The 144,179-nt window shown below is 42.2% G+C and overlaps 1 protein-coding gene across 1 annotated transcript; it reads right to left on the bottom strand.

Annotated features, from left to right (window-relative positions):
• Window positions 1-24,652: 24,652 nt before the first annotated feature.
• HRS1 (Histidyl-tRNA synthetase 1) lies at window positions 24,653-132,874 on the bottom strand. The gene is made up of 12 exons (XM_087691253.1): window positions 132,529-132,874; window positions 88,905-89,104; window positions 88,672-88,767; window positions 88,242-88,330; window positions 87,992-88,121; window positions 27,161-27,253; window positions 26,918-26,992; window positions 26,616-26,733; window positions 26,203-26,345; window positions 25,836-25,964; window positions 25,535-25,698; window positions 24,653-25,444 (listed from the first exon to the last, which is right to left on the bottom strand). Exons 1-12 carry the CDS (start codon window positions 132,740-132,742, stop codon window positions 25,282-25,284), a joined length of 1,614 nt encoding a protein of 537 aa, XP_087547379.1. The 5' UTR covers window positions 132,743-132,874; the 3' UTR covers window positions 24,653-25,281.
• Between the last annotated feature and the right edge of the window lie 11,305 nt (window positions 132,875-144,179).

Raw genomic sequence — 144,179 nt, 5'->3', positions numbered from 1 at the left:
CTTACTACTCTAGCTGATCATACTACTGCCCAAACTGAAAGCATAACCACTAGTTGACCTCTTATTATAGAGAAAACCAGCCCAATCAACATCCGTATAACCTATCAAGTCGGATCTTTTCCCATAAAACAGCCCATAATCAGCAGTACCCTTCATATATCGCATAATCCTCCTGAATGCATCTAAGTGTGGCTTACAAGGTTTCTGCATAAACTAGCTAATCAGCCCACTACATAACTCAAGTCAAGGGGAGACAGGTAATAGTAAGGTAAATCAAACTTCCCACCATCTGTCTGTATTTATGCATAATGTCTAGTTGAATACCCACTATATGCTAGCCTATCAATTGGTTTTCTAATCCTTTCAGACCTCCTCAACTGCGGTGCACTCTAGGTTTACTTCTCATGAGGTGGCACATACCTGCTTTGCCTTGCACCAGGCGTCTTAAAATGGATGGTATGCCCAATTCACTATCAAGACTATCATTGCCAAGTGACTCATATCTAGTTGTAAGCGGGTTAGTCACATCATCAAATTTTCTTTTCTTTTCCTTTATCCAATCTCCCCCTCACTTACATATCTATGTCAATGGATGTAGTAGCACGACTACGGAGTTGGTGGTCCACTCATAGACATACTAACTAAAGGATAATTTTCAAGATAAGTAGGGATAATATATAACAGCCAAGTTCATTTTCAGCATGCCTCTTAAAGTCCTTAAAGAAATCAAGCACCTCATCCTTGTGCTTCAGAATGTATAGCCATGTGTATCGGTTGAAATCATCAATGAAGGATACATAATATATGGCACTACCAAAAGACGCATTATGGGCAGGACCCCATACATCTGAATGTATCAACTGTAAAGGCCGATAACTATTTCTGACATGTCTCATGAATGGGAATCTCACTTGTTTCCCAAATTGACAAGCAGAGCATACATGTCCAAGATCAATGTAGTTGAACTTTGGCAAGCCAAGAACAACCTCTTTCTGCTGCATATTTTTCAGCTTCTGTACATTAACATGACCGATGCATTTGTGCCAAATTTCTACATCCCAAACTGCTCCATTATCATGGGCAAACATGGTTGCCTTCAATTCCGGGATAGATGCATCCAAGGTAAACATTCTGCCATCTCCCTTGCCTTTGGCAATCAATTTACCATCATTGCCATATTCTTCAATAAAACAACCATCCCTATTGAATCTGACTTGCAGATTTTGTTCTGCCATTGCCATATTCTTCAATAAAACAACCATCCCTATTGAATATGACTTGCAAATTATGTTCTGATCCATCCAAGTGACAATAAATTCTTGTTAATAGAAGGCACATGTAGTACATCATGTAGGCTCTTCTTTCTGCCATTGGGCATGAGCAATAGAACCACACCTGTATGCTGAATATCATGTTGTGTATCATCACCAATACATACAAATCCATGAGACCTACTACTAACTCATCAAACCATTCACCATGAGGATTCATATGATTATATGATTGGATGCTCCTGAGTCTATGTACCATTTCTCATCTTTGCATTTCTTAGGCGTATTCTCTAATGCATGCTGAATAGCAAATAGTCTATCTCCCTGGTCATCCTTCCTAAGTACCACTAGAAGATGCATAATAACCATGTTGTCTGCCTTTTGACTTCATATTAGCTTGCTTTTTATGGCAATCCTTCACAATATGCCCATATCTTCCGTAATAATGACAGCCTTTATCCCTACTAGAATACTTATACGACTGCAAAGAGCCACCTTTGCCTCTATGTGATCTCCCCCTACCTCTAAAGGCTCCAAATCCTCACTATCCTTGCATATTTTAGTTGTGCCAAGAATTTTTCTGATGTTGTCCATGTGTGTTTCGAGTGTCTCCTTGACCCCCCGAAAAGCTCCACGAGCTCTACCACCTCTAGCTCATTAACTAGAGTAAAAGACAATGTCTCTGCTACCCTCAGATGTGCTTGAACCTGTATTCAAGCTGAGGTTTACTTCTTCATGTATAGCAGCAATGCAAGTAACTCATCCCAATCAGGCGGTTCTGCTCTCACAGAAATGGACGTATCAAATGCCTTACACTCCTTGCCTAACCCATTCAATATCACTGCAATCATATCATCCTCTGAAACACAAGATTCAATAGTAGCCAGCTGGTCAGCTACAGTCTTTATTTCAGTATTGTGTATGCTTGAATGCTCTTGTCATGCCTAGCCATGTTGTTGAACTACTGCTTTAGCTATATCTTCCTTGCATGCATGACATTACCATTATTGAAAGAGAGGAAGAGACAAAGAGTGAAGCATAACCCATGAGCATCAGCTCATCTTCTTCTTCTCCATTATTCTATTATTCAACTACTACTAAAAAATAAGACTTATACTAGGTTTTACACTAACCATCATGTAACTATGGTTAGATCAAGTCTACTCACTTATTCAATGTCAAACACATGTATAAGTGTATCGGTCCATCACACATACATAAAGAGATACGAGTGGAGCTTGATTTCTAGTACTCCCCCTCAAGCTCAAATCATTTGCAATACTCCAAGTGGCTGCCTAAAATAGATGAACTTTTCTTTACCAAGTGATTTGGTAAAGATATCCACTACTACCTGGTCTTTAGTCTTCACATGTATCAAGTCAATCTTCTCTACTAGTACCATTTCTCTAATGAAATGGTAATGTACTTCAATATTTTTAGATCTTGCATGGTAAACAAGATTGCTTGCAAGCATCGCACTGCTCATATTATCACAATGCAGCTTCACTTTGCTATCTAAGTGTATCCCCAAGTCATTCAGTAACTTCAGCAACCAAACAGCTTCACAGACTGCTAAGGCTGCACCCCTATACTCAGCTTCTGTACTAGACAATCAACTGTAGGCTATTTTTAACTTTGACAACTCATCATGCTACTGCCCAATCCAAATGCATATCCATTGGTTGACCTCCTAGTCATAGGCACAACTAGCCCAGTCAGCATTAGTGTACCCTGTGTCAAATCAAGGGGTTTTCGATATGCATAAAATAGCCCATAATCTGTCGTACCCTTTATATATCTCATGATTCTCCTGACTACATCCAAATGCGGTTTATGAGGCTTCTACATGAATTGATTGATCATCCCCACAACATAGCTCAAGTCAAGTCGAGTAATATAGGTAGATCAAGTTGCCCACCATTTGCCTATACATGGTAACATTATCTATCTCAGTCCCAACATCAATCTACAACTTGACATTTTGGTCTAGGGGTGTATCCATAGCCTTACATTCAGCCATACCATACTTCTGTAACATGTCATAAGCATACTGCTTCTGCAATAATCATATCCCTTGAGGTGTAGACACTACCTCAATTCCCATAAAATATTTTAGCTCACCAATATCTTTGACTTTGAATTCAGCCTACAACAATGACTTTATTTCAGCAATCCTGCTCTCATCATCTCTAGTAATGATTAAATCATCCACATAGACAACCAAAAACACATAGCCATGATCTGTCTTCTTCACAAATAAACTGTGATCTACATCACCCAATCTAAATCCATGCTTCTATAAATAACTGCTAATTCAAGTGTTAACAATCAGAGACACAGACAAGAGTGAAGAGAAAACAGTCAAAGCTGAGTGCTCTCTCCTTCTTCTATATTTCATAGACTACTAATATAACATAAGTGTATACAATAGTACTAAGGTCGATAGGACCATTCACACTAGGTCTAAGATCACCAACTTATTTAATGTCCCACACTTGCTGATACAGCTGGACACAGCTAATGTTGGCGGTCATACATACTAACAAGAGAGTAATGGGAGCTTGATATTCTAACACTCCCCCTTAAGCTCAAATCATCTAATGAACTCCAAGTAGCTATCTGAAACTACTAAACTTATCTTTACCCAAAGACTTGGTAAAGATATCTGCAACCTGTTCATCAATCTTCACATGCATAAGTTGTGCTCTCCCTGCAAGAACCATCTCTCTGATAAAATGGTAGTGTACCTCTATGTGTTTTCTCCTGGCATGGTATACTGGATTCATTGCCAAGAGTACACTACTAATATTGTCGCATAATAAGGTCACTAGAGCATCCACCTGAATATACAAATCAGCCATAAGCTTGAGCAGCCATGAAATCTTGCATGTTGCCAATGCAGCACCCCTGTACTCTGCCTCAGTACTAGACAATGCAATCGTCGGTTGCTTCTTGCTGCTCCAGCTGATCATGCCACTTCCAAATCCAAAAGCATAACCATTCATAGATCTACAATCATATGAGCATCCTGCCTAATCTACATCTGTGTATCCCACCAGTTTCAAGGGCTTATCTCTCACATAGAACAGCCCATAATCTACAGTGGACTTAACATATCTCATAATCCACCTAACAGCATCCAAATGTGGCTTCCTGCGCTTCTGCATAAACTAACTTATGAGCCCAACTACATGACTCAAGTCCGGCCTAGTGATGGTCAAGTAGATCAGACTGCCAACCATCTACCTGTACATAGTCACATCCTCTACTTCAGCTCCAGTGCTCATGTCTAGCTTGACATTCTGATCAAGAGGTGTATCCAATGGTTTGCATTCAGCCATGCCATACTTCTTCAGTATTTCCATGGCATAATATTTTTGCATCAGCCATAAACCATTTTTAGCCTTGATCACCTCAATACCCAAAAAGTACTTCAATTCACCTAAATCTTTCGTGTCAAACAGATTTCAGTATCTGCATAACATGCTCTATCCCCAAATCATCAATACATGTAATTATCAAGTCATCAACATAGATGACCAGCACTACCACAAGCCTTTGTCTGTCTTTTTCGTAAACAGACTGTGATCAGCCCTACCAACAACAAATCCCAAACTCTGCAAGTAATTACGATCCTAGCATGCCAAGCTCTCAGAGCCTGCTTTAGCACGTACAATGCCTTTTTCAGCCTGCATACATAATGCTGAAATCAGGGTGAACATACCCTTCTGACTAAACCATGTAAACATCCTCTGCTAAGTCACCATTAAGAAAGGCATTCTCCACATCCATCTGCTGCAATTTCTAGCCTCTAGTAGCAACCAAAGCAATCACAGTGCGTATGGTTTCCATCTTGGCAACAGGGCTAAATGTTTCCTCATAATCAAGTCCATACTATTGGGCATACACCTTAGCAACCAGCCTGGCTTTGTACCTTTCCACACTGCCATCCAACTTGCATTTGATTTTGTAGACCCATTTGCAACGAATGTCTTTTTCCCTTTAGGCAATGGCACAAGATCCCATGTCTTATTTTCAGCCAAGGCATTCATTTCTTCATCCATAGTTGCACACCAGTTCTCATCTTTCACTGCTTCAACATATGTACCTGGTTGTTTAATCTCCATCAATTTTGTCATGTAAGCATAATGCTTTGCAGAGTAGCCACTGTACGTCAACCTGTCAATAGGGTATCTGACCCTTTGTGAGCATCTAGGCTGTGGTGCACTACTCGATTCCCCTCTGTCATGAGGTGGAATGTACCTACTCTGCCTTGTGCCAGGCGTATAGACAGTTGGAATACCAAGTTCACTATCTAAATTGTCAGCACACTCATATCCAGAAGTCATTCTACCAGGTGTCATCATACCATATGCATCCTCAGTAGCTTTCTCTTTTCCTTTGATGTCCAAGACATCATATCTCCCCCTCACTGACATACTGGTGTCAGTGGACGGTGAGCTCTTCAATCTCCCTGTCCATGGGGATATTGTCTAACCACTAGGACCTGTCATAGCAGTGCTCTATTGCGAATCAACTATAGATACATGACTAGAAGTCATATCTGATGGCACTGTAGCTGGTGATACATGCCAAGAACCCATCTCATCAAAAATAACATCCGTGCTCACCAAAGTCTCCCTGGTAGAGGGATCATAGCATTTGTATGCCTTCTTCTCCTGCGAATATCCAATGAAAACACACATGCCCTTTTGGATCCAGCTTCTTCCTTTTCTCATCTGGAATGTGCACATAAGCAAGATAGCCAAAGACTTTTATGTGACTTACATCTGGCTTATAGCCATACAGCCTCTCAAACAGTGTCATCTCATGAATACCTGCAATGGGAGTCCGATTCAAGATATACATGGCTGTCATAACAACCTCAGCCCAATAATAGAGCGGCATCTTCTTCTCATTTATCATGGCACGGGCAGCTTCCATCAAGACCCTATTCTTTCTTTCAACTATTCCATTCTGCTGAGGAGTGTAGCTGCAGGTAAGCTGCCTACATATGACATTTTCAGCCAAAAAATTGTCAAACTCATTTGAAACATACCCCCCCACCTCTATCTGATCTCAAGCAAGAGATATAGTAGTCAAATTCCTTTTCAACCTGCTTTTTAAACTGCTAAAAAATAGCAAACACCTCATCCTTTGTCTTCAGAATGTAAACCCAAGTATAGCGACTGTAATCATCAATGAATATCACATAATACTTCAAGCCTCCCATAGATGCATTATGGGCTGGCCCCCAAACATCAGAGTGCACTAACTGCAATGGACATGTACTCTGCCTTACATGCCTGACAAATGGCAACTTGGATTGCTTACCAAACTAGCAAGCATCGCATACATGACCAATATCAGAATATTGGAACTTGGGTAAACCTGTAACAAGCTGTTTTTTCTGCATACTTTGCAACCTTTGCAAATTCACCTGCCCCACTCTCTTGTGCCAAATTTCCAAATCTATGATAGTGCCAGAACCATGGGCAAACATAGCTGAATTTAGCTCTGGAAATGTAGCATCAAGAGAAAACATTCTGGCATTCCTATGACTGTGAGCTATCAAGTTGTATCCATTGCCAAACTCTTCAATAAAGCAACCATGCTTATTGAATCTAACTTGCAAGTTCTACTCCGTCATCTGATCGACAGACAGTAAGTTCTTTGTAATCAAAGGAACATGCAATACATCATGCAAATTTTTCTTTATGCCATCATGAATCACAAGAGGCACTTTGCCTTTATGCTCAATGCTATGCTGCGTGTCATCACCTGTACAGACATAGCCATGTTTTTCAGCCACCATATTAGTGAACCAATCACTGTGAGGGGTCATGTGGTTCGATGCCCCTGAATCAATGTACCAAACTGCATCATCAGTGCATTTTTTAGCAGCCCTATCTATTACATACTACATGGCAAACAGTCTATCACCTGAGAAATCATCTCCCTGACTAGACATAGCAAATTGTCCATGTTGTTTGCCCTTCTGATTGCCCTGCTTCTTCCAATAGTCCTTGGAAATATGCCCATCCTTCGCGCAGTAATGACAATCCTTATCCTTATTCGGATTGTCAGAAGGACGCTATTGTTGCTAGGAGCATCTACCTCTAGGGCTAGATCTCCCCTTGCCTCTAAAGTTTCCACCACCTCTTTCATTCGATACCTATTGGTTGTTATTTCCATAAGATGCATTCTCCTGGCCTCCTCTGCGAGATCCATAGCCTCTACCTCGGCTGCCACGGCCACGCTGATTCAAATAAAAAACTGCATCCTTATTTTTAGAACTACTTGACCCTGTAGAGCCAAGCCAAGTTTAACCTCCTCATATATAAGCAATGCAACCAGCTCATTAAATGTCAAGATTGTGGGAGAGACGGAAGGAGTCTCACTTATAGCTTTCTTGCTTACACAATGGGGGAATACACACAGAGGTGGAGGCTGAAAACAGTTTTCCTCTTCTTAGTTGGGAAAGCCAAAAGAACTCTAGTACAAAGAAAAAATAGAAGAACCCTATGTATGGGTCTCAAACCAAACTCAACTAACTAAGGTGGCATACTAACTGAGCCACGAACTAGAGTAGATAAGGATAGCTATCATGTAGCTATTATTCATGGGCGGTGTACCAACCACGTCTACAACTGACAAGTCGGTGACATAAATACACAACGGTCACCCTGGCGTATCACGAGTGGAGCTCGATATCTCAACACTCCCCCTCGAGCTCAATCCCAATTCCTGCACACCAAGCAGGTCTCTGAACTTGCGCAGCTTCTCTGCACCCAATGCCTTCGTGAATATGTCAGCTACCTGATCCTCTGTGCTGACATAAACTAGATCAATAAGACCTAATAAAACCCTCTCTCGCACATAGTGATAATGCACCTCAATGTGCTTTGTTCTAGCATGATAGACTGGGTTATTTGCCAAGTGTATACTACTCATGTTGTCACAATAAATGACAAATGGCCCATCTGTAGACTAATGCATATCATAAAGTAGCTTATGCAACCAAGCTACCTCACATGCAGCCATTGCTGCACCCCTATACTCAGCCTCTGTGCTCGACAAGGCAACTGTAGGCTGTTTCTTGCTGCTCCAAGTGACTGCAGCACTCCCAAAAGAGAACACATATCCACTAGTAGATCGTCTATCAGAAATACTACCAGCCCAATCAGCATCAATGTATCCATGCAACTGTATCTGAACCCCAGTCTCATAAAATAGTCCATACTGCAATGTGGACTTCACATACCTAAGTATGCATCTAGCCGCATCCAAATGTGGTTTCCTTGGAGCCTGCATAAACTGACTTACCAATCCAATAGCATAGCTCAAATCTGGCCTGGTAATAGTCATATAAATCAAACTTCCTACTATGCGTCTGTACATAGTAGGGTCTTCTAGAAGCTCACCTACATCTGTGCTCAGCTTCACATTCTGCTCCAAAGGAACTGAAATAGGCTTACAACCTGTCATCCCATATTTGGACAGCATGTCCAATCCATACTGCCTCTACAAGAGATGTATCCCACTTGGTGATCTAATCACCTCAATGCCCAAGAAATAACGCAGCTCTCCCAAATCCTTCATCTCAAACTTCTGCTTCAATAGCATTTTCACATGAAGGATATCTTCATCACTGTCACCTGTCATAATCAAATCATCAACATAAATGACAAGTAGCATAATACCTTTCTCTGTTTTTCTCACATAAAGTGAGAAATCTGCCTTGGAAATCTGAAAGCCAATAGTGACAAGATACTGTCCTATCTTGTCAGACCATGGTCGAGGTGCTTGCTTCAAGCCTTACAAGGCTTTCTTCAACCTGCAAACAAACTCAGGATGAACAGCATGCACATAACCTGGTGGCTGCTCCATATAGATCTCTTCTTGCAAATCACCATGCAAGAATGCATTCTTTACATCCATCTGATGTAAAGACCATCCCTTTGATGCAGCCATAGCAATGACTGCTCTTACGGTTGCCATCCTTGCAACCGAACTGAATGTTTCTTCATAGTCAATGCCATATGTTTGCGCATACCCCTTGACTACTAATCTTGTCTTGTATCTGTTCACAGAACCATCTGCATTGTGCTTCACCTTATAAACCCACTTACAGCCAAATGCATTTTTACCTTTAGGCAAAGGTACCAATTCCCATGTAGCATTTGCTTCCAAGGCATCCATTTCTTCATCCATGGCTTTCTCCCATTTTTCTTTTTCCATGGCTTGCTCAAAAGAAGTGGGTTCTGGTTCCTATATCGCTTTGACCATATATGCATAGTGAATGGCTGTAAATCCATCATATTTCAGCCTATTCACAGGATACCTAGCTCTCGTAGACCTGCGCAAAGTAGGTTCACTCCCAGGTGCTCTCAAAACATCCCTGATCTTCCTTACTCCAGGTGTAACAATAGAAGGAATACCCAACTCATCATCAATGCTCTGTTCTGAGCCACTGGATTCACCATCCACATAAGAGTGACCTGCATTCACATCAAACATGGGCTGATCAACCTTCTCTTTTCCTTTTCGTGATACCTGCATACCACTATCTGCATTACTTTGAGAAGATTCTCCTTATCTCAATCTGCCTGTCCATGGCGAAGAATGTGAACCACTGCTAGAGGATGCTCCAGGTCCACTAATATTTTGTGACTGCTGCTGTGAATTCTGTGTAGCATTACCATTTTGTGCATCTACATCATCAATCACATTTACTGGTTTATACCAGCTACTCATCTCATCAAAAACAACATCTCTGCTCACTGTAAACTTACAAGTAGAAGGGTTATAGCATCTATACCCTTTTTGCTGCAGAGAGTAACCAATAAAGATGCACTTCTCAGCTTTTGGATCCAACTTGGATCTCAACTCATCTGGCACATGTACATAGGCAATGCAACCAAAAATTTTCAAATGAGAAATATCTGGTTTCCTACCAGTATACCTCTCCTCTGGAGTCATTCCATGTATTGCTGTAGTGGGAGTCCTGTTCATTATGTAGACTATTGTAGCAACTGCTTCAGCCCAATAAAAATCTGGCAAGTCTTTTTCATTGAGCATGGCATGAGATACCTCTCCAATATGCCTGTTCTTCCTTTCTGCAATTCCATTTTGTTGTGGGGTATGACTGCATGAATATTGCTGCTTTATGCCATGCTCCTGCAGGAACCTTGCAAACTCATTTGAGAGGTACTCTCCCTCTACATCTGACCTTAGGCATTTTATTTGCATGCCTGTTTCTTTTTCAACCATAGCTTTAAGGGTTTTGAAATGCCCAAAAACTTCACTTTTCTTTTTCATAAAATACACCCAAACTTTTCTGCTATAGTCATCAATAAAAGTGACAAAATAATGACAGCCTCCAAGAGATGCAGCTTTAGAAGTCCACACATCAGAGTGGATTAATTCCAATGGCTTCTCACTCTCTTGAACATGTCTAGGAAATGGTTTCCTTGCCTGTTTTCCAAACTGACAGGCTTCACATACCTTATGCATTTCTGCAACCTTGAATTTGGGCAATCCTGCAACAATGTTTTGGGCCTGCATTGATTTAAGTCATTGTACATTAACATGACCAATGCGTTTATGCCAGATATCAATATCTGCAACTACACCGGTCCCATGTGCAAACATTGCTGCACTCAATTCAGGCGTGTATGCATCCAATGTAAACATTCTGCCCTTCTTCTTTCCTTTTGCTATCAAGCGACCTTTATTTTTCATATCCTCAACAAAGCATCCATGAGGATTAAATCTGACCTGAAGCCCTGCTCAACCATTTGACCAACAGAAACCAGATTCTTGGTGATATTTGGGACATGAAATACATCGGACAGGTATTTCTTTTTCCCATCCTGCATAAACAAAGGAATTTTTCCAATTTGCACAATAGGATGTGCAGTATCATCACCAGTCTCCACAAATCCTGGTTTTTCCATTTTCCTTGCATCCTCTATCCATTCTGCATGACTTGTCATGTGGTTTGATGCACCTGAGTCAACATACCATACATCGTTGCTTTCTTCTGCACTTGTCATAGAATTATTCATGTGCTGCACCATAAACAAATGCTCATTTCTGTCATCACCCTGTCTACTAGAAGATGCATAATTCCCTTGTTGCAGTTTTCCATTCATGATGTCATTCTGCTTTTTATAGTAGTCTTTAGCCATATGACCCATTTTACCACAGTAGTAGCATTCAACATTACTGTTTGCATTTTGACCTCTTTGCCATCCACCACGACCTCTTTGGCTCCCCCTGCCTCTAGAGTTACCACGTCCTCCTCCATAGGACTGGTTTTCTTGAGTTTGCTGCATATTCTAATTTCTACCACGGCCTCCAAATCGGCCTCCTCTACCTCTGCCTCTACCTCTTCCAGCATTTGAGTAGAAGACAGCCTCTTTTGAAGTTCCTCCTGAAGAAGATGCACCACCATTTCTGTGCTCCTCAGAAATTAGAAGAGCAATCAACTCCTCAAAGTCAGGAAATCTCTCACGAACTGAAATGGATGTCCGAAACAGTGCATAATCCTTTCCTAGACCATTCAAGGTCACAGAAACTAAATCATCATCTTCCACTGGCGACCCAATGGAAGAAAGTGCATCTGCAATCTTCTTCACCTTCATGTGGTAGTCATTGATGCTCATATTTTCTCTCTGCACATTATGCAACTCTTGCTTGAGCTGCATTTTCCTGGCTTGCGTATTTGTGCTATACATCTTTGACAAAGTATCCCATGCCTCCTTTGGCGTACTTGCATCTTGAATATGCACAATCATAGAGTCTGAAATGCTGATAGACAGCCAGTACATAACTTTCCTGGCTCTCTCATGCCATGCTTTAAATGCCTGCATTTGCTGTTGATTGGGAACATCAGGAAGAACTGGTTCTTCTTCATTTCCTGCAACAAATTCCCAATATCCTTTTCCCATAAGAAAATTCGTCGTTCTAAACTTCCATGCTTGGAAGTTGTTCTTGTCAAGCTTTTCAGTGACAATCTGTGAAAGAGAATCAGATGCCATTATAGAACACTGCAAAAAATTCTATCACTGCAAAAAACACAGCTTCACCCTCACAAGGGAAAATCTGCAAAACTGGCGAAAGTGGTATTTGACCACATAGTCACTTCCTAGTGACGATTTTGCATCAACAGGCAACAGGGATGATTCTGTAACTCCCAATGTCTCTGCGCACAAGCGTACGATGCAATTTCTACAGTAACTTTTCACCAATCTGTAGAACAGTGGCTGCACAGCATAAAACTGGGCCTTTTCCTGAGTGCGTGCAGAAAACTTCCGCCTCCAAAACAGGCCCCGAAATGGCCTCAAATCAAAAAAACAAGGTCGCCAAGGGCTATAGCCCATTCCCGCAGCATATATTGCCCTCTTGCTTCACCGCGAAGGGCGTCTCAACCTGAGACAATGCACTCCTACACTTTCCGGCTGTGCTACCTGCAGAGATCTGCTTCCAAAACAGAAAATGAAAGCAACACTGCTCCTCTTACCAGAACACCGCGAGCTTGGCTTGCTTTCTTGAGCTCCTTACCACGAACATGGCTCTGATACCATGTCAAGATTGTGGGAGAGAAGGAAGGAGTCTCACTTGTGGCTTTCTTGCTTGCACAATGGGGGAATACACACAGAGGTGGAGGCTGAAAACAGTTTTTCTCTTCTTAGTTGGGAAAGCCAAAAGAACTCTAGTACAAAGAAAAAATAGAAGAACCCTATGTATGGGTCTCAAACCAAACTCAACTAACTAAAGTGGCATACTAACTGAGCCACGAACTAGAGTAGATAAGGATAGCTATCATGTAGCTATTATTCATGGGCGGTGTACCAACCGCGTCTGCAACTGACAAGTCGGTGATATAAATACACAACGGTCACCCTGGCGTATCACGAGTGGAGCTCGATATCTCAACATTAAAATTAGGCATTTCAGCCCTCACAGACACAAAAGTGTTGAAAGACTTATACTTAGGTCCCAAGCCATTTAAAGTCACAGCAACCATGTCTTCATCTTCAACCTGTGACCAATAGTAGATGCCAGCTGATCCGCAATGGTCTTAACCTCCGTGACATAATCCTGTATAGATCTGCTCTTTCTCTCCATGTTGTTGAACTTCTGCTTCAACTGTATCTTTCTGGCACTTGTGATTGTGCCATAGTACTTGACCAAAATGTCCCTTGCATTCTTAGGAGAGCTGCAGTTTATTATCTGCATTACCATGGCATCTGAGATACATAAAGAGAGCTAGTGCAAGACTCTATGAGCTCTTTCTGTCCAAGCTCGGTGTAATCGTCTCTGATCAGCCATAGGTCGATCTAGGAGCTCAAGTTCAGCTTCCGCTCCAGTCACCAATTCCTAGTAGCCTTTCCCTATTAAGAAGTTCTCCATGCAGAACTTCCATATGGCATAATTGTTACTATCAAGCTTTTCTCTCACTATCTAGGTTATGTTGTCATTCCTCTCTACATTAGCCATATTTTACCAAACAATATTTAGTCATTGCCTAACTTACTACAAGCCAACAAGTATGACTGACCAAGTTCAATCCTCAACTGTTTATGACAATTTTTTGCTATCAATTGCATTTAAAAACTAGGATATTTCAGCCCAATGATAGCTCAAAATAGTCCACAAACAAGTGGTCTAACCCGTAGGTATAACAGTCAATACATATGCTATGTAGTTGCTTCAGCTTAAACTCCTGCAACCTCACTGCCAGGGTAAATACATACAATCTGAAAATTGTACACTCTGAGTAATCAGTAGCAATTTCAAGGCCAAAATCAATGCGTATACATGTCATGCATGTCCCAAACCCTCCAGAATATTTGCTATAGTACATGTGGCAGTCCAGACATAAGCATACGGGTACAAAACAATGCATAACCAACAAGTACGGTTATCAAATAACTTGTTCACAGATTGCAGTCAGCGAACTCAATGAAATCAAGTCTTTTTAGCTCCAAAATAGCTCAAAAACATGCCATACATCCACTTTGAAGTATCAAGATCAGTGCATGACCATATGGGCACTCATAGACAAGTTGTCTTCAATAGCGAGTAGCATACATTGCATTTACAGTTTGTACCTAGCTAAGACAATGTAAATGCATTCAATTTTAGCTTCAGATTTCAGTTTTTAATCGTGCTCAATGCCCGATTCAATGCTCCAAGCATTCCCAGACATATTCCCAATAGCAGACAGTTGTTAGAGACCAACAGTGTCATAACATGCTTCAGTAGAAGATGATGCTTGATGCCCGCATTCAATGACAGTTTTCAACCTTCAATGGCTTCCAGATCAAAATATTTCAGTCATAAAAAACCAGATCCAACACATGAGAACATGTACATACGGCCTCCAAGCAAATTTCTAAGTCTTGTTGATGCTTTTGGGCATGACTAAGAGCTTCTATAGCTCAATGATGATCAAATGCAAGCTATCCTTTCACTTTCCCAACAGTTTAGGATTGTTTTACAAATCTGTATACTCTAATTCCAGCTCATAACAGAGATCCAACACAAGCAATAGCTTCTTGTAGTCTTCAAGTACCTTCCAAAGAGTGCAAACATGCTTTATAGCATTTTGTAGATTATCAATGGCTTGATTTTTAGCCAAAAGAGGTAGCCTTCTGTCCTGGCGCAAACACGCAAACTGCCCAGGAGTATACACCAAAAACATTTGATCTTCATACTGATTAATGCCCTCTCTAATGTGATCAATGGCACCTCCAAATGCTCCAGACAATGCATACCTTCAAAAAAACAATGGCAGACAGCCCTTCTTCTCTTTTCAACCTTGACAGGTCAGTCTTCAGATCTTCCTACACGCACTCCACAGAGCCCAGTCATGGGTGCTTTGATACCATGTTAACAATCAGAGACAAAGACAAGAGTGAAGAGACAATAGTCAGAGTTGAGTGCTCTCTCCTTCTTCTATATTTCATAGACTACTAACATAACATAAGTGTATACAATAGGACTAAGGTCCGTAGGACCATTCACAGTGGGTCTAAGATCACCGACTTATTTAATGTCCCACACTTTGCTGATACAGCTGAGCTAATGTCGGTCATACATACTGACACGAGAGTAATGGGAGCTTGATATTCTAACATCAAGCATTCCAAGCTCTGGGTGCCTATTTCAGCCCATATAATACATTTTTCAACTTGCATACATGTGTCCGAAAATCCGGATGTACATAGCCTTCAGGCTGCTCCATATAAACTTCTTCCTGTAAGTCACCATCCAAAAAAGCCAATGGGGACTTTGCCTTCAAGCAACTGAACCAAATCCCATGTTCCATTTTCAGCCAAAGCTGAATATTCTTCGTCCATGGCAGCACACCATTTCTCATCTACAACTGCCTCCTCATCAAACTTAATGTGTTCTTTGAAACCTGTCACCTTAGTCATATAGGTGTAATGATGGGCTAAATACCCAGTGTATATGTACATGTCAACTGGTCTTCTAACCCTTTTTCTGACCTCCTCAACTGTGGATCACTCTGAGCTTGCCTCTCATGAGGCGATACGTATCGATTCTACCTTGCACTAGGCATCATAATAGAAGGAATCCCCAACTCACTATCCAAGTTATCACTATTGTATGGCTCATAACCTACAATAAGTGGACATGTTACATCCTCAAACATCTCTTCTTATCCCTTATCCAATGTTCCCCTCACTGACATGTCCGTGTGAGTGGATGTAGGAGTGTGATTCCGCAACTGTCCTGACCAAGGACTCACTGTAGATGACACATCACATGTCGGACCACTCATAGATGTATTAACTACAAGTATATTTTCAGCATTACTTGTGCTGGTTGATCCATCAGTAGGCACTACAAATGGATTCCCATACCAAGAAGCCAGCTCATCAAAGACAATATCTCTGCTTATCAACGTCTCATGAGTAAATGGCACATAACATTTATAGGCCTTCATATCCTATGATAACCCAAAAACACGCTCTTGCCAGTCTTAGGATCCAATTTCTTCCTCTTTTCATCGGGAATATGCACGTATGCAATGCAGCCAAATACCTTTAAGTGCCTAATGTCAAGCTTATAACCATACAACCTCTCATAAGGTGTTACATCATGAATCCATGCTGTAGGGGTTCTATTCAATACATATACAGCAATCACCACTACTTCAGCCCAATAAGCATTAGGCAAACACTTTTCATTTAGCATCGTTCTAGCTAACTCCATCAATACCCTATTTTCCTCTCCGTTACACCATTTTGATGGGGTGTATAGCTGCAAGTAAGCTGTCTTCCGATCCTGTACTTTGCAAGATATCTATCAAACTCTTTAGAGACATATTCTCCACCTTCGTCCGACCTAAGACATGAGATATAGCAGCCCCCAACTCATTTTCAACATGCTTCTTGAAATCTCTAAATGCATCAAACACTTCATCTTTATGTTTCAATATGTACAGCTAAGTGTACTTGCTAAAATCATCAATGAAAGACGCATATTTATGAGCACCTCCAAACAAAGCATTATCAAATGACCCCAAACATCCGAGTGTATCAATTGCAAGGGTCTCGAGCTATTCTTCACATGTCTCATAAATGGAAAATCCTGCTTGCTTTCCAAACTCACATGCACAACATACATGGCTAAAGTCATTATACTTGAATTTGGGCGATCCAAGTACCACCTCTTTCTACTACATAGATTTCAGCTTTTGAACATTAACATGGCCAATCCTCTTATGCCAAATCTCAACATCCCATATATCACTTGCATCATGTGCAAACATGGCTGCCATAAGTTTTGGAATTGTCGCATCCAATGTAAACATCCTGATTACTCTGCTGTTGCTGTCCATAGGTGTTTTGAGTGTCTCCTTGACCTCGAAACAAGCCACTACCTCTGCTACCTCTGCCACGCTAGCTAGAATAAAGGACAGTGTCTTTGCTTTGAGATGTACTAGAACTTGGGTTCACTCCAAGCTTTACTTCCTCATGCAACAATAAAGCAAGCAACTCATCCCAATCAAGGGGTTCAGATCTAACAAAAATAGATGTATCAAATGCTTTATATTCCTTGCCAAGTCCATTCAAAGTGACTACAATCATATCATCCTCAAATACCTGTGATCCAATAGTGGCAAGCCGGTCTGCTATGGTCTTTATCTTAGTCATATAAGCCTGGATGCATCTACCATTCCTAGACATGTTGTTGAATTTCTGTTTCAGCTCAATCTTTCGTGCATATGTTACATTTCCATATTTCTTCATGAGTATGTCGTCTTAAGCATCCTTCAGGGAATCACATCCAGTGATCTCTATTGCCATAGCATCACATATACATAAGGAAAACTAATGTAGCACTTTGCATGCTCTCTCTATCCACTATTTATGAGCTCTTCTCTGATCATGTGTTGGCCGTTCATGCAATTCAGGTTCAGGTTCATCACCAGTGCATAGATCCCAATATCCTCTGCCAACCAAAAAGTTCTTCATTCTAAATTTCCACAAGGCACATTCCTATTATCCAACTTCTCACCAACAATCTGGGCAATGTTGTAAGTGCCTTGTGCATTTGCCATGTTGCAATAGACTATGTTGCTTAACTTCACCAAGCCAACAAGTCTAACTGACTAGCTATAGTCTTTGATTGCTTATGATAGTTTTCTACAACAAGTTCACTGCTAAAAATAGGTTATTTCAGTCCATCAACATCTCAAAACCTTCCACAAACATGTGGCATAACCCGTAGGTACATTAGTCAATACATAGACCATGTAGTTGCTTTAAGTCTATATCATGCAACCTTTCTGCTAGGGTACATACATGCAGTCTGAAATTTGTAAACTATCAGTGAGACCAGCAACTCATTCACAGCTAAAACTGAGATGTATACATGTCATACATGCTCCAAAACCTCCAGGATATCTACTAGTGCATATATGGTTCCATACATGATCATTCGGGTATAGATCAGTGCATACACAGCAAGTACAAGTGTCAAATATCTTGCCTGCAGGTTGTAATTAGCAAATACTCAGTCAAACCAATATGTATTTTAGCTCAAAGAGTCCTCAAACCACTTCATACATGTGCTATTGTGTGTCGGGATCAATACATGACCATACATATAACCATAGACACTCTGTCTTCAAGGAGTAAAGTCATGGACTGCATTCCCTGCTTGTAACTAGCCAAGACACTTTAAATGCATTTGTTTTTAACTCGAGACTTCAGTTTTAAGTAGCATTCAATATTTGTCTTTGTCCTCCAGACATTCAGTAGACATATCCCAAGACATACAATTCATAGGGACCAATTAATGTCATGTAGTGCTTCAGGCAAAGACAATGCTTGCTGCTCACAGACTTGTGATAGTTTTCAACCTAAGAAAGGCTTCTACATCTAAATGTCTTTACCTCCAAACTTCAATTCCAAGGCACAAGAACAAATGCATATGTCCTTCTTGCATGTATGTTTGCTTCAATGATGCTTTCTGAGCATGTCGGAGTTCTTGTGTGTCAATCATGACAAAGTACATGCTGTCCATTAAGTATACAACAATTCAGACTTAATTTCTAGTTTTCAATTCACTATTACAGCTCATAGATGAGCTCCCACAAGGCAATAGCATAGTACAACCTTCAAGTACCATCCAGTGTCTATAGGCAAGCACTTTATGACCCAATGAGCACCCGAATGTCAAGATTTGTAGCAAGGCAGAAGTCTGTTGATGCAAGCGCAGTTCACACAGCCTGATAGGATGTATTTGCATCCGATCAATAGCACATGGTGCTCATTGCCAACTTATACATACTCAATGGAGCCTTGGTGCACTCCGAGACAAACTATAGCAACCACTTGAGCGATGGGAGACAAGAAGAACTAATGCATATCTTTGCCAGCAACAATGCCAACCTGCCTGTCTTCAGCGAACCATGGATCTTCACTTTCTTCAGGTCTTCTTCACTACCTCCCTGCTCCAAAGAGCCCACCAAGCATGGCTTTGATACCATATTGAAAGAGAGGGAGAGATAGAGAGTGAAGCATAACCCATGAGCATCAGCTCATCTTCTTCTTCTCCATTATTCTATTATTCAACTACTACTGAAAAATAACATTTACATTAGGTTTTACACTAACCATCATGTAACTATGGTTAGATCAAGTCTACATCGACTTATTCAATATCACACACGTGTACACCAGTCAGTCACACAGACATAAAGAGATACGGATGGAGCTTGATTTCTAACAACCATAATTCTTCATGAGTACATAGCATCCTTCATGGAATGGCAACCAGTAATCTGTATATCCAATCCATCGCATCAGAAATGCACAAAGAAAACCAATGCAATACTTTACTTGCTCATTTTAACCACTGTCGATGAGCTCTCTGTTGTTTTGGTGTCGGATTTCGTTCAGGAAATTCGGGTTCAACTTCATCCCCTGTACATAAATCCCAATAGCCTCTACCAATCAAGAAATTTTGCATCCTAAACTTTCATAAAGCAAAGTTTTTGTTATCAAGCTTCTCTCCTACAATTTGAGTGATATTGTTAGCGCCTTGAGCATTTGCCATATATTTGCAACTAAGGTATTCAATGCTATATGCAATCTGTAAGTGCTTGACTCCCTACACTTCAAGAATAGACTTTCTACAATGTTCAGGAACAGTCTTCCTCCAATTCATGAACAGTTTCCTGCAGCTCTTCAGGAACAGTTTCATGCAGTTCAAGACCAATTTCCTGTAGTACTTCAAGTACAGTTTCTTAACAACCTGCTTATTGTAAACGGTATTCTAGCAATGAAAAAAAAACAGTGTCAACTGAGCATAGACCAAGCTCAAATCAACTCAAAACATTCTATAGTAGTAGCAAAACATCCCTGCAACAAACTATGTCCATACAAGCATCAATAGATGCAAAGAACTTATGCTGCCATTCACTAGACTTTCCTAGGGTTTATGATAGGTAAGTAGCCTGTTATGACCAGCACAATAAACTCTACAATAATCAAGGTATTCTCAACTCAAAAATATCCTTAAACCACCATAGACATGTCCCAATACATTGGGGATTCAATATGTGACCAAACAAGTATCAATGTTTATATTGTATGCAAGTAGCAATGCCAAATACTCTTTCCACAAGTTGTTTAGAGCCAGTCCACTACTTTAAGTAGCAATATTTTAACCTAGATTTGAGCATTTGATGCTCATTTACATTCACAAAAAAAAAATATTATATTCATGTACCAACATGCAAGCATTTACAGGTACCAAATAGGTGTCAAGATACTCCAAAACTTCATGTGTAAGCTCTCATATATTTAGGATAGATTTCAACCTGCATTATGGACAGATTTCAACTTGCTATGACCAATTAAATTTGAGTGTTGAACTCTTCAAAGCCATGCCAAAATGCATTAGAGTAAAGGCATATACATTGCCAAGCATTAGTAGACATCAGTAGAGGTCAATATAGCTCCCAATGAGCTATAACCAAGTAGATATATGATGTCCTTGTTTGATTCAAACATCCCACAAACAAGTTGAGAACCAAGATACCAATGCAAGTAGAGCAGGAGAAGATGACCAACAAACTGGCGCAATCTATGCAAGTCACGTTTTTTACCTTGCTATTGTTTTTTCCCTCAATGCTCATGCAACATAACTCATTCAAGCAACAGAGAACCCCTCTAGGAAGCCTCAATAGGTTGTGAACTGATAAACCACAAGAAACATACCTTCCAACTAATCCAATGGTTGTCAACACATGAACTTTTCCAGGTCACAATGCAGCTCTTGACTTCAAGCTCCAGCTCTTGCAATGCCAATGCCAATGCCACCGCCAATCCTTCAGGCTTCAAACTCTGATACCATGTTCAAGATTCAGAGGGAGAGAGAGAGACAAAGACATGGAGATCTAACAGAATGTCGTGAACTCCCACTGTTCTCTACTTCTCATTATTCCATAATGCTTGCTAAAGTGTAATCACGCGTGACTGAAAACACAATAGGTCACTATAACTGATCGTACCACTAGTTGTGGTTGAGTCTGACTGACTCAATTATTGCAACACACATGGAGAGTGACAGGTAAGACGACAAATGTCTAGATAAGGTCGGTCATGTTGGTGATACTGATCACGAGCTTGATTCTCAACAGAATTGGCTTTGTCAAGAAAATAGGACAATTTCTTAGAAAATGGCTCTTCTTCAACAATAAGGATTTTTCTCCAAAATGTCAATCCTCAAGTGGATCCATGATAGAGACCTATTCGAATGGCTCCTATTATTTGTAGCAACAATGGTCTCTCCAATGATTTCATCCTAATGTGATCCAACACAAAAACTTGCATTGGAGGACAACAAAAGAATGAGAGTACAATATTAGTCCTCTCTCTCTCTCTCTCTCTCTCTCTCTCTCTCTCTCTCTCTCTCTCTCTCTCTCTCTCTCTCTCTCTCTCTCTCTCTCAATCATTACATTCAACCAATTCACTCACACATACACACACACTCTCTCTCTCTCTCAATCATTACACTCAACCAATTCATTCTCACACTCTCATTCATGTAACACAATCGCTTTCTCAATATACCTCTTCTTTTCCATTCCCCCTCTTCTTTCTCTCATCAGTGATTCACTATTCACAGATCGCTTCAATCAGCATCCCACTTGTTCTCATTTTTTATTGTTTGCCAAGTTTTTCGCATTTCCTACCCTTAGTAATCATCTCCCTCTTCCTTTATTTTCACCCCCTCCCCCATTTCTTATTGAAGGGTATCCTCACATGTGCAAGCTTCCATGATTTTGAACCTCCCTAATCACTTGCCCCTACGATCAAAGGCAACACATAGGGGTGATTACTCTTTCCCTAACAACAAGATGTACCCAAAGATATTCTCAATGGGACACATCTCTTCTCAATGGCGGTGGCATCATGACCCAAATCTAATCAAAGTAATTGAGAATCAACCGCATTAGCAAATTTGTGATTTGGAACATAAAATGTGGCTTTGAAAGACTCAATTGTCAAGATACTTATGCACTTGATGGAGCTAGAGGGAAAGGTGGCTCCCACTGACAAGAAAATTGAAGATGAACTCAATAACGACCAAAGTGCAAGAGAAAATAGAAACCCAAATCAAAGCAAGAAACAAGACTAAGCAAGATATTGCATACACTATCTTTTCAGTAGTTAATAAAGCTACATTATGAAAGAAGGTTAGATTTCATGCACATTTGAGAGACCTCCTTAGCAGGTAGCATGGAGAAACACAATAGGAACTAGATCATAAAGACTACTAAGGATATCAAAGACAAATATTAGAGACCAATTCTGGAAAAGAAAAAAGGATTTGAATGGATGATATCATCAAAAATCAAGGAAAAAATCAACTTTGGAATTTAAAAGCCACAACCAAAGCATTATAGTAAACAAAATGTTTCGAGGAAACCAATGTATAGATCATAAACAAATTTACACTAGCGTAACTCAAAGCAAAATGTTTCAAGGAAACCAAAGTATAGATCATAAACAAATTTACACTAGCACAACTCATGTGAAATAGTAAGGTAAAGGTAGCTAGAAAAGAGAAAATGGGTAGTTCATGGAGGCAGCAAAACCATCATAAAGGAGTTTTAAATGCCCAAGTACTAAGTTACTTTTGGGTCATGAAGCAGTAACTTGTATAGCTTTTGCTTTTGCTTCTAGGTTGTGTGTATTTAGTGACTTTTATAGCTTTAGCAATTGGTTTTCTTTTTGTCGTGATAGCACCTTGAAGTGGGTTTCTTTTTTTGCCAAGAATACTGCAAAGTAAGTTGTAACAAAAGCCTAGATGTGTATTTCTTTGTTCTATACATCTTTGAGTGATCTAAAAGGACATTAATCTCTCTCTCTCTCTCTCTCTCTCTCTCTCTCTCTCTCTCTCTCTCTCTCTCTCTCTACATACACACACACACGCGCGCGCGCGCACGCATACACATACACATGCTCAAAGCCTCTTTATGGCTACCAAGTCATGTTTAATAATATCAAAAAAAGTACTAAAGCACTCAAGGGGAGGTAACACAAACTTTGCTTTAAGTTTTCTACATGACGTTTCGAGTCACAAACCCCTTTCAATGCTCACTTCTATCGATGGCACCAAACAAGTTTAAGTAGCCATGAGTAGCCTCCTAGTTTAGAGAGATTACATGGCATAACGAAAGGAAGGCATGCTTAGGAGGGTGTTACCAATGCTACATAGGAGGCCGAAACATTAGGTCACACTCATCTATTCTTGCTTCTTTTGTTAAGTGCAAGATTGTTAGTATCTTGCATCATGGAGAGAATTTATGCTAGTCATATTGTCAATCCTAGTTAGAGTCTGATACAAACATTTTGGACCTTCAATGCTCTTGTAATTCCAATCTAATGCATTCCCTACCTAGTGTTACACTTATCGTGTTCCTCCATAGTTTTGGTGTGAGCGATCCCTTATCCATGGACTTTTACCTTCTAACAATTCAATGCATGTTGCTCTTTACAATAAAGCCATGAAAATAACAATGGATAGCACCCAATTGTAACCTTTGGTATTCAAAATCCAAGATTAAGAAACTTTCCAACATTGGCTTCCTCTCAAGGTCAACTTACATACATTTTGTTGATCTATTTGATCTTTAGCAATATCATATACTCATCATACAAATTTCATAAGTTCACAAGTGCTATAATTACATTCCATCAAGCTTCATGTTGTGTATCTTGTTTAGCTGTATCTTCAAGTAAGACCACATCCACTACCATTTCATTTCATTATTTAAGAAAATAATTTTTTTAGATTCTCTAGGTGAGTCACAAGGCCCAAAAACTTCTTCAATGATGACGTTGGGAAAATGATGTGGACTGTCATTAGTTGATTGCAAAAGGGTAGGCACATCTCAAATGGGAGGATCCTCACTATCATGTATGTGTAATAGGTTCCACATTATAATGTGTATACAACAATCCATTGGCTATAAGGAATAGCATATATATTTCTCTTTATAAATTCAAATTAGAGGCTAAAAATAGTATTGCAGCGCTTGGCATACTTACACACCCTACTTTGGGATTTCCACTTCATCCTTTACACATGGTCATTTACAACATATAATAAATGCTGGCACAATAGCATCTCAAATAACCTAACAATATACGCCAAGACACTCACTGTATTGACATTCAACTCCATATAAACAAGGGTGCACTATCATGCGCAAGAGCATTACCCTTATTTTTTTTCCTTTTTGTTGAAAGAGTATTTGGAGCAACTTGATTTTACTTAATTGCTTACTTGCATATGCTTGTTCTCTGCCTCAAGTAATTTTTGATGTGCCATTGACTCTGACAGTACTTTTTTTCATTGTCCAGGACTATGTTTGAAGACCAAATTTTGGCCTATCAGCACTTGCATCTCACAACAATTCGGACAAATAGTAGGACAAATAACCCATTTAACAACTAGAATTGAGATTATTGAGCTGACATTGTAACCCAATTCCCTTTGGTACAGATTGTATGCGGAATTATGCCTGGTCTACACATTAATCAATCATGCTGCTCTTCGTTCAGCATCTCTATTTAGCTTTAGAGCGTGTATTCAAATACTCCACCCCAGAGGAGATCAATAGGGAGGTAAGGGATTGACCAAAACTTTATTCAAGACAACAACTTACGACATGTTCTCCCGAGTCCAGAAGATTAATGAGCCTCTTTAGAAAAAGCTCTTGCAAAGGCCTTTCCTATTTATCAACACAGAGAAAAGCTACCAAAGTCATGTGAACCTCTTTCCTTGAGAGTTCACAAGTTAGCTTGTAGGCTCTGTAAAGTGCTTTTGATACCCATGTGCTCCTTTACATAAGAAAAAGTGGAGAGAGCAGTGAACTGGCTTGAAAATGCCAATTTCTCAGCAAGAACCAACCCTAAGCTATATTAAGCTAAGAGTTGCTAAGGAATCATGCTTTTGTGTCGGAAACTTCTGCAACAAAATCATCAATTGAAACATCCCTCTCCTCTCTTGAGAGTAGATTCTTTACTCTTACACAACCGCGCTGCCACTCACTACTTCCCAATAAAACCATGTGTCTGGCTTGCAGCCGTTCAGCATGCTTGAAGGCCCTGCCATATCTCACATACAAGTGAACAATTGAATGCAATTGCAGACATGACTACATACCAAAATAAAAAGTCATACAATAGATGCCTCACCATTTCAGTCGTTTGCTTTCAAGCACAAGTTCGACAACATGCCCCGACTTGCGCAAACGAGTCGCAAGCATGCCGGCCTGTGGACGAAGGCTATCCTCCAGTGGTACGATAACAAATTCGACCTCTAAGTGAAGAGATGGAACGAGATTCTTCTCTTTCAGCAACTGATCAATCGAAATAAATGCAAAAGTGAGATATAATTAAGGAGAACATTGCTACAAACCCGATGTGGGTGTGATAACAACTGAGGTAAAGTGAGTTTCTTAAAGTACTGCATGAGCTTGATAGAGAAAAAAATGACCTCCATTATGACTGCATCTCCAAACCCAAAACCACATGCTGGAGCTTCCTGACCTCCTAGTGTTGACAGAAGTTTATCATAACGACCACCTCCACAAATAGCCCGGAGCTTACCATCTTTATCAAAACCCTGGGACAGAAGTTTCCAGATTAATGAACAAAATGATTGCCATCATGCAATATGTTGAAGATGTTTTCTCTCTCAGCATATGCGATACATTGTATGCATTCTCCAAAACAAGTTTCTCTTCACAAATCTAACTTTGTGTACATTGAATTAGCTCTGCGCACCTACATTATACATTTTATTAAACAGCATTGTAATCTCACATGATTGAAAACTACAGAAAAGGATGGTCAAATTATACTTCAAATACAGTGCCGGTGTAGTAAGCTAGTCCTCGAACAACAGATGCATCAAAAGACAACCAGTCAGCAAAGCCATAACCAGTCGCTATGTTGAACAGCTGATTCAGCTCCATGACAGCATCATTTTCAGATCCCAGTAAGTCTACCAAGACAGACTGTTAGATGGACAGCTAAAACTTGTTGAACATAAACACAACACCATTCATCAAGCTCACACAAAGGCAACACAAACAGGAAAAGGAACACTAGGAAGACAAAAGGTTGTGTGATTTCCATCATGAAGCCAGGCAAAAACATGTGCTGCTATCATACATACATGTAAGAAATTAGTACAATCCCAGCTCTCAAAGAAAAAATTTGCTTATGATAATGAAAACTATCTACACTGTAGCAAAGAAAGACTTGAATATACCTTCAAGTTCAGGTAGTGATCGAATAGACAGTGCTCTGAGAATACCTTCCACTGCATCTTTGGATACTCCAAGCTTCGTTAGTTCTTCCTCAACGTCTGCTCGAGGAATCTTTTCCATCTGCTCAAAGATTAAAGAAACAACACAGGTACAGAATATACAATATTTGCTAAAATGCTATCCCTCACAAATGAGAAAATGCATTGCTAGCCGCTCAGAGTGAGCAAATTAATGCCACCAAAAAGAATTAATGAATCTTTACCAGTTTTTAAAGACAAACCACGTGTAAGAGTGAGAAGATGACCTTGTCAACAATAACACAGACCGAAGCAAAGGAATTGTCTGGCAATTCAAACTGATTGAGAACAGACTGGAGAACCTGCGAACTTATCCAGATTTATTCTACTCAGCCTCCGTAAACATCACTGAGGAGGAGATTGCTAAACAAGATCTACACTAAGAAAAGCAGGAGCCACAAATAACTGTGAGGAACAAATAAGCCAAATAAGATGTAAAAGAGCGCATGTCTGCTTAAATGATGACAAACCTTACGATTAGATATTTTGATCCCTACATCATCACTAGTTATTCCAACACTCGTAAAGAAAGTGACAATAGCTGAGAGCAATTCTGCTTCTGCCTGCAAATGAACAGAGAAAATATATTTAACATCTGACACAGAATTGTCGGGAGCCATCAAAGTTGAGCATAATTAGAGGCTAACATTTTGGGAGTACCTACTCTTGTTCTAGTTTACAACCAGCATTTATGTGATTAAAATAGGCATGCATCAAGAATTGACAATAAGAAACCTGCCATCAGTCATGCAAGTCATAACAAATTGAAGCCAATACAGCTGTTCAGAACTGACCTCCTCAGTCGTGGTGGCACAGCCTCATAAGCCTTTACCTAGAGAAAACCTGTCTTCCCATGCAACCCCGGCACAGTTGTATGTAACCTGTATTGTACTTTCTAGGCCTAAAAGGTGCATTGTAAGTACTCGGTTAGATTATCAGTGTGAGCTCTTCCTACAAGTCATGTACACTAAACCAGCTTAGCAGATACACAGTAGATCACCTTTTTTATTGCTGTTTCTTCTTTTTTGGTAGGGTTGAGCAAAATTAATCAATCAAACTGCCACCAAGGTAACTAGGGATTCTCATATGCTGCGGGCTGGCACTTGGTCTGGCAGAGTAGAGACACAACTGCAGTTCTAATGCATCATAGCTAGACTAGAGGTCACCATGAGCAATGGAGCAGTTAGTGATAGTTTAATTGTAACTCGTGGAGAAATTGACAATAGACCTTAATACCTTATAGCGGGTACTTCTTGTATGTACCAGGTAAGTGGGCAGTTTACTATACATTGAGTTTGCAAGTCACAAGAATATCATCTCGATCAGGCTTATTTTGCATTTGACTACTACATACTTCACACTGTTGAGAAACCACATCATTCTATACAGTAGCAACCTTCCTACACAGTGGGCATCAGCTTCTTCTCCTCTAGGCAGCTGCATCAGTTTGCATTAGGCTATTTGGGCAGCTCTCCATCACCTAGCAACAGATTATCACCCCTTGCACCCTGCGTTTGCCAATCAGGAGACTTCACCCATTTGCATTTGCTGCATTTGGGATCTCCTTCATTGCTGGCGACCTCCACTACAGATCAGCATCAAAAGCTGCTACATTTGCGATTTCAATTTCTGGCTCTTCCTTCACCTCCATTGTCACTCCCTAGCAGCTGCCATCAGTCCTAACACCTACGTTTGCAGACACAAAGGCTCCTAACCCTTCGATGACAATCTCCCTACTCTAGGCCACACCTTATCATCCTTGTGTTTGCAGACTTTACAGGCTTCTTCAGCAGTCTTCCTGCTCCAAGGCATCTTTCATGCAACAGCACCCTTGCATTAGATTCACTTTATTATTTCATTCATTCATCTGAGTCTCTCCTCTTTGTTGAGCTAAAAATGCATTAGCCTAACTTTAACAGCCCCAAAATATGCTTAATTAATAAAGAAACCCTCTTATTGAGTGCCCCGAACTTTCTATAAGTAGACATGCAGCCCACCACTTTCCCTTAATCTCATATTTGCAAGTTTTCGGAGCCATATCTTTACTACCCACACCCCTTTCGCGGAGGACATCACAGTCACCAACCATCTACTACCATCTGACACCTAATTCGACCCTTCATCACCATTTGCAGCTATCACCAGGTACCCTGGAGTTGTCACCTACAGGTCATCAGCAGTCTAGAACTATCGTCTTGATCTTCTCTCTCCTCCATAGGCTGCATTTACAGTTTCAGGTTGCCGCCTTGATCTTCTCTCTCCTCCAAAGGCTGCATTTGCACTTAACAGCAATTTCCCAATCTTTCTCTCTCCTCAAGTACTTGCATTTTTAGTCTTTCTCTCTTATGCATTACCGTCTCCATCAGAACCAACCTTCTTTGGCTGCGTTTACTGGTGTTCAACACTTAGAGTTGCTTTTCCTGTGATTCGAGATCCGTTCGAAGTACAACAAACTCTACAACTCATAACCTCTGCCTTGATCCCAAAGATATGAGAGTTCGAGGTTCAGTATTCACTGCATAGTGTGTTTGCTACATGAGCACAGCACATTCAATATTCATTCACTTCATTATTCATTGTGTTCACTGTCTATGAGTTACCCTAGCCCTAACCCTAACTATCTTCTATGTTTAACAGTCTATGCTTTGTCGTACGATTGGTTTTGTGTTTTTTTCCGTTTAGAGCATTTCTTCACATGGTATCAAAGCTAGGTACTCTTTGAGAAACTTTGGCATTTGATCAGAAAGCTCATTTGTGAAAGCAAAAATAACAAAAGGGTCAGATGACTTCAAACACATTCACAATACCACTCCAATCTCCACAGCCAAACATGGACAGAAATGATCAAGACTGGGTCTCTCAACTTGCTATTTCCCGATCTGCCATGGGTGAAGAATAATCAGACTCCCATGCGAGTCCACATACCATATCAAATTTATGCTGCTGAGTACGATCTCATCCTTATGCATAGGGCTTAGCAAGAGGTTGAAGGTGAGCTTGAGTTTTCTTCTTTAGATTTAATGCACAAAACTAATGATCCTACAAGACCTTCGGAATCTCCGCTACAAACCGGCCATCCGCAATTGGAACCTAGCTCAAATTACACATCACTACCACAGCACTTTTCTCCAATGCCAAGTACGAACCTTATTAGTTCAGATTCTTATGCCAACTAATGAGAAAGCCAAATATCTCTCTATGAACTCAAAACTAGGTAAGAAGCTTTAAAAAAAACTTCTAAGTATTCCATCCCTTTCTTTTCCTTCAAATGATTTTATTTCTCATGGTCAATTTGGAGTGGGTACATCTTCATCTAATGCATTTAATGGACAAAAGAAACCCACCATGTTTCCCACAACAGCATCTATCACAAATTCATTTGGGCTCCCACCCATCCCTCCCTCATCTTCGGTTGCACCCTCCTTTCCACTTCCATTAAGTGCACCACATTATCCACCACACACCACACCAAGAGATTCTATACATTTGGGCACAACCTTTAGGACATCTATATACCCATTTCCAAGTGGCGTACCTATGACGACAGAGACTCGACCTCCCACACACACACTTTCGGGTTATTCGTCTAAGAGTGCATCGTAGACATACTTGTGTGTAGATCCTTTGGTATCGCAATTCGCCTATATGGCATTGACTAGTGGACTATCCGAGCATTATGTTGTACCCCAGCCGACATTTGGACAAGGCTTTCATGTCCCAGTGCTTCCACCTACACCTACGGTATCATATGGATCTATGTCCGTTTCGGTACCTCCGCAACAATCAGCACTCACTGGACATCATCAACCTATTTCCGCCTATTCATCTTTACCCCCTCCTCCTCCTTATCCACCACCACCACCTCCATTTTATCCCATCTATCCATCTTCATAGATACCTCATGGTTCTAGCTCATCTGCCAAGCATGCATTTAACGACAAGACTCGTTTCAATGGGTTAAACTACACCACTTAGTCAAATTTGATGAGGCATGTATTAGATTGTGGAGTCTCAGAACCTATGGGATTTAGTACAGGGATTTAAACCCCAACCTGATTCCACCCTTGTTCCATACGAGGCCATCCGCTCATGGAAGGCTTATAACACCTCCGCTATTGTTGACCTCATGCAAGGCTTATTGCCTGAATTTGACTCTCAGCTTCAATATTTTGACTTAGCATCCAAGTGTTAGGCACACTTGACTAACCACTATGCGGCTCCATATAGGACCCGTGGCATCAATTTGGATCATGAGCTTTAAAATTTCAAAATCACACACAAGGATGACTTGAAAGTCAAGTTGGCCAAGTAGCCGCGTCTCCTCGATGAGTTCTCAACCACTAGGGCTCCTAAGTCCTCTAACAATTAGGTTACCCTATTTTTTAACAAGCTAAGAAGAAAATATTTCCATTTCATGCAGCGAGTGATTTCACAACCTCAAATGCCCATATTTTATGAGTTTGAGTGTCAGTTGTTGCATTACGCACAGTTGTTCAATCAATTTCATAACATGTCCTCGAGAGAGAGGACTCATCTTCTCAAAGGGGGCAACAGGGCAAGGGCAAATAAAACTCAAATCAAAATCAAAATCAAAGCAAGGCTAGTGAATCGCAAGGAAACACTCAATCAACACTTAAACCTGGATGGCAAAATGTATCTAAAAAAAAAAGGTATTATCAGCATTGTCCAAAGGCTGGTCATTATAACGACGAGTATCGATCTAAGACAAGAGACATACAATCAAAATCCAAGAATCAAACCCCCACACCCCAATCGGATAATTTCCAACAGGGGAAGTAAGGTGGTGGCAACCCTCAGCAAAGGCAATGGCGAGGCCAAACCTACACTGCCACCAATCAGTCAACACAATCAATGAACTACTCAACTCCAAAGGGTTTGTCTAACTAGTCTACAAAGGCCCAAATCGTCTCCTTAGAGACATCCAATGCAAGTCTCGTTCACATCTACTAATTGCCTCCTCATGAGGTGCCTACAAAGACCCACTCATCATAACCGAGCACTTCAGCACATATTTGTCTTGTGGACAATGGAGCTATCCATCACATGACTCCTAAAGCAAATATTTTCATTTCTCGAGCCCTTGCAACCGTGAGTGTCCGTGTAGAAAACAACTCCTCGATCAAGATTCATGCCTAGGGTCGAGTCAATTTTCCCACTAACCTCAGTCTAGATCTCGCTTCGCTGGATGATGTCTATCATGTTCCCTAACTTGGGTGAACTTGTTATCCGTTCAGCAGCTTTGCCAATTCGGACGAGCAGTTTTCTTCACTGTGACTACAATCGAGACCCTCGACACTTAGACTAGTTTAGTGATTGCTCACGGCAAGCCATAGGCTTATGGCCTTTACCACATGATACACTTTCTTACCGACCTGACAACCAATAATTCGGAGTTCCATCACTTCCACGCTTTGGCCACCACACGGGAGCCCGCAGACTCTGCACATCTTTGGCAATTTCACTTATGACATCTTGGCTGCGCTCTCTTTATGAGTTGTCACATCAAGGGATAGTTGAGGGAATTCCACGCCTAAAACTATCTCGAGAGATCTATAAAGCATGTCAGCTAGGTAAACAGCATGATACATCCTTTCCTTAGCAGTCTCTCACTCATGTTGGTGAGCCCCTTAGACTCATTCATGTAGATCTTTATGGTCCCACATCCACTGCCGCCTTAAATGGCGCACTATACTTCTTTTTGATAGTGGATGATTTCTTTAGATACATGTGGATGTACTTCTGTCATGAGAACATGTATTTATGAAACCTCACTTAACATATGGATTAATTTTTTACCACATGATTAAGTAAATGATGCACATGTAAGGTGCAACTACGATTAAAGTAAATTTACGAGCTTGGGACCCAAAGAAATCACGAGATGTTAAAGGCAAAAGTTGCCCTAAGTTATGCCGCACAGATACTTGGTGGTATCCGGTGCCAATTATTGGCCTAGATCATCCATTTGGCCATGAGTGTCAGTTGGTGACACTAAAGAAGTGACGTTGAATGGTACCTAACGCCAATCTGATAATCAAAGATGGTGCAAAGACACTCGAGAATGAAAGTTACCTAGCCAATTTAATTATTAGCCAATCAGATTATTTTTCAAGGCACCGAAATAGTTATTAGATTAATTTTTAGTATTTTAAGACTGAAAATTAATATTTAATTACGAAAAATGCTAGAAAAACCATTTGGAAAGGCTGCCACTTGTGAAAAATGCCCATGCAAGACTAAAAAACGTCTTTAGAGGCTGGAGAGAGGCATTTCTATAAATTCGCCCCACAAGAGAGAGGGAGGGGAGACTGCTGGTCTGATTTGCAGCCATTGAAGGACCTTCTGAGATTGCCAAGGGTGGAAGAAGACCAATCAACAGTAGGAGGGAGCATCTACAGGCTGTTGAGGAAAGGCAGCAGCTGTAAATGACTGATTTTCTTTAGTTCTTTGCATCTACAAACTGTTGTGGCAAGGCAGTAGCATTGTCCAAGATCAGTAGGTAAATTTGTATTTTTCAGATTTGCATTAACTGTTGGCTATTGTAATTAAGTTGTAATTAGGGATTTACCACCCATCCATTGAAGGAAGGCTGGTTTCATGGTTCCATCGCCAGGATACCACTCAATCCCTTGATTTGGCGGGCCCGAGGCACTTGATTGCAAGGCAAAGCTTTGTGCTAGTGTTGATTTTAACTCTCAGCTGAGAAATTACAGCAATATGTCTTCATACACTGAGATGGACTCAAGCAGTGATGATGCCTCTCAGTATAAGCATTCACATGGAAATGAAGGAAATGCAATGTCTGACCTTGGACAAGGCTCAAACCATGGACAGCAAGCTGAAAATGTTGTTGTTGGGCAAGATGGACGTCCTTCAAGGCATAAGGAGGTTGATGACCCGCAAAGTAAAGAGGAATTTGATGACCAATTCAAGAATCAGATGAGGACAGTAGCAAATCTCTTTGCTAAATTGGCAAAGGATCCTCAATTTACCCGATTTTTTAATGCTCCAAAGAAGGACAGCAAAGGCAATAAGAAGAAGACATCCTCTTCACCTTCGGGACAGCAAGATACACCGAAGAGAATGCCAAACCCTTCATTTGAAGCTCCCAAAGATGCTAATGAAATAAAAGAGTTGGTATCTACGGGCCAAGGAATGCAAATGCAAGGCCATCACGGAAGTGCCAATCCAATGGATCTTGGACAGCTAGGCGTGCAAGCTATGATGGGGCAGCCAGGATATATTGGTGGAAGCGCGATTTTTCATGCTATGGTTGGACAAGGACCGCATACGAGAATGTATAGCACAAATCCCTATGGTATGCAACAACCAATGCATGGAGTGCAAGACACAATGTATTCGGGTATGGCTAGAAATATGTAAAACCCTATGTATGGTAGTATTGGCTTGATCCCTGGGGCACAAAGTAGCATGTTTGGTACTGCATCTATACCCCCAAATGCTTATGGGGCTCAAGGAATGAATGTTGGTCATGCAAATGCTCCGTATGGCATTGGTTTTTTATGTAAATTCAGCAAATGCACCCTTTTTGCAACAGCCAATGTATGACAACTTGACACCCAAAGGGGCAACAAAAGACTATAATGAGAGTAGAAAAGGAGTGAAGTTTGAGTCCTTTAACGGTGTACAAGATAGGCTGAAAGCTCTAACTTTCATCCAGCAGTTTGATGCAGCCTATTCAGGGGGAAACTTTAGGAGTTCTCAAAAATTCGAAAGGCACCCACTTTCTTGAAAGGGAATGCATTACAATGGTGATCCACTCTTTTGATGCAAGGTAGCGCACCGTCAACGTGGGTACAATTCAAGCAAATGTTTGCATCGAATTGGTTGATAAGTACCTTTGAGATGGACATCATGACAACTTGAAATAAGTTGGATGCTAAGGAATGTAAGAATTTGGAGCAATATAATAAGAAGTTTTGGGATGCATTGCTGCCTATTACTTCTTATCGCCCCGTATCCCTTCATGAGCAAGTTGAAAAATATGTTTGTGGACTACCCAAAGGAATCAGGGATTTTTGTATTAAATCCACCGTGTCTAGCATGTCTCAGCTTATAGAGACTACTGCTACATCCGATGCTTTGCTGCGTGGGAAGGATTCGGGCTTCCTAGAGAGTGGGGAGAAGCAGAATAAAAAGTTGTTTAAAAGGCTGAGAAAAGGGACAGATCTGAAAATCAGCCTGAAAAGAGACCAAAACAACAAAGAAAGGGCTCGAAAACATTGGTACAACGTAGAGAATTGATGGCTGCATATAAATGTTTTATTTGTGAACAGAAGGGACACATTGCAAGGGATTGTCCCAATAGGCAGCAAGCTGGAAAATCAAAAAATTAGGGAGATTCTAAAGGAAATAAGCCTACATCATCAGTGGGATTGGTGCCCGATGTTGTTAGTGATCGGCCCAATGATGATGCTACTGAATTGTGCAAAGCATGGGAAAAAATCAGGGATCACCATACATTGATTTTCTTTGATAATGGTGCACGAGCCAACTTCATCTCTGTTAACATGGCCGTCCGTCTAGGCATCAAGGAGGATGAGATGGGACCCATAGGGAAAGTTGGAATGGCATGTAAAGGCAATGCAGAGCCCGTCACACCGCTCATTGAAAAGCTTTCGTTGCATATACAAGGATATGTGGACAGCGAAGAGTTCTTCATTGCTCCACTTGAGGATTGTGATGTATTGCTTGGTATGCCATGGTGTCACCGTATGCATGCACTGATTGATTCTCCTGCAAAAAAGATCACTATTCAACATAAGGGAAAGGTACTCACACTTGATGTAAAGTTGAAAGGTGAATCTATCCTTATTGTATCTGCAGCCGCCATTTCTAAAGTAATGAAAAATTATCTTTCACTATACTTGGTTTTTACTAAGGATAAAGATAATAGTGAGAATGTTCGGAACATGTCTAAGTTAGAGAAGGATCGCATGTCATTTTTGAAAATGTATGTTGATTGCTTCTCTTAGTCATTTCTAGGGCAGCTACCGCCTGAAAGGCCAGAATATCATGGCAAAGATCTTATCCTTGAAAGTAGCCCACCTAATAAGCCACCCTACAGAGTCAGTGCAGTCCAACAAGAGATTATGACTCAAGTAAATGAGCTGTTAGAAAAAGGGGTAATTCAGCCTAGCTCATCTCCTTTTTGTTCTCCAGTGCTTTTGGTGCAGAAAAAGAATGGTTAATGGCGTATGTGTATCGTACTTTGAACAAGATCACAATAAAGAATCGCTTTCCGATTCCTCGGATCGATGATGTTATGGATAGATTGCAAGGGGCAACCATATTTAGCCGTATAGATTTGAAAATTGGGTATCATCAGATACGCATTAGACCAGAAGATGTGTCTAAGACAGCTTTTAGGACATTTTTTGGATTGTATAAGTTTCTTGTTATGCCTTTTGGACTTACGAATGCTCCTGCCACTTTTAATCGGATGATAGATCGTATCTTCAAGCCACATAAAGGATTTGTGGGAATTTTCTTTGACGACATGATTGCCTATTCAAAGAACGAGGCAGAGCATAGAAAACACTTGTATATTGTCTTCAATGAACTGCGTGACCATAGGCTGGTTATCAATGACAAGAAAAGTGAATTCATCTTACATGAAATCCACTTTTTGGGGCATATTGTATCGACTGATGGTATTCGCATGGACCCTGCAAAGGTTGAAGCAATACGATCATGGCCACCTTTGAGAAATGTACATGAGATCCACAGCTTCTTGGGTTTATGTTCTTACTATAGGAAGTATGTACACGGGTTTGCTGAAATTACATCTCCATTGTATGCCTTGCAAAAGAAGGATGCGCCATTTAGATGGACAGCAGTGGAAATTTCAGCATTTGAAAAGTTCAAGGAAAATATGACTTCAGATCATGTGCTTGTGTTACCCGATCTAAGGAAGTGATTCAGAGTTCAATGTGATGCATGTGGTAACAGCATTGGGGTTGTTCTTATGCAGGACGGTCAAGTTGTGGCTTATAAGAGCTGAATTCTCCATGATGCAAAAAAGAATTTACAGGTCTATGAGAAAGAGCTCTTGGCTGTTCTTATGAGAAAGAGCTCTTGGCTGTAATTCATGCACTGTCTACGTGGAAACATTATTTGTTGGGGGCTGATTTTATAGTGCAAACAGACCATCAAACTTTGAGGTACTTTCTGACGCAGACAAAGTTATCAGAGAAGCATATGAGATGGGCAAATTTTCTCTCTATGTTTCATTTTCAAATTGTACATATTGATGGTAAAAAGAATGTTGTAGCTGATGCACTGTCACATAAGCCACAAATTTCAGCTGTCAGCATGGTTTATCACACCGAGTTGGATGCCATGAAATAGCAATATGTAGCTGATTCGGACTTTGCTAATGTTTATGATCAGCTTTGCAATGGCCAAAGGCATGAGCACTTTGTGCTAAGAGATGGTTTTCTGATGATGCATGGACGACTATGTGTCACAAAGCAATTAAGGCCAAGAGTTATCACTGAAAGTCATGTTCCTCCATATGCAAGACACAAAGGTATTGATGCCACGATCAAGTCAATGGAGCATTTCTTTTATTGGCTAGCTTTGAGGCATAATGGAAAACAGTTTGTTAAGACATGTATCGTATCTCAGAGGTAAAGCACGATAGGCAAAAGTTGCCGGGTTTATTGCAGCCCTTGCCTATTCCAGACCGGCCTTGGCTGAGCATTGCAATGGACTTTATTTTTTAACTTCCTAAGACACCTACAAGGAATGATGGGATATGGACTATCATTTGCAGATTTAGCAAACAAGCCCATTTCATTCAAGTGAGGAAGGAAATGATCATATGGCACGATTGTTTTTGCAGCACATCTTTAAATATCATGGTATGCCAAAGTCGATCATTAGTGATCAAGAGCACTGGATGACCAGTTTATTTTGGAAGGACTTGTTTGAGAATATGGATACCACACTGAAATTCTCATCATCCTTCCATCCGCAAACAGATGGTCAGTCTAAGGAAGCAAATTCCACAATGTTACATCTTTTAAGGTGCTATGTTTCAGACCACAAGACACAGTGGGAGCAATATTTGCCCTTGGTTGAGTTTGCTTACAACAACACAGTGCACAGTTCTACGGGAAAAGCTCCATTTGACGTGGTTGAGGGTGGCAAGAAGGTACCACCTATTTTGCAAACTAAGGATAAGATCTTTGAAGCTGATCGTTATGTGGAAAATTTGGATATAGCCTATGCAAAGATAAAAAATGCACTTCAGAAATCGCAAGAAAAACAAAAGAGGGCAGTTGATCGACATAGACGTGCTTTGCAGTTTGTAGGGGTGATTATGTATTGCCGCATTTTAAAAAGGTAAGGCTGAAAAAGATGAAAGGAAAAGAGAGATTGTATCTGAAGTTGTGTATGAGATACTATGGACCCTTCCAAGTGTTGGAGAAGATCAACAATGTGGCATATCGGCTGAAATTACCTCCACAGTGGCAGATACATAATGCCTTTTACGTCAATTTGTTGGAAGAGTACACATCCGTACTAACCCCAAAGGAGTCTTCATGGTTGTGATATCCCTGCTTTCAATTGCAAGCTGAAACTGATCATAACCCGAGTAAAGATCGCCCAAAGAATAGATCGCTCTACCTGCAAAAGCCTCTGCAAATTCATCAACCACAGGACCTGCACCCACATTTCTTATGGTCACTTTATTGACCGGTTGCATATCTTGAATAAATCTCAAAGCCCCATTCTTTTTGGGCACAGTAAATCAACGATTTAAGTACGGGGCTGAAGAAGGCTCCAAGATCTTCATGCAAATCTTTTCATTTAGCAAATTCATCAGCTTTGGCAAGTAAGCTTTAGGCATTGAAATAGGCCTCAAGTTCCATGGTACATGTGGCACAGTATATATGACCATAGGAGAGACAACATTTGGATCCACACAACCTATTTCACTTGGCTGAAATGCAAATACCTTCCCATGTCTAGCCAGCATCTGCAAAAACAGTCTCTCTCAACAAGCAAAAGAAACCCTTCTGCACCAACTTTTAATTCCTGTAATGTTTCAGATGTAAACTGATGGCCTATATCTTTAGGATCTTGTAAGCTTGGCTACCTTGACACTTTTTCATACATACCCTCAATCTCTGGTGGAAGTGGCAAAGCAATTGGCTTCACCTTTTTGTCAACTGTCTTATACTTTGTCTCCACAAGTGCTTCAGCCCATTGTAATCCTTCCTGCTGAGCAAACAATGCTATAACATCATACAGATCCAAAGAACATATTGACAACACTGTTTTCAGCCTCATTTTCTGCATGTATAGTTGCTGAAATTTCAGCCATAGTGTCAGTAATATTCAGCCCATAAAAGATGCCTGAAAATGCCATCATTTTCAGCTAACAACCCCAATGCTCTCAGTTTCTTAATAGCCCGTTTCATAGATATGCATTCAGCCCTACACATAGCTTCCATAGGCTTAAACCAACATGAATTGTTTACTGTAAACTGAGAATTACCAATAGTAAATACATGCTTCGTTTCATCAAGAGGCAAGTACACCCTCCGAATAGCACTACTGTAGCCCCACATTACAGCAGTGCTTAATGAAAATCCAGGTCTTTGAATTCCCTTGCATTTGGATTGATCAACGAGGGAACACACTTCAATGTCTTGACTCACGATCATTGGACCCGACTTGGCAAACTACCACTACAACCCACTAATGCCAAATTAAGCCCATATAGGGGCCGCTCATACACACTTCTCGGCAAGTGCAAAACCGCCGTTTCTATCGAGTTTGAGACTGTACCAATGATCTTCTACGTGTTGCCAGACGCCAAAGACACAGGCACGGAGTCCCTGCTAGGGCGAACCTTCAAAAAGCAAACTCGTTGCACCGTTGATTATGAGTTGCAGCGCATCCACCTCGCCATAGGCAACGTTCGCATTGTTACAGCTTTCAGCAAGGGCTGCGCAACCTCACCACAGTCCGCAAGGCCACCGGTAGAAATATTAGCAGCCAAATCTAAGGAGGGGAGTACTGCTCGGCCACCACCCACCAACTCTCAAGAACCGCTGCTCATGGCAGCAAAAGCGAAGGCCCAACAGCCTAGGTTTCAATGGAAGCCTAAACAATCGCAACCGCCGTCTAGGAGTCGACGCACACATCCTCATAAGACCCGAAGCTCTAAATCTAGGAAACCAAGGTGTAGTCACAGAAATCGGCGCATGATCAAGCAAAGGTGGGTCCCTAAAGCCCTCTTGCACGCGCAAGGCTACTATGAGAGGAATGCCTGGATATGGATCCCTAAAACCCACACGACCAAGGGCACCACTCGTACACCGCCCTCAAGCTTCATCACCCCCCGTAGAACCTCAAAACCATAAGCCGCAGTGCTTCCCAGACCCACATCCTCCATCGAGCTCATCCACGCACATGCCCAAGAGAGTCGAACAAGTCTATCGGCCCAATCGATAGACATCGTCACATGAGCCATCACCCGCTAGAGCCAATCCGACTACAATGATCTATTCTGAAGGCAGCAGTCCATCAGATGTAGCTGCTACTTCCCTAGCCCTAATCCAGGAGATCCAACCGCAACCTCAAGAACACCCGTAACCACAACTATTCATTGTCAAAGGCTCTAGTGCTATCAAACCCCAACCACCAGCACATCTTAAACCCTCCTATGAGCAGAAATCATTTTTGACACTGGCCTCAGAACTAGCCGAAGATACGAGAGATGACATGGTTGATTGCATTTGACAACTATATGCCACTTTCAGAGAGCTAGCTCTGAGCTACGACCGCTTGGACTTAGGCTTGTTGCCCGAACCTTTTGCAACCGATATTTGAGTTTTTTTTCTACTATACACTTAGGATAGGACGTCACCTATGGCTAAAAATAAAAGAAAGGAACCCATTATGGATACCATCAATGAAGGTTTAAGGGACTATCAACTGGATAAAGAGTGAAGCTTCACAAGAGACTATTTACCTTGAGAACCATGATAATGAGGAGCTAGAGATAAGTTCAACACATGCTACAGTAAACAAACAAGTGAATGGGGTTGGTACTACTCACGTCTCTACTGATTCTAGCAATTTTCAACAACTCTCCAATGACATAAAGGATATGAAATCGGGCATTGATAAGCTTGTGGCTCTCTTGAGTGAGAGGATATTACCTATAGCTATTCCAAATGCTCCAAGTCTTCCCATTTTTTCAAGAGCAGTCAAAGACCACAACTCCCAAGGTTGTTGGGCACTTTGAAGTTGGAGAGCCATCAAGAGCTTAGCCTTCTCATTTTTAGCCTCAATATCAGCCTCTTTATCAACCCAAGACCTACACTAGCCCTCATGGATCGGATTTGGAAGATAAATCATACTAACTCAAGGCTTGATGTGACGACACACATGGATGCCATGCCTTGTTCTTGGGAGACGTTTGAACTTACCTTCGCAAAAGCAGCTAACTCCGTTGTTGAATTACTCAAAAGCGAGATCTCTAAAGAGTAGGCCCTCAAACAACGCTTCATCACGTCATATGATCAGCGAACCACTTCTGCTATTATCGACCAAGAAATTGCAGAATTATCAAAACTTGTTGCTACTAAATCCCCGTTCTTGAGGCACTTGTACACTCTTAGGTTGCAATGGGAAGTTGAAAGGTGCCAAGTCATGACAAACGCTGAGCAGTGCCGTGCGATCAAGACAGTGGAGTACCACTCCACTTACGTCGCACCAACCTCGTATAAAGTATTAACCACTCTTCATGACCGACCCCTAGAAGAGCACATCAAAGAACACCCTTATCTCGATCGCCTATTACCTGAGGAAGAGCTACATATTGCTAGCCGCATCGCTTCCGGTGACTTTCTAACAGATGTTCTCACTTACATCACACACGTGGACACTCAACCTTTTGATCTAGACCGCGAAGCTCAGTTAGAATACAACCCCGAATTCTACACTTGGTTCCTACGCTGGTAACTCCTAGACCCATTGCACAATGCCCCGGATTCTTCTCGAGCTGGAAGGGAAGGGGGGTGAGGTCAAAACGCATAAACACATAAACAACGAGCGAGGTAGGAAAAATGGCACGAGAACTTTGAAATAAAGGGCAAAATGTTAAAGCCTGAAGGGAAGATTCTACATTGGATTGGATTTTTATGTTTTCATTCAATAAACATATAGAGCCTTTCTTTTTAATTATGACTTTTCCAGCGAATTATTAATTTGGAAGCACTAATGCAAAATTGGAATCATGACAGGAACAAAAGATGTTGCAGCAAGACCACGCCCACCGACTTCCGTTCACGAAGAAGGAAAGAACGCAATACCGCATCACTCTTGAAAGCCACGCCTACAACTAGCTCAAGTTCCGAACCATTCATAACGTAGAGGGGGTGGTGGCCAAGGAGGAAGCGGCCAAGAGAGTCATCAAGCAATGCAACCTCACCAAGAACCTCGAGAAATTTGCGCAAGAGCCTGACCACACGAAGTGTGTGGAGTTTCTCAGGACATACGACCTTGACAAAGAGTGCGGCACTGTCACGGTAGGAAGGGGAGAAAATGCTAAACAGGTACAGGTTCACTTAAACCCAACCTTGGTGGAGAAGGCGTTGGGACTGGAGCCGAAGATAGAGAAGAAGCAGAAGAGGGATGTGTATGCCATGTTGAAAATGAAAAAGGAGGATGTGCTAACTAATGACGGCATCAATATCCAGGACATTCTTGATGTGAAAGCCAGACTACAAACAAAGCTAGTGCACCGCTCTTCTCCAACCAGTGCTACAACACCTTGATACATCAAATCAGCGTGCCTGTGCTGGAGAATGTAGCAGCTCACATCTTGCATGAAGTCGACTAGAACGGATATGTACGCAAAACCATTGACCAGGCGACTAAAGCACTAGCTTTAGGAAGTACACCAGCAGGAGGGGAGTCCCCAGCTTCCAAGGCTACAGAAAGAAAGAATGCCTCATCCAAGGCCTCGTTTATTGCCTATGGAAGCATTTTGATTGCCTAATCCAGGAGGCAGTGAAGGAGACACAAGATGCAGAAGAAGGAGAAGGAGAAACGCCTGATAGGTCACCCCCTCACCAGGACCAAGGGAGGTCCAGTGACAGGACCGAGAGTGATAAGGAAGGGCAGGAACAAAAAGAACAATCGGGCAAAAAGCAAGCCAAGAAACCCAAGAAGAAGACGGCGCAAAATAAAAAGAAGCAAGATGAAGGCCGCAAGAAGAAAAAAGAGGATTTGGAGAAGGCAAAAAGAGAATCCCTCAAGGAGGCCGAGGAGAGGGAAAAGAAGAAGAAACAGAAAGAAGAAAAAGCAAAGGAAGAAGTCAGCAAGGCTAAAAAGGTGTCGAAACAGGAGGTCAAGAAGAAGAAAATGAAAGAACATGAAAAAAAAGAGAAATTGGAGGAAGAGTACAAGAAAACTGAAGAAGAAAGGCAAAGAATGCTGCTGAGGAAGAAGAGGAACTGAGAAGAAAGGAGGAGGAGGACTTGGCCGAAGCCACACGCCCCCACTGAGGGAAAAAGGGCCTGGCTCCAGCACGCAGGTACGAGAAATCCCGCCAGCCGCTGTCCTTGAAGACAAAGGCAAGGCCCTTATCCATCCTATCCCTACCCTCATGGTGCCTCCCACCAAACCAACCACCCTCACTCCTAGCATCCCCACCAGCGTAGAGGTCTCCAACTTCGTGGCATGGATGCAGTATTTTATCAATAAAGAAATGGCCCAGCGAAAGAGCACGGAGACCACAGCCACGAGGCAAAGGAGACCAGCCGCACATGCTGAGTCGAGACAAGACCAGAAACGTTAGAATGTGGAGGCCTCGACCACTCTAATCCACACAACAGTGACGCCACCAGTCAATTATGACGAGTACGTCGCCAAGTTACTCTCCCAACTGAAGAAGGCTAAGGAGAAAAAAAAGATGGCTTTGGCTGAGTTGGTGGCGGAAAAGGAGTCGGTAGCTGCTTTCCAACTCGAAAAGACCTGCACAATAGCTATGCAGCAACGAGAGATCTTTGCTCTCAAATAGGAATTAAAGGCCAAGGAGGACATGGAGGAGAGCTACAAGCAGCGGCCAGAGGATGAGAATCAGGAATTGGTGCAGATGCAAAGAGAGTATAAGCTCCTTCTGATGCAACATGGGGAATTGGAGGCAAAAACTGCCAACATAGAGCAAATGATGGAGGAATTGAATGCCAAAGAAAAGGAGAGAAAGCACGAGAGGAAGCAACAGCAAAAGGAGATCGAGTCTATGACCGATCAGCTACACTTGGGAAAGAAAGAGCAAGGAAACATGAGCAGGGAACTGAAAGACCAAGAGCAAAGGCTCGTAACCCTAGTACAGAAGCAAGGAGAGAGCATGGGAGAAATGAAGAAGAGAGCAGAGGAATGGACAGTGCGGAACGAAACAAGGGTGAAGACATTGGCACGGCGCCTCGCTTTGGTGAAGAAAGAAAAAATCCTCGCAGAGAGTAAAGTAAAAGCCGCCCAAACGGCCTTCAGTGTCTAGCAAAAGGCCTTCATTAACACACTAATGGACACGACCCACCCAGAGGAAGAGTCATTGGAGGTGGTACAGAAAAAACTGAGCATCCCATGCAGAGTTCTGCATGCAGGGCTACAGATGCCACCCCAACCTGCGGAGGTTAAGGCTGAGCCTAGAAGAGCAATGAAAATACCTGCTACTGGCCGGCCTAACCCCCCAAGAAATTGACGCAATGGGCTTTGAAGAAGGAGCCCAACAAGAAGACCGGCAGGGGAAAAGGGCGAGCTTGAATTCGATATGGGGAGATTCAGAGAAGAGGTGATCCCACAACCCCCCTCGCCGCATGTCCAAGAGCAACAACAAGTTGATCCATCTGCGGAGAGACAAGCTGCACTCAGGGAGAGACGGAGAAAGTTAGTTGAAGAAACCAGGAAGCAACTAAGAGCCAAACCGGTCATGCAGCCGTCCGCACCCCTCCTACCGTGCCCCGATGACCTCCCTGTTGGATTCCATCCGGAGCTGGTGATTTGGGAGCGGCAGGAAAGAGGAAAAAACACATTCACCTTCAGCTTCCTCATACCCAACAACCTGCGGAGGATCCTACCACTCAAGGTAATGGAGGAGGTGATTGCGATTGGCAACCGACTGGAACAGAAGTGGCTGGAGGAAAGGAAGATGACCCCCACTCTGTGGGAAAATGAAGAAGCTGAGTTTTGGCAAAACAAGGTGTTTGAAGTACCACATACTGTACAGGGATATAACTGCCAACCCCTATAGAGGAGGCGAGTGTGCAACATCAGCATGCTCGCTTGGATGGCTTTTTGCAACACCCTGCCCTACGAGAAAAACGACCCCACGTTCATGGCGTACCCTTGTAGGGTAGGTGTGGATTTTGTTGCCATCCTCCATGGGCGTTATGATTTTCCTATCATCTACAACTCCAATGCTGCCTCCTTCGAACATGCCCTCCTCTTCGACTCGGGAAGCCTAAATGATTCCATGACGCGTTTCCTCACGGATTTCTCTTCATGCCCCGATCCAGCCTTTGTAACTACCTGTAATTATCTTAGGTTACTTAAGTTATTACTCGAGCAGGACCCGACCCCACAAGAACGTGGCTTGCCTCCCCTCTTTTTTGACCCTAACGCCATTGACAACTGTGCCATGGCGTGTCTGATGATGAGGGCTAGCCCTTTCCCCTCTTTTTGCCTAGCTCTCCTAGAAGATATGAATGGCAGTCAATCCATTAGATGCAATCATCCTTTCCTCTCCAACACCTCCCTCCACATCCGCATGAATCTGAAAGGATACATGCAAAGCTATCAATTTTTTAGCAAATCCATCCGACCCCCTTCACCGCCAAAACCAGATGAGGAGGATTAGGTACTGACTGTCGTTCTACTAATGTTTTTTTTTTTTTTAAAGAACAAGCATACAAGGAAAAGCAAGAGGAACATTACACACGGAATGGACAAAACAACTCACTTACAGAAGCACTTAGCACCACATAAAGCACGATCACTGCACCTAGGGGTCCTTAAGTTAGGCATGCCTGGTGGCTTCAGTCAACTAGCTCCGCTCCTAACCCCCTAGCCCTTTTTGCTCCCCCACTTCACACTTAGAGCCCATCAAGGACAGGACATACCTAGGGGGTACCACTCGCTATGGTTAAACCTGTCACCCTAAGCTACTTGCATCGCACCTCCCTTTGCATGAACGGGGTTCTCAAGTGTGGGATATCACCCAGGCTAGCCTATGGTTAGACCCAACTCCCCGTTTCACCAACACGAGCACAATACACTACACAATAAGATCAACACCCCCCTTAGAGCACCGCACCTTTTCGTTCCAGGCATCACAAAGGTGACAAACCACCGACTTCAGAGGCCCCCGTCATCCACTTGCTATCAATTTGGCTTCTCCAACAAACCTTATTACCAAGCTTCCACGAGCACCCGAGTTTACACATGGCCCTACCCTCACACGATTACTTTGCCAACTACCTCTTAAACCCTAACAGCAACCAAGCGTGCCATGGGATTGGCACCCGTCTCGGAGGGGGGTAATGTTAACCCCAAGTCAAAAAGGCGGAAGAACGAATGAAAAAGCGGGAAGAGAATGGAAAAAGAGCAAAGACACGCAGGCGGCCTCTAAAGATAAGCTAGGGCCAAAAGCATAATTTTTTTTAAAAAGGCGCCTCAAAAAACTCCAAAAGCTCTTGTAAAATAGCGCCAAGCTCCCTCCTGTGCCAATTGTAAAATATTAAACGAATGTGGACTAGAGGCATAAGGCTAGAAGAGGGAAATAGAGAAATGACCTTGCCACAATGGCCGATCATGTAAAAGAAAGGGATGGGTGCCCATGGGAATTTAGGGTTTTGTATATAAAGTTTAAAAGGTCAATGGAAGCTCATTCTTTGGTGTGTGGCTAAGAAGAGCTTTTCTTTTCTTCTTTTCTCCTTGCTTATGTGTGCTCTTGAGAGAGGGAGTGTGAGAGTGTGAGAGAGTGAGTGTGTGGAAGTGAAGAAAAGAATCAAGAGGGTGAAGCTCTTCACCATCTCCTCTTCTCTTCTCTTCTCTTCTCTTGTGCACGCGGCTATGGTGGATGGAGCTTGGAGATGGAGGAGGCTTGAAGATGCTTGAGCTAGCATCTAGGATCGTAGAGCTACCATTGTGTGCGAGAGAAAAGGCAACTCATATCGGCATCAAGGTAAGCTCACTACACTCGTAGGATCGATGGCACGTCGGCTAGGTGAGAGATAGCCATTAAAGCTCACTTGGAAAGCTTGAAACAATAAGTAGTCCGTGGGTCTTGGCGGTTGAGCGAAAGCTCCCACACTTTGCCCCTTTCGTTTTGATTGGCTTTGCCTGCTTTTTTTGTAATAGGATATTGTAGCACTGTTTTTGCCAAACTGCAAAGTTATGTGCGCCTTCAAGCTTCTTTATGTGCATCAGATTACTGCTGTCATTGCAGCCAGCCATGTTTTTCAGCCCAAAATGTGACCAAAAAAACCAGCAAATGCAGGCCCAAACTGTCACCCAAGTGACCAAGGTACAAACAAGTACCAATCAGCAATAAATGACCACGCAGAAGTACAGATTTCAGATCTATAATTAAGTTTTCAGAAGCACCAAACCAAGTGCTACAACATTATCCAACTGATTACAACTGTTCCAAGGGCATGTGCATCATCAAAATTTCAGCTGCAATTTCTGTTGTACATGTACCCACGGGCATAAAATTTGACACGAATAGTGAAAAGCCCCAAAATTTTGTGCTCAAAGCATCAAACACACATCTGCATTTCCTCTTCATGCATAGCACTATCCAATTTTGCCAAAATAAAGCAATTCAGCAAAACCCCCAAATTTTACCGAGTGTTGATGTCCAAATTGCACGGAATTCAACCTGCATGTACATAAAATGACCAAATGCTGCACAAATTTTGCCCAAATTGCAAAAGCCCCAAATTGCACGGGTTCCAATGTCCAGAAATTGGGTTAATTTCAGCCCAATTTGTGCATGTACATGAAAAGCCCCAAATATCGGGGACAATATGTCACAAATTCCTGCAATTTTGGAGATGGATATCATTGTTGCATCTTGTTCGCATCAAATCGGACAAATTCCCAAATTTTCCGAGTCCTGCGTGCACTAATTTCAGTGAAATTGAAGGAATTTCACTAAAATGTGAAAAGCTCCAAAATTCCCGGGCAAATGTGCACCGACTTTGCAATTTCTAAGTCAGATAGTCCAATTCTGTGTTGAGATCCCCAAATTATGGAAAAGCCCCAAATCTTTGGCTCAATCTTGCACAGATCTGCACACTGTGCTTGCACGCGCGAACGCCCGGAGGAGAGGAGTTTTTAAAAAAAAGATTTTTTGAAGAGAAAAGGAAAAAAAAAATTTGGATGACGGGTCCATTGACATGTCAGGCTTGTCCTCGCCCCGCTGGTCCCGTCAAGCGCAAGACCATCACACGCCGACGACTGCTGTCCTTGTGCAACTATCGCCCACTTGGTCACACGACTGACCTGTCCAGCTCATCGCCTGTTCACCCAGCCCGTTGCACGCTCATCAGCCCGTCAACTGCCCGTTGCTCTTGTCGACTACCTCTCAACTGCTACTCATCGAACTCCTGCAACACACGAGCCTGCCTGCAACCTGCCCGTTGCTCCTATCGACTACCTCTCAACTGCTACTCGTCGAACTCCTGCAACACCTTGGCTGTCTCTTGCCAGCTCTGATACCAGTTTGTAGGAATCGATTAGGCACGGAGATCGAGGCAGGTAGTCGTTACGCGCAGTGAGAGAGACAGAGAGAGTGTGAGAGAGCAGAATAGAGAGTGAACACCTTTTTAGGTACAATGACGAGTGTACCACTTTAGGTTTTTTAGATAGATATATATATGAAAGTACAATGTGCTAAGGGTGTGTTCACACCCGTGCACATATAAAAGGCACGATGGCCCTTTATTCCCAACAAACAGTATGTTTGCCATGAGATCACTACTTATTAAACTAGTCACTGTGAGATGTATGCAGATGAGTATGAGTTTCACCCGGGAACTGGAACTACACTTTTGCATCGGCTTATGACGATTTACCATGAACTTTGCCTCAATTTTGAGACAAAAATTCTGATCAGTTTCAGTTAAGTTTTTGATCAGCTTGAGAACCGTTTATGGTCACTTTTTGGATCAGTTGTGCATCAATTTTTGCACAAATTGCTGGTCAGTTTCTGCAATGAGTTTGTGATCAGTTTGGGGTCACATTTGCAACAGTTTGTGATCAGTTCTCAGAACAGCAAGTGATCAGTTTATAATCGGATTATGCTCAGTTTTCAATGGTTTACATCTAGTTCCATGGACAACACCATATATTATGATGCCATTGATGTTTTAGCCATGGTTTATGCTTGATTTTACTACGCTATGTTTTGGTTTTGCCAGATGAGTTGAGCTCATGAGAAATAGACATGTCACATGATAATCTGGCAATGTTTTTGAGATTCTTTATGAGCATATGGAATGGTTGAACAACAGTGCGCAATGTTGTGTTGACTATGATGCCCTATGGAAATTCCAATGTAGTACTTTGCTTTTGATGCATTTGGTAGTGCAATCGAGGACGATTGCAAGGATTTCAAGGGGGAGGGCTATCATGAGGACATGTATTTATGAAACCTCACTTAACATGTGGATTTATTTTTAACCACATGATTAAGTAATTGATGCACATGTTAGGTGCAACTGGGGTTAAAGTAAATTTACGAGCCCGGGACTCGAAGAAATCACGGGACGTCAAAGGCCAAAGCTGCTATATGTTATGCCACACAGGTACTTGGTGGTATCTGGTGCCAGTTGTTGGCCTAGGTCATCCATTCTGTCATAAGTGTCAGTTGGTGACACTAGAGAAGTGGCATTTAATGGTACCTAACGCCAATCTGATGGTCAAAGATGGCACAGAGACACTCACTCGCCAATGGAAGTTGCCTAGCCAATTTAATTATTGGCCAGTCAGATTATTTCGGGGCTGTGCGGCATAACTTATAGCATCTTTTGCCTTTGACATCCCGTGATTTCTTCGGGTCTTTACATCTACAAGCTGTTGTGGCAGGGCAGCAACTGCATTTGACTGATTTTCAGTCATTCTTCGCGACAAAACTCTGAATTTTCTCTCTACAACTTTCCCTCTCATCTCCCAGCCATTTCACAGCCTTGCTCTGAATTTCTCAGCATTTAGACCCTTAGAGGCTGAGAAATTTCAGATTCCTCTGCTGTAAACCCTAACATGCAGCAAAAATTAGGGTTTAGCAACAGCTTCGAGAATCGTGCCAAAAATTGCAAGCTCCAATACTTGGATTAATAGGGCTGAAGCTGTTTTTAGCCTATTCAAGTGGAGAGACCAGCAAATAATTGAATTTGGGGCATTTTCCATCTCCATTAAAGCGGATGAAGGCCAATCGAGTGTCCAAATCAAGGGGCAAAATAGATTTAAGACTTGCTGGTCATTTTGGACAGCAAGAGGAGCTGAAATACCAAAAGGGATTGGGAGAATCTCATTGTAAATCAACTTTTTCTTCAATAAAGCTAAAGAAATACCGAAAGGGGCACCAATTTTGGGGCCAATCGGGTGTGCACTGTCCAAGATCAGTAGGTAAATTTGTATTTTTCAGATTTGCATTAACTCTTTGCTGATGTAATTAAGTTGTAATCTGGGATTTACCACCCATCCACGGAAGCAAGGCTGGTTACAACTTCCTAAAGCATAAGTCCAATGCCTTCACTTATTTTAGTGCTTGGGTGTTGCTTGTTCATAACCAGACTGGTCGTCGTGTGGATACTATGAGGAGTGATTCTAGTGTCAAGTTTGCGTTCCACGAGTTCTATGAATTTCTGCAAGAGCAGGGCATTGCACACCAACTCACCTCTACCAACTCCCCCGCCTAGAACGGAGTCGTAGAGCATAGGAACCAGAGAATCTTAAATATGGCACACTCTATGTTGTTCACAATAGAGCTCCTTGAGTGCCTTTGGGTTGAGGCTGTTAACACTTCAATGTACATCCTCAACCAATGTCCAACTGTGGTGGTCTCTAGAAGGACTCCGTACGAGGCATTTTTTGGATCTTAATCTATAATTTCTCACTTCAGAGTTTCCAATAGTCGTGCTTATATGCACACTCCTAATGAGAAAATAGAAAATCTCACCCCTCGAGCAGATCCCTTGATTTTTGTGGGCTATTCTTCCGAAACGAAAGTCTATCATTTATTCGATTCTCGTATGAACAAGGTGATTCTTAGGAGGGATGTCGTCTTTGATGAGAGGGACGTAGTCCAATCCTCTGCACTAGACTCTTTGTCCTTACCTTCACTCACATCATTTAAGATCGTGTCCATTGAGCTAGATCTACAACCCGCTCTTGATCTTCCTGCAAATACTTCAATTCCCAAGCCTCCTCCACGAGACCCGTTATCTCGTTGGTAATTATAGCCCTAGAAGTCTACTCAGCTCACTTCTCATTCTTCATATACCTCACTATTTATAGCTAATAACATTCCACATTCTAAGCCGGACACTTGGCAAGAGGCTCTCCAGGACCCTCAGTGGTGTGAGGCCATGGAAAAGGAACTAGATAGTACTGATCGAAAAGGCATTGGTGGATTCGTCCTCGTCACAAGCCGGTCATCAAGACAAAGTGGATTTTTAGGACCAAGCTAAACACTAATGGTACTTTAGGCAAATACAAGGCTTGCCTTATAGTGCAAGGTTTCAAGCAAAAGCACGGCATTGACTATGAAGAAACCTTCATACCTACTGCTCAGTTGATATCATTTCATCTGTTGATTGTGCTCGTTGCTCACCATAGTTGGCTGATTTATCAAATGGACGTAAAAAATGCCTTTCTAAACAATTATTTGAAGAAGGAAGTCTATGTGGTGCAACCTCTCAGCTTTTCTTCCGCTAACCAGACTAACAAGGTATTTCGCTTGCGGAAAGCTCTTTATGGGCTGAAGCAAGCACCAAGGTCTTCATGCCACATGATGAACAAGCTCTTACGAACTCATGGATACCATTCTACCCCCTATGATCCAAATCTATATGTGTGGATCACTAGCGCGTGTGTAGACTAACAAGGTATTTCCCTTGCGGAAAGCTCTTTATGGGCTGAAGCAAGCACCAAGGTCTTCATACCACAAGATAAACGAGCTCTTACGAAATCATGGATACCATTCTACCCCCTATGATCCAAATCTATATGTATGGATCACTAGCGCAGGGGTCAGCTATATCCTGTTATACATTGATGATATCTTGCTCAATGGCTCAAATTCTGCGGTTATCGCAAACATGAAGGCACAGTTTTGCTCTACATTCAAGATGACCTACTGGGGCTGGAGATTGTTAGATCCGAGGGAAGTATCTTTCTGTCACGACAAAAGTACACCCTCTAAGTAGTGGACCAATATTACACCAATCAAACATGGCCAGTGTCCACACCTCTAGATCCCATTGTCCATCTACACAAGGATACCTCCAATCAAACCTTTGATACTCATATCTATCATTCTCTTATAGGAAATTACTCTAGTTGATTCATACTAGATTAAATCTTGCATTCTCAATTAGTTTTGCTTAATCAGCATTTTAATGCACCTAGAATGTCTCATTGGATTGCTCATCTCCATGTGTTAAGATATTTAAGGTGTACCTGTAATTATGGACTAACTTATAGTCATGATTGATGCTTCCAGGTGTACTGATTCTGACTGGGCGGAAGATCCTGACATCCATCATTTCAATGGAGGCTACCTCTATACCTTAGGCATGGCACCCATCTCTTGGGCTAGCCATAAGCAAGAGACGGTGACGGCTTCCACAACCAAGACACAGTATCGGACTCTTTTCAATGGTACTACGGAGGCTATCTATTTGAGCAACTCGCTGGCCGCAATTCACTTCCCTTTTGGGAGGTCGCCTACAGTTGTCTACTGCGACAACCAGAGTGCCATTGCCCTTGCGGGCAAATCCTATCATTATCCCTCGAACACAACACGTGGTGGTTTACTACCACTTCACTAGAGAGAAGGTTAAGGCACCATTTGCCTAGAGTTTGTGTCATCTAGTGACAATTTTACAAACATTTTGACCAAGGCGGTCTAGGGTACTTCTATGGTATCTTCTACAGCGGATCAGCTTGGGTACACTCTCCTCTACTTCTACAAATTGACAAGGAGAGGGTACTTTCCTCTTACTTCTCCTTCTAGTTTGAGAGGGGGCGGTTTCCTTCTCTAAATAGTGACAATAATGATGTTTATAGTTTATTTCTTTTAGACATTTATTTATTTTGTATTGTATAATATGGACATTTGTAACTTCATCCGCACTATTAGGATGACCTGATTGTGAAAGGGTGCTTGGACAAGTAAACAATTCCCTTGTGAGGGCATTGTCCAAGTGGCACCATTGCATCGCATTCTGCATGAGCATGAAAACTTGCATCTACCTTTGCATTACCCCATGCATTGGCATTATGTTCATGTAATATCCTATGGACATTTATCTCTTTTCAATCACCCTTAGAGTGGTCGACTCCAGATCCACCATAATCATGGCACTGCATATCAATCTCCAAAGGTAATTTTTTCCTATGCTTGCATACTGGCTTTGCTTGTCTTGCTTGCTTCCGTCATATTGTCTCTCTCTCCATATTCTCCATATGATTAGCGCACACACGCACTCTAAGGAATCCAAGCACTTACCCTAGTCAAGTGTGGGATTATTTTACTTATTTTATGAAGGTGATGGGACTATCTATGCTTCTTTTCCCATACTTTGGGCCACAATGATTCAATGGGACAAAAACTTATTTGAATCCATCACTTAATGCTAAATGTTTTGAACAAATTACACCAAAAACAATCTTAATGCTAAATCTTTTGAACAAATTACACCAAAAACTCTTTTTTTTTTTTAATCACACACACAAAGTCCCTTGTTGCTTCCATCCACCTTTACAAGACTTGGTAGCTTCCTGGGCAGCCGACGAGCACCCTTGATCCAATGCCCTGGCCACTCTGGGGTGATCAATTGGGCTCCCTTGGTAAGATAACCATCACCTTTGTAGTCTTGGTAGATCACTGGGCAGCCGACGTACACCCTTTGCTCGATGCCCTGGTTGCTTTGAGATGGAACGCCTTGGGATACAAAAAAATACACGATAAATGCTTATTTCTCATAGCTCAATTTTGGGCTTAACGTATTGAGCTAAAAATGCATTAATCTGACTTAAACAGCTCCAAAACACACTTAATTAATGAAAAAACCCTCTTATTTTAAAAAGAAACGTGATCCTAGAGAGTTACTGTGTTCCACATGCAAAACCCTAATTTGGGTGTTGTTATGGGAGCACTAGACTATGCTCAAGAGATTAGACAAGATGCAAGATTTGTTACAAGAGTTCTGGTTACCAAATAATCCCACATAGGGATACAAGGTACAATGATAACTTAATAAGATACGGAAAATCCCACAACCCGCGACCATAGATATAGATAATAAAACTCGATAGGATATGAAGAATCCCACAGCCTAGGACCATAGGTATGGATACAAGATATCAAAGTTACAAGATCTCTCTCGACGAGGATGAACAAGATACAAGACAGTACTAGACAAGATCTCATACTATGAGATTACAAGGTGACAAGATAACAAGAGTATAATGGAAGATAAGACAAGACTAGATACCATAACTAGACAAGAACTAGAACTGGAACTCGAAGTTACTTACTTGGAGGTTTTGACTCCTTGAGCTCTAAAGACTTGACATTGGCAAGTCTGAGAAGCTCTGTAGTGAGCCCCTCCTAATATATGTGATGGAGGGCGGCTAAAGATTTTCTAGAATGTTCCATGATGACATCATTGATAATGCAAGCGATGACATGGCATATCTTCTAGAAGGTTCTATGATGGCATGGCAAGGGCGGATTCGCATGGTTGGCTAGAGGATCCCCTAATTAGGTATGGATTCATATGGCATAAGCAGGAATTAATCCGTATACTTGATTATGGCATGTCCACGACATCACCCCCTCCTCTAGCGACGAATTCCACAAGGAGTGGCTTGGTTAGGTCCAAGTTTCATTGGATTCCTCTTGTGAAATTCTTTAACTTTGAGAGGAGCTCTTTGGAGATATTCTGCAGGTTCCCAAGTGCGATCATTGATGTCATATCCTTTCCAGTGAACAAGGTATTCCAATCGACCTCGAAGCTTCTGGAGTCTAAACCTCAAATTCTTCATGATCTTCAATATGGTCAAGTGGTGGGGGATTAGATCTCTCCCCCCTCATTGGTAAGCTATGGTATGGCTCGAGCAAGGAAACCTGGAAGACTGGGTGGATGTTCATGGTGCTGGGGAGTTGGAGTCGATAAGCAGTTGGGTTGATCTGGGCTGCAATAGTGAAGGGCCTAAATCTCTGGTAGTCTAGCTTGGTGGAGGGCCTTGTTGTCTGAAGGTTATGCTTGAGTAACCATACTTTATCACCGACTTTGTGTGCTCAATATTGAAGATGATGTTGATCTGCATAGTGCTTGTACTGATTCTGAGTCCTTTGGATGTGTTGCTTGAGTTCTTTGTGTATATCTGCTAGGTGTTGAGCTTTATCTCGGGCAAGGTTCGTTACTTGATTGGAGAGATGCACATCTATCCTTGGATGCTAGCCTAGTTTGCAAAGAAAGGATTTTGCTTAGTAGATGTATGGATACTATTATTATAAACTATGCAAAGAGCAAGAGCTCAAACCAGTCATTCTGATGGTAGTTGATGGTACATCGGAGATGTTCCAAGACTTGATTTACCCGTTCTATTTGACCATCAGACCATGGATGATTGACTATGAATAACTTCTTGGCTTTTCCAAAAACTAGATATGAATTGGAAACCTTGATCGCTGATAATGTGGTCTGGGAGTCCACGTAATCTAGAAATGCATCTAACGAAGAGTCCAGTGGTAGCTGCGCCTGTGATGGTCTTGGTGGTAGGGATGAAATGTGTCATTTTTGTGAAACTATCTACCACAACAAGAATAGATATTTGTCTGATTTGGGAATATCTATTATGAAATCCATGGACAAAGAAGACTACGATCACACTAAAATGGGCAAGGGTTGCAGGAGGCCATGTAGTTTAAGACGAGGTATGTTGGCCCTGTTCCAAGTATCACATGATTTTATATATTCCTTAACTTCTTTCCACATCTGGGGCCACCAAAGATCTCTTAAAATAAGCTCTCGGGTCTTATTAACTCCAAAGTGTCCTGCTGCTGGCGACACAGCATGGTTGGAGTACCTGGAGTCTCGGCTTTCCTAGAGGGATGTAAAGTAGATCCTTATAGTATAACAATCCATTACTTTCCTAAAACTCACAAACTTTATTTCCTTTTTCCTCTTGATTTTTTCTCTTGATATTGTTGGCCAAATCATCATGCAGCATGGATTCATGGATTAACTTGATCAAGATGGGGTCATCTTGGTGACAACCGGAGATGATTGCTTACTGAAGGTGCTCTAGCTTGAGTAGTATTACTTGTTGTTTATTAAAAGCTTCTTCTCCCTTCTTAGGTCCCACGTAGGATCTTCTTGATAAAGCATCTAAATGGAATTATTGGAATCTTGGCCGATAGGTAATGACAAAGTCAAACCTAGATAAAAAGTTACTCCAGCGGGATTGTCTTCAATTGAGAATGTGGGTTGTCATAAAGTACTCTAGATTTTTGTGATCTGTATAGACGATAAATTATGGGCTGCACCCTGTAGATGATGACGCCAAGTATCAAAGGCATCTACAATGACAAGGAGTTCTCTGTCATGGATCTCATAGTTTATCTCTGGAGGGGACAACTTCCTTGAGTGGAATGCCACTGGATGTGTATGACTATCATCTCCATGCTGGGCCAAGATGGCCCTTAAGGCATAGTCTGCATCAGTCTCCAAGGCAAATGGCTTGGTAGGATCTGGGTGGACTAGGATTCAGGCAGTGTGATGAAAGCGGTCTTCAGGGTCTGGAAGGCCTTCTCGACTTCTGGGGTCCATGAGAACTTTGAGTTTCCTCTAAATCTAGTAAGTGATGTGACTATCTTTGAGTAATCCTTAATAAATATCCTGTAGAAGTTAGCAAAGCCAAGGAAACATTGGACATCGCAGACGCATGTGGATGTTTGCAAATCGAGAATAGACTCGACCTTCTTGGGGTCCATGAAGATTTCTCTTTAGGAGACACTATACCCCAAGAATTCCACTTCTGTCTAATGGAGAAAACACTTCTTAAGTTTGGCATATAGTCATTTTTCTCTGAGATTTTCCAAAACTAATTTTACATGGTATTCATGCTCCTTTGGATATTTTGAGAATATCAAGATATCATCGAAGTATATAACTACAAAATCATCTAGATGCTCTTGGACGATATCATTCATCATATGTTGAAACACTACAGGAGCATTGGTGAGACAGAATGGCATAACAACATACTCAAAGTGACCATGCCTTATATGAAAGGCTGTCTTCCATTCATGACTTCAGCTGTTACAGGATTGGTCTTTTGAAGTACTGGAATCTAGTATCTATTCACAAAGCCATCATCAATGAAACATGCAAAGGCCCAGAGTGGACCAAGGCTTTGAGGGAAATGGTCTTTCTCGACAGGATCATTTGGACTATGACAAGGAAAGTTTCAATGGGTGTGGCTAGGATCAAGAGACCTTTCTTATATCAAGATCCGATTGTATAGTCTCATTTACAACCAGACATCCTCGTTTTCCTACTTAAGGATGGTTGTAGCAACTCTTGAGGTTCTTGCCCTTTTATTTCGATAATTTAGGGTGATGTGTCCAGGGTTCCATAATATAAGCATAGATGATTCTCTCTTCGTCTTTACTTTTCTCATGGAATCAATGGCTCAAATTTGGTGTTATCTATTTGCATAGGTTCGGACTTGGTTTCTTCTCTGATTGGGGTTGGGTTCCATTGGCAAGGCCTTAATTATTCTCGGTTTTTTTGCTTCCTCTCAAACAATCCATTATCACACTAGATCGCTTACATGATATAATCATTGAGTGTTTTTGCCTCAAGCATAGTGAGCATGAGATCCTTGATGTCATCTCAAAGATCCCATCTCAATTGACTAATAAAATACTCCTCATGCCAAGTGAGGTCACAGATTAATTGCCTGAATTCAGATGCATAAGCAAAGGCAGAGCAGTTATCTTATCATAACTTCCGAAGTTTTGTTTCTGCTACTCGACCAGTGTCTACATCTCCAAATGTGGAAGTGACCTGGCAAAGAAATGCCTTATAGTTATGAAGTACTGCATATTCTTTCCCAAGATTGGAGCAAACCATGATAAAGCTTGACCACAAGCAGAGTCCCAATGAATCCCACCTTGGAAGCATCATTTGGATACCTATCTAATTTATGTGGATATAGAGTTTTACTTGTTACAAGAATCCCCTAAACTTCAAAGGGTCAACATTGAACTTCTCTGGCATGCTGATCTTGGGTTCTCTTCTTGGGGGTTAATAAACACGCAGAATCATTTGATCGCTTCCTTTATTGTTCTATAAGTCTCAGATCTGGTCTTGCATCTCTTGAAGCACAGGGCCTAAATGCATAGGGTGTTCTATTTGAAGTTGCGAATGTCGTTCATTTAAGTCTTGAACTTGTTGTTGGAGGTTTTGAAGGGACGCCACAATTCTTTCAAGGATTGCCTCCATGGTGCTCAGTAGGGCTCGAAAGTAGACTTGCCAAACTGTTATGTGAGCACTAGACTATGCTCAAGAGACTAGACTAGATGCAAGATTTGTTACAAGAATTCTAGTTAATCCCATGTAGATACAATGATAATAAGATACGGAAAATCTCACAACCCGAGACCATAGGTATAGATAACATGACTCGATAGAATATGAAGAATCCCACAATCCGGGACCATAGGTATGGATACAAAATATCAAAATTACAAGACCTCTCTCGACTGGGATGAACATGATACAAGACAATAGGCCCCCTGCTCACTAACGAGGGTTTGCACGCTTAAGCACAGTGCTCAAATTTGCAAAGATTTGTACCCGAAAATTTAGGGCTTTTCCTCAAAATTAAGCACAGTGAAACAATGAAATTTAACCCAAAAATTGCACACATTGTGTGCATTTCCTCTGGAAATTTTGGGGCTTTATCTATACAATGGAAATTTTGCTTAGCTGAGCCAATTTCACTGTAATCTATGCAAATTTGGACCCCAAAATTTAGGAGTTTTGCAGAATTTGTGAAATTTTTGCAACATTTGCCTGTATTTGACACTCACGGATGATATATTAATGCAATTGGGGCAAATTTATTCCAAAAATTTTAGGGCTTTTCGCATTGGTGATGCATTTTGAGCCAATTTGTGCTTTGATAGTGAAATTATAGCAGATTCACTGCTAAGTGGGAGAAATTTGGACTTGGGATGTGTTAAATGTTGTAAAAGGGTAGCTTCTCTTGGGATATGTATTGCTGAATGCTCAATATGCAGTGAAACAATGGTACATGCAACACTTGGGTTATTGCATTTGGGTGTTGTGGTGATGTATTATTCGAGTGGGAGCTGACTTTTATGCATATGTATCAGGTTTGGTTAATGTACATGCTGTAATCAGCTCTTAGGACTGAAATTGCAGCAAAATATCTGCTTCTTGGACAACTTTGGAAACACAAGTGTGTGTACTTGCTGTTATATTCAGTAACTTTGCTATTGGCTAAAAGTTTTCAGCATTTTATTGCAGTTTTTTATTGCTGAAGATGACTGACAGTGCATCTACATCTAGCACAAAGAATCTTTTTGAGATTCGTAAATTTGATGGCAATGGCTTTGATCTTTGGAAAGATCGTATGCAAGGTATACTTTTTCTGAAGGATTGTGATGATGCTTTGGCAAAACATAAGCCTATTGCTTTGTCAGATGAGGATTGGGCTAAAATGAATAAGAAAGCCATTACTTACATCAAAATGCAATCACAAATGATATCTTGGTTGATATCAAGGGACTTACCACTGCTTATGCAATTTGAGAGAAACTCAAGGCTACGTATGAGAATATGACTCCTGTCAATCAAGTGCATCTCATGCGAAAATTAGTTAACTTGAAGCTTGATGAGTCTAAGCCCGCCTCAGAGCATTTAAATGCTTTCACTAGTATTTTGAATCAGTTACAAGATGCAGACTTGCCAACTTTTGATCCTAAGCTGAGGACTATGTTCTTGCTCATGACTTTGCCAGATTCATGGGAAGCATTGGTTGTGTTGTTGAGCAACAACCCCAACTTAACATTTGATGCTGTGCATGATTCTATTCTCAATGAGGAGATTGGACGCAAGGCAAGCAGGGAAAACAGTGGATCAGGCTACAATTAAGAGGACGAATTGAAAAGAGATCAAATGCTGCAAATAAAGCACAAAATCACAGCAAAAGCTAGGAAAAACAGCAAGATGTCACTTGCTATCAGTGTGGACGCAAAGGGCATAAAAAGCCCGATTGCAGGTACTATAAAAATAAGCGAGAATGCAAGAATTAAGCTAATGCAAAACGCAAAAAGAATGAGAAGGATGAAAACTCTACCCCTAAAGAAACAGAGAGGCAAATATGGTATCTAATGTTGTCATTGAGGAGATAGAAGAAGATAAAGATGCTAATTTGCTGGTTGCATCTTCAAATCCACATGCTATGATAGTGGAAGACATGTATATCACTAAAAGAGACGAGATAAATGCCTTGTTTTCTGCTAATGATGGTTTGTCACAATCATGGATTGTTCACATTAGTGCTTCATTTCATGTAATTCCACCTTTGAAGTATTTTTCTTCTTATGCAACAGATAACCTTGGGAAAGTTTACCTGGGGAATAACCATGCATGTGATATTGAAGGAGTAGGCACCATACACTTGGCTCTTGAAAATGGTCAGGAATTGATTCTTCATGATATTAGACATATACCTGGCATTAAGAAAAGCTTACTTTCTGTTGAGCAATTAGACAACAGGGGTTACTTCACTATCTTTGGTGGCGGAATGTGGAAGATATAGAAAGGATCCATGCTAGTCACTAGAGGCGATAAAAAGGAAACTCTATATTATCTTCACTGCGAGGCACTTCCTGGAAAGTTTGTTGCAGTTGCAAACCTACTTCATATGACCACTTAAGGGTCTTTGGCTGCGACTGCTATGTACATGCACCTGCTGATAGCAGAACCAAACTTGACAGAAATCCCCCACAGAGGTATCTTTATGGGTTATGAAGATGAAGGTGAAATGGGCTATAGAGTTTGGGTTCCAAGCATGAAAAAGGTACTACACAATCAAGATGTGGTATTTGATGAGTCGAAGCTGCTGAAAAATGCCACATCTAGTGATTTAGATAAAAAGAAAGTAAAATTCTAGCATGATCAACCACTTGGATTGCCATCAACCAGTGAAAATTCAGCTCCATTTGATGCTAGTTTTGATAATTACGTATCATTATTGAGCCAAATGACAATGGGCAGCAAAGGGATGCTGAAAATCAACTTGGGCAACAAAATCAGCATGCTAAAAATGAATTACAACAGCCTAAAAATGTATTACAACAACCTAAAAATGCAGTTCAACAGCCAAATAATGAGGTCATTGACATTCCTTTGAATGTGGATCCATTGCCTGATAACACAAATCATTGGGTGAGAAGGTCTACACATATCAGGAGACCTATACAAAGGTTTGATCCCTCTTTGGATTGCATTTTACTTAGAGATGAGGGCCAACCTCTCACATATAAAGAGGCATTATCATGTGAGTTAAAGAAAAAGGAGGAGCTAGCTATACAAGAAGAAATGATGTCATTTTATCAGAATGATACTTAGGATTTGGTTTCATTGCCCAAAGATAGGAAAGCTATTCCTAACAAATGGGTCTATAAAATCAAGTGTGTGGATGGAAAAACCAAATACAAAGCTAGGCTTGTGGCCAAGGGTTATACACGGAAAGAGGGGATTGACTTTCAAAAAGTCTTTTCACCTGAGACTCACATAGGCAAGGTAGATGGGGAGTATCCAATGCCAAAGGGAAAACACAATGCCAAGCGAAGAGGGCTGGCTACTGTAAATGCAGATATCCAGCCAAGAAGAGAGGTAGAGAAGACTCATCTTACGCTGCCCAACACATGAAAATGGTTGTCTAGATCAAAGGACTCAGCCTAGTGATAATGCAGCAGTAAAAATAGACTGATCTACATGAAAACAGGCCACCCAACCTGCAAAGGTGTCACCCAAGTCTGATAGAAGCAGCCCAGCACTGGAGAAATTCTACACACACAAACGCAGATGTGGAGAGGGGCTGCCTGCAGAAAGAGCAGGCATGTAACTGTAGCAAGTGTGCCACCTAAGCTGTTTAGTGACCGCCCAAACTGAATGATGGCCATCCAAGTCAAAACGCAAATCTGCCCTGGTAAACCCAGCCTAAACGGCTGGAAACAGGCCGCCCTACCTTGTTTGATGACAAACCCAAGGGCTGCAACTCATATGGATGGCACCAAGCAAGTTTCGTCCCAAACAGCACGCTCCTCTTCAAGATCTCCAACTCCCACGGATGGCTCTAATACCATGTGACAACAAAAAGAGGAAAGTGAACGCAGAGAGGAGGAGACAAAGAGAGAACATAGGAGAGAGAAGGAACAATGTGACTGCAATGGCTAAAGGTACAAGGCTGCAACAGTCAGCCCAACAAACAACTCTACGCGTTAGCATGGGCACCAGATGGTAGCAAGGGGATGAGAGAATGAGGAGGGCTAGCTGATCACGAAGAATCAATGATGGATAATGAGAGTAGGAGGGCAGGCCGCATATATATAGTCAAATCAGGGCCACAACTGGTAATAAAGTGGCCATATCGAGTTTGCTCCACCTTTTCTTCTTGTCCACATGGACATATGCATGGCATCCAAAGATGCAAAAGTGGGAAACAAAGGATTTCTTCCCAAAGAAAGCCTAGCAGGAAGTCATATCTTGCAATGCCAAAGTAGGTGACCTGCAAATATGAACCACAGTAGCCACGCTTCACTGCATTAGGAGTGGGAAAGACCCTTGTGCTCCACATCGATCGGGCCATCTCTGGCATGATCCGATTGGTACGGTCCACCACACCATTTTCAAATAGTATGTTCGGATGGGAATATTCTACCCAAATACCCTGATCCCTGCAAATCTCAAAAAATAGGTTGGAATAAAAACTCACAACCATGATCAGCTCGAACATCATAAACTTTGAAAGAGTTTGCTTCTCGGCAAGCACCTTCCACTCTTAGAAACAAGAGTATGCCATGCTCTTGTACTCCAAGAAATAAGGCCACACATAACCACTAAAGTCATCAACAATCAACATAAGGTACTTGTCCTTCCCAAGGGAGGCCATGCCCATAGGTCCGCAAAGGTCAATGTGAACCAACTCAAACAATTTAGATACCCTCCGAGTAGCAACTTGTGGATGAGACTACCTATGTTGCTTGCCCCTCAAGCAGTTGGGCACAGTGTGTGATTGGGAGGGAAATCAAAAAGTCCCTCAACCATCTTTCTCCTCGAAGCCCACCGAAGAGCATCAAGATTCAAATGCCTATAACAAGCATATCAAAGTAGTCCAAGCTCGTGTGAAGATCGCGCAGCAAGGACTATGAGTGTGTAGAATCCACCCTTCTGTGTACCTATCCAAAGAGCACCTCTTGAAGATGTGTCCTCCACCATAATTGCATCCTGGGTAAAGATGATTCGGGTACCTAGCTATATAAGATCGTAAACAGACAAAAGGTTAAAGCCCAAATTTGGTGAATAGAGGACTTTGGCCACAAAAGAATGTCGATCAACCGACAAGGGAAGGGTCTCCACTCCACACCAAGAGTGAAGAGTTGTAACCAATGGTGAGGGATCCCCCTCTGGATCACATATCCTGAAGCCAATCCTGGCAATAAGTCATATGGTGTTGGGAATAAAGAACCATCGTGCCTTTTATATGTGCATATATATCTATCTAGAACACCCTTAGCACATTTATACTTTCATATATATCTATCTAAAACCTAAAGAGGTACACTAGTTTTTTGTACCGAACATCAAGTGTCGTGCTCTCTCTCTCTCTCTCTCTCTCTCTCTCTCTCTCTCTCTCTCTCTCTCTCTCTCTCTCTCTCTCTCTCTGTGCTATGAGAAAGCATTGCATGTCTCGATCCTTGCGCTCTCTTGTCACAACAAACGGGTATCAAAGCAAGCAAGGAGTGCACGCTTCTCGAGACAGCTTAGGAGTGTACGCTTCTAAAGGAGTAGTCAGGTGTGAGTTGGGTGAGCATGCGACTGCCAAGAGGACAATTGGCAGGTTGAAGAGCGGGTCAAAACGTCACTCGTGCAGTCAGGCCCAGGACAACAGGCCACGTTTTAGTCAAGCTACAGTTCCAGGTTGCAGGCACAAGTCAAAACATCATTTCCTGGTCAGACGCAGTCACGCACAGGCCATGCACTTCAGGCACAGGTCAAAATGTCGTCTTTCAGGTCGCGAGCAAGCGACACACTGGTAGCTATAAACGGGGCAAATTCGTCATGTTTTCCTATGCAAAATTTTTAATTTTTCAAAGGTTCCCTGCAAGCAAGCCCTTTGCTCACTAACGAGCGTTCGTGCATGTAAGCACAGTTTAGAATTTTGGGCAGATTTGTGCCAAAAATTTGGGGATTTGTCTAGATTTGATGTGAGCAAGACAGAGCAGTGATATTTGTCTCAGAAATTGCAGGAATTTGTGACATTTTGCCTCCGACATTTGGGCTTTTCATGTACATGCAAGATTTGGGCTGAAATTTACCCAATTTCTCGACATTGATGCATATTGGACCCCATGCAATTTGGGGCTTTTGCTGTTTGGGTGAAATTTGTGTGCCATTTGGTCATTTTATGTAGATGCGGGTTTAATTCCATGCAATTTGGACATCTAGCACTTGGAAAAATCTGGGGATTTTGCTGAATTTGCTCTATTTTGGCAAAATTGGCCTATTCTATGCATGTCCGAGACAGTGCAAATGTATGGTTGATACTTTGAGCACAAAAATTTTGGAGCTTTTGACCGTGCATGTCAAATTTTGTACCCATGGGTGCATGTACAACAGAAATTGCAACTAAAATTTGGGACTTCTCATGTAATGTGATGTATTTGTCCTTGGAACAGCTGTAATCAGTTGTGGAGTGCTATAGCACAAGGTTTAGTGCTTCTGAAAATTTATTTGCAGATCTGAAATTTCTGCTTTTACATGGTTATTTATTGCCGGATGGTACTTGTTTGTACCTTGATCACTTGTGTGACAATTTGGATCTGCATTTGCTGAATTTTTTTGTCACATTTGGGCTGAAAATCATGGCTGGCAATAGTGACAGCAGTCATCTCATGCACATTAAGAAGCTTGAAGAAGCACATAACTTTGCAATCTGGCAAAAACAATGCTATAATTTCCTGTTGCAGAAGAAGCAAGCAAGGCCGATTAAGACTAGAGGGGCAAAGCCCACAAATAAGGAACAAGAAGATTGGGATGAGTTAAATGAGCTTGCACACTCAACCATCGAGCTATCGATTTCTGATGCCTTGCTGTTTAACATTGAAGGTTTGGATTCTGCCTATGCTATTTGAACTCGACTGGAAGAACTGTATGCCCAGAAGAGTGCCACAAGCAAAGTTTACTGGCTGAAAAAACTTATGGATTTGCGTATGAAAGAGGGTATAGCAATGTCTACTTACTTGAGTAAGTTTAACTCCATTTTCAGCCAGCTGGTTGCCTTGGAGTTCAAGATTGATGAACAATTTAAGGCTACATTCTTGCTTTGCACTTTGCCAGAGAGTTGGGATACATTCAGGACTGCTATGACCAATTCTAATGCGATGCTTTTGTATGCTGATGTAGAGAGTGCTCTACTCATGGAAGAAATGAATCGGCAAAACAATGCATCCAGTAAGTCTTCCAGTGCTTTGCAAACTAGGGGCACATCACAACAGAAAGACAAATCTGATAGCAAGGGATGCAGTAAATCACATGGTAAGGATGTTGAATGCCATCATTGTGGCAAGAAGGGTCACTTTAAACGTGACTACTACAAATGGAAGAAAGAGAAAGGCAAGGGCAAGAAGACAAATGATAGCAAGGAAGAGAAGAAAGAGAGTCAACCTTAGAAAAGCAATGTCAAAATTGAAGAGGTGAATGTAGTCACTCATGACAGTGACAGTGGGAATGACGTATTCTTTGTAGCTTCACACTTTAGCACACATGATTTACTTGCAAATACGGATGATGACATGCACACTTGGATTCTAGATTTAGGTGTTTCCTTTCATGTCACCCCTCATCGTGAGTGGTTTTCTAACTATACAAGGAGTCAACATGGTGTTGTTCATCTTGGAGACAACTATGCATGTGACATTGCAGGTATCGGCATTGTGCAATTGCAGTTTCAACATAGTCTTCACACTTCAACATGTACGGCATGTACCTCAGCTCAAGAAGAGCTTGATTAGCACAGGGCAGCTAGATGACGATGGATGTTATACCACCTTTGGTGATTGGAAATGGAAGATCTGTAAGGGATCTAGAGTGATTGCCACAAGTTGTAAAAGTGATATCTTAAATCCTCTCCATATATCTAGTGTGTGTGACCATGTTGTTGCCGTGACCGAGCAGCCAAGTGTTTCTTTGTGGCATGGCCGGTTGGGACACGAGTCAAACTGAAATGAAAGTGCTTTCTCGTTTGGGTTACTTGCATTGTCTTCGTTATGCTGATTTTGAGCATTGTGATCATTGTGTTTATGGTAAACATGCACACACGTCTCATAAGAAGTCTCCTTCGCTGAAATCTTCTCCTCTAGAGTTAGTACACTCTGATGTATGTCAAATACCAGGCTTATCTTTAGGGGAAAAAAAATACTTCGTCACCTTTGTCGATGATGCTATACGGAAGATATGGGTTTACCCTATTCGTAGCAAGAACGAGGTGTTTGACAAGTTTCAAAAATTATTGGCATTGGTTGAGAATCAGACTGATAACACACTTAAGTGACTTCGCTCTGACAATGTTGGGGATTATGTGTCCAAGGCCTTTCAATGAATCGGACCATACAGGATAAGCTCCATACGATGTTGTCTCATGCTGCATTACCCCATGGCTTTCGGACAAAGGGTGTTATGACAACCATTCATCTAATTAAAAGGTCACCGAACAGGTCTTTGGGGGGGAGAGTCCCTCAAGAAGAGTGGTCGGGCAAGCCACCTTCTTATGCTCATTTGCGAGTGTTTAGCTGCAAGGCTTTTGTGCACATACAGAAAGAAGAATGCAGCAAATTGGGACCAAAGTCCTGTAAATGCATATTCCTAGGATACGGTGACGAGGGTGAGATGGGATATAGACTTTGGGATCCTGAGAAAAGGAAAATAGTACTTAGCAATGATGTTATCTTCCGAGAAGATCGCATGCATAAACAGCCCGAAAAGACTCAGGAGGTCCGTAGGGTTGTATTCTGAGAAGAAATACCTTTTGGACAGCAAAATGTGCCCGCTGTGCAGCAGCAAATACCTGCTATAAATGAACCTATAAATGCAAGAAATGATGCTGAAAATGATCAGCCAGCTATTGCCCATGATAATGAGCCACTACATGTGCAGGAACAACGAGGACAGCAAGCTATTAATGGTGATTTGCAAGCTGAAATGCCAGGACAACATGCTGAAAATGGAAATTTGCAAGAGCAGCCAGCAAACAATGATCATTGGGTTAGGAGATTGTCCAGGGCTACTAGACAACCTGATAGATTTGTTCTTGGTGCAAATAATGTGGCTGATTATGTTATGTTAACAGACTATGGTGAACTGTCTTGCTTCAAGGAAGCAATGGACAGACAGGAGAACAAGAAATGGTATAAAGCTATGTTGTCAGAGATGGAATCTCTTGAGAAAAATGGCACTTGGAACTTGAAACAGTTGCTTAAAGGGCAGAAAACCCTTCCATGCAAATGGGTTTATAAGATGAAGGTCACTTTTGGTTCCTCACCAAAGTACAAAGCAAGATTGGTTGCAAAGGGATACAAGCAAGAGCATGGAATTGACTTTGATGAGATTTTCTCTCATGTAGTCAAGATGACTACATTGAGAACCATTTTGGGCTTGTTGTAGTTGAGGATATGGAACTCATACAGATGGATGTAAGACTGCATTTTTACATGGTGATCTGCATGAAGACATATATATGCAGCAGTCTAAAGGGTTTGTGGAAAAAGGGAAAGAGAAGATGATATGTAAACTCAAAAAGAGTTTGTATGGGCTGAAACAAGCACCAAGAGAATGGTATCATAAGTTTAATACATTTATGCAGTCTCAAGGTTTTCATAGAAGTCAAGTGGATCACTGCTTATACACCAAGAAGGCAGCAAATGGCAGCCTGATTATCTTGGTTCTGTATGTAGATGACATGCTAATTGCTGGCAGGGATACTCATCCCTTAGACTCACGTAAGCAAAGTCTTCATGGCAGCTTTGACACGAAAGATCTTGGTGATGCAAATCACATTCTTGATATGCCAATACTCAGAGATAGGTCAAAAGGATTACTCTATCTATCTCAGCAGGAGTATATCTCCAAGATTTTGCAGCATTTCAATATGGAGGGGGGAAAAATAATTGGGGTTCCATTGCCTCCATATATGAAACTCAGTGCAAAGAACAGCCCTACATCTGATGATGAGAAGGCTGAAATGGCCAAGATACCATATGCTTCAGCTGTTGGCAATTCGATGTATGCTATGGTTGCTACACGTTCTGACATTGCTTTTGCAATGGGAGTGGTTAGTAGATACATGGCAAACCCTGGTAAAAAGCATTGGGAAGCAATGAAAGGTATTATGAGATACCTCAAAGGCACAAAGGATTTATGCATCTGCTTTGGAAAGCAAAAGGCATCTATCGTTGGCTTTACGGATGCAAACTATGCTGGTCATGCGGACTACAGAAAGTCCACTTCTAGGTATCTGTTTACCTTCACAGAAGGAGCAGTCTCTTGGATCTCCATGTTACAAAAGTGTGTTGCATTGTCTACTACAAAGGCACAATATGTGGCTACCAGTGAGACATGCAAGGAGGCTTTATGGCTTTCACGTCTGGTGGGAGAGCTTAGTATTATAGAGTTACATGTTCTCCATTGTGATAGTTAGAGTGCTATCATGCTAGCACGGAATCCCATCTTTCATGCAAAGACGAAGCATATACAGGTGAAGTATCACTTCATTAGAGATGTACTTGACAGCAAGAGCATTGAGCTTGTCAAAGTGCATACAGATGATAATCCTCCAAATCTTCTCATGAAGGGTCTTCCAGTAGTGCAGTTTGCTCGTTGCTGTGACAGATGATGGGAGTTGGATAGGTATATGTATTTCAGCTTTGTACATACCTAGACTTAGTCAATTCTTTTCTCCTCTTAAGGCACATTGCCTTTAGGTGGAAAGTTGTTGGGAATAAAGAGCCATCGTGCCTTTTATATGTGCATGGGTGTGAACACACCCTTAGCAAATTTGTACTTTCATATATATCTATTTAAAACCTAAAGAGGTACACTAGTTTTTTGTACCGAACATCAAGAGTTGTGGGCAGAGTCCGCACACCTAAGGGCCTTTCGACACCTATTTACTCCACCATTGGAATGATGCAGGGATGCCCCCTCTCTCCAACATTATTTGGCATGTACATTGATAGGATTGCTGACTACGTTTCACAGGAAGGAGATAGAGGAGCTCCACTAGCTGGCACTTGGATACCTCTCCTACTGTATGCAGATGACATTGTATTGATAGCTACCTCTCCAGAGGGTCTACAGAGACACTTGGATGCACTACACTCCTATACTTTGGACAGTGGGCTTTCAGTGAACCTTGGTAAAACCAAGGTGATGGTATTTAATACTACACCACAGTGGGTCAGGAAATCAGCACCTAAATTCACATATGGATCTGAGAAGCTCGAGTATGTGGATTCTTATACATACCTAGGAGTCTTATTCACAGGGCCGACCTTTTCTTTGCGAGAGGCAGCAGACACTAGATTGACTCGCGGATACATAGTACTAGGTGGTTTGGAGAGGATGTGCTCAGAGGTGCACTTCCAAGAACCCCATACCAAGCTATGGCTCTTCGATACACTGGTCATATCCACACTACTTTATGGAGTACAAATATGGTGGCCTAGTCTTGACCACCGTAGCAGATCAGGACGCACTTATGATGGATGGAGATCAATGGAGAAACCCCTAGTGTCCATGATATCCAAGATGATTAGATGTAAGGCCTCAGTGCCACATGAGATCATTAGAGCCGAGCTAGCAACTACCCCGATTGTGGTAGAGGCCCTCACCCGATCGGTCACATATATACATAGTCTATGGGACTTACCCAAACACAGATATGCACGGTTGGCCCTTGAGTCCTCAAGGCAGCTTGCCAGAGAGGGTGATACTTCATGTTGGTATGCACAGATGTTGGCCTGGTTTGAGCTGCATGGTTGTAGCACAGACAAGTTACTGGACATGGTTGATGCCAGGTCAGGAGCTAGGGACAAAGATGGCTTTCTACCATCTGCATTTCCTTCATACTACAGATGATGGATTTATTATTCGCCCAAGATACATGGACACCCACCTTTCCCATGGGATCAGATGTACTATTGGCCATTGCGCACCTCCTCACATCAACTGGAGATTGAGACTGGCAAATATAGATCCATCCCACCAGAGGAGCGCATATGCTAGATATGCCAATTAGAGTCAGAGACAGAGGAGCATTATATTTGCCGCTGCCCAACGTATTATCAGGTCCGTGGTCGTTTCTACTGTCTCTTTAGAGACCGATTTGCACCACTATCCAGAGTCATGGATTTTACCGATTAGCGATGCCTTGGCCTCTATCTTCTTGAGATACGACAGCTTCATGACACGCCTCAAGAGTACAGCTGCCCCAAGACATCAAGGCCCTTCACAGAGGCAGCTCACAGACTTCTTTGCAAAGGAAACTCTGAAGACTTCAATACAGTTACAACCACAGTCCACACAAGAGCCTCTCTCACCGCCACAGTCCACACACAGACGAGGAGTACTGATTGATCGAGTCCTTTAGCTTAGCCGATCCCGATGTCCTAGGCCTCGGCACAGACACCGACAACACCTTCATAGGCAGATGCAAGGGATTATTGCTCAGGCTAGAGCTAGGTCCTCCATACCCACATGAGACTGTACCATTTGGAGCTCAATGTTACTAGATAGAGCTCTATGTTTTACACATAGCTATAGTTAGTTTTCTTTCTTATTTTGCTTTGTGCTGCATATATATTTTGCCCGGACAGTTATACCATCATACACATGATTGTAACTCATGGTCTCATAGATCATTTTGGCCTTTTGTAGATGTTAATATATCATTTCATTTCTCTCTCTCTGCTGTGAGAAAGCATTGCGTGTCTCGATCCTCGCGCTCTCTGTCATAACATATGGGAAGAGGCCCTACTATACACAAGCCAAGGCTTCTCCTCAGAAGAAAAAGCAATAGTTGTATCCTCCACCTCAAACAAGTATACGAAGACAACAAACTCAATGTTAGCGGGTGTAGCCTTCAGATCCTTGGACTGCTCCTTAGGCTTCAAATGCAAGTACTTCTGCCAACACTTCTTAGGATAAGTACCCTTCCCACAATGTACGCACTTGGGCTTCTTCCTCTTCTCATCCTTGGAATCATAATTCTTGTCCTCTTGTTTCTTAGCCTATGGCTTCCCCTTCTTCTACCCTCACCCAAATCCTATAGTAAAAGCCTTCAAGGAGCCAAATCCACTAGTCCCCACCTCTCTAAGACACTCATTACACTCTAAGACAAGCGGCAAAGCTCCTCCCAAAGAAGCGGATCTTGGGTCCTCGAAGTCAAAAGGTTAGTGTAGAAGACATAGTACTTAGGAGATGGTAGCTAAGTCAATAGAATCATGGCTATATCCTCCAAAGATATCATCCTCCCAAGGGACACAAGCTTGTCCCACATATTCTCCACTTTGTTGATGTGATCCTTCATAGAAGGAGAGTCATCAATACCGAGCATCTAAAGCTTCTTCTCCAAGGAGATTCTATGGGCAAACATCTTTTGATGGTAAAGAGATGTAAGCTTCTTTCATAGCTCCGCCGCAATCTTCAATCTACAAACATGAAGCAAGATAGTATATTGTAAACTCATAAAGAGAAAGAATCGGGCTTGAGACAGCAACCCTTTCATGAAAGAGAGCTTAAGGACAAAATTGTTCTAGCCAAATTTAATGGTTAGTCATCTTCACCATCTAATTTAGAGGAGTGGACCTCTAAGATGGAGTCCTACTTTGACATATTCCCTAAAATTGATGACATGAAGATTCACTTTGCTTCCTTGCATTTGGAGGGATTTGCCCATACTTGGTGGCGGTATATTAAAAAAGAAAACATACTTGTAGAGAATTGGGAAGCTTTCAAGGCACTTATGGGTAAAGTATTTGTTTCTCTGAGTCTTGAGAAAGAGAAATTAGCCGATTGAGAAGGGCTACATGATTCATCAATGATCCATGTGCGGTGTCTTCCATAAGCTTGAGAATTGGAAGAGAAATAAACTCCCAAAAGTTGAAGGTGTCAAGAATTCACTCCACCTTACACGACCATAGAGAATAGTTGGAACCATCCAACTTGTCTTCTTTGGGCAAAGAAGGAAGCATGGGCACCTGTACAACGAGTGCCATGTAAGGCATCTTCAAGCCAATAGACCAAGCCTTATGAGAAACATGAAGGGAGGGAGGAGGAGAGGGGTGCTCCGAACAAGGAGTCCGCACATGAAACTCTAACCTTCAATAATCTTGTCGTCACTCAAAGGAATGATGAGAGAAATCATCCTCTGAGTTAGTAAAGCCGAAAAACTAGTGTTGAGATATCTCTTAAATCGACAATCACCCAAAAAAGTTGTGTTCAACAGTCAACAACACCAAAATAGGAGAAAGCCAGCTACAATCAGGATGTAGATGTGCCGCTTGCACGGAAAAACCTATCGCCTACGGTTGTCAAGTGCAAATGGGCGCTAAAGAAGCAAAGAAACCTACGTTTGGGCAGCCAAATGTTATGGCCTAGTCAGGAGAGTTGTCCCCTAGGCAACAAAGGATGTCAAAACCAATCAAATCTATCGCCTTGGCCCAAGAAGGCTGCATTTACAGAAAATGCAGAACTGGAGAGGAGGCCACCTGGTAGTCTAGGGTGGTATTCATGAAGAAAAGTGTGTCTATGATCTCTTGTTATGCGATGATATCATGTGAGAGTGCTGAATGGAAGAAGAAAAACAAACACAGAGAGAAGAAGACAACAAGAAGATGAAGGAAGAAAGAAATTTGCACTGACTGAAAGAAATGCTGAATATAAATAGGAGGATTGATCAATCCCTAGACGCAACGTGAGGCATCAGTGAGGGCACCAGATCTAGCTGGAAATGATGACGGCAGTAGCAATACCGAAGATGGAGGAGTATGCCCAAAGTCAAAGGAGCAGCCTGCAAAAGATTATGGCCAAAGTGTGGGGGGACAGCTAGAAATAGCTAAAATCCCCCAAATTTGGGGGACCTGAAAATAGGGTCATAAATATGGCCGACCAGCCAAAATAGGCCATAGAGCTGCACTAAATGCAGTCCAACTCCAGAAAAAAAAATGCCATAAATATTGTCATGGCATGTTGGATAGTGTGTGACTGATAGGAGATCGAAACCAACTAACAGTTATAAGAAAAAGGCCTAAAACTGAAGGGGAGAGGGTGCACAATGGAGTGCGAGATAGAGGCACAAGCAGCAAAGTTGAGAGGTAGAGAGAGTGACGCAAAGATAGGTGAACCATATTGTGATGGTACACAAAGAATGAAAGAATGTATTTATATGTTAGGGTACGATAAGGGTGTGTTCACACCCGTATGACTGTATACACAGAAACGAAGGGACTTTACACCCAACAACCTCCCACTTAAAGGCTTGAAGTGGTACCTTTAAGCTAACCAACTCCCACTAAACGAATGCATCCAACTCCCACTTAAAGGCTTGAAGTGGTACCTTTAAGCTAACCAACTCCCACTTAAACGCTGCCCTCCGTCTCTTTTAATGCGCATGCCCAAAATGTGTTTAGCTGCCCCCAAATCTTTCATGGAGAAGGCTGAATTCAGCTGCCTTTTAAGAGCATTCAAAGTACTCTTATGCTGTCCTGCAATCAGCATGCCATCCACATATAAAACCAGCACAATAAGGCTTCCATCATCAGCCTTTTTCGTGTATAAGCAATGATCTGCATGACTGCATTTGAATCCATGGTTGAGCATAAAGGTTTCAAATTTTTTGTACCATTGTCTAGGGGCTTGTTTCAGCCCATATAAGTTGCGTTTCAGCTTACAAACTAAATGTTCTTTTCCTGGAATAGCAAATCCTTCTAGGTGCTTCATGTAAAGCTCTTCATCCAAGTCACCATGAAGAAAAGCAGTCTTCACATCCATTTGATCCAACTCTGAATCCAAGGATGCAGTGAGAGCAAACAAAACATGGAGCGTAGTCATCTTCACCACTGGTGAAAAGATCTCCTAAAAGTCTATGCCTTCCTTCTGTGTGTAGCCCTTAGCAACCAACCGTGCCTTGTACTTGGGCTTCCCATCAATACATTTCACTTTATAAACCCATTTATTAGGAATAGCTTTCCTATCCTTGGACAAAGGTACAAGCTCCCATGTGTTATTTGCATATAGAGATTTCATCTCTTCCTGCATAGCAAGCTCTCACTTTCTCTTGTTTTCACATGACTATGCCTCTTTAAATATCAGAGACTCACCCTCATCAATCAACAAAACGCAATCCAAAGATGGCTGAAACCTCTTTGGCTGCCTTCTGACACATGTAGACCTTACCCAATGATCTATATTATCAGGCAGTGGGCCTACATCCTGAGGAATGTTGTGCACACCATCACCAAGTGGCTAATTTTCAGCATTTTCTTGCTGTTGTAATCTGTTTTCAACATGTTCTTCTTGCTGTCCTATTTCATCCTGTGCATCTACGTGCTGTCCATGATCTTCTGGTTGTAGCACAATAGATTGCCGTTCATTTTCAGCATCAAAAGGGACAGAACTTTCAACTAATGGCTGCTGAATGGCTGGCTGTTCATGCTGAAATTTGACATTTTTTTTGTCAAAATCACCACGTGTAGCATTTTTCAGCAACTTTGCCTCATTAAATACTACATCTCGGCTACGTACTATCTTCCTGCCCTGAGGAAGCCAAACTCTATAACCCATCTCTCCCTCATCTCCATATCCCATGAAGTTGCCCTTGATGGATTTCATGTCTACTTTGGTCCTCTATTCTACACATACATGCACAAAGGCATCACAACCAAAGACACACAAATGGTCATATAAAGCAGGTTTGCCAAACCAAACCTCTTCAAGAATGTCATTTTCCAATGCACAAGTCGGAGAGCAATTGCATACATGAACTGCAATTTTAAGAGCCTCTCCCCAAAACTGCTGCAGAAGATTAGCTGTGGGCAGCATGCATCTGACTCTCTCACAAAGTGTGCGATTATATCTTTTAGCCACGCCATTTAATGCAAGATTGTAAGGAGCTGTCAACTCCCTCTTAATGCCATGCATCTCACAAAACTTGTTAAATTCATTTGAGACATACTCACCCCCATTATCTGTTCTTATGGCTTTCAACTTAAGCCCTTTCTGTGTTCTAACAAAAGCATAAAACTTTTTAAAAGTATTCAACACTTCCTTTTTGCTCTTAAGTACATACACCCATGACTTTCTACTAAAATCATCAATGAAAGTAACAAAGTACCATACACCCCCATACAAATTAACAAGCATAGAGCACACATTAGAGTGTACTAAGTCAAGAGCATTAGACTTCTTAACGATACCAGAGTGATAAGGAGACTCACATGTTTTTCATATAAGCAATCATTACAAAATTCGAGACCAGAGCCTTTTACATCAAATCTCCCTAAAGAGGAGAAAACCTGAAAGCCTTTCTCGCTCATATGACCGAGTCTTTTGTGCCAAAGCTCCATCTATGAATGAACTTCAACCACAACCAAAAACTTGCCAAGTAATGCTTTACAATGCAAGTAATATAAAATCCCCCTTTTGCTGCCTTTAAAAATCAGCATAGAGCCCTTATGGACCTTCCAAGATCCACCACCAAAGGTAGTAAAATATCCTCTAGCATCAAGCTGCCCAACTAATAGTAGACTTTTCTTTATGCCAGGTATAAATCTGACATCCTGCAAAATCAGCTCTTGGTTATTTTCAAGGGCCAAGTGAATGGTGCCAGCACCCTCTATCTCACATGCATAGTTATTACCCAAGTAAACCTTGCCTAGGCAACCTGCAGTGTAGTCAGAAAATGACTCCAAAGAGAGGCAACATGAAAAGAGGCACCGCTGTCCACTATCCATGATTGTGGCAGCCCATCATGAGCTGAAAGTAAAGCATCAATTACATCCATTTTGATGATGTGCATATCACCTACTGCTGCCATAACATTTACATCAATGCATGAGGCTGCAACAAGTATCTCTTTAGTGTCAAGAAGCTCTTCAATAACCACATTAGATGCAACATTTGCCTTTGCAACTTCTCTTGAGGAAGAGTTGTCATCATACTTCTTTTTCTTACCCTGGTGTTTCTTTCTTTCTTACTCTTTCTTGAAGTACCGGCAATCGGGCTTTTTATGCCCTTTAGGCCCACACTGATAGCATGTGACATCCTATTGTGTTGTTTGCCCTTGCTTTTGCTTCTGCTTTTTTCTTTACTGGCTGCATTACCCCTCTTTTCAAACCTGCCTCTTACATGGTAAGCTAAGCCATTGCTTTCACCACTAGACTTTCTTCTGATTTCTTCATTGAGGATTGAACCTCTAACACCATCAAAAGTCAAAGTAGGCCCACACTGATAGCATGTGACATCCTGTTGTGTTGTTTGCCCTTGCTTTTGCTTCTACTTTTTTCTTTACTGCCTGCATTACCCCTCTTTTCAGACCTGCCTCTTACATGGTAAGCTGAGCCATTGCTTTCACCACTAGACTTTCTTCTGATTTCTTCATTAAGGATTGAACCTCTAACACCATCAAAAGTCAAAGTAGGGTTGTTGCTAAGTGACACAACCAAAGATTTCCAGCTGTCAAGCAAAGTCATCAATAAGAAAATAGCTTTCAATTTATCATCGAAAGCCGCCAAACCAAAGTCCTACAACTGACTCAAAACCCTTGTGAAAGCACTCGAATACTCAGATATTGGCTTAGACTCATCCAACTCCATGTTCACAAGTTTAAGCATAAGATGCACTTCATTCACAGGAGTTGTATTTTCATACGTATCCTTAAGCTTTTTCCATATAGCATAACCTATATCAAGACGCTTAATGTCTGTAAGTACATCATCAAACACCACCATCTTAATGTATGCAACGGCCTTCTTGTTAAGTCTACCCAATCTACATCTGTCATAGCTGCAGGCTTAGTCTCCAAGAGAGCATCTTCACAGTCCTTGAGAAACAAAATGCCTTGCATGGGGTTAGCTCCATGTGATCCTTACGAATAGGAACTTTGGTCCTTTGGCACTCGTCATAGTGCTTCACAAAGCGTATCACATCTTGGAAAAGGTTAGGCCACCAAATCTGAGACTGCGCCACTTTGCGAGCTACACGTTCTGACATTGCCTTTGCAATGGGAGTGGTTAGCAGATACATTGCAAACCCTGGCAAGAAGTATTGGGATGCAATGAAAGGTATTATGAGATACCTCAAAGGTACAAAGGAGTCGTGCATCTGCTTTGGGAAGCAGAAGGCATTTGTTGTTGGCTTTACGGATGCAGACTATGGTGGTCATGCGGATTGCAGAAGGTCCACTTCTGGGTATACGTTTACTTTCAGCCTTCTCAAAAAAGACATATGGTATCTTGGCCAATTCAGCCTTCTCATCATCAGATGTAGGGTTGTCCTCTGCACTAAGTTTCACATATGGAGACAATAGAATCCCAATTGTTTCCCCCCCCCCTCCATATTGAAACGCTGCAAAACCTTGGAGATATGCTCTTGCTGAGATAGATAGAGTAAGCCTTTTGATCTATCTCTGAGTATTCGCATACCAAGAATGTGATTTGCATCACCAAGATCTTTCATGTCAAAGCTGCCATGAAGACTTTGCTTCAGTGAATCCAAGGCATGAGTATCCTTGCCAGCAATTAGCATATCATCAACATACAAAACCAAGATAATCAGACTGTCATCTGCTGCCTTCTTGGTGTACAAGCAGTGATCCACTTGATTTCTATGAAAGCCTTGAGATTGCATAAATGTATCAAACTTATGATACCATTCTCTTGGTGCTTGTTTCAACCCATACAAAACCAAGATAATCAGACTGCCATCTGCTGCCTTCTTGGTGTACAAGCAGTGATCCACTTGATTTCTATGAAAGCCTTGAGACTGCATAAATGTATCAAACTTATAATACCATTCTCTTGGTGCTTATTTCAGCCCATACAAACTCCTTTTGATTTTACATACCATCTTCTCTTTCCCTTTTTCCACAAACCCTTCAGGCTGCTGCAAATATATGTCTTCATGCAGATCACCATGTAAAAATGCAGTCTTTACATCCATTTGTATGAGTTCCATATCCTCAACTACAACAAGCCCAAAATGGTTCTCAATGTAGCCATCTTGACTACATGAGAGAAAATCTCATCAAAGTCAATTCCATGCTCCTGCTTGTACCCCTTTGCAACCAATCTTGCTTTGTACTTTGGTAAGGAACCAAAAGTGACCATCTTGTAAACCCACTTGCATGGAAGGGTTTTCTACCCTTTAGGCAACTGCACCAAGTCCCAAGTGCCATTTTTCTCAAGAGATTCCATCTCTGACAACATGGCTTTATACCATTTCTTGCTGTCCTGTCTATCCATTGCTTCCTTGAAGCAAGTCAGTTCACCCTAGTCTATCAACATAACATAATCAGCCACATTATTTGCACCAAGATCATCTGTCAAGTTGTCTAGTAGCCTTGGACGATCTCCTAACCCAATGATCATTGTTTGCTGGCAGTTCTTGCAAATTTCCATTCAGCATGCTGTCCTGGCATTTTAGCCTGCAAATCAACATTAACAACTTGCTGTCCTAGTTGTTCTTGCATATATGTAGTGGCTCATTATCATGGGAAATAGCTGGCTGATCATTTCCAACATCATTTCCTGCATTTACAGGTTCATTTACAGCAGGTATTTGCTGCTGTACAACGGGCACATTTTGCTGTCCAAAAGGGATTTCTTCCCGGAATATAACCCTACGAACCTCCTCAGTCTTTTCGGGCTATTTGTGCATGCGATCTTCCCTGAAGATAGCATCATTGCTGCGTACAACTTTTTTTTTCTCAAGATCCCATAATTTATACCCCATTTCACCCTCGTCACCATATCCTAGGAAAATGCATTTACAGGACTTTGGCTCAAGTTTCCTGTGTTTTTCTTTACGAATGTGCACAAAAGCCTTGCAGCCAAACACTTTCACATGAGAATATGAAGGTGGCTTGCCGAACCACACTTCTTGGGAAACTCCCCCCCCCCCCCCCCCCCAAGAAGACCTGTTTGGTGACCGATTAATTAAGTAAACGACTGTAATAATAGCCTCTACCCAAAAAACACGGGGTAATGCAACATGAGACAACATTGTACTAACCTTATCTTGTATGGTCCGATTCATACACGGGGGCAGTGAGCTCCCTCTTTATCCCTTTGTTGTCTAGCACTTCATCCTTGCTACGAATAGGGTAAACCCATACCTTCCGTGTAGCATCATCGACAAAGGTGACAAAATATTTCTTTCCCCCTAAAGATAATCCTGGCATTTGACATACATCCGAATGTACTAACTCTAGAGGAGAAGATTTCAAAGAAAGAGACTTTTTATGAGATGTCTATGCATGTTTATCATAAATACAATGATCACAATGCTCAAAATCAGCATAACGAAGACAAGGCAAGTAACTCAAACGAAAAAGCACTTTCATTCTTGTTTGACTCATGTGTCCCAACCGGCCATGCCACAAGGAAACGCTTGGCTGCTCAGTCACGGCAACAACATGGTTACGCATACTAGATACATGAAGTGGATACAAAGTATCACTCTTGCAACCTCTGGCAATCACTCTTGATCCCGTACAAATCTTTCATTTTCCATCGTCAAAGGTGGTATGAGAACCATTATCATCTAGCTGCCCTATGCTAATCAAGCTCTTCTTGAACTGAGGTACATGCTGTACACGCTAAAGTATAAAGATAAAGCCATGCTGAAACTGTAACTGCACACTGTCAATACCTACAATCTCACATGCATAGTTGTCCCAAGATGGACAACACCATATCAACCCCCTGTATAGGTAGAGAATCACTCATGATGAGGGGTGACATGAAAGGAAACACCTGAATCGAGAATCCAAGTATGCATGTCATCATCTGCATCTGCAAGTAAAGCATGTGCACCAAAATGTGAAGAGACAAAGAGTATATCACTCCCACTATCACTGTCATGAGTGACTTCATTCACCTCTTCAATTTTTACACTGCTCTTCTTAGGCTGACTGTCCTTCTTCTCTTCCTTCCTATCATTTGTCTTCTTGCATTTTCCTTTCTCTTTCTTCCATTTGTAGCAATCATGTTCAAAGTGACCCTTCTTACCACAATGATAGTATTCAACATCTTTGATACGTGATTTACTGCGTCTCTTGCTATCATATTTACCTTTCTGCTGTGATCTACCCCTAGTATGCAAAGCACTGGAAGACTTACTGGATGCATTGTTCTGCCGATTCATTTATTCCATAAGTAGAGCACTCCCTACATCAGCATACAAAAGGATCACATTAGAATTGTTCATAGCAGTCCTGAATGTATCACAACTCTCTGGTAGAGTGCAAAGCAAGAAAGGAGCCTTAAATTCCTCATCAATCATGAACTTCAAGGCAACCAGCTGGCTAAAAATGGAGTTAAACTCACTCAAGTGAGTAGACATTATTGTACCCTCTTTCATACGCAAATCCATAAGCTTTTTCAGCCAATACACTTTGTTTGCAGCACTCTTCTGTGCATACAGTTCTTCCAATCTAGTCCATAGTATATGCAGAATCCAAACCTTCAATGTTGAACAGCAAGGCATCAGAAATCGATAGCTCTATGGTTGAGTGTGCAAGCTCATTTAACTCATCCCAATCGTCATGTTCCATGTCCGCGGGCTTTGCCCCTTTGGTTTTGATCGGCTTTGTCTGCTTCTTTTGCAACAGGATACTGTAGCACTGCTTTTGCCAAACTGCAAAGTTATGTGCGCCTTCAAGCTTCTTTATGTGCATCAGATTACTCTTGTCATTACTGCCAGCCATGATTTTCAGCCCAAATGTGACCAAAAAACAGCAATTGCAGGCCCAAAACTGTCACCCAAGTGACAAGGTACAAACAAGTACCAACCAGCAATAAATAACCACGTAGAAGCATAGATTTCAGATCTATAATTAAATTTTCAGAAGCACCAAACCATGTGCTACAGCATTATCCAACTAATTACAGCTCTTCCAAGGGCATATGCATCACATTACATGAGAAATCCCAAATTGTAGCTGCAATTTCTGTTGTACATGTACCCACAGGCATAAAATTTGACACGAACTGCCAAAAGCCCCAAAATTTTGTGCTCAAAGCATCAACCACACATCTGCATTTTCTCTGTTATTCATAGAACAGGCCAATTTTGCCAAAATAGAGCAATTTCAGCAAAACCCCCAAATTGTACCTAGTGTTGATGTCCAAATTGCATGGAATTTAACCTGCATGTACATAAACTGACCAAATGCTGCACAGATTTTGCCCAAACTGCAAAAGCCCCAAATTGCACAAGGTTCAATGTGCATCAATGTCGAGAAATTGGGTAAATTTCAGCCCAATTTGAGCATGTACATGAAAAGTCCCAAATGTCGGGGACAAAATGTCACAAATTCCTGCAATTTCTCAGACAAATATCACTATTGCATCTTGCTCGCACCAAATCTGGACAAATCCCCAAATTTTCCAAGTCCTGCGTACACTAATTTCAGTGAAATTGAAAGAATTTCACTAAAATGTGAAAAAACCCCAAAATTCCCAGGTAAATATGCACCAACTTAGCAATTTCTGTGTCAGATTGTCCAATTCTGGGTTAATATCCCCAAATACGGAAAAAGTGCCAAGTTTGTGGGCCTAAATCTGCCCAAAATCCTGATTGTGCTTACACTCACAAACGCCCGTCGGTGAGCAATGGGCTTGATTGCAGGGAACCTTTGAAAAAATTTAAAATTTTTGCAAAGGAAAAAATGACGAATCTTCCCCGTTTACAGCCGCCAACCCGTCGCTAATCGCGTGACCCGGGTCTGACCAGAAATGACGTCGCAGCCCGTCGCCTGATCGCGTGAACTGCGTCTGACTAGAAATAACGTTGCAGCCCGTCTCGCTGCAACCGACTGCCGTCTGCCGCTGCCCACTGCTTACACGTCACATCTGCTGCTGCCCACTGCCTGCCAAGTCAACGCCAGCTGTCGCCCGGTTAAGAAACGACCTGTCGGGGTTTCTGGGCTGTCGACTGACAGTGCAGAACACACACATGCCTGAAATCAGTGGCGACCTGATGATTTCGTGCAAGCAAAACACTAGAAATGTCTCACATGGACTTCGAGGAGCACGAACGCCTCAACCGCAGCTTTGATACCAGTTTGTAGTGACAGGTCCGGCACGGAGATCGAGACAGTCAGTTGTTACGTGTAGTGAGAGACAGAGAGAGTGAGATAGAATAGAGTAGAGAGTGAGCACGTTTGTAGGTACAATGACGAGTGTGTAGCTTAGGTTTTTAGATAGATAGATAGATATGTGTAAGTACAAGTGCTAAGGGTGTGTTCACACCCGAGCACATTTAAAGACGCGAGGCCTTTAGTCCCAACATATGACACCAAACAATGAGCTGAATATTCAGCTGATTTCAGCCCAAATTTTCAGCAAATAATAGCAAGATTCAGTCCAAGTACATGTATAGTAGTAGAACGGATGACTTTCAACAGTATGACTGCAATTTCAGCATACATTAAATGCATACATCACTGCCAGGTAACTCCCACTTCAACAATATCACCAAAAAATACATCTACAACAATCCCAAATCTGCAAATGATCACTAAGATTGCTGCAACATGAATAATCAACAATACATCAACTCAATAGGAGCTGCCCAACATGTGTACTGCATACATATGTGCTCGTATCAACTTCTGATGCACGAAACACCAAGAAATAGCTGCAATTTCTCCAAAATCATGCAAGCAAGAGATAAAAAATGCTCAAATTACTCTGCTTATGGCAACAAGATTGCTTCAGCAATATTCCCAAAGTGCATTTCACACATCAACATTTCCAAAATCCACAGATTTCAGCAAAAGCCCCAAAATTACACTATCAAATCTGCCCCAATTGCATTAATGCATGTTCCCGAGAGCATAAAACGGGCAAATTTAGCAAAATTTCACAAAATGTTGCAAAAGCCCCAAAATTTCCGAGACTCAGCTAAACAAAATTTCACCAATACAGCAAAAGCCCCAAATTTTATGGGTCTAATGTTGAGAGATTTTCCTCGAAGGAGCAAAAATCTGTCTAATTTGGCAAAATCCCCAAATTAATTGAGGTCACCATGCGCAATGTCTGCAATTTCTGACTTGAAAATCACTAACAGGCATAAACAAGGTCAAATCTGGGAAAAGCCCCAAATTTGGGGCTTGATTTTGCACACAATTTACAACTGTGCTTTCACATGTGAATCCTTGGTAAGAAGAAGGGGTAATTTTGAAATTGAAGGATTTTTTATTTTATTCCTTACGTCAATGATGAGGAGGGAGGGTCCACTGACCTCGTGTGACTGACGTGATGACACTCACTGGTTCCCCGCCTGGTCAGGTAACTGATGTGACACATGTCGTTGGTTCCTCGCTTGGTCATCCCCTACCTGTCGCCACACTGGTTCCCCTCGCTGGACCCGTCCTATTGCAAACGTCACCTGCACGCTGGCGACTAGTCAGCTGTTGGTCGCGACCTGTTTATGTATCACCTGGACTGAGGGCCCATCTGTCCTCTTGTTGACTTGCTTCCGCCCAGCTCTTGTCACATCTTCTGCCTGCCGTCAACCGGTCTGATCTCCAGAAGCATGCACAACCTGTGCTCTGATACCAATTTGAAGGGGAGAGTGCGCAATGGAGTGCGAGAGAGTGGCGCGAGCAACGGAGTTAAGAGGTAGAGAGAGTGAACGTAGAGATAGGTGTACCAGATTGTGATGGTACACAAAGAATGAAAGAATGTATTTATATGTTAGGATACGATAAGGGTGTGTTCACACCCATATGACTATATACACGGAGACAAAGGGACTTTACATCCAACAAAAACAAGAGAAATGCATGCTAAAATGTCAAAGCTCCCATGTCTCTGTCAAACTTAGACGAAGCTCACAACTGGAAGATGATAGACTGACAACACTAAAAGTGACAAGCTAATAGCAACATGAGATATACTTGGCCTACCACGCTAGCTCTTGCACCAAAGAGATACTTAGGAGCCCGTCCCAAGAGCCCCCCCCTACTATCGCATCTTATATCCCCCATCCTCACTGGATGGAATTAGATTTGCGTGCCATTATTGTACCCCACCCATATAGTTCCAACTTCCCAGATGGATATACTTGTATACGCTAATGGCTCGCCTAGATGATAATGTACATACTCATTACACATTCGTTAGGATTTTTCACTTTTCACTCTCCTAGTACCATGAGGATATTCCCTTGTACATGGATATGTCTCATAGGCCAATTTGGTGTTTAGTAGACATTAATGTGTGCGTACGTTGTCGCAGCGCGTAGGGTTGAAGGTCACCACAAGGGTTTGGAAAGAAAACTGGACATGATAGATGGAGATGTATCTTCAAGAGATAAGTAAATTACAATGAATGTTTAAAGGTTCAAGAGGTACTTCACGGTCAATCACAGGGGTTTGAGAGAAAAGAATGTAAGGGGGTTCAAGAGCTTAGACTGCGAAGATGATAGAGATAAAAGAAGGGTTGAAGGTTTCAAGCCAAGCTCTTGAAGATATTAATAGAGCTTCCAACTGCATGTTCTTAGCAAAGGTCACAAGAGTATTATCTCAAATCAAGCTTGTTTTCTTGACTGTAAGAGCAATCACAAATTATAAAATCCAGTACAGTATATTGTCATGTATCATAAACAACTCTACATCCCATCATTCATACATGGTGCCATAGCATGAATCAACTTTGCATGATTACATTCAATATAGACTGTTAGGGACAAAAGCTTATGAGTCAATTACAAGGCTTGTAGGGCAAAGAGACTTGCTTTAAGAGAGCTTCAAATTGAGTTCCTGATAAAGATAAGTTACCACAGCCAAGAAATAAGAGAGAAAGCTCCTTTTAATTCAACTCAAAGCATCTAAACATTGCCTTGCCACAGGGGCACATAATACTTGCATATTTTGACAAGATATCTTCTGTAGAGTAAGAAATGAATTAAAAGAACACTGCTGTAGCTAATTCTTTGAATATGGCTGAAGATATCAGCCCCAAATCAGCCCAAATATCTTCCGGAATTCACCTCTGATGATAGCATAAACTTCCCCTAACACGATGTCGGAGCGTTTGGTGTAGAAAGTCCACCACAGGGATAAGAGACAGCAGAGTGAAGGTCGATTCAAGGAGAGGACTAGATGAAAGAGAAGGGGTTCGAAGAAATTAAAGACGTAGAAGAATACTCCCCAAAAGAATTAGAAAATGTAGAAGAATACTAACAGAGATGAAGCCTGTCAATTTCTTTCAACATTATAAGAAGACATAACTCTAATAGACAAAAACGTGTATAAAATAATACATTCCTCTATGCTGCTCGCATCGCCAATCTAATGCTTCCATTGGCTCCGAAAGACCAAAATTCTGCCAGATCACTCCATCTCCCCCTTCGGAGTGTTGTTCACTGCCTGAAAACAACGATCGCGCGTCGCGCGATTTCGTCAATCTTTCTTTTTACATAAAATCCTCTCAAATTGGCTGAAAGCTACATGCTTTCTTTTACATGTCATCCTAATCTAGAAGTTGTCTATAGTTTTATGGATTTTTATAAGAGATAATATCTAGAATATCAAAAATTGGCTAAAACTTGTCCAAAAATTTAATATTTTTGAACCATGGACACTAACACTAATGTCTAAAATGGCATTGGCTCTCTAAATCAATAAGAAAGCCATATTCTAGATTTTTTTTACACGATGTGTGCATAGCGGCACGACAATGTGTGTGTGCGTGTGTGTGTGTGAGAAGCAAAGCTGAAATGCAGTGCTTCTCTATTGAGCTAAAAATGCATTATAAACTAAGTAGCTCTTTAAAACATCCCCAAAACGTGTAATTACCAAACTTTCATTAAAAGAAATGTGTTCCTAGAGAATGTCTCTGTCCCATAAGAGAAACCCTAATTTGGGAAGATCTACTCATATATAAATAAAGAGGCTGTCCCCCACTCAGCCCCATCTCATTATTGCGAGCTCATTATCAATCAGCACCCAATCTACACTACTACATACACCCCTCCTTGATGTATACCTCGGTTTGTACTGCCGCCAGCTCTCTCCCAGCCACACGCACCCCCTAGTCGCCATCGCCATCGCCATCACTCCTACCACATCCAGGAGCTGTTCAAGATCTGCATTTAAGGGTGCATGTTGTCACCCCTGTTCAGTCTGGAGGATTCTGTCATGAATAGTCACCAGATTTCACAACCAGAAGGCCGCATTTGCAGCAGTCTGCTGCCACCCAGTATATTCTCTCCCTTTTGGAACAGCTCTCAGTGCAGGCTGGTCTGCATCTTCAGCCAGACCTGTGTTTTAGGGTGCTGCCCTGCACAACTTCACTCTGTTTAGGCTGCCCTGTTGCTGCTGCCACTGATCAGCCTGATCTAGACGGGTACATCACCCTGATCTGCGTTTGCTGCTGCCGATCACCTACAAAGACTCTACAACATTTCGAGATCTGTACAGAGGACGACACTCTCTGCAGTTCACTCTCAATACCTCAGTCCTAGAGACACGGGAGTTCAAGGTTTTGTATTTCACCCTGCTGATCACCTACAAAGACTCTATGACATTTCGAGATCTGTACAAAGGACGACACTCTCTGCAGCTCACTCTCTTTACCTCAGTCCTAGAGACGCAAGAGTTCAAGGTTTTGTATTCGCCTTGCTTAATGTGTTTACTGCATGAGCTTTGTATTTATTCATTATTCTTCTTCTATGTTCATTGTCTCTAAGTTACCCTAAAGCTACTGAGTTCTTTTATCAATCAGTGCTTTGTAATACTTGTGTTTCTTAATTGTAGACGAGTGTTTCTTTACATTCTCATCATGATAGGTCTTTCAAGAAACGTCAAGTTCATGCTTTTGTGGAGAATTAAATGAGACCTATGCCATGTAAGATGTGCCATTCCACAACCAAAGCAGTTTAACTCCACCTCACCAACCTCAATTAAGCATTCTAATGCAGTAGAACTTCCATAATTTTAAAATAGTTTCAAATTTCACTTATAGAAATTTTATTTACAAGGCTAAACAATATGTGTTCTTTCTAGGTACCCTAACTGTGCATGCAATTTCCAGATTGCCTCTATTGGTCATGGTCAGGCTTCATGCTATGCCTCTTAGATCCCTATTAAAGCACTCACCATGTCTAACCGGCTCTTGAACAAACTGATTTTGGAATGTCAGAAAGTGACAAATCGAAGTTCTTGAACATAAGGCAGTCCAGGACCTAACACTAAGGAGAAAGTATGCCAGGAAGACCACAAAGCCATTCTTGTTTACATGATACTATCCAAACACTAAACCAGCAGAATGTGTCCTTCCAAAACAAATATATAGAATGAAATGAGAAGCGACTGAACCAAAAACCCTTGAACATACTACACACTAGCCAAATTTGTCAAGTCATGCCATTTGTCTGGAGTCTTACCTCAACACCCTGAACACCAATTATGTCCATATTCCATTGGTAATGCTCCCGTCTTCGTCCCCTTGTTGTCCTCTCATAACGCCAGCATTGTCCAATGGCAAACCATTTCACTGGGAAAGGTAAAGCCTTTCTGTACAAAGCAAAACTCGTGACCTTAACCTCTTAAGTATAATTAGTATAGTGTCAAATTACTGAGATTCTAAGTGCAAAAAATTTCAATAAAGCCAACTGGAGAAGTGCAATTGCAAACCCCTTCTGTAGCACCAATCGAGCTAACGATGGGGTTAGCTCAGGTCGCAAAGCCACACGACGCCCGCCCTTATCTTCAAAATTGTAAAGCTGGACAAGTAATAGTTCCAACTAATTACATTTCCAACGATTTGTTTTAAATTTCTGTACACTGTTAGTCATACAAATGTGAGGGTACAATGCTGTGAATGTGTTCTTTCATTGCAATATTCCTCCTGTGCTTCCATTCATGCTGTATGCAAAACATGAAAAATTTTGATTGCTAGTAATATCCACACACATGCATAAACTTAATCCACGCACATGCATAAACTTAGCAAAGCAAGCCTATTGTACTTAAAGCAAGTCTGTCATACTTTGAGGAGTAAAGCAAGCCCTATATATTCATATATATCAAACAGATAAGGTGAGCCATTGGCAATGTGTATTACCTGCTGAGTTATCTCTTCTCCTGCTTTTCTCACAAACAGTGCTTCAGATTCCAAAACAGGGAAATCTACTTCTTCAAAAGCAAATAACCTGGACACCTTTGAGAGCCGTCAACAACACTAATCATCTCCATTTTGAAGTGGGCAATTACAAAAGCCATTGTCCCAGCAACACTCATCCAGATGTTAAAACCAGAAAGCAGCTCCATGAGACACATGAGAAGTGGCAGTCTTACCCCCCTAAATTTTTGAAAAAGCCAACTGCGCAGACGCATCTCGTCTGGAGAGAAATCTCTTGTTCCACGAGGAGGATTGTAGTCTATGGCATCATCACTCACAGGAGATGGACCGGATGAAGCAGGCCCCCTTCCCACTTCACTAGCTACGGTAGCCATAATGTGTAGGTTGCATGTCCTTGGGTAGGCATACAGTGTTTCTGCATGTAGTTTCACACAGTAAGCGCACACAGGAAAAGAGGAAAACAAGAAAAGGATCCCCCAAGGACACAAATCTTGTAAAAATAGCACTGCAGAAGAGAGTATAGTATTTGAAATCTGCAGAATGATATATCAAATGAGAGACCTTGCACTTACGCCTACTCAGTGACACTGTATGCTGAGTCTTTATCCCATAACCATTGCCCAACATTAAGTTTGAAAGTAAGTATGCTTAGTCTGTATGGCATAACCAGATCTATACAAGTAAACACCTGCTAATGATCCCTAATGACTATAACAAGCACACAAGAGGACTGTAGGTATGTTTAATGATTAACTCCATGCCCTATTGAACGGCAACTTGAGCCCTTCCCCAAGTTCACTTTGGAAGGGCAGCTTGACCAGTTCCCCTAAGCTAACTTCCACTGATCCACACATGAAGCTATCCATCAAAAGCCATCACAGATGGTACATTAGACAAAGTCCATGCATGTTGTGGCACTAACATTTATTCAGATCAGCACTTACCAAAAACAAGAACACTTCATTTTAAATGACCACTAACCAGTCAACCTGCCAAAGAAAGCATTCTGGCCATTATCCGTAAACCAGGTATTACATAAAGGGTCCCTAACCAGCTAACTCTGATTGAATTTATGGATTAGCACACCTCTAATTCAAAGTTCAATCCATAGGTTTTTCATATGGCAATCATACATCATACACAGATGGGTATGAAAGTATGATTGGAGTATGATTCACACCATCCTAGGGCTGAATAATACGTTGCCCTAAATTTAATTTGAAAAAATAGTAAAAAAAATAAACAAATCAAGTATTTCATACCAAATTGAGTAAGCAAGCTAACTGCATGAAAACTAGAATTCCATTGTTTCAACAGCTCTACCAGCAAGGCATTCAACAATCAAGTACACAACATTGATTTTGGCCAAAACTAATTCAGATTCTCATTTCCAATCATTTGAATCCAGACACAATTAAAGCAGTCATCATTGCAGCCTACAAGTGAAAGAAGTTCAAAAAAGGATATATATGTCAAAAAGGGTTGCCATAAAAGGTAAAGGTTGCATAATAGTAGAGTTTAGAGTCTAACCTGTAGTAGAAAGCTGAAGCAAACTATATGGAAAAAGAATACAATATTGATCATGGACAATATGCACCTTCCTCATCCTCCTCCTCAATGTCCTCATCCTCATAATCATCATCATCCTCTGCTTGCTCAACAAAACAAGCACTGCTTGCTGTTGGATTTGCAATGTCCAACTCTTCCAATTTCTCTTGCAATTATCGAAATGCAAGAAGCCTATCATCATCTTTTTACTTATTAATCATTGCCAAAATGACCTCCACCTTCTTCCATCCTCTTTGTTTGTTCCTAGAGAAGGAGAAGATTTGTGTGGATATAAACAAGTTTCTCCATATGCTCTGGAAGCAACTCAATTCTCCTCTTTGTATGTATCAAAGAGAAGGTACTGCAATTCCTCTCACATGGAGATACACAAGTTCCTTGAGAAAGTGCTTTAATAGCCAGTTGCTGCAAACGAGGTGTGCAAGCCCCACACCAAATCCTTTAAGATCCTATAGTTGTTTTCAACTGTTCAAGGGCTTCTCTCGTTCAAATGCAATTTCTGTGGGTGTTTCTCTTGCAAGGTATCGAAGATGTCTTATCACCAGTTCTTTGTTGACTCAAAGGATGATGTCTCTATCCCTTGTGTTTTGATGGGAGAGGCTACTCATTTTAGAGCAGCTATCTGGGTGCATTTCTTTTATTTGTCAAGTTCCCATGTGTTTTCCATGGGCAGTTTTTGCATTTCCCAAGCTGTCCATACTTGCCACAAACATTGTCCTTACCAATCGGATTTTTTGGTGGCCATCTGGCATTTTCTAGGCATTTATTGTGCCACGACCAGCATTAAATGGTGGTCGGCCAGCATTTATGGCATTTCCAGAATTCAATCGGCCAACATTTATGGCATTTTCAAAATTCAATCAGCCAGTTTAGGGGTTTCGTGGCTATTTATAGCCATTCCACTTGACAATCATTGCCAATCATCATCTTCCTTCCTTGGCAAGGGCACACTTCAACTCCGTCTCCGGTGCTGCTGTCATCATCAACCTAATTTGGCGCCCTCACTGACGTTGTGGGCTGCATGTGGGGACTGATCAATCCTCCTTTTGTATTCAACATCTATTCCTTGTTCGGTGCAAGTTTCTTTTCTTCTTCTCTTGCAAATTGTCTCTCTCTTCCATTGCGCACTCTCACAGTTGCACCGATAGATGGTTGAGGGCTTTCCACACTTGAAGCTATCTTAAGATATCTATAAAGCTCGTCAACTCAGGAAGCAGCACCATATCCCATTCCCTCAATAGTCCACACATAGAACTGAGACATCTCTTAGATTGATTCATGTTGATCTTTCTGGGCCAACATCCACAGCTATCTTGAATAGCGCAAAGTACTTTTTGATAGTGAAGATCATTCTAGATACATGTGGGTGTACTATCTCAAGCATAAGTCTAACACATTTACATATTTCTTTGCTTGGGTGATATTGGTTCATAACCAAACTCATCATCGTGTAGGATGCATGAGTAATAGAGGTGGCAAATTTACCTCCCATGAGTTTTTCAAGTTTCTACAAGAGCATGGCATTTCTCGCTACCTTCTCCCTACCACCTCGCCCCCTCTTAGAATGGAGTCGTAGAGAGCAGGAACCGGACCATCATGAACATGGCCCGCTCTACAATGCAATTGTCCCTTAGAGGACGCTGTATGATTCTTTAGTCCCCATGCTCCCTCCGTGAGACATGTTACTTCACTCGTACCAACAAAACATGCGAGATTTGAGGATCCTTCCATTGAATTCCACTCTGGAGGGCCCTAGAAGATTTATCAAGCTCGCAACTCAAGCTTCATTCGCATTGTGATTTACAATTACATAGCGCATTCTCAACTGAATAGTTGGCAAGAGGCTCTTCAACACCCTCAATGGTGAGAGACCATAGAGAAGGAGCTAGAGAGTATTAAACGAAATCAGACTTGGACTTTGGTGGATCATCCAAGTCACAAGAAAGCCATCCGGGCGAAGTGGATATTTAGAACGAAGCTAAAAGCTTATGGGACTTTAAACAAGTATAAGGTACCTTATTATGCAATGGTTTCGACAAAAGCAAGGCATGGATTATGAAGAAACCTTTGCTCCTACTACACAGGTCGTATCTTTTCGTCTGTTGGTTGTGCTAGTCTCTCACCATGGTTGGCCAATCTATCAAATTGACATTAAAAGTGCTTCTCTAAACATTTAATCTAGAGAAGGAAGTCTATGTGAAGCAACCACCCAGATTTTCTTCTATTGGACAGAAAAACAAGGTTTTTTTGCTTCCAAAAAGCTCTTTATGGGCTGAAGCAAGCACCTGGTCTTGGTTCCAAAGAATGGATAAGTGCCTTAGAACTCATGGATACCATTCTAACCCTTATGACCCCCAAACTTATACGTATATATTGTTGTGCTAAGAATTGCTCTTAGCCACTTAAACAGCCCCAAAACATGCTTATTTTAGGCTTATTTTAGCCAAAACCCTAAAACAGGGAGCGGATCGAGAGAGTTAAGTGGGAGAGGATCTAGAACCCTAATTTTCTATAAATTGGCAGCCAGCCCTCCACTCTTTCCTTAATCTCTTTTTTGCAAGTTTCAGGTGTTATCAACTTGCTGCCCACACCCCGTTCACGGAGGACATCTCAGCCCTTGCTGTCCATCACTGTTCCCTACGGTCTCGCGCCTGTTTCCAACCCTCCACACACCGATTGCTGTTGTTTCTGCCTGGCGACTGACTGCTGGTCATCTGCATTGCCGTCGTACAGCCTGCCATGTCAGCAAATTGCTGCGTTTGTAGGCCCCATCTACCACCCTAACAGTTTTCTCTCTCTTGCTACAATCGCTACAGTCTTTCACATGTCAGTTGTCGTCTACAGTTTTCTCTCTCCTCACACTTGCGTTTGGCAGTTTTCTCTCTCTACCTGCTGCGCCTGACAGTTTTTCTCTCTCCTCAGCTATCGCCAACCTCCACATTGCCTGCGTTTGCTATCTACCTCCCTCTACAGCCTGCGTTTTTTGCATTCTCAATACTGCAGTCTGCATCAGATCCAGCTCACATTGCTGCGTTTGCTCATGTTCGACATCCGGAGGCTGCCTTGCTGTGATTCGAGATCCGTTCGGAGTACGACACACTCTCTAGTTCATTGCCCCTGCCTTGATCCTTGAGATACAGGAGTTCGAGGTTCAGTATTCATTGACTGCATAGTGTGTTTGTTGCATGAGCATCGTATTATTAGTAGTCATATCATTTCGTTTATTCACTGTGTTCATTGTCTCTAAGTTACCCTAACCCTAACTGTGTTCTTTTATCAGTCTGTGCTTTGTCGTACGGTTTCTGTTTACACTTCTGTGTTAGGGTATTTTCTTTACATATATCACTTTTAAGAGGGTCAACTATATCCTGCTATGTGTAGACAATTTACTTGTCACTAGCTCAGATTCTACTACCGTAGTGAAAATTAAAGCCAAAGCTTTGTGCTACATTTGAGATGACAAACCTCGATTTGTTATCTTATTTTTTAGGGATGGAGGTAGCTCAAACTGAGGGATGTATTTTTGTGTCACAACAGAAGTACGCTCTTCAATTGGTGGATCAACATTGCCAAGATCACACACGGCCTATAGACACGCTTCTCGATCCAAACTTTGGTTGATACATACTAGGCCAGATTTAGCATACAAAGTTAGTTTGCTCAATCAATATACCACTGCACCTAGAATGTCATTGGATTGCATGTCTGTGTTTTGAGATATTTGAGGTGTACCTATTCTTATGGACTAACTTATGGTTCTAGTTTATGTTTGCAAAAGTACACTGATTCTAATTGGGCAAGAGATCTTGACACCCAACATTCCCATAGCGGCTACATCTTTACCTTGGGCACAGCTCCCATTTCTTGGGCCAGCCATAAGTAGAAGACAATGGTGCTTCCATGGCTGAGACTAAGTATAGAGCTCTCTTCACGGCACCACTAAGTGTCAAAAGTGGATGCAGTGATGGAAGCATGGAAAACTGTCGTAATAAACTACTGAACACAAGAGATAAAGAAAAGAGAGACACTGCAAAAGAAAAGAACACTGCACAAAGAGCTCAAAAGCAAAGAGATGCTTGGAAAATGGAATCCATATACCAAGATATAAGACAGTATAAAACCAATGTGATTCATGACTATGAAGATATGAGACAATACAAAACCAAAATATACTCATGCCCTAGCCCTCTAAATCACATGCATAGACTCAACCATGAACTAATATACCTGCTAACACACTCTCAAATCATGGGTGATCTAATACAAGACAATATACAATGATAATGTCCCATCATAGTACATACAACAAGGACCTCCAGAGTAGAACCATGGATACCCAAGCAATGGGTGCACAAGCCACCACCAAGGTGCCTTGGAGAAAACCTGATATCGATGTCAATCGTACCAACTCCTGAAAATAGAGAAGGATCATAGCAGCTCTCAATATCTGTCAAGAATGTCATGCAGTAGCATACAAAACTAGCCTGTCAAAAATGCTCTAAACATATGTGACCATGGACTCCTCACCTTTGGCCAAGACCGCCAAAGTATCCCCTCATGTGATCTCAGACTAGGAACCAATCCCGCTCTCTATCAAATAACTAGCTCATCATAAACCTAGATGTCAATCCCACCTCCAAGATTTGAACCTACCAATGCGTCAAGGAACCCCTCACGTGAACATGTGCACATTTTTTTCAAGAAAGAAAGCACACAGAGAAAAGAACAACATTAACCAAAGTGCAATGATGAGAACACGACAACCGGATGAATGCTCTCTAAAGCTAAGTAGTGTATCACAAAAAAAAAAACACACACACCAATCACAGCCAGAAAATAAGCCTGAAACTTGTTGCCCAGCCCTGCACAAAAGTAAAAGGGCAAAACGCAGATGCTGATTAGTAAAACCCAAGCAGTAGCTGCATTAACTGCAGTCAACCTGCAGGAAAATAAGTCATCTCAGCCTGCTGTCCCCAAAACGCAGATTTGGAAGGGTCAATAACAAGTCCCCAGCCCTAAGACAGCCCCAAAAAACTGTAAATGCAGATGGAAGACTAGAAAATGCTGAGAAAATAGCAGAAAAAGAGGCTGAAAATCAGAAGAGGAAGGCCACTCATGCTAGAAATCAGTCGCAGCAGCAAGAACAGGTCCAAACAGCAAACAAAAAGACAAAACTTGGACCTAAAACAATGTAAAACAGCAGCAAGAACAGTGATCCTACAATCTAATACCATGTCAAAAGTGGATGTAGTCATGGAAGCGTGGAAAACTGCTGTAATAAACTGCCGAACACAAGAGACAAAGGAAAGAGAAACACTACAAAAGAAAAGAACACTACATAAAGAACTCAAAAGCAAAGAGACGCTTGCGAAATGGAATCCATATACCAAGATACGAAACAGTACAAAACCAGTGTGAGTCACTGGTTGTGAAGGCGCTGGCACCTGCTCCTCTCTCTCCACCAAAACCTGTCAAATGATGAATGACAGATGATGCATGATGACTATGGAGGAGGAGCCTGAATAATTAGGCAAAAATAATGCCATAAATGATGTCAAGTTGGCCAGCATAAAATGCTAAAATAGACATCATAAAATGCCTAAATAATCTAGGAAATATACTAGTGCCCTAGCCCTTCGAATCACATGCACCAACTAGCATCTACTATGACAACTAGAGAGCATTGCATTTTAACCTGATCATCATACTTCAAACACGGCATATTGGCGTACATTTTCAATTCACCAAAGAGTACATTGAGCTAGGCACCATTCACATAGAGTTTGTGTCATCATCAAACAATTTTGCAAATAGATTAACCAAGGCAGTCAATTGACCAATGCTTCAGTACTTACTATCCAGGATCGGCTTGGGTACACCCTCCTCTACTTCTTCAAATTGATAGAGATAGATGCTTCCCTCCAACGTTCCCTTCCAAGTTCCACTTGAGAGGGAGCACCTTTCTTCTCTTGATGGTGACAAGGTGTTATTTATACCTTTTTATTCGGACATTAATGTATATATTATACATCATATCTACATTTGCATCATCAGGATGACCATGACTAAAAAAGGGCACTTGAGCAAGTGAACAATTCCCTACGAGGGCACTATCCAAGTGGCACTCTTGCATCGCATTTTGCATAAGCATGATCACACCTGCATTGCCTCTTGCATAACTCTAATGCATTCGCATTCTGTTCTTGTAAACATGCATCTGCATGCATTTATCCCTTTTCAATCTTTGTAGTCAGCTCTAGATCCACGATATTCATGGCATTGCACAGGCCAATCTCTAAGGCAATCTTGCTTGCTTGCTTATCTTGTCTATCTTGCTTTCCGCACTTTTTTTAACCCTCTCCACATATCCCCCGTATTTGCTTCATCCACACTTAGCCTATTTCCTTCATCATCAACACCTAGCAGTGGTTGGGATGGGTTTGTTTGTTCTAGGAAGGTCTTGGGGCTCAACATACCACACAACAAAAACCCTCCAAAAAAAAGAATATAGTCCATTGTGTTTCCATCCATCTTTACAAGTCTTAGTAGGCCACCAAGAAAGCCAACAAGCACCCTTTGTCCGATGCTCTGTCCTTGTAATATCCCTTGCCACGCTGCATAGAACACCCCTCCCCCATTTAAACTAAAAGAAGTCGAAATTTTTATAATCTCTTCCATCTGCCATCATCGACAGGTGGCAAGGGGGAAAGACGGGGAAAAAGGAAGAAGATGGCGTGTTGATGGGGATGACTTCGAGGGAAGATGACGACATCGGGGAAAAGAAGGAGGTGACTACACGGATGACGGTGGCGGGGGAGAAGGCGCAATGGAGTGGAGGCTATGGGGGAGGAAACCGACAGAGAAGATGACGATGAGGATGATGACATCGTCGACGAGGGGGAGGCCACGAGCCAACCACCCCTCCATGCCACCTCAACCAGTCCGCTGCAGCAAACTCCCTGCAACACTCCACCTCTTCAACGTTCCCCCCCCCCCTCCCCCCAAAAAAAAAACCCCCCAAACAACTATATTAACCCCATCCCATCGTAGAAAAAATGAAAGGGAGGCCACCTTATTCTCCCCCCCCCCCCCCCCTTTTGCTGCCGAGGAAGAGAGAGGAAAAGAAAGGGAGAGGTGGGAAGAGAGAGGAAGGACAAGGAGAGGGAGAGAAAGGGAGAGAGAAGATAGAGAGATAAAAAAGGAGAGAGAGAGAAAAAGAGGGAAAGAGAGAGGGAGAGGAGAGAGACTCTTTCTTTTCCCCTCCTAAGAGGGTGGGCATCTTTTTTCCCCATTGGCCGCGAATCACTGTACCTTTTCCCGCGAGATTATCATCCACCCCCAAGCCTAATTCTCCCCCCAATTGGCCCCACTAATCGAGCTCAGGTGCAAAGTCCTGTGCGACTCGCATCTAAGAGAGATGAAGACCGAGAATGGCCCCCAAGCAGAAAATATCACGTGTAGATGGCAACCCCACAACAAGCAATGAAGCCTCAAGCAAGGGCATCACTGCCAATCCAACTACGATACCGGCCGTAAGTAATGTATTTCCAAACTAATAGATGGTTGTTTTGATTCCCGCATGAAGAACATTAGATGCCGCACGAGAATAGGTCATGGAAAGGGATAGGCTACATCTCATACGTTCGAAAGATAAAGTTGCAAAGCGCAAGTATCAAAAGAAGTTAATTGTATCTAGATGCTACGCGACAAATTCGTACACAGCATAATAGCATTCCAAGGTATTGTCGACTCTCCTTTTCGTGAAAATAATAGATATGTATTTCCCCACACTGAAAGTATGTTGTAGCTTGCATGCTTGATGGATTGCATGGTAAGTAATCTAGCCTAGGGAAAATTCAATGTTCAATCTCTAAGGTCTTTGCCCAAGCTCTCGTTAATAGCTCATATTTGATAGATTGGGAATCCTGTTGTTGTACTTAGCTAATACAAACAACAATCATTAGGATTAAAACTACGATGCCTTGAGATCCATCCGATAGCAACTATGTTTATCAATCTTGTTCGTGGATGGGCTGGATGCAAACAACATCTCCATGCCTCAAAAGGCGAGGAAAGAACTCAAGGGACTAGGAAACCTTGGGATATAGTACAGACCAATATTTCTAAACTTGTTGGGGAAAAGGTCGGATTGTCAATCAATGTAAGTGCCCAATAGAATTTACATTCTTGCATAGTTCTATGAGGCCTTGGCATGTGTCATAGCCGAAGTGTTAAGTAAATTTTACATAGAATCACTTAGATCCCAAGGGGAAGAGCAAAGGTGCGATGAGAACGCTATCGCGACTATTCCTACAATGTTTGGGGAAGAATACCATTGCTTTCGTTGGTTAATCGAACACCACAAGAAATGCTTTTACAATCAACTGATTGTTGGATTGTGGTTTGAATGATTATTCCAAGTGCTTGTGATTGTTAGAAATTCATGGCAAGGGTCTATGATAACAAGTTGCCATGGGGATAAAGGAATGTCTTCTTGGGAAATCATGTTAGGGCTGATTGCCTTGATTGTGCTTGATTCTTAATTGGATTAATTAAGGAATGATATTTTGCGCAAGCGGATCATCTCCAAGGTCATGCTGCGTTTCAACCCGAGAGGGCACTACTTGATTCACGGGCCGAAGGTCGAGTGGTGAAAAGGCCATCCACAGAAATTGTCTCACTCCTAAATCGCATGGGGTCAGTGGAGCTCCGAACACCCCTTGCTGAGTCCGGGACGGAGTTGTAGACTACCTTGAGCCCAACATCTAGGGCATTGAAAAGTCCTATTCTAGATAAAGGATGGAACTTATGGTGCCATGTGACTTAGACCAATTACTTTTGCAAGGCAGAAGGGAATATATAATTCTCATGTATGGGCAAGAGACAAAAATCAACTTAAGATAAGTTAAGGAACTTGTTTGAACTGGCGTGTCACAGGACTGCTTGCTCTGTATTCATGTCTGTGACACAAATTACGCGAACGAACCCCGTTCCTAAAAGGCTTAATTAATGAAGCTGACTTTAAATGTTACACACAAATGTGATAGGACCTAAATAGATAACTAAAGAATGCCTACCGATGGAAGCGGATGGACGGAACCCCCGACAAGTCCATCCTACGGCAGGGTGGTCCCAGAGAACTGGGAGGCTTCTCACAAGGTTTTTACCGACCCTTAGAAGTTGTTAGGTTAGAACCCCGAATCATGCAGTTTTAGGAGACCGGAATGAGACTATGCCCTGCAGGCAAAGAGGTTGAGCGGCACATCCCTCTCATTTCCCATTCTCTTTGAACCAAGTGTGATATGGGTCTGCTTCAGCTTGGGTTTCTTTGTGTAAAGTAGAATGTCCAGGACCTGACGCTAGAATGTTGTCAAGAGACCTTGATCCCTAGGAACCCAAATTTCAGATCAATCCGAGTGGGTTCGGCCGCGAACATTCCGTTGAGAGGCAGACTCGAGAAACCCTAAGTGACAACCCCGTGACATTCCATGGGAGTGCCGGGCGGCATCGCTTAAACTCGTCTCTCGATAGACTGCTAAACACATGCTTGGATAGCCGATAGGCGGGCACGTTAAAATTGATATCAGAATAGAACTTTGTAGTGTGATTGATTAATGTATGGTTCTTAGATATATCCTAAACAGAATAACCTAAGTGGTATGGCTTGATTGTTAGGCACCTTCTGCACCCTCGAATGCTTATATGCAAGAGAAAAAATTCCTTCTCAAGCAGATAAGGCACCCGAGTTGGATGGAGAAGGGATAGACGTCGCAGCAAGACGGAGATATGGATTGAGTCGATGGACGATCATTTCTCTTCTTCAAGAACTGCTGCCACCAATCAAGCAATGATAGGCAAACTTAAGTTAGTTGGCTAGGCTGGGATATGGTGGAAGCAATGGTGCAAAGACCGAGGTGTCCCTGAAGCCACTATCACTTGGACTCAACTGAAAGACGTTGTACGCGGACAATACCTTCCACCAACCTACCAAACCTTGAAGATGAATGAATTCTTCAAGCTCAAGCAACTGGAATTAACCTTGGAAGCCTACTACTCGAAGTTTATAACCTTACTAAAATACGCACCACCTATGGATATTGCGCAGCAAGTATCCAAGTTTTGCCATGGCCGGAACACTCCTCTGAACCACTGTCTCGAAGCAATGCGTCCAATGGACTTGCAAGATGCATTATTTCGAGCAAAGCCAATCGCGCAAGATCTTAATTCGGACAATTATGACAAAGATGATTCCCGAGATCAGAACAAGAAATGCCATACCTGCGAAGAGATAGGACACATCGGTAGGAGATGTCCCAACCGTTGATGTTTCCACTACAATAAGCTAGGACATGTCCAAGCAGACTGCCCTAACCTAAGTCATGACCTAAGGCCAATCCCCTGACCTAAGTCTGGAAAACATTGAACCCCCAAGGAAACGAAGCTACACAAGTACAATCTCTAGATATATAGAGGAGTCAGACGAAGACGAAGGCCTAGAGCCTACTACACCTCTTCAGGATGATTATAAATCCTAGAAGTTCTATCGACAAGTAACACAACTTGTATTGGGATAAACCTTACTCTTGTAACTACAATTTACCTGAATAATAGAGTTCCACCAATTGAATCATTAAGAGTAGCACAGCAGACGCATGGTGGGTCCTAACCCACAAGCCTTAAGCGCTACTAATGCTTGTCTCCCCAATTCATCCGAGATGAGGACATCTCAAGTTCTCTAAGGGAAAAAGGATGTAATATCCCCCGCCACGCGGCGTAGAATCCCCCCCCCCCCCCTTATTTTAGTTAAAAGAAGTCGAAATTTTTTTAATCTCTTCCTCCCTGCCGTCACCGACAGGGGGTGAGGGAAAAAGAAGGGGAAAGAGGAAAGCGACAGCACGTTGATAGGGATGACCTCGAGAGAAGATGACGACAGCAAGGGAAAGAAGGAGGTGATGACACGGATGACGGTGGCAGGGGAGATAGCGCGATGACGTGGAGGCCATGGGTGAGAAAGCCGACAGAGAAGACGATTATGAGGATGATGACGTCCTCGACGAGGGAGAGGCCACGGCCCTATCACCCCTCCATGCCACCTCAACCAGTCCGCTGCAGCGGACTCCCTGCACTACTCCACCTCTTCCACGTTCCCCCCCACTTGGTTAAAAAAATGAAAGGGAGGTCACCTTATCCCCCCCCCCCTTTTCCTGCCGAGGAAGAGAGAGGGAAAGGAAGGGAGAGGTGGGAAGAAAGAGAGAGGGAGAGAAAGGGAGAGAGAAGATAGAGAGATAAAGGAGAGAGAGAAGACTCTTTCTCTTCCCCTCCTAACAGGGTGGGCATCTTTTTTCCCCATTGGCTGCGAATCACTATACCTTTTCCCGTGAGTTTATCGTCCACCCCCAAACCTAATTCTCCCCCCAATTGGCCCTACTAATCGAGCTTAGGTGCAAAGTCCTGTGCGACTCGCGTCTAAGAGAGACGAAGACCGAGAATGCTCCCGAGCAGAAAATATCAAGCATAGATGGCAACCCTACAAAAAGCAACGAAGCCTCGAGCAAGGGCATCGTTGCCAATCCAACTGCAATACCGGCCATAAGTAACGTATTTCCAAATTAATAGATGGTTGTTTTGATTCCCGCATAAAGTACATTAGATACCGCACGAGAATAGGTCATGGGAAGGGATAGGCTACATCTCGTACATTCAAAAGATAAAGTTGCAAAGCATGGGTATCAAGAGAAGTTAATTGTATCTAGATGCTATGCGACAAATTTGTACACAGCATAATAGCATTCCAAGGTATTGTCGACTCTCCTTTTCGTGAAAATAATAGATATGTATTTTCCCACACTGAAAGCATGTTGTAGCTTGTATGCTTGATGGATTGCATGGTAAGTAATCTAGCCTAGGGAAAATTCAATCTCGAATCTCTAAGGTCTTTGCCCAAGCTCTCGTTAATAGCTCATGTTTGATAGATTAGGAATCATGTTGCTGTATTTAGCTAATACAAACAACAATCATTAGGATTAAAACTACGATGCCTTGAGATCCGTCCGATAGAAACTATGTTTATCAATCCTGTTTGGGGTTGGGCTAGATGCAAACAACATCTCCATGTCTCAAAAGGCGAGGAAAGAACTCAAGGGATTAGAAAACCCTGGGATATAGTACAAACCAATATTTCTAAACTTGTTGGGGAGAAGGTCGGGTTGTCGATCAATTTAAGTGCCCAATAGAATTTATATTCTTGCATAGTTCTATGAGGCCTTGACATGTGTCACAGCAGAAATGTTAAGTAAATTTTGCATAGAATCACTTAGATCCCAAGGGGGAGAGCAAAAGTGCGATGGAAACGTTATTGCGACTATTCCAGCAATGTTTGGGGAAGAATACCATTGTTTGCGTTGGTTAATCAAACAACACTAGAAATGCTTTTACAATCAACTAATTGTTGGATTGTGGTTTAAATGATTATTCCAAGTGCTTGTGATTGTTGGAAAATTCATGGCAAGGGTCTATGATGACAAGTTGCCATGGGGATAAAGGAATATCTTCTTGGAAAATCATGTGTAGGGCTAATTGCCTTGATTGTGCTTGATTCTTAATTGAATTAATTAAGGAAGGATATTTTGTGCGGGTGGATCATCTCCAAGGTCACGCCGCATTTCAACCTGAGAGGGCACTGCTCGATTCACAGGCCGAAGGTCGAGTGGTGAAAAGGCCATCCACAAAAATTCTCTCTCACTCCTAGATAGCTTGGGGTCATTTGAGCTCTGGACACCCCTTGCCGAGTTTTGGGACGGAGTTGTAGACTGACGTGAGCCCAACGTCTAAGGCGTTGGAATGTCCTATTCTAGATAAAGGATGGAATTTGTGGTGCCGTGTAATTTAGACCAATTACTTCTGCAGGGCAGAAGGGGATATATAATTCTCCTGTATGGGTAGGAGACAAAGATTAACTTGAGATAAGTTAAGGAACTTGTTTGAACTGGCATGTCAAAGGACTGCTTGCTCTGTATTCGTGTCTGTGAAATAAATTATACGAACGAACCCGATTCCTAAAAGACTTAATTAATGAAGCTAACTTTAAATGTCACACATAAATGTAATAGAACCTAATTAGATAACTAAAGAATGCCTATCGAGAAAAGCGGGTGGCCGGAACTCCCGATGGGTCTGTCGTATGGCAGGGTGGTCCCATAGAACTGGGAGGCTTCTCACAAGGTTTTTACTAACCCTTAGAAGTTGTTAGGTTAGAACCTCGATTCATGCAGTTTTAGGGGACCAGAATGGGACTATGCCATGCGAGCAGAGAGTTTGAGCGGTGCATCCCTCTCGTTTTCCATTCTCTTTTAACAAAGTGCGGAATGGGTTTGCTTTGGCTTGGGTATCCTTGTGTAAAGTAGAATGTCCACGACCTAACGCTAAAATACTTTCAGAAGACCTTGATCACAAGGAACCCAAATTTCAGGTCGATCCGAGTGGGTTCAGTCCGCAAACGTTCTGTTGCGAGGTGGACTCCAGAAACCCTAGGCCACAAACCCCGTGACATTCCATGGGAGTACCGGGTGACATTTCTTAGACTCGTCTCTCGATGGACTGCTAAAAATGTGCTTGGACAGCCGTTAGGCAGGCATGTTAAAGTTCATATCAGAGTAAAACTTTGTAATGTGATTGACTAATGTATGGTTCTTAGATATATCCTAAACAGAATAACCTAAGTGGTATGGCTTGATTGTTAGATACCTTCTGCAGCCTTGAATACTCACATGCAAGAGAAGAAATCCTTCTCAAGCAGATTAAAGCACCCGAGTTTAATGGAGAAGGGATAGAAGTCGCAGTAGAGGCGGAGATATGGATTAAGTCGATGGACGATCATTTCTCTTCTTCAAGAACTGCTGCTACCAATCAAGCAATGATAGGCGAACTTAAGTTAGTTGGCCAGAGGCTGGGATATGGTAGAAGCAATGGTGCAAAGACTGAGGTGTCCCTGAAGCCGCTATCACTTGGGCTCAGCTGAAGGATGTTGTGCGTGGACAATACCTTCCGCCAACCTACCAAACCTTAAAGATGAATGAATTCTTCAAGCTCAAGCAACTGGAATTAACCTTGGAAACCTACTACTCGAAGTTTGTAACCTTACTAAAATATGTACCACCTATGGATATTGTGCAGCAAGTATCCAAGTTTTGCCATGGCTGGAACACTCCTCTGAACCACCGTCTTGAAGCAATGCATCCGACGGACTTGTAAGATGCATTACTTCGAGCAAAGCCAATCGCCCAAGAACTTAATTCGGACAACTGTGACAAAGATGATTCTCGAGATCAAGACAAGAAATGCCAACGTGCGGAGAGATAGGGCACATCCCTAGGAGATGTCCCAACCGCCGATGTTTCCACTGCAATGAGCTAGGACATGTCCAAGCAGACTGCCCTAACCTAAGTCCTGACCTAAGTCCAGAAGACATTGAACCCCCAAGGAAACGAAACTACACAAGTGCAATCTCTAGATATATAGAGGAGTCAGACGAAGACGAAGACCTAAAGCCTACTACACCTCTTCACGATGATTATAAATCCTAGAAGTTCTATCGACATGTGACACAACTTGTATTGGGATAAACCTTACTCTTGTCACTACAATTAACCTGAATAATATAAGTTCCACCAATTGAATCATTAAGAGTAGCGCAGCAGACGCATGGTGGGTCCTAACCCACAGGCCTGAAGTGCTACTGATGCTTGTCTTCCCCAGTTCATTCGAGATAAGGACATCTCAAGTTTTCTAAGGGGGAGAGGATGTAATCTACCCTGCCATGCTGCGTAGAATCCCCCCCTCCCCCATTTTAGTTAAAAGAACTCGAAATTTTTTTAATCTCTTTCCCCCTGCCGTCGCCGACAGGTGGCGAGGGAAAAAGAAGGGGAAAGAGGAAGAAGACGGTATGTTGATAGGGATGACGTCAAGGGAAGATAACGACATCGGGGAAAGAAGGTAACGACACGGATGACGGTGGCAAGGGAGATAGCACGATGATGTGGAGGCCATGGGGGAGAAAACCGACAGAGAAGACAATGATGAGGATGATGACATCGTCGACGAGAGGAAGGCCACAAGCCTACCACCCATCCATGCAACCTCAACTAGTCCGCTGCAGCCGACTCCCTGCAACACTCCACCTCTTCCACGTTCTCCCCCCCCCAAAAAAACCCCCCCCAAATAACTATATTACCCCCCCCCCCCCTTTTGCTATCGAGGAAGGGAGAGGGAAAGGAAGGGAGAGATGGGAAGAGAGAGAGGGAGGACAGAGAGAGGGAGAGAAAGGGAGAGAGAAGATAGAGAGATAAAGAAGGAGAGAGAAAGAAGAAGAAGAGGAAAAGAGAGAGGGAGAAAGACTCTTTCTCTTCCCCTCCTAAAGGGTGGGCATCTTTTTTCCCCATTGGCCGCGAATCACTATACCTTTTCCCGTGAGATTATCATCCACCTGCAAGCCTAATTCTCCCCCCAACTGGCCCCACTAATCGAGCTCAAGGTGCAAAGTCCTATGCAACTCGCATTTAAGAGAGACGAAGACCGAGAATGGCCCCCAAGCAAAAAATATCACACGTAGATGGCAATCCCACAACAAGCAACGAAGCCTCAAGCAAGGTCATCACAGCCGATCCAATTGCGATACCGACCGTAAGTAATGTATTTCCAAATTAATAGATGGTTGTTTTGATTTCCGCATGAGGTACATTAGATTCCACATGAGAATAGGTAGGTCATGGGAATGGATAGGCTACATCTCATACATTCGAAAGATAAAGTTGCAAAGCGCGGTGTCGTGACGTTATGAGGACACAATGTGAAAAAGTATGGAATGCATCATCATCCGACTTCTCTATTGATCTAGAGAGTCAATGTGATCTAAGCCATTAGTACTAGTGTGAGTTGCATGGATTATCCGAAAATACTAGATTTTTGGATAATTTTAGTCTATTTTTTATATTATTTATTGTAAAAATCCGAAAAAGTTAGAAAAAGCTTCTAGATTAGGATGGCATGCAAAAAGCTAGTTGCTTTTTCAGCCAATTAGGAGATTTTTCACACAAAAAAACAGATTGACGAAATGGCACGCATCGCAATCGCTGTAAACAGGCTGAAAACTGCGGATTGAACTGAAAGAAGAAGAAGGAGTGATCTGGGAGATCCGTGATCAAGTGTCTTATGTTTTACCCCCCTTTCGGAGCCAACGGAGCCATCAAATTTGGGTTCCGGACAACAGAGAAAGAGCTGATTTTTCTGATCCACGTTTTTGGTCTACGAAGGAGCTCCAGGAGAACTAATGCCTGGAGATTGCTTCCGAGTAGAGTAAAGATTCCAGGTTCTTTCAATACATATTGTTTCAATTCATTGTGATTTGTTTTTGTCGTGTTTACCACTTGAATATTCTCTATCTTCTCTTCTATATCCTATCTCTACTTCCTTCTACTTTTGATCCCCGGTGGATTCGACCTTTCGACAAAAACCCCTTTGACATTGGTGAACCCGACGTGAAAGGTCGACACAGAAGAAGGAAAGATAAGATGGAAGAATCTTCGAATACATTCTCTAGTGATGTTTTGCAACAGTTGGTGCAAAATATGAATATGCTTATGCAGGTACAACAACAACAACAGGTAATGCAAGCTTCAGCTCAAACAGAAAGTGTTGTGATGAATGCTTTGCAATCAGTTGAGCGTGAGGTGAAGTTATTCAATGACAGGAATGTATCTGCATATGTACATACCTATGCTCAATAGATGAAATTCTTTGGAGTGGCTCAATCTGCATGGAGCCGGTATTTTCTACGTGTTACTGTTGATGAACTGAAAGCACGGATTACTGAATTATACTTGCAAGATACAGACTGGGTAGCCTTCAAGAAGACACTCAGGGAAGAATTTTACATTGAGGACACCAATTTGATTACACGCAAGACTTTTCAAGAGTGGGTTATACAACCCAATAAGGGTCTTGTGGCTACAGAATTGTTAAGAGAATTTAAAAGTAGATTTGAGCAGTTGGATCTTGTAGAACAACAAGCTCTTGCAAGTCAGAAAATTGAATTGTTTCTACAGGCAGCTTATCCTGAGCTTCAAGAGAAGCTTGATGATTTATTGGAGGATTAGACTACAGAGACATGTTTGAAAACAGAATGAAGATATGTCAAGGAAGCTGTTACTACGCTTATAAAGAAGCATAGAAGAAGAGAGAGATTGCATGTCTCTAGCTTGCCCACTGTTACGGGTAAGACAATTCATGTATCCAGTAAGCCACCTACTTCTATGGCTAATCCTATTGTTGTACCTGCTATTGTTCCCTTTATTAGGGAAGATGTCTTAGATGAATTGGTCAAAGGGATGCGGCATCTTCAATTGAAGGTTGCAAAATTGGATGAAAAAGAACAAGAGAAAAGGGGATGGGCAGTAGCCCCTAAGCTTGGAAAAAGATATATGTGGTGTGACAGTTTGCAGCACGAGAGAAAGGATTGTGCTGCCTATCAGGAGGCCTTAGCACGACAGCTTATCTTTTGGAAAGACGGCAAGATCCATGCACAAGAAACGAGATTGCCTCTTGCTTTGAATTTTGGAAAGGGAGGTATGCAGAAGTTGTTGGAAGACTTGGCTGCCTGAAATGCTTATGCGGCAGTACATGCTTCTACTTTTGGTCTACAGTTGGATAGAATGCATAGCCAAGTGATGGTTGTTCCAAAGGCTGAAATATGGACACATGCTTTACATGCAGCTGAAAAGAGAAAGGTCACTGATAGTGAAATGTCTCATACAGAGCAAGACATTCATGGTATAACTGGTTGGGAATCACCGGTAGATGCATATTCAGTGTATGCATATTTAGCAAAGGTACAAAACACGGATGTACTTATGGAAGAAAAACGAAAAAGAGATGAAGATATTGCAAGGACATCTAAAAGAATGACAAAAAGAAGTATGGATCAGCCTAAAGCTGCAAATCAGCCATCTCCCGAGCATATTATGAAAGAGGTCAATCAAGAGCAAAAACATGATAACAAACAAGAGGGCAAAAAGAAGAGCAAGCAGCCAGGATATAAGTTGCAATCTGACATTGAGACAGCCACAAATCTTAAGAAGGTTCTTGAAGAACGGATCTTAAACAGTCGGGTGGAATTTACCTTGGGAGAGGTGCTTGGCATTGCCAAGCAAGAATTTCATGATGAGATCATTGACATAATTAAAAGGAAGCGTCAATTTCTTGGTGATACCACTAGTGCATTGCTGCAATTTGAAGAGGAAACTGGTTTGTTGGGTATTCGGGCTGAATATGAGCATGAAGTAAGTACAGGATTGTCTATACAGGATGCTACTAATCAATGGACAGCATGTGGAAAAGAGAAGAAAGTGGCTGAAAATGCATTGTCTTGTAGCAATATGCACGGTGGAGTAAGGCAAATGTAACAATATGGAAAAGAGACTCTAGGATTTATTCCTCAAAGTCACTACACAAGAAATCATTGGGCTAGAGTTACCACTGAAACAGTAGTGAAAATAGGGGAGCGTGAAACTCCTTGTGTTGCTTTACTTGACCATGGGTCTAAGATAAATGTCATTGAGCAGGGATTGTATGAAAATGGTGCATGGCCTGTGGACACTGATCATGGTTGGCGTATAAGGGCTGCAAATAATTCTTCAAGGGAGCTCTATGTTGCATGTCCTAATGTAAAAGTGACGATTGGTGATGTACAGAAAGAACAACACTTCTTTGTGCAAGATAATTCCTCATATGCAGTGATTTTGGGACAGCCCTATATTACAAGTGTGCGTATGGAAACAAAGGTGCTTGATGATGGTTCTGCTTATGCAAGAGTCAGAAGCAAGGATGGGAGAAAAGTAATCCAATTTCTTACTGTTTGTGTTAATCATCCTAGAAATCGTGATACGCTTCGAGAGTCTCCTTTGGTTCCAAATGCAAGGGAATGCAATGACCTGGATTTTCATTAAGCACTGCTGTAATGCGGGGCTACAGTAGTGCTGTTCAGAGGGTGTACTCGCCTCTTGATGAAATGAAGCATGTATTTACTATTGGTAATTCTTAGTTTACAGCAAGCAGTTCATGTTGGTTTAAGTCTATGAAAGCTATGTGTAGGACTGAATGCATATCTATGAAACGGGCTATTAAGAAACTGAGATCATTGGGCCTATTAGCTGAAAATGATGGCATTTCAGGCATCTTTTATGGGCTAAATATTACTGACACTATGGCTGAAATTTCAGCACCTATACATGCAGAAAATGAGATTGAAAACAGTGTTGTCAATATGTTCTTTGGATATGTATAATGTTATAGCATTGTTTACTCAGCAGGAAGGATTACAATGGGCTGAAGCACTTGTGGAGACAAAGTATAAAACAGTTGACAAAAAGGTGAAACCAATTGCTTTGCCACTTCCACCAGAGAGTGAGGATATGTGTGAAAAAGTGTCAAGGCAGCCAAGCTTACGGGATCCTAAAGATATAGGTTATCAATTTATATCTGAAACATTACAGGAATTGAAAGTTGGTGCAGAAGGGTTTCTTTTGCCTGCTAAGAGAAACTCTTTTATGCAGATGTTGGCTAGACATGGAAAGGCATTTGCATTTCAACCAAGTGAAATAGGTTGTGTGGATCCAAATGTTGTCTCTCCTATGGTCATATTTACTGTGCCACATGTACCATGGAACTTGAGGCATATTCCAGTGCCTAAAGCTTACTTGCCAAAGCTGATGGATTTGCTAAATGAAAAGATTCGCATGAAAATCTTGGAGCCTTCTTCAGCCCCGTACTCAAATCGTTGGTTTATTGTGCCCAAAATGAATGGGGCTTTGAGATTTATTCAAGATATGCAACCGGTCAATAAAGTGACCATAAGAAATGTGGGTGCAGGTCCTGTGGTTGATGAATTTGCAGATGCTTTTGCAGGCAGAGCGATCTATTCTTTGGGTGATCTTTACTCGGGTTATGATCAGTTTCAGCTTGCAATTGAAAGTAGGGATATCACAACCATGAAGACTCCTTTGGGAATAGTACGGATGTGTACTCTCCCACAGGGTGCAACAAACTTAGTGGCACACATGACAAATGCTATGAATAGGGTACTCAGGGATTTTATACCACAATTGACTATGCCCTTCTTGGATGATGTTCCAATCAATGGATGTGCAGTGGATGAAAAGAATGAAGAGATGGACGCTCATGGATGTAGCAATTTGTTGCAGACCATATTGTGGATTGTGAGAGGATTTTGACACGTCTAGAAGAAGTGCATTTAACTCTTTCTGGACAAAAGTCTATCTTTGGAGTTGAAGAGGTTTTGATTGTTGGACATATGTATGGGCCTTATGGGCGAAGGCCACCACCAACGAAAATAGATGGGATTGATAGAATGCAAGATGTATGCATGAATGTATCAGAGGCGCGTAGATTCTTGGGTGCATGTGTGTTCTATTTGATATGGATTCCTCACTTTGCACATGTAGCCGATGCTCTTTATCAGCTTCTAAGAAAATGTCAAAAATTTCATTGGGAAAGGAAGTATCAAAAAGCAATGAAGAAATTGAAGCAACTCTTAAAATCTACTCCTACATTGAGAAAGGCTGACTATTCACATGGAAAGCCTATCATTATTATTGTTGATACAAGCCCAATCGGAATTGGATGGGCAATTGGGCAAGATGATGAGGAAGGGGAAAGGTATGCAATACGCTTTGATGCAAAAGTATTGACTGAACGACAGAGAAAATATCCATATGTAAAAAGAGAATTATGGGGAATTGTGGCAGCCCTTAAATGTAATAAGGAGTATTTTATGGGTGCTCATGTAGTCATTGAGACTGATTGTTTGCCGGTATTGGGTATGATTACTAGTTGTGCTACCCCGAACATTGCTATGCTCCGGTGGATTGCATACATCAAATCTTTGAACCCTGAATTTCAGCATATTGTAGGGAGAGATAACCCTGTGGCAGACATGTTATCTCAAGCACGTTATGAGAATGATGGGATGATGGATGAGGAGGAAGAAGATGACTTTCTTGTGGCTGAAAATGATGTTGCAAGAGTGAATTTAGTAATGCAAGGCTTTGCTACAGCATTAACAAAAGCTTGGACAACAAAGAGAATACACTTTAGATGTTTTGCATCTTATGTAGAAGTGTTTTTGGAAGACAAATATACAGGAGAGTGGCTGAGAATTGGTCAATATCTCAGTATATTAACAAAGAGAGATGAATGGTCAAATGAGGAGTTTAAGAAGATCAAGAGGAAAGCCTATGGATTTTTCTTAAAAGATGGGTACTTATGAAAACATGCTAAAAAGAAACAAGGTATGCCATTGCGAGTTTTGGGTGACAAAGCTTCACAAGTAAAAGTAATGTAAGAATTTCATGAAAGCTTATGGGCTGATCATAGAGGTGTTTGGGTTACTTTTACAAAGATCAAAGAAAGATATTTGTGGCAGGGTATATATAAGGATATTGCTCACTTTGTGGAAACATGTATGACATGTCAAATGTATTCAACTGTGAGACATCGGGATGGATTGCAACCCGCATATCCATTGTCTCTTCATTTTAAGTGGGTGGTGGATTTGGTCACAATGCCTACAAGTCTTTGGCAAATGAGGTATCTTGTGCTTGCTCGTGAAGACTTGACTAATCAAGTGGAAGGCAGAGCTCTACGTACTAAGACGACAAATGCCGTATGTACTTTTCTTTTAAAAGAGATCTTTTGTCGATATGGCTGTGTGGGAAAAATTACAGCAGATAGGGGTGAGTTGGATGCAGATGAAGCTCATGATTTCTTTGCACGGTTGGGGATAAAGCTTGCTTTAACTTCAGCCTATATAACCCTGAAGGAAATGGCAAAAGTGAAAGAGATCATCCACCTATTGTGAAGGCATTGGCAAAAGCATGTGGAGAGAAGATAAAAGAGTGGCCACAATTGCTCCCTTATGCTTTGTGGGCTGACAGAACAACTCATAGTATTGTTACAAGATATATGCCTGCAGAATTGATGTATGGTCAAAAACCTATCATGCTGATAGAAGAGATGACTGTCACATGGAGTGTGTTATCTTGGGAGGAGGAGTTGAATCAAGAGGAGTTATTGGCCTTACGCATTAGACAATTGGAAAGAAAGTCAGAAGACATAGAGGCAGCAACTGCAAAGTTAAGGGCACCAAGGATACAGAATAAGAAGCGGTTTGACAAAAGACATAGAGTGAGACCAAGAACCATACAAGATGGGGATTGGGTATTGGTTTATGATAGCAATTTAGATAACCAGCATAGTGCCATGCGTAAAGTTTCCAAAAGATGGTTTGGACCCTATGTGGTAAGACAGGTGATTAATAATGCTACTTACACATTAAATGAGCTAGATGGGACAGCCATAAAACTTCCAGTAGCGGGGAAAAGAATCAAATTATTCAAAAGGCAAAAATCTATTGCCTATGAGTTGCCAGAATTGAAAGAAAATAGTGGCCATGATATAGGGGCTAGCCAGGAAGATATGGAAGATGAAGAAGTAAAGGATATGGTTGCAGAGAATGAGAAAGACTCAGAATCCGATGACAACTAGAATTTTGGCACATATCGGAGGATGTGCAGGTTCAGAGGGGGTGGATGTCGTGATGTTATGAGGACACAGTGTGAAAAAGTATGGAATGCATCATCATCCGACTTCTCTATTGATCTAGAGAGTCAATGTGATCTTAGCCATTAGTACTAGTGTGAGTTGCATGGATTATCCGAAAATACTAGATTTTTGGATAATTTGTCTATTTTTTATATATTTATTGTAAAAATCCGAAAAAGTTAGAAAAAGCTTCTAGATTAGGATGACATGCAAAAAGCTAGTTGCTTTTTCAGCCAATTAAGAGATTTTTCACAAAAAAAAAGACAGATTTACAAAATAGCGCGCGTCGAGATCGCTGTAAACAGACTGAAAACTGCAGATTAAACTGAAAGAAGAAGAAAGAGTAATCTGGGAGATCCGTAGCCAAACATCCTAGGGTTTTATCCCCCTTTCGAAGCCAACGGAGCCATCAGATTTGAGTTCCGGACAGCAGAGAAAGAGCTGATTTTTCTAATCCACGTTTTTGGTCTACAAAGGAGCTCCAGGAGAACTAATGCTTGGAGATTGCTTCTGAGTAGAGCAAAGATTCCAGGTTCTTTCAATACATATTGTTTCAATTCATTGTGATTTGTTTTTGTCGTGTTTACCACTTGGGTATTCTCTATCTTCTCTTCTATCTCCTATCTCTACTTCCTTCTACTTCTAATCCCTGATGGATTCGACCTTTTGACAAAAACCCCTCCGACAGCGGATATCAAGAGAAGTTAATTGTATGTAGATGCTATGCAATGAATTCGTACACGGCATAATAGCATTCCAAGGTATTGTTGACTCTCCTTTTCGTAAAAATAATAGATATGTATTTCCCCACACTGAAATATGTTGTAGCTTGCATGCTTGATGGATTGCATGGTAAGTAATCTTGCCTAGAGTCTTTGTCTAACCTCTCGTTAATAGCTCATGTTTGATAGATTGGAAATCATGTTGTTGTGCTTAGCTAATACAAACAACAATCATTAGGATTAAAACTACGATGCCTTGAGATCTATCCGATAGAAACAATGTTTATCAATCCTGTTCGAGGTTGGGCTAGATGCAAACAACATCTCCATGCCTCAAAAGGCGAGGGAAGAACTCAAGGGATTAGGAAACTGTCATGAGGACATGTATTATCAAAACCTCACTTAACATGTGGATTAATTTTTAATCACATGATTAAGTAAATGATGCACATGTAAGGTGGAACTAGGATTAAAGTAAATTTATGAGCCTAGGATCCGAAAAAATCATGGAATGTCAAAGCAAAAATAGCTATAAGTTATGCCGCACAGGTACTTGGTGGTATCTGGTGCCAGTTGTAAAGCTAGGTCATCCATTTGGCCATATGTGTCAGTTGGTGACACTAGAGAAGTGGCGTTTAATGGTATCTAACGCCAATCTAATGGTCAAAGATGACGCAGAGACACTCGAGAATGGAAGTTGCCTAGCCAATTTAATTATTGGCCAGTCAGATTATTTTTTAGGGCACTGAAATAGTTATTAGATTAATTTTCAGTATTTTAATGCTGAAAATTAATATTTAATTATAGAAAATACTAGAAAAACCATTTGGGAAGGCTGCAACTTGTCAAAAATAACCATGCAAGACTGAAAAACGTCTTTAGAGGCTGGAGAGAAGCATTTTTATAAATTCAGCCTGCAAAAGAGAGAGAGGAGAGGCTGTTGGTCTAATTTGTAGCCATTGGAGGACCTTCTGAAGCCTCCAAGGGCAAGAGAAGACCAATCAACAGTAGGAGGCAGCATCTATAGGCTGTTGAGACAGGGCAGCAGCTGTAAATGACTGATTTTCTTCAGTTCTTTGCATCTACAAGCTGTTGTGGCAGGGCAGCAGCTGCACTTGACTGATTTTCAATCATTCTTCGCGACAAAACTCTAAATTTTCTCTCCCTATAGCTTTCCCTCTCATCTCCTAGTCATTTCACAGTCTTGCTCCGAAGATCTCAGCATTTGGACCCTTGGAGGCTAAGAAATTGCAAATTTCTCTGCTATAAACCCTAATTTACAGCAAAAATTAGGGTTTAGCAACAGCCTTGGAAAGCGTGCCAAAAATTGGAAGCTCCAAGACTTAGATTCAACAAGGCTAAAGGTGAATTTCAGCTGAATTTAGGTGGAGGACTAGCCAACCATTGAATTTGGGGCATTTCCATCGTCTATGAAGTGGGTGAAGGCCAATTGAGTGCCCGAATCAAGCAGCAAAGTAGATTAAAGACTTGCAGATCACTTTCGACAACAAGGGGAGTTGAAATACCAAAAGGGATTGGGAGAATCCCATTGTAAATCAACTTTTTCTTCAATAAAGCTAAAGAAATACTAGAAGGGGCGCCAATTTTGGGGCCAATCGGGTGTGCATTGTCCAAGATCAATAGGTAAATTAGTATTTTCAGATTTGCATTTATTGTTTGCTGCTGTAATTAAGTTGTAATCAGGGATTTACCACCCTATCCGAGGAGGAAGGTGTGAGAGTGCGCAACGGAAGAAGAACACGAACACGGAGGAGAGGAGAGAGAAAGCAGAGAATGAAGGAAGAAAGTCTGCACTGACTGAGATGAATGCTGAATACACTGGAATGGACACAACAGTCCCTGCATGCAGCCCGGAGCATCAGTGAGGGAACCAGGACAGACTGGAAGCAGTGGCAGCACCAATGCCGGAGACAGAGACGGAGGGAGCAGTACTGTACCTGCAGAGAACAATGCTCGACTGACTGGGGGGGCTGCTATAAATAGCCCCCAGGCCAGCAAACTGGCCGACCAGCCAAACTGGCCGACCTGGCCAGATTTGGCCGACCAGCCAGATCTGGCCGACTTTGGCCAGATCTGGCCGACTGCCCAGAAAAATGGGCAGTCTGGACAAAAACAGCCCGGTTTGGGCTGTAACAAACCCAGGACTGCATGCTGACTAGGGCACCCACAAAAATGTCCTGACAGAGCTCCTCTGTCTCCTGTCAGACTCTGACAGGAGCTCACAACCAGGAGATGACAGACTGAGACTGAAGAAGAGCAGGCTAACACCCCCTCTCAACTCCTGGGAGAGTCTGAAGACCCAAGAACCGCATGTGATGAAGCAAAGAAGCCTGAGGCAATGGCTTCGTAAAGAGATCAGCTGCATTGGCCGCCGTAGGACAATAGACCACCACCAGCTCCGAATCCACGATCCGCTCTCGAACATAGTGATACTGAACCTCAATGTGCTTCGTGCGAGCATGAAACACCGGGTTCTTGGCCAAAGCAAGAGCACTCTGGTTATCCACGCGCAGCTCCGTAGGTCCGGTCTGGGAAAAGCCAATCTCCGCGAGTAAGCGACGAAGCCAAACTGCCTCCATAGCGGTCGAACAAAGGGCCCTATACTCAGCCTCTGTAGAAGAAAGGGCCACAGTAGGCTGCTTCTTGCTGCTCCAAGAGACAGCACCAGATCCAAGGGTGAAAGCATAACCTGTAGTGGATCGTCGCGAATCCACATCACCTGCCCAATCAGAATCACTCCATCCAGAAAGGGTAATCCCATCTCCATACATGATCCCGAAGGATCGAGTCCCCTATAAATAGCGAACAACCCGCAAGGCCGCCTGCCAGTAATCCTGGGTAGGAGTCTGCATAAAAGAAGACAATAAAGCCACCACAAAAGAGATATCCAGCCGAGTGTGAAGCAGCTAGACAAGAGAGCCGACAAGGCACCTGTAACGGGTGGGATCGGTAAGAGGAACTCCAGCTGTCAAAAGCTTGGACTCAGGGTCCATGGGGCATGAGATAGGCCGACTCTCAACCATATCAAACTCTGAAAGAAGCTCAGAGATGTACCTGTGCTGCGAGATAAATATGCCCTGTGCCATCTGATAGATCTCCAGAACTAGAAAGAAGTGAAGGATCCCTAGATCCGTCATGTCAAACTCCTGCTGAAGAAGGGACCGTGTATGCTCCACCTGCTGAGTGTCGCTCCCTGTAATGATAAGATCATCCACATACAAGATAAGAAACACCAAAAGAGAATCCACAACCCGTAAGTAGAGGTTGGGATCATAAGCGGAGCGCGCAAAGCCACTCTGTAGAAAGAAGCGGTCAATCCGCTGGTACCAAGCACGAGGAGCCTGCTTTAGGCCATAAAGAGCCTTCCGCAGCCTGTAGACATGATCCTCCTTCCCTTGCACAAGAAAACCAGGAGGCTGTGAAACATAAATCTCCTCCTCAAGAACGCCATTCAGAAAAGCAGACTTGACGTCCATCTCATAGACAGGCCAACGGTGGTGAGTAGCAAGAGCCAAAAGAACTCGGATGGTAGACATCCTGGTTGTAGGAGCAAAAGTCTCAAAGTAATCCAACCCTGCACGCTGAGCAAAACCCTTGGCAACAAGCCTAGCTTTATGCTTGTCCAAGGAACCATCTGCAAGATATTTGGTCCTAAAGACCCATTTCACACCAATCACCTTCCGTTTCGCGGGACGCGGAACAAGCTCCCACGTATGGTTTCGCTCGATGGAATCGAGCTCGGCCTGCATAGCCTGTCTCCAAATATCCTGTGCAAGAGCTGTGAGAGTGCGCTGCGGAAGAGGAAATACGAACACGGAGGGAGAGAGAGAGAGAAAGCAGAAAATAAGGAAGAGAAATCTGCACTGACTGAAATGAATGCTGAATACACTAAAATGGACTGATCAGTCCCTGCACGTAGCCCGAAGCGTCAGTGAGGACACCAGATCAGGCTGATGATGATGGCAGCACCACCACGGAGGAGGAGTGTCGGAATCTGCAAGAAGACAAGTGACCAAGTGGGGAGGGGGGCTGCCAATAAATAGGCAACGGACAAACCCTAACCCTAACCCTAAAATGGGTGCAAACCCTAAAAGTGCCCTAAAATGGGCGCCCCACCACAGTGACCAAAAAATGGCCGGGCAGCCAGTGGCTGCCCACTAAAAGAGGCCAAAAAGAAATACACAACCTAAGACAGCCAGTCGAGAGTGACTAGCCTCCCCCATCATAACACATGACAGACATGTCAGAGCTCCTAATGTCCTCGTCTGACTCAGACTGAGGCTCACAGGCAGGAGGTGACAAGGCATGACAAACATGACTGCTAACACCCCCTCTCAGATCCTGGATGTGGCTGAAGGCCAAGGGAGAAACGGATCCTGAGGTGGCAAGAGGAATGCCAAGGTCGATGAAGTCCGTCGGTGTAGACTGCCGCTGAAGGAGCTCCTCACGATCCTGGAAAGCCCCCTCTAAAACACTAGGGGCCAGGGAATCCACAGCCACATCACCAAGATCGTCCCCCTCTGAAAGGGATGGGGGGTACGAGGGAACCACCGGAGGAGAAGGTGGGGGATGGGAAGGAACCTGTGGAATAGAAGGTGCACAAGCGGGAACGGGTGTAGCAATAGACTGCCGCGGAGGACCCTGCATCAAAGAAGGGGAATGGAGCCTATAAAGCCCGCTCTCCTGCCAACCTGTAGATAAGACGGCTCCTGTAAGAGAATCCTCAATAACAACGGCATGCTCGGTGAAGATCACTCGTGTGCCAAGCCTCATAAGGCCATAAACTGAGAGGAGGGGAAGGCCCAAATCCAGAACATGTAGGGCCTGTGAAAAGAAGCTCGTAGGTCGGTCTGTAAACAAAGGCAATGTGCCAACACCACTAATAGGCACCGATAAAAGGTCACCAACAATGACTGAACCCTCTGATGGACGGAGATCCTGTAACAAATCACCTCAGGGAGTCATATGACTCGAAGCACCACTGTCCACTAACCAAGGCTGCGCAGAAGACACTGCAGCCACGGAAGAAGGATCCTCCTCCAAAACATGGATATGAAGGAACACTGACTCATGGGTAACAGCAGGTGTAGAGGTAGAAGAAGGCTCCAATGTAGATCCACCCTTTGCTCCCGGACAAAGGTGAGGGTACTTCTTCCAGCATTTCTCCTTGGGATGTGTCCCTTTCCCACAGTGTGGGCACTTCGGTCTCTCTGAATCTGAGTCAGAGCCTGAAGAACTGTCCTTCTGCTTAGCCTTTGACTTCTTCTTCTTCTTCTGCTCTAGTGGAGTCGGATCCACTAGCACTGACCTCTCTGAGTCGCTCGTCATGCTCCAAGACAAGCGGGGATAGCTCCTCCCATAGAAGCTTCTCACGGGTCCTCGATGTAAGAAGGCTGGTGTAGAAGACATCAAACCGAGGCGATGGCAGCTGAGTCAAAAGAATCATCGCCATATCCTCAGACGATATCATACGACCGAGGGATGCAAGCTCATCCCTCATATCCTGTAATCTGTTGATATGGTCCTTCATGGAAGGACTATCATCAATAGCGAGCATCCGCAACTTCTTTTCAAGAGATATCCGGTGGGCAAACGTCTTCTGTTGATAGAGAGACGCTAGCTTCTGCCACACGTCCGCTACAGTCTTCAACCTGTGAACATAAACAAGGACAGAATCCTACAAACTCAGAAAGAGGAAAGATCGGGCTCTAGAATTGAGCCGATCCCATAAGGCTGCGCGATCCATAGATGTCCCATCTGCGGGATCCACCATAGGCCGGGGAGTAGGAACAGAAACAAGCTCCCAAAGATCGAAGGAGTCCAAGATACACTCCACCTTGCAGGACCATAGAGAAAAGTTGGAGCCATCCAACCGGTCCTCTTTGGGCAGCTGAGGAAGTACGGGTACCTGTACAGGGGGTACCAAAGGCTGCATCGTCGGCCCACTGGAAGGGGATCGCCAAGATACATGAATAGAAGGGGGACGCGAACGAGGAATAGACTCCGTAGGACGATCCTCGCGATAGAAATCACGCCTCCGTTCAGATGAATGTCGAGACAAAAGCTCATCATCTGAGTCATCAAAACCTGTAAACTGATGAGAAGACATCTTCGATATCTGCAAACACCAAAACACAACAAGGGAAGGTTGCCGGTGCCGAAACACAAACACCAGAAGCTCCTGAGCTGGCCGCCTTGCGCAGAACGCAAGGATGATATCAAACGCAAATGCTGACGATGCAATCACCACAGAAAAACAGCCGCCTGCCTGAAAACGCAGCCTGGGAATAAGTCGCCAGCAGGAAAAGAGCTGCCGGACGATGGAACAACAGCCAGAACAGCAAGGCGCAGGCTGGAGGAGTGTCGCCCAGCTGTTGGAGGGCCGCCCAGGCTGAAAACACAAGCAGGAAGAGGTGGGTGATGACGTGGCAGCCACTGGAGAAGGCGCCAGCAGCAAACGCAAATATGTTGACACCAAAACAGGCCACCTTGATCAAGGAGATGGTGCAGAAGGTGACGCCTCAGCTGTTGGAGACGTCTTGACCAGCAAACGCAAAGTTGTGGGTGTTCTCCCGCGTAAAACTCAGCTCCGTGTACTCTCCTTCGGCTCTGATACCATGTGAGAGTGCGCTGCGGAAGAGGAAATACGAACACGGAGGGAGAGAGAGAGAGAGAGAAAGCAGAAAATAAGGAAGAGAAATCTGCACTGACTGAAATGAATGCTGAATACACTGAAGTGGACTGATCAGTCCCTGCACGTAGCCCGAAGCGTCAGTGAGGACACCAGATCAGGCTGATGATGATGGCAGCACCACCACGGAGGAGGAGTGTCGGAATCTGCAAGAAGACAAGTGACCAAGTGGGGAGGGGGGCTGCCAATAAATAGGCAACGGACAAACCCTAACCCTAACCCTAAAATGGGCGCAAACCCTAAAAGTGCCCTAAAATGGGCGCCCCACCACAGTGACCAAAAAATGGCCGGGCAGCCAATGGCTGCCCACTAAAAGAGGCCAAAAAGAAATACACAACCTAAGACAGCCAGTCGAGAGTGACTAGCCTCCCCCATCATAACACATGACAGACATGTCAGAGCTCCTAATGTCCTCGTCTGACTCAGACTGAGGCTCACAGGCAGGAGATGACAAGGCATGACAAACATGACTGCTAACAAGAGCCTCCTCCACAGTGGAAGGCTCGGAATCCTGAAGAATCTGTGACATAAGAGCATAGTTCACACATAGTGAACTGTCCCGCTGGGCCTGTAAACGTGCTGATCGACGTGGACCTGAAGAAGAAGCAGGAAAGTGAGTAACACCTGAATCCTGCATGAGCCGGCGATACCATAAAGGAATCCTGAGAGACTCCTGCTGCTGTGAGGGAGACCAGGGGGCATCCGGAACCTGTAAAGCACCCATATCGGAGAGGGACTCCCCCTCACCGAGTGAAGGTAGATCCTCCGCATCTGAAGAAGGCTGTATATCCCGTGAAGATCCCGAAGTGGCGGTAGAAGAGCTCGTAGAAGACGAAGGCACATCCACCAAAGGGGAAAGGGAAGCCGAAGGAGGAGGAATAGGGGGGGTGCTAAGGGGCATCCTGGAAGGAAGGGAAGGGAGAGAAGGTGGGGGGGGGGGGGGGGGGGGGGGGTCCGTCGAGGATGAAGAACCATCTGTAATAGAACCATCAATCGGATCCTCAGAGGCCGAAGCCTCATCAAAGATCACATCCCTGCTCACCTCAATCGTCCGCGTCGTCGGGTCATAGAGCCGATATCCCTTCGTGGTCGTACTATAACCAACGAAGATAAGCTTTCGCGACTTAGAGTCGAACTTCGTCTTCCTCTTCTTCTTGTCCACATGGACAAAAGCATCGCACCCAAAGATGCGAAAATGGGACACGGAAGGCTTCTTTCCAAAGAAAGCCTCATACAGAGTCATGTCCTGTAATGCCGAAGTCGGAGAGCGGTTGCGAATATGCACCGCTGTAGCCACCGCCTCACCCCAAAGGAAATGAGGAAGACTCCTATGCTCCAGCATAGATCGGGCCATCTCAAGCATGGTCCAATTCGCACGCTCCACCACACCATTCTCTGATGGTGTGTTCGGATGGGAATACTCCACCCGAATACCATGATCCCTGCAAAACTGAGAGAAAAGGTGAGAAGTGAACTCGCCACCGTGATCAGCTCGAACACCACGAACCTTGGAAGTTGTTTGGGTCTCCACAAACACCTGCCACTCATAGAAACGGGAGTACGCCTCACTCTTGTACTCCAAGAAATAAGGCCACACATAACGACTAAAGTCGTCCACAATCAGCATCAAATACTTGGCCTTCCCAAGGGAGGCCGTGCCCATCGGTCCGCAAGGGTCGGTATGAACCAACTCAAGCGGAGAAGTAGCCCGCCTAGAAGCAACCTGCGGGTGAGGCTACCGGTGCTGCTTGCCCCTCAAGCAGCTAGGGCACAAAGTGTGAAGAGGAGGGAAATCAGGAAGTCCCTCCACCATCTTCCTCCTAGAAGCCCGGCGAAGAGAATCAAGGTTCAAATGACCATACCGAGCATGCCAAAGCAGCCCGAGCTCATGGGAAGTCCGCGCAGCCAAGGCTGTGAGCGTATAAAGCCCACCCTCCTGTGTACCTGTCCAAAGAGCATCACCTGTAGAAGCATCCTCCACTATGACTGCATCCTGTGTAAAAATGACTCGGGTACCTAACTGAGTAAGGCCATGCACAGATAATAGGTTAAAGCCCAAATCAGGGACATAGAGAACTTTGGCTGAGGAAGACCGCCTGTCAGAAAACATAGGTAAAGTCCCCACGCCTCGAACAGGAACTGTAGAATTGTCACCAATGGTGACTGTACCCCCTTTGGAACAAAGATCCTGAAGCCAATCCTGACGGAAGGTCATATGTGAAGATGCGCCACTGTCGACGAGCCAAGGCTTCTCCTGAGTGGTAGAAGCTAGGGCAGTGTCTTCCTCAACAAAGAGATGCACAAACGCAGATTCTGTTGTGGCTGGGGCCGCCTTCGAGTCCTTCTCCTTAGGCTTCAAATGGGGATACTTCTGCCAACACTTCTCCTCGAGATGAGTGCCCTTCCCACAATGGGGACATTTGGGCTTCTTCTCCTTCGCATCCTTCTTGTCCTCCTCCTTCTTGTCCTTGGCCTTCTCCTTCTTTTGTTTCTTCTTCTTGCTGCCACCTGTGCCGGCCGTAAATGCCTTGGTGGAGCCACTGGCTCCCACCTCTTTGAGTCGCTTGTCATGCTCCAAGACAAGCGGGGAAAGCTCCTCCCATAGGAGTGTCTCACGGGTCCTCGAAGTGATGAGGCTGGTGTAGAAGACATCATAACGGGGTGATGGCAGCTGAGTCAACAGAATCATCGCCATATCCTCAGACGACCAAGAGAGACTAGCTCGCCTCGCATATCCTCCATCTTCGTGATGTGCTCATTCATGGAAGAAGAACCATCAAGACTGAGCATCCGCAACTTCTTCTCCAGGGAAATCTTGTGAGCAAATGTCTTGTGCTGATACAAAGACGCAAGCTTTGTCCACAATTCCGCCGCAGTCTGTAACCTGTGAACATGTACAAGAACAGAATCATGTAGACTCATAAAAAGAAAGGAACGGGCTCGAGAGTTGAGCCTATCCCATAAGGCTGCACGGTCCATAGAAGTGCCATCGGACGAATCCACGGGGGGTCGAACGATGGGCGAAGAAACAAGCTCCCAAAGGTCAAAGGTATCAAGGATGCAAGCCACCTTGCAGGACCATAGGGAGTAGTTGGAACCATCCAACTTATCTTCCTTCGGAAAGGAAGGGAGAATTGGCACCTGGATAGAGGGAATCAAGGAAGGCATCCGCACATCTGAAGCAGTCTTCACTGAAGAAACTTTCGCAGTAGATGGAACCCTCTGAGATGCATGGACTAAAGAAGGACGAGTGCGAAGAGGTTCTTCCCGATGTCGAACGTCACGACAATCCCGCCTCCGCTCAAAGGAATGATGAGAGAGAAGCTCATCCTCTGAGTCTTCAAAGCCTGAAAACTGGTAAGACATCTTCCAATCTGCAAAATACCAAAGAAAGTTGTGCCACTGTCGAAATAGGACCAGCAATGTGGTCACCAACCACCAAGACGCAGGCAGAGAGTGCCTACAAACACTTGGATCTGCAAAACGCAAGAATACTGATGTCGAACACCAGAGAAGAGACCACCAGCACCAGGAAACAGCCCGGACAGAGGTCTCCAGCAGGAAAAGAGCCGCCTGAGGTGGAAGCGACCTACAGAACAGCAAAACGCAGCCTGTAGGGAGGTCGCCCAGCAGCAGGAGAGGCCGCCTGGTGGAAAACGCAGGGTTGCTGCGTCGCTGGATGACGTGGCAGCCTCTGCAGTCAGCATGGGCAGCAAACGCAGGCTGTACAGCCTCTTGATGAAGTCGCCTGGCTGTGGTTGATTTGTTGGCAGCAGCAGTAAGGTATTTCTCTCCTGAAGGTGTGTCCTCCGTGCTCTCAATCAGGCTCTGATACCAGGTGAGAGTGCGCAACGGAAGAAGAACACGAACACGGAGGAGAGGAGAGAGAAAGCAAAGAATGAAGGAAGAAAGTCTGCACTGACTGAGATGAATGCTGAATACACTGGAATGGACAGAACAGTCCCTGCACGCAGCCCGGAGCGTCAGTGAGGGAACCAGGACAGACTGGAAGCAGTGGCAGCACCAATGCCGGAGACGGAGACGGAGACGGAGGGAGCAGTGCTGTACCTGCAGAGAACAATGCTGGACTGACTGGGGGGGCTGCTATAAATAGCCCCCAGGCCAGCAAACTGGCCGACCAGCCAAACTGGCCGACCTGGCCAGATTTGGCCGACCAGCCAGATCTGGCCGACTTTGGCCAGATCTGGCCGACTGCCCAGAAAAATGGGCAGTCTGGACAAAAACAGCCCAGTTTGGGCTGTAACAAACCCAGGACTGCATGCTAACTAGGGCAGCCACAAAAATGTCCTGACAGAGCTCCTCTGTCTCCTGTCAGACTCTGACAGGAGCTCACAACCAGGAGATGACAGACTGAGACTGAAGAAGAGAAAGCTAACAGAAGGCTGGTTACAGAAACCCTGGGATCTAGTACAGACCAATATTTCTAAACTTGTTGGGGAGATCGGGTTGTCAATCAATGTAAGTACCCAATAGAATTTGCATTATTGCATAGTTGTATGAGGCCTTGGCATGTGTCATAGTCGAAGTGTTAAGTAAATTTTGCATAGAATCGCTTAGTTCACAAGGGGGAGAGCAAAGGTGCGATGGAAACGTTATCGCGACTATTCCTGCAATGTTTGGGAAAGAATACCATTGTTTTCGTTGGTTAATCGAACAACACTCTAAATGCTTTTACAATCAACAAATTGTTGGATTGTAGTTTGAATGATTATTCCAAGTGCTTGTGATTATTGGAAAATTCATGGTGGGGGTCTATGATGACAAGTTGCCATGGGGATAAAGGAATGTCTTCTTGGAAAATCATGTTAGGGCTAATTGCCTTGATTGTGCTTGATTCTTAATTGGATTAATTAAGGAATGATATTTTGCACGGGTCGATCATCTCCAAGGTCACGCTCCGTTTCAACCCGAGAGGGCACTACTCGATTCACGGGCCAAAGGTCGAGTGGTGAAAAGGCCATCCACAAAAATTGTCTCTCACTCCTGGATCGCTTGGGGTTAGTGGAGCTCTGGACACCCCTTGCCGAGTCCAGGATGAAGTTGTAGACCGTCGTGAGCCTTACGTCTAGGGCATTGGAAGATCCTATTCTAGATAAAGGATAGAATTTGTGGTGCCATGTGATTTGGACCAATTACTTCTGCAGGGCAGAAGGGGATATATAATTCTCCTATATGGGCAAGAGACAAAGATTAACTTGAGATAAGTTAAGGAACTTGTTTAAACTGGCCTGTCAAAGGATTGCTTGCTCTGTATTCGTGTTTGTGAAATAAATTACACGAACGAACACTGTTCTTAAAAGGCTTAATTAATGAAGCTAACTTTAAATGTTACACATAAATGTGATAGGACCTAATTAGAAAACTAAAGAATGCTTACCGAGAGAAGCGGATGGGCAACTAAAGAATGCCTACCAAGGAAAGCGGGTGGGCGAAACCCCTGACGGGTCCGTCGTACGGTAGGGTGGTCCCAAAGAACTGGGAGGCTTTTCACAAGGTTTTTACCGACCCTTAGAAGTTGTTAGGTTAGAACCCGGAATCGTGCAGTTTTAGGGGACTGAAATGGGACTATCCCCTACGGGCAGAGAATTTGAGCGCATCCCTCTCCTTTCCCATTCTCTTTGAACCAAGTGCGGCATGGGTCTACTTTGGCTTGGGTATCTTTATGTAAAGTAGAATGTCCAAGACCCGACGCTAAAATGTTGTCAAGAGACCTTGATCCCTAGGAACCAAAATTTCCAACCGCGAACATTCCATTGCGAGGCAGACTCGAGAAACCCTAGGTGACAAACCCCGTGACATTCCATGGGAGTGCCGAGCGGCGTCGCTTAGACTCGTCTCTCGATAGACCACTAAAAACGTGCTTGGACAACCGATAGGCAAGCACGTTACAATCCTCTCTAGGGTGAACATTCAGGCTCCCTTGGTAAGATAACCATTGCCTCTGAAGTTTTGGTAGGTCACTAGGCAACCAACATACATCCTTTGCCCGATGCCTTACATGCTTTGAGGTGGAGCACCTTGGAAAAAAGAAAAAAAAAGTTACTTAGGCTTGTTTGCAATCCCTTTCTTGTTCCAATTTTGAACTTGAGAGGGAGTGTTGAGCTAAATTGTCATTAGCCTTCATTAAACAGCCCCAAAACTTAAGTTAGTTAATGAATTTTAATCATTTCTTTTAAATGAGCGGTTCAAAAGAGTTTCAATGTCCCACATCTAAACCCTAATTTGGAAGGCCCCAAGCTTTCTATAAATAGACAGCCTGCCCTCCCATTTAGTCCAATCTTGTTTTTGGAGTTTGTAAGTGCCAGAGCTTTGCTACCCACAACCATTCATGTAGGACATCTCAGTTGAAGCTGCCCCAATCTATCTTGGTGTCTGTTTTTAGTTGCCTTCTCCCTGATCTCTCCTCCTACAGCCATCACCAGCTGATCCAGCCCCTTCATATGTTGTGTTTACTACTACGACCAGCCCCAAGCTGCATTTGCTACTCTAGAGGCCCCCTCCAACTATTGGTGACATCCCACAAGCATGTGTTTGCTGGCTATCACGCTTCATTTATTATGTTGTTCTGCATTCTCTCTCCTAGAGTTGTCTAGCCTATCGCCTACACTCCAACTGTGTTTTTGGCTTTTCTCTCTCCTCTACTTGTCTAACACTCATCTGACATCAACACTACTGCATTTGCTGCTACTAGACGTCTTTGGAGGCTAGCTTGCTGCATTTCGAGATCTGTCGAAGTACAACACACTCCAACTCATTACCTCTACCTCGGTCCTCAAAGCACGAGGTTGAGGTAAAATTTTCATTCACTACATAGTGCGGTTGCTGCATGAGCATTGTATTATTCAGATCCATTCATTTTAGATTATTCACTATGGTTATTGTCTCTAAGTTACCCTAACCCCAACTATGTTCTATTATCAATCTATGCTTTGTCGTACGACTGTATTTGTGTTTTCTGCATACTGCTCTATTCTATGCAACACTTTTAGCTTGATCTAGACTCTCCACATCTGAGTTTGCAATCGCTGATCACATTGGGAGGCTTGCATGCTGTGTTTTGAGATTCATACATAGTACAACACACACTCCAGCTCATACTTTCTACCCCAGTCCTTTAGAGAGACGAGTTTGAGGCTTTGTATTCGCTCGGCATAGTCTATTTACTGCATTGAGAATTGTCTATATTCTTTCTTCATTCATCTTCTATGTTCATTTTCTTTGAGTTCCCTAACCCTCTAAGTTCTATTATTAGTTTGTGCTTTGTTACAATTGTGTTTGTGCTTTACATAGTTCTTAGGCTGCATTGATTGCATTTAGTGGATTGACTCCCTGCATTTTGATACCCAACATCTGTGTTTTCAAGTTTTACATCATCTCATGGTTGACAACATTCTACACTTCTTTAATGCATTTCTAAAGAGGTCCTCCTAGCTGTTACCTCTTGTCAAACAACTTCAGATGTGTTGGAGAAGTTATAGATAATATATAAGGCTCCATCATCCATGCGAGCTATGACTCTGTTTGGCTCCAACAAATGAAGTTCAAGGTGAAGGATACTATTCTATTTTTTCTCCTTCATGTTACACAAGTGAGGGTCCCAAGATCAACCTCAACACATGCAATCCACTCTTCCAAAGGCTATCTTGTGGGGACTATCACCAGGTGGTGATACTTTTTGCAATTGCTTTCCTTATCTACTTATATAAATATTTTATTTTTCTTTTCTTTAGTTGTTGTTGGTCTTTACCCCCAGAGTTCTCTTGGATTAAGCTGGAATCTTTGCATGGCCAAAAATCCCTAAAATTTAAGGAGTTATTATTTTTGGACCCCAGAATCTGTTCACGTCATTATCTTCATTTTTCCACAAGGATTAATTCTCTGGTCTGTGCTGAGGTCAAATTTTGCACCGATCATGGAGAATTTTAGACCAGAAGGTTTAAACGGGAAAATTGTTACACGTATGTCATGTGTCACAATTTGGGCGCAAATTCCCAAAATAGAGAGAGAGCATTTAAAAAACACGTAATAGACAGGAGGGACAGATCTGAGTGTGAAGTTTTTAGGAGTTGAGGGCAAATTGCTGCAAGTACATCACCTATGGAAAGTACTTCGTCTCTGACTCATGTATGGAGGTAGAGCTTGCTCCCTCTAGTCAACTCTCTCTCTATTTTCAAATGCTCTTCTGCTAAGGTCAGAGCCTCAATGTCCAGGTTCAGGAGCAGTTGATTGCTTCTCCAATGTAGGAACTAAAGAAAGTGATGACCATGCCACACAGGAATAGTGTTTTCAGCTCTGATTTAGTGCTATTTGTGGGACTGTTTCACTGTTGGAATGATCCCAAGGTCAAAGGGTTTGTAGTCCAACTAGTATGGAGCAGAACTCGAATGGAATAAGGCAGAGAATAGGTCAAGAAACATGTGAAATACAGAGTTCTGCATATTGCAATTCTACACTTGAATGGGATGTTATTCTAGATATGCTGTATTGTCCTTATGCAGCTGAAATTTACTCAGAAAATATAAAAGCCAACTATTCACAGGTTTTGTACTTTGGAACATTTCTTCTTTTTTTTTGTAACCTTCCATCTTTTAATTGATAAAGAAATATCGAGAGGGGCACCGGTCTTCGGGACCAATCTGGTGTTGAGCGAGGGAGTGAGGTCTCTATTTGTGTGTGTGTGTGAAAAGACCATGTATTAATTGAAGGGACTACCACTTTATGTGAGTCATAGACCGGTTTCAGGGACTATGCTCTTTAAGTTCCCTCTAGGGTTTGATGGCATAGCCAGTGCTCTATGCACCTAGACATCATCAACACTACTTTACTCGTGTCCTCCATGCTACTTGAGCGTGAGGTGGCTTCATGATTACAAGGGAGGCTTCCATCCCCACATGGTGGGGCATTTAGAGCTTCAAAGAGGAGTGACATGAAGAAGAAGACAAAGGCTTAATGCTATCATTGTGGCCTGCTGGGACACCTTCGCAAGGATTAATGCACATCACATATGCACCTCACATATGTACATTTGATTAATGCTTAAGCCAAATGCTAAGCAAAGCATTAAAAATACATGTCCCCCTGACAACCACCCTAAATCAAAGAAGCTCGAGTTAGTGGATACTAATGAGCTTCAAGAGTTGTTAGTGTCAAAATAAGTGGTGTCACAAGTACGAGGAGGGTACATGGAGGAAAGAGCTCCAATATTTGCTCAAGTTTAATAGTTACCCCATGCACAAGGTAATATGGTTGAATAAGTCTAAGTTTGGTAATGACTCTTTGCCTTTGCTTCAAATCTATCAAGCAATAATGCAACTGAGGATAGCCGCAATTCTAATGGGAAAAAATGCAATGCACCTAGGCACTACCCACATATGCATGCTCATATACCAAGTAGGCAATGGGACAAGTGAGAAGAGTCATGAATACAAACACCTGCAAATTGTGTTTGACAGTTCATGATGGTAGCAATTCATGATCAGCAATTCGCAATGGACAATAGGTCACAATGGCAATCAATTTAAGGGTGTTGCCAACAAAAAGAAAAATGCTAACATCAATTATGTTGATGATGTGGCATTCAAAAGTTGGCTAGATAAAGGCAATGTTTTTGAAGTGTCAAGCTGCCACAATCATAAATCCTCATGAAGGGGAAGTCTTGGCAACTACAAGAAGCATCATGGCTAGAGCGAGATCAACAAACATATCTTCTATTTCACCTTCCATTAGCGCCTAGGCCCTACCACAAGCAAGCATGTGGTGTGGAATAGTTATCCCAATTCAAATAGAGAGGCAAGTTCGAGGGAAAGATGAGAAGTGAGCTTGTTTATGCCGAGGCTCTTGAAGTAGATATTTTTACAAGTCACTATTAATTGTTGTATTAAAGCTGTGAGGACCTCTTCCCTCTTTCTTGGGTTCTCCCATCTTCTATTGAGTTGTACAATCAAGATTGTTAGTCTTACACTTCTGAAAGTTAACACGCGTGCTCAATCTCTATGAAAGTGTGTCAAGGATACATATGTTTGTGACAAAAAACCTTCAAAGTTACCAACTAAAAGAACAACTTATTCATTTTAGGCTTGAACAATTAAGGACCTAACCTTTCCAAGCAAGTTAAAAAACTTATTGATTTCGAAGAGTCAACTTGAGAAGGCTTGCAAGACCATCAAAGATTATGAGTTTATCAAGTATGTGATGCAAAAGCTTCCTTCAATGGTCAAATGAAGTTGCCTAAACCTTCCTAGATCTATAGCATGTTGTGAAAGGATATAGCTTCTTTGAGAATGAAGGGGCCCTTGGGTCTTCCAGAAGCAAAAAAAGGAAGTTGTGGGAACCACCACAATTAGTATAGAGAAGGCCAAGGAAGCCACCACCGCCACGTGGCTATTGTGGTCAAAAGGTCCATATCTACATAGAATGCTACCAGTGTAAGAATGAAGAGTGCATTCGGCCTTATTAGAGTGGATCATGTTGTGAACAAGGAGCTTTTGATGGACAAGATCATCTCTACTCTATCTATTTAAATACACCTTCAAAATGTGCTTTCCTCTGTATCCTTGAGGCAAATTGAGAGATTGAGTACCCACTCATGGAGATAAGTTGCGGTATCAACTTTATGCAAAGGCCCCACATTTCAAATGATAATTGGATAGTAGATAATAATGCTACCTATCACATATGTAAGTACTGCTTTTCGTTTAACCACATCTTCTTTCCACAAGATGATCATAGGGAAGCCCAACACATTGGTCTAATAGGTGAAAACGACAATTTGGTGGAGTCACACCATCATTAGATCTGCTACATCTAGAAATTCTTTATGTTTCAAAGGTTATTATTGTCAATTGCATTAGCTTTCCCGCCTAAGAAAGAACTTCTACTTTGATGAGGATTAGAAGCAGAACATAGACTTGCAAGCATGTTCACTTATTGCTAGTGGCTAGATGAAGGAGGCTTAACTGACTCACTCTAATGGACAAGAAGGAGTCAGTTTTCTATCAAATGCTATATTCTAATGGTGGATCCACCTAAGATATCCATGCATTGGCTTCAATGATGTTGCTATCTCTCATATTCTCAATTGAGCCTCTTTATTATCTCTCAAGAGTTGGTTGTCACAACTCTTCCTCTACTAAAGGATTGCAAGGCTGTCTAGAAGGCTTGGTTGGAGGAGGGATAGCTTCCATGCATCAGCCCCTTCCTTCCATTTCAGCTAGGCACACTTGAAAAAAGTGATTCAAGCAAACATTATCAAGCATACAAAGTGATTCAAGCATACTCGGTGAACATGGAGTACACCAGCTCAACCACTTGGCACAAAGATGGCCTTCTATGGAGTGTACCCAATTCATGCACAATTCTCCCATGGTTTGAGATATATGACTAGTCAAATCTGCACCTCATCCCACCACCTATGTGTGGAGGCAGCTAGACATGAAACAAGAGCAATAGCGGCACAGACCCAATAGAGTTCATGCATGCTAGCAATGTCATCTAGAGGCCAAGATAGAGAAGCACCAAATTTTCTCATCTTATATAAGAGCACAGATAGATCTTATTGCCCCTTCCAGGATGGTTTTGGTCCACTTTCCTACATCATAGAGTTACCTACTAACCACAAGAACTCCTTGGCAAGAGCACCAGGTTCCAGCAGTACAAGCCATAGAGGGTACCGACCTGAAACAAATACATTTTACACCTACATTTTTAATGTCCTACAGCAGAGTTCATAGAAAGATGCATGGTCACAATCATTTATGAATGGGCCCTTAAGTCAGATGCTCCACACGCATAGCAGGCAGCTTAAAAGTGATCCAATGCAGTATTTAATCCCCAATGGAACCGCAAAGAGCAGTGAAATTGATTCAGAATAGTTCAGCCTTATATAATATTTCCCTCAAATCACTGATTTTTTTGTAATGAGGCCATATATTAAGTGAAATTCTACACCCCATAAGAGGCCAGTCAGCTCAGAGTGAGCTTTTGAGCTTACATATAACCACTGGTTTTGAATACTCGAAGCGTCAACCATTTCAATCATGTAAAAGCCAACTTTCGATTTCCTCCGGAAAACATAAATGGCATATACACGCAGTCTGCAGACACAAGCTTTGAAAAAGAAATGAGAAAAAGGAACACAGAAGTGTCTACCTGGAAGAAGGAACATGCTGTCACGTGTAGAAGGATGAACAGAGACTCCCCTCCGCGTGTTGGAGATACAGCATCTGCTGCTCAAGGTCGTCAAGTGATGGAAGAAGGGAGACGACGAGGAAAGGCGACAGCGCAGGGAAGCAGTGCAGGACGAGGAGTGATGCCATGACGAAGCGGCCGAGGAGGACGAAAACGTGGTAGTAAGAAACCGCATCGTCGTGCACTCTCCTCTCCTCTCCTCCCTTACACTAGGCTACCAACGTGATTGGGATCGGATCACACTGTGTGTAGGCAGTAGGCCATTCTAACTAAAAACCAAGCCGATAAGGCACCTTTGAAGCTACGTTTGATTCTCAAATGGCGGACGCCCAACCCCCGATCGACATGCAATTTTAGAAACTCGGCAAATCTTTATACATCAAAACACATTTTGCAAAAAAGTAAAAATTAATATATATTTTTTTATTACTTACAAATACAAAAAATGCATCTTTGTCTGTCACTTTATAAACTGGACAAGGGAGACTCCTTAGTCTTATAAGAAGCCTCCCATTTCTCTGGGACCACCTTGTCGTAGGATGGACCCATCGAGCAACTAAGTACAATTAACTTCCCTTGATACATGCATTTTGCAAACTCCATCTTTTGAATATGTGAAAAAAGGCTTATCCCTTCTCATGACCTATTCTCGTACATCATAGCATGGGCCTAATGTATCTCACGTGAGAATCAAAGCAAGCATCTATCAATTTAGAAATATGTTACTTACGACCAGAACCGTAATTGGATTGACAATGATGTCTTCATCTGAAGCTTCGTTGCTAGTTGTAGGATTGCCATCCGCACGCGACATTCTTTGCTTGGAGTCCATCGTCCGCAAGTAGACTTAAGAGATTAAGAATGCGGAATATATTCGAGATGGGAGAGTGTAAGAGAATATGGCTAAGTTGAGGATCGAGATAGAGGGAATTGAGCTAACTCTCTCCCTTGCAACCCCTCGGGGTAGCTATTCTCTCTCTCTCTCTCTCTCTCTCTCTCTCTCTCTCTCTCTCTCTCTCTCAGGGATATCATTCTCTCTATCTCTCTCTTGCAGCCTCTCGAGGTTTCCTTATGCTCCTTGTGCCTCCCCATGACTCATATTTATAATGAATTAGAGAAGAGGGGATGAGACTGAGAACAAGAGTTCTTGGTGGAGGGACTCTTGGAAAACTTAGTGATTTGATGCTTAACTCATAAATCTGATGATTTCATTGGCTCCAAAAGGGGGGGTAAAACCCCCCGACACTTAATTGAAAAGCTTTCAAATCACTCCTTCTTTCTCTCCTTGTTCAAAGTGATGTCTACTGCCTGTAAACTGCGATCGCGGTGCGCACGATTTTGCCAATCGCTCTCTTTATCTTTTTTTTCTTTTTATAAAATCTCCAAAACTAACTAAAACATCACTTGTCTTTTCTTTTAAATGACATCCAGTTCTATCTTTTTAGGATAATATCTAAATTATACTAGGTTTTTTTGCCCAAAATTCTAATATTTTCGGACCATCCATACTATACACCTTAACACTAATAATTAATATGGTTCATAACTCTCGTTCGCATTGTAACTTCAGTGAAAGGTGGCTACGGTCCTTGTCAATCCGAGAAAAATAACGGATTTATGACTCTCGATTTTTTAAAAATATATTTTAATTAAATAAAAATTGTTAGCTATTAACGTTAGTTAGTTTTTACCTTAGTTAGTCTTTAATTAGTAATCTTGCTAACTTATTAATTGACTAACTAACCTTTGAACTAACCAACTAACTTTTATCGCATGGAAATATTACAGGTCCAAAGCTAGATAAGGAGTTTACATGTTTAGTAGGTAAACAACTGGTCATGTCCTCTTCACTATGTGTGCCCAACTCTTACAGAAGTACTTTGATTAGTTAATAATTGCAAAGTGGGCATCTCCCATTTGGTATGTAACTGACTCACGTATCAAAAAAAATTGCTAAAAAACAGTTGTTGATTTTGTATGCATGTATGGGACATTAAGATTTGGTATACTTGTATGGAACACTTTGATTCTACCAAATAAATTGCAAGAAATGGCATCATATTACAGAACAAGTTCGCTAATCCTATTATTATTAAAGCAAAAGCTACCTACCACTAAAGTGGTTACACACTAAGTCATAGATGCCCAACCCTTATTCAAAGGTGGACATGCATTTTTTGAATTTGGGTGTAAACATGAGCACAAAACCTTTACACACCAAAATGATGCACTTTGTAAAAGCGTGAAAATTAATAAGTGTATAGTCTTTTTACGAATTAACTACACATGCAAGAAGTGCACCCTTGTCTCTCACTTTGTAACATGGATAGGAGAGACTCCCTATCTAAAAGTGAGTGGGGAGCTTATTAATATAGCAAAGTACACAATTGGTCATGTCCTTCCAATGTGTAAAAGAGAGTAGATGCCAACCTCTAAATAAACACGTTGATTTTTTAACAACTAACAAAGTGGGCATCCTCACTTGGTATGTTATTAGCCTAAGCCTTGAAAAGGTTCGCTCATCCTACATGTCATCCTTCTGATGTGTAAAGGAGAGTAGATGCTGACCTCTAAATAAACACTTTGATTGGTTAACAACTAGCAAAGTGGGCATCCTCACTTGGTATGTTACTAGCTTAAGCCTTGAAAAGGTTCACTTATCCTACGTGTCATCCTTACTTGGTATGTTACCAACCTAAGCCTTAAAAAGGTTCACTCATCCTACGTGTCAAAGTAGACAATGTAAAGCAAAGAATTAAAAGACATGTATTTATCATTATTTTCAACAAGAAGAACACATACACAATGGTTGCCTTAACTAAGAGATGAGACAATTTGTTGATATCTAACTGCAAATTTTGTCCTTTAGGGCTTTTTCACAGTGATCTTTGGCATATGAGGTTATTTTGGCCTCCATTTTGAACTTGCAAGTGGCCCCAACATCAATTTTTGGGTATATTGTAGTTTCAGATGTGTCCATTGTTTACATGTGTACATGTCTTGGATTTTGAATCTATAAGATTTTAGCTGTTTGTTGGGTTGCACACGCAAAAGGCATTTCCATACAAATTATAGATTGCACTTATTGTTGTGCAATCACTTAAAATGATTGTATGTTTAGTTGTGATGCACCCAATATTAGCTTCCTTGCAAATTGCAGTTTTTTGCAAAGTTTTTCTATTTGGTCAAAATGTCTGACAACTTTAACTAGATTGTCAATGAGAAGCTTAATAATAACAATTATCTTACATGAAAGTTCAGGATGATAAAATTCTTGAAGGGCAAAGGTGTTTGGAATTACATTGAAGGAGACATGGCAATACACGTGAAGTTCCTACACAAAATGCTACTATATAACAATCAAAAGCTAAGAAAGATAGGGAGCAGACACAGAGTAAAGTTATGTATTGACTATTTGTCAGTGTTACAAATAGCATGATGGGCTATTTGCATGAATCTGAAACCGCCACTATTGCATGAAAGAAATTGGCAAGGTTGTTTAAAATAAATACAAAGGTTGTAGTCCACTCAATGTCTATGAATGACTGCTAACTTTTTTTTTCCATAGCCACACTCTTATGCTCATCAATCCCATTTGCATTCTACGCATTATTATACCAGCTACTCATTTCATAAAAAACAACATCCTTGCTAACTCTTAGCTCGCTTGTAACAGGGTTATAATATCTATATCCCTTTTGCTTAAGAGAATATCCAACAAGTACATATTTTATGCTTTGGGATCCAATTTACTATGTATCTCATCAAGAATATGCACATAAGGAATACATCTAAATACTTTCAGATGGGATAGATTTGGCTTTCTACCCATAGACTTCTCTTCAAGTGTCATAACATGTACAACAGTTGTGGGTGTTGTGTTTATAATGTATACAGCAGTAGCAACTACTTCAACCCAATAGTAATGAGAAGATTCTTTCTGAGATTAACGCACAATCCACCTATATAATATGCTTGTTTTTTCGCTCAACAACTCCATTTTGCTATGGAGTATATCTACATGTATATTGCCTATGTATAACTTTTTTTTGCAATAAATAAAAAAAATCTTTGGAGAGATATTGTCCCCCTCCATCCGATCTTAGGTATTTAATATGCTGCCATGACTCCTTCTCAACCAAAGCCTTAAAGCTTTTAAAGTGAGTAAACACCCTCACTTTTGTTACGCATGAAGTAAACCCATACTTTGCGAGTATGATCATCAATGAAGGAAACATAATACATGCAACCACTCAAAGTTGCAGTCTTTGTAGAACCCTATACATTAGAAGGTATTAATTCGAGTGGCTTCTTACATATATACTTTTCATGTGGAAATGTGTTTCTTGCTTGCTTTCCAAGTTGACATGCTTCGCATGCTTTATGCATCCCACCAACTCTAAACTTAGTCAAGCCATCCACAATTTGTTTTGACTACATATATTTTAGTTGTTGCAAATTCACATGACCAATTCTCTTATGCCAAATTTCCAATATCAACTACAATACTTGAACCTTTGTGTAAACATGACAACATCCATTTCAGACAGACTTACATAAAGTAAACAATTTGCCAACATGTTTTTCTTTTGCAATCAACTTGCAATCATTTTTTAGATCTTCTACATAACAACCATCAGACATGAACCAAACCTGTAATCCCTATTCTACCATCTGACCAATAGAAATCAAAATTTTGTAATATTTGTTACATGCAACATATCAACGAAGTACTTCATTTTTCCATCCTATATACTCAAAGGAACATTTTCACATGAGTAATAGGGTGAGTTGTATTATCCTATGTCTTCACATGGCCCGCAGACTCTGGATTGTGCATCTCTCTAAACCACTCTCCATGAGAAGTCATGTGGTTAGAGGCACCTAAATCTACATACCATGCATCATTCTTTGATGAACCATCAACAACCACGGTATTCATAAAGTGCTACGTAACAAACAATTGTTCACTTCTATCATCATTGTTTCTAGTACTAGATGTATAGTTATCTTGTTGCTTTTTCCCATTTCTAATTTCAGTCTTCTTTTTGAAGCAATTTTTAGAAATGTGACATTTTTTACCACAATGCTAGCATTCTCTATTATCACTAGAATTTTACAGCCTATTAGAATCTGCATTTTGTCCTCTTTGGCTCCCCCTTCCTTGGGATTGTCCTCCTCTATTTTGTTGTGCATCATAACCTTGACCACAACACCACCACCTTGGCCTCTGCCATGACCTCTATCTCTGCTAGTAGTAGAGTAAAAAACATGTTTAAACTTGTTCTTTCTTTGAGAAGAAGTGGAATCCAAGCCAAGGTTCTTCTTCTTAAGTATCAGTATAGAAATCAAGTTTGCAAAATCAAGGATACCATCCCTCGTATTCATAGATGACCTAAAGCTCTTATATTCATCTCCAAGTCTATCTAAGCATGCATCATAACATCATCATCATCATCATCATCATCAACTACCACATTGATAGATCCAAGATCTTCCACAATACTCTTGATTTTCAAAGCATAATCATTAATAGACACATTCCCTCTTTTTACTTGATTCAACTCTAACTTGAGCTGCAACATTCTACATAAGAATCTCCTAGTCATGGTTCTATTGATAAACCTTGGAGTGGCAAATTGAGGTCATAGGTTACTCCACCAAGTACATCACAAATGTCAAGAAAAGGTAAAGAGAAAGTTGGTGTAATGAATGAGGTTGAAAGGAGACAGGAAAATGAGTAGAAGAGAGAGAAAGAAGAAGAAAGGGAAAGACTAGAAGGGAGAGAGAAAGATAGGAAAAGGGGGGAGAAGGATGAAGGAAGCCATGGAAGTTAAAGGAGAAGATGAAGAATCAATTCTTGCTTATGTTTGTATGCCCTAATCTGGGTCTCTTACACCTTATATAGCTTGATCAGTGTGACTAGGTATCTAACCCCTAATTCCTGTGTATCCCGACCTTAAAAGTCTTTGCCCTAAAAAACAAAAGACAACTAAAGGGACTTGACAAAGTGGTTAAGGAGTGCGGGTCCAAAGTACTAATTTGATCCACATTGCAATGAGAAGATTGGGTGAAGACTATGGACAATGTCCACTATAAGGCTATTGAGGCGAATCTACCATAACTTTTGTGGGCTATCCCCAATGGGGTATGCTGTATGTTGAAACTAAGCTTATGATGCACTTTTAGCCCATCTGGGAAGCACATGGCTGTAATTAAGGCAAGAACAATTATTCTAGAATGGTGTGTAGTCTACAGATAGTGTGGGGTCAAAAGAGGACATAAGCCCATTGGGCCTCTTAGAGTGAGAAAACTAGTCCAAAATGGTGGCTGGGTGCCAATAGGCCTCTTCTAGGGCTAGACCTTGCCATTTGATGAGGTATTCTATGACGGATTGAGATCTCAAGTGTTTATCTCACTGCCCAATGATTGCTTTAGGGATATACTAAATGATGCCTTCTTCATCTAAGGGAGACAGCTCTTCCACATAGTCCATTGAGGTGCCAATGAAAGGCTTCAATTGGTTGATATGAAACACATTGTAAACCTTGCTTTTCTTGAGGATTCAGTAGGGGCCATGGAAACGGTGGGCGAGCATGTTATTGCTGCTCTCCTTGAGAGTGGAGTAATGAGACTTAGGCACCTTCAAGAGAACCAACTCTCCCTCTTGGAATTCCAAATGCCTTCTTTTCTCATTAGAGTAAAGCTTCATATGGTCTTGCGACTTCTAAAGATTCACTTTGCATTGTTGAAGCCACGCTTGGAGCCTCATGAATAAAATCTTACACTCCTTCCTATTCAGGTTTATACTCATTTTCTTTTATGACATTCTTGTTTACAATAAATCACAAGAGGAGCACTTGGCACACGTCAGAAGGGTGTTCGATGTCTTGAGAGAGCATAGGCTATTTGCTAAGAAAAGTAAGTGTATCTTCATGCAGATATCAGTGGAGTACTTTGGGGCATATTGTTAGCAAGAATGGCATACATGCTAACCTTAACCACCACTTTGTTATGTGGTTTCCTTGGCCTCTTTTCATTTTATAGATGCTTCATCAATATTATCAGATACTTGGGGTCTCTTATAGTTTGGAGAGTCACTTTCATTTAAATAAATTGCTTTAGCCAGGAAGGATTTTGCAGCAACATGAGATGGTCATACACTTGGGGTCTCCTAATAGGATGGAAAGTCACTTTCTCTTATTTACACAAAACAGTTGTACATTATCCCTATCCTTACACTAATATACTTGTGTACACTTATTTGATACACATGCATGTACAATTTGGAGAGATTATACATAAAAGAGATGCATAAGGTGAGGAACTCGATTCAATTAACCCCATCTCAAGTAACTCTTTGACTTGCTTTGCAACTTCTTCACGTTCACATTTGGAGAGTTTATAAGGTGGCTTGTTCATTGGCTTGGAATGGGGCTCTAAATCAAGTGGAAGTTCACTTGCCTCTTAGGGGAAAGTGTTGTAGGTATGTGAAATAAATCATTATACTTCTCAAGTAAAGCCTTCAAGGCTAAATTCTGATATACTTTGGAGGATTGATCTAAAATTTTTATATTTCAGTGCAAGAAAAATATATGTGAACATTTTTTAAACTCCCTTTTGAGTTGCTTTGCTATAATTAGCCAAAAATCAGCATTATCATGAACTCCCCCTAAGAGGATGAGTTGTCCATGTATCATAAAATCCATGTAGAGCGGAGAGAAGTCCATAGCAATTTTACCCAAATGTTTCAACTAGTCACAACCTAAGACGACATCAATGGGGTCCATGTTTAACATGATTAGATCAACCAATACCACATAATTTTCAGCCAAGCAGAGGGAAACTTTGGAGCATACATGCATGTTGATTTTTTTCTTCACCATTTGTTCCCTAAACTTTCAGGGGGTGCTATAATTCCACGATGGTGCATTTCAATCGATCAATGGTTGATTTACTAACAAAACTATGTGTACTATCAATATCCACAAGGATAAATACATGCTTTCCATTAACATTGCATTGAATACATAGAGTGCTAGGGCTCCTAGAGCTAGTCCATGCATCCATGGAGATGGAACAAAAGGGGAGTGTTAGTTAGGTGGGGTGTAGTAGGGTAGTCAAATCAAGAGCATGGGATGGTGGGTCAAAGGGAAACCCATCCTCCAAATCATAGAACTGCCCTTGGTCCAAATTCTCAGTAGCATACTCCTCATTTTTAGCATGTAATTCCTCCTCATCATTGTTACAATCTTCCATTACATACATGCTATGAACCTTGACCTTGGCTATCTTGTAACCGCAATTTGAGGCGTGGTCAGCCATGTAATTGTCACCACATTTAAAACATAAGCCTTTTTTTTCGCTCCTTCACAACATTTGGGAAGATGAACTTTTAACCACTTGGACCATTCGAGGCCAATGCAGTTTGGGATCTATTTTTAGAATATTTACTCTCACCATTAGAGCCAAGTGTTGTCCCAAAAGTACCCTATTTTCTTTTAGCATGGAAGGGAGGGGGAGTAAGTAGGTATTTTGGGGCTGCTACTAGGCATGGGTTGCCTCTAAAAATATCCCCATATGGGGCTGACCTCAATGGGATGCAGGATTGTCTATAACCTTATTGAAAATTCTCATTTTTATGGTACTTTCTTAAATATCTTTTTTAACCAACTCAATTGCATCGAATAAAGTGGAAGGCTTTTCAGCTATTACATCAGCCCCGACAAGCTTTAAGCCATATATATACTTGTGCAATTTTGCATCATCACTGATAGTCTCAACATCCATGGTCAAGTTCTATACTCTAGTACTATGAGATTACATTGGTCAAGTTGATACCATGGTCTTGCCAACCATCCTTTTTTCATTGGGGATATAAATACCTGAACCATATGCATATTAAAGTCTTTCCAACAATCAATGAACTAATGATTCTTGTGGCTGATGTAGTGCTACATGGGTAAATATTGAAGTAGGACTCTAATCGGTGGTCCATTCTTCCAATTTTGATAGGGATGGTGATTGTCCATTGTACTCGATAAGAATGATCTTGTCCTGCACCTCATTGGGACCCTATTGCCCATGATAGCCTTGTTGTCCATGTATACTATGTTGCCCATACATGCCATGTTGTCCATACATGCCATGTTGTGCATTGAACCCACACTACCCATTGTTGCCATGCATGGTATTCATGGCTCCTAGTTTCGACGCTCTCGCAAGCACACCACCAAGACCCACAACTTCTTATTGCTTCAAGTTTTTCAAGCTAAGAGCTATGGATACCTCTCATATAGTTGTGCACACTCTCACACACACGTGTAGTGAGCGTACCTTTGAATCCAATCGAGTTGCCTCCTTCCATGAATCTATTGGTAGCTCCATGATCCAAGATGCACTTTTAAGCAATCTTCATCTCCAAGCTCTAAGCTTCAAGCTCCATATCCATGTGCACGAGAAAAGAGAAGAGAAGAAAGATGAAGAGAGGAGAAGAATTTATTCTCCACGGTCCCTCACTCTCCCTCTCTCACATTCCCTCTCTCCCTCTCTCATACACAATAATGAAGTAAGAAGTAAGAAACAAGAAGAGAGTAAGTTTGGCCACACACCAAGAATGAGTTTTTTCATTTACTTTTTGACTTTTATACATGTTCTAGCCCCTCCTTGGGCAGCCATCTCCTTTTTGGTTTGGCCTTTGTCCATTCCTCCACTCTTTTTCCTCCTCCTTTCCTATTAGCATGGCCTTAACTTGTGCCTCTTATTCTTTACAACTTACATGAGAGAGAACCCAACTCTCTTTTACAAAATAAATTACAATGCACTTGGCGCTCTTTTTTGCAAAAAATATTAAGGTGCAATTATTCTTGCGTATCTTCCTCTTATATTTAGAATTTTTTCATGCACTTTGTGTCTTCAAATATTTCTTAGTGCACCTTTATTCTCCACCTTCCTCTTGCCTTGGGATTGTCTTGTGCTTTCGATTTTCCAAAATTTTTGACTTGGTCTTTCGAGGGTTAACATTACCCCTCCTAACTGAGTGCCAAAGTCCCATGGTGCTTTATGATATGGGTCGAAGATGTTGAGGGTTGGTGTGGAATGGTTCTTGGAGCCTTTGGGGAGGTTGGTCATGTTGGAGATGCTTTGTGAAGCAGGTTTTAGGGTTGTTGATGTTGAAGATATATTGGTGGTTGAAGAAGGCCTTCACAATTGTTGACTTGCCATACCGCTGTACAATGTACTTGAAAAGAAGAATGAGTGCACTTCCTAGGGGGTATGTCTACCTTATCGTGCAGTGCACTGTGCAAGTAATGGTGGAACTGGGAGATGGGTGAGTGAACCATAGGCAAGCCTAAGGTATTGTCCCACACTTGAGGACCCAGTTTGTGTAAAGAGAGGTGTGATGTGTGTGACTTAGGGAGACATGTCTATCAAAATGTCCTACCCTTGATGTGCCCTAAGTTGTGAAGTGGGAGATAGGCTAGGGTGGTCTCTAGATGTAGTGGTTATGACATTCATAGAGTATAAATGGAGGATTTATTTTTTCTTTTATTTCACTTCTTTTCTCTCTCTTTTTTTTTTTGGCTATAAGGGAGCACATTAGGTGGCATCACATTCATGGGCAAGAGCCAAGCTGCAGGAAGGCTTAATGGTTAGGAAAGGTCAGCTTTGTATATAGCCCTTTAAGTTGATTCTTACATTGAGAGATGTGGTGGACAAAAACGGGTGGTTGCACCTAATAAACCTACTATCGCTTATATCTTTTAATAAGCTCATACAAAATGCTAGCAAGAGGGTGGCTCTCATTGTGAGGTAGGCCATTACATAGCTATGTATCCCTACATTAATGTCAAAGAAGAGGGACATTAACAACTCTTCCTCTGCAATAGGCTTTTGTTTTAGTAAGATCCTCAAGAGACAAAGATAATTACAAGTGGTGATGAAGGCAAGATCTAGGCAAGAAGAGAATTCCTTGAGGAAGAGTGCTATGGATAGGCGGAGGTCCCTCTTTGTGAAGGTCTTGCACTCTTTCGAAGATGCACCATTTACATTATAGATCTTAGGAAAATCGTACCTACCATGTATCACTTAGTTAAAATCAACTCCAATTCCTGACGGATAGGGCATGTAGGTAGGATTATTCCTCTCATATAGTAGTGTGTTACAGAATGCTATCCAGACATTTAAGGATTCCCAAATGTTTCTTTGCCACTTTGCTTGTGCTTCATACTCCTCTACTTTCCTAGGTACCTCCATCACCTTGTCCTCCCAATAGTCTATAGGTGTAGAGGTGAGCACAAGCTCAACCGCTAAGACCCATGGACCGCTTATTGTTCGAGCGTTCCAAGCCGAGCACTAATGGCTACCTCTCACATAGCCGACATGCTATCCATCTCTACGAGTGTAGTGAGCTTACCTCCATTCCCGATCGAGTTGCCTCCTCTCCCAAGCACTCCGGTAGCTCCACGATCAAAGTGCAAGCTTCACACAAGCTCCATCCTCAAGCTCCATGCTCCAAGCTCCATTTTCGTGAGAAAGAGAAGAAGAGAGGAGAAGATGGAGAGCTTCTCCACCACGGTCCCTCACCCTCACACACTCACTTCCTCACACTC

The sequence above is a fragment of the Lygodium microphyllum genome, chromosome 2 (assembly GCF_053477565.2).
Source record: "Lygodium microphyllum isolate KBCC chromosome 2, Lygodium_microphyllum_v1.1.10, whole genome shotgun sequence".
Taxonomy (NCBI): domain Eukaryota; kingdom Viridiplantae; phylum Streptophyta; class Polypodiopsida; order Schizaeales; family Lygodiaceae; genus Lygodium; species Lygodium microphyllum.
Note: the sequence above shows the minus strand (reverse complement) of the source record. Positions and strands in the feature narration are given on the sequence as shown.

Bases quoted from the DNA above. Each gene is read 5' to 3' on its own strand.
- HRS1 (XM_087691253.1), bottom strand. From the start codon at position 132,742: ATGCGGTTTCTTACTACCACGTTTTCGTCCTCCTCGGCCGCTTCGTCA. The intron at 88,768-88,904 runs GTAAGACTGCCA...CGGCTCTCAAAG, and splicing joins TTTTTCAAAAATTTAGGGGG to GTGTCCAGGTTATTTGCTTT. The intron at 88,122-88,241 runs GTTTGCAATTGC...TGCTTTGTACAG, and splicing joins CGATTGGTGCTACAGAAGGG to AAAGGCTTTACCTTTCCCAG.